The sequence below is a fragment of the Lonchura striata genome, chromosome 5 (genome assembly GCF_050655825.1).
Source record: "Lonchura striata isolate lonStrDom1 chromosome 5, ASM5065582v1, whole genome shotgun sequence".
Lineage (NCBI taxonomy): Eukaryota > Metazoa > Chordata > Aves > Passeriformes > Estrildidae > Lonchura > Lonchura striata.
In genome coordinates, this window is record NC_140707.1 from 59,089,884 (window position 1) to 59,201,521 (window position 111,638).

Genomic DNA, 111,638 nt, shown 5'->3' on the forward strand with positions numbered 1-111,638 from the left:
CCTCTTTGATTTGTCCTGCGGGCACTGCCGGAGCTGTAACCTCTCTCTGGCAGGATTTCAAAACAGGGTTTGGATTTAGAAAGTCCTTCTGCCTTTCTATATACCTCAGTCACAACCTTCAACATCATGTTTGGTGGTTTTGGGGATTTTCTTATGCAGAGCAGACTGTGTATGATTGGTGAACAGTCTATAAGTTTCTTAGGAGAATAACACATGATATTATCACTCTAGGAAGACATTTACAGCCAATAAAGTTGTCTACTCATTGCTGTTGGCCATCACCTGTGACTGAGTATTTGGGGAACTGGGGAAGAATTTTCACCTGGCTTTGTAGAAAATATGCAATAAAACCACTACTGTTGAGAAGAGCACTGACTTCAAAGAGAAACATGTGGTCAGAAACAGACATCTTATTTCCTTGGGTTAATCTTCTGTATAATATACAGCTGAAATGGACACCATGAGGACACAGAACAGGCTGCCAATTCACCTTTCAACCAGTACTAAAGAAGACATGCTGGCATCACTGGATGATATTTAGAGTTGAATATGAAAAAAATCACTGAAGGAGAAACTAAGGCAGAAAATGAACTTCATTAAACACATCTGGTTGCCAACATGTCACTCTCTGCAAATTCCCAGGCATTTGGTTTCTGAGCAGGAGCCTCACACTATATCAGATATTGAAATGCTCCACATGGTGTTCAACATCTCTGAATGAGAGCACACTGGTAGGGACCTACACTTAGGAAGCTGAATATACTGAAATAATTACAAATTAATAGTGTGATTTGCCCTATGAACCTTTTTCTCTTGGTCTAAAAGATCCTTTCTTATGCAAACAACTTTTAGAATAACAAGTTCACCAAAGAATAGTTCTTATTTTGAAATGAAATTGTCTACCCAGAGAAATCTCTTGGTGTTAAATTAAATTTTAATTGAAATCTTACATTCTATATTTGTGTGATGCAAACATGGCCTAAAACAAGCACTGAGAAAATCTCTTATGCAGATATTTTGGAATTACACTTAAAATTTATTGCTTCCAAAGCCAGATAGAAAGTATTAGGGCTAAACTTTGCAGAGTGCTACCATTGATATTGTACAACAGATTAATATTGTTGGCAGTATTAGTATTGTTGGCAGTGAAGAAGCAGAAGGAAGATCAACTAGCTGAATGAATATATGCAATGAAATGAAATTTATTGCATGATTTATTGCTTATTTTCCTTTTTTTAAACAAGTCTTTGAGACTATATTTTAGGATTTTGAGGATTCTGACAGATCAGAGATGGTGCAGCAAGTCTTTTCCCAATTTGAATGGAGGCAAAATACGAGACTGTGTGGTTGTCCTTATCCTCTGCAGATCGCAGCCTGGCAGGTCGGCACAATTCCATTTCCAACAATGGCTTACATTATCATGGCTCCACAGGACACTTTGGGATCTAGGATGTACCTACATGGGCTTTCTGTCGTGGTGCTGCACCATCTTTCCCAGCATGCCCATGTAAAATTGCACAGAAGTGCTGGAGCAGATCTGCTTCTCTTAGATGCCTCTTCTCAGTCACCTTTGGAACCGCTGTGAATGTGTCAGGGCTGTGACACACAGCACAATCACAGGCATGGGCATGAGGTGATAATCTTTGGCTGGGCCACTGAGACACAAAATGTCTTCAAATTTTACCTATATGATTTACCAAGAGACACAGCTCTCACTTGAAAGATAGAGGAACAGAAAATAAATTCTATTAACCATCCCTTGAATATGTAAGTTATGGTATGGCTTTTTTGATAGTTAGAGAATCTGCATCTGCAAGAGCAGCAAACCTAACAGCATTCATACACATTTTAGAACCTATTTAGAGCTATTACATCTTTCATCTACTTTGTGCACAGAACCTCCTGCTATGAGGTTCTTTCCTGACTGCAACCATCTTATACTGACTATAAAACATAGGTTGGACTTGATGTGTTCCTGTTTCATACTGATTTTTAATTTCAAACTTCTTCTTTCATCAGAACATCTTCCATGTGGTCTTTTTTTCTGACATGAAATGTGGTGAACAATACAGTAATTTTTCCTTAACAGAATATTTACTCAATTCAGACAGTCTTCTTCAGATCTTCCATATGAGAATCACATTGCTGTTAACAGTTTTCCAATGATAAAGAATACATTCTTGTTTAGTAAAGTAATAAATCATAAGATTTTTTTTCCGGATGGCTTATGAAAAAGAAACTGAATGCAACAAAAAATTAGAGAAATAAAGACAGTATAATTAAGGTTTATTCACTTTTAATAAATTAATCTCTAGCACTAGAACTGAACTGTACTTTCATCAATGAAATTCTTTTTTGCAAGAAACCACCAAAGTAATTTGCAGCAACATCAGTAGAGTATGTGTAACCATGATGTTAGTCAAGGACATTTACAAGAAATGGATGAATTATAGTTTTCTTTAAAATTGTTAGTCTGAGGAAAGTACAATTACCAAATTATTTAAAATGGATTCACTGTTATACCTGGGACTGGGAACTTAATGAAGGATATTTCCAGATGGGCCTTTGGTGGCTAGCAGTTTGAAGGGAATGAATGATATCATATATATGCTGTGTTTACATCTAATGAAAACAGTCCCATGTAAGTAAGGGCAGATGCACAGTACCCAACCAAGAATGGAGTATGGATGGTAAGATTTGAAGGATATGTTACAGGACACAGGGATACATAGCCCATCGTGGTCTTCATGCCTTTTTGCTCTTGATAATTTGCATTTGTTCTAACTCCTACTGCAGTGAGTGCTTAGAGTTTTCAAGTGAAATGCATATTTAATAATGTTTGTGTTTCTCTTGCACCTTTTCTGTGGTTGGAAATCGTAGTGCCTCTGTGCTTTGGGGACATGATTTGAATGCTGGATTAGGGATTAGTACTGTTTGAGGTTTTTTCCTACCTTCCAAACTACCAGGAGTCATGTCAAAGGTGAGTAGTTGGGTTCTCAGAATCCCCATTCAAACCCCACCCTGCCTGGGAACTATCACAATCTGGTTTTAAGAGCTTAGTGATTTTCTGCTTGGAATTAGTGTGAGTAAAAGGAAAATGCCTACAACTTTTGTTGCACTGAATCTACTGAAACATTTAGAATAGGGTTGGCTTACAACCTGTCCAAATTCTCATTTCCTTGCAATACTAGCTGTGATCACAGGCTGTGCAGATGACATGACTGTGGGGAGAAGGTGGATGCGTTCATTCAAAGCATTCCAGATACCAGGGCTAAGGCTCAGATTGCATAGCTGGGAACAAGGAAGTCCAAAGTACTGGTATCATCTGAACAGCAGAGTTTATGTGAGCAACTGCTGTTTCTGTAACTATCCAAATGCTCTGTGCCTTTTGGCGTTGTCAGCACCTCTCCTTACTGCTGAAAGGAGCACACACTGCAGTGGCCCTGCAATTCCACTGCTTCATCTTTTGTAACAACAATCCGCATGGACTCTGCCATGTGGCAAAGCAAACAGAGTGTTACTGACAGAAGATATCCTGTCATAAAGCAGAGTCCCACTGGACCATAAACAAGGTCAGACAGAACAAATTTACAGTCTCCCACATGGCTCATAGGCTGCCAGGGTAAGTTTGGCACTCCGGTCTGCTGGGGCACAGCTAGGCTGCCTTCCAGGAGCCCAGCTCTGGGGGTCTATCTTCCCTCACAGGAGATCTCCGCTGAGTTAAACTCTCTCTAGGTAAGTTCTTTTCCTCATAACTTCCTATAAGTGCATCAGATCATGGCACCCAGACCCACAGCAGGCCATTTATGTTGGATGTTTATGATAGGTGGTCACATGCTTCACTGTAAGTTGTATTATCCCCTTCTGCTGACTGTCACTGCAGGAAGTCAGGTGGATTAGGTTATAAAGGTTACAACCTTTAGTTTACAAAGAAGGTCAGTTTTCTTTCAGGCTGTAATTTGGATTCAGCTGCTCCAGAGGCTGAAAGAGTGCATGAGTGGGAATTGTAGAGGAATAAAAACATCTCCAGATGAATGAGAGGCACTGTAAAATGTGTGTTTACCACAAATTAAATACACAGTCCCTAAATTTTACTTGTTTATGTCTATCAGAATCAGTTGTTGTTTTTTTTTTTTTTGAGAATTTTAAAGTTTCTTTAAGTTTTGTATGCCTTCTGATGTTTACATATTTCTACTGAATTTTCAGTTTATATAAACAATGTTTTACATTCTTCTTTGTAAGTAGAGAGAATTGATAGACTGTTAGTTTAACCAGTGTGGTTGGAGAGGTAGCAATTTCACCCCCCAATCCACTGTCACTTTTAGTATTCCATATACAGTACAGTCAGAAAATAAAATTTGCTCTTTTATTTCTTTTCTCTCCTCTTTTGCATCTAACATCCGTGTGTGAATTATTTTGTGTCATAGTGTGACAAGAATCCTTCATTTTTCGTCTACCTCTAATAACACTAATAGAATGAAGAGGGTTCCCTATCACATATTAAAACAAAAGAAAAGTGCAAGGACAGATGATGGAAAGTAGACCAAGACAGATTTTCTTGGAATTAGGAAAAAATACTCCATCTCCCTACAAAAGCTTTCCAGAATTGTCAAGATCCTAAAGAATATTATCAGAACTGTGCTGAGAGTAACATCAGTGAGGTATGTTCAGTGTCCAATTTCTGTAAACCTTCATACTGTGAACTGTAGGCATTTTTCTGTTTTTGGTGTATGTTTGGCACAAGATGTATTAGTTTCCTGTCCCCTGCACATCCCTTTCTTCCAGAAAGATTTAGTATGGCCCCTTTTCCTACTCCCAGTCTGTGCTACAATTCAGGTCAACCTGCTGCTCTGGAACATGAAGTTGCTCAGCTGGAGGAAAATTGTAGAGATGCCCCACAGCTCAATAGATAACTCCCAGCATTCATCTATCTTCATCTATCCCATTTTATACTTCTGCTAGTAGCAGCCATTTTTCACAGTCCAGTAGGGAAACTATAAATGCAACTGTTGTCCTGCCATCTCAAACCCAAAGGCTTGGGAGGTAGATGGGAAAGGAAGTCTCTCTGTGTGTGATTTCCCAAAGCTTTTGCTCTGTCCTAGCAACTATGGGATTTTTCCTAACTTCTTTCCCTTTAGCAACAGGCAAACAACCTGTTTTTCTGCCACCACACTCTGATAAAAATCTCATGGCTCTGATAAAAATCTCATGGCTCTGATAAAAATCTCACCATCCTGCCTTCTAATCAGTCCTGGTGCACAGATTTATCTGGGTGGGATCTCACGGGAGCTGCTCCCAGCTCCTGTTGAGTTTGTGTAGGCACTGCAGGGCAGGCTGCCTCACACCACGGCAAGTTCTCATCAGTCTGAACTCTGAAAAGCCACTGGATTTGCAGAATTTTGCACAGAGGCATGGTCTCTCCCAGTCCCCTGAGTGATGCCATCTTGCCTCGTGAGGAGCAACAGCCCAGAGCTTCCCGAGTTCTTGCCACTTGGAGCAAAGGGACTCACACAAGGCAGCAAGCTCCGAGTCCCCCTGAGTCAGAAGCACAGCTTCCCAATCCTACAAACCCTGGTGGGCCCCTGTAAAGCACCTCTGTGTAAGGTGGGCCAAGTTTGGGAGAAGAGGTCAGAAAGCCAGAGAGGTGTCAGGAGTGGGGATCTCATTTGTTGATTTGGGGCTTGCACTACTTTGCAGTGCACAAAACACTGCCAGGATCACTGTAGAAATGAGCAGTGTATTCAGAAGCCTCATCTTCCTAGGGATGGGGACTCAAGTCCCCTTGCAAAAAATGTATGCAGGATCAATATGCAGTGGCATGAGAGCAGTGCTGTGAGATGGCAGCTGTCAAAGTTAGCCTCTCCTTGAGGCAGCAGCTGTGCAATGGTGCCTCAAGGTTTGCTATAGAGTTTAGCCCCAGTGCTCCACTGCAGTAAGTGTGGGTGATCTACAGACCCACAACAGCAGGTTTTACCCAAATAGGCACATAAAGGGAGAATGTTAAGAATCACAATTTCCATATGAGAAATTTCATATTTCCATATGCATTCATTTAACAGCTTTAAGACATATTTTACTGATATCTGCTATGTTAGCAAGAGTGACTGAAAGTTTTAAGAGATTTATAGAATGGTAAAAGAGACTGGAGTAATTCCTTAAGCAATATGCTTAAATTACATTGTACATGTTATTATCATCCACAGCTGATCAATTATTCATGAATGACATTTTTTCCCAGACAATTCTTTGACTGTTTCTGCTATGCCTAATGTCACTGTCTCAAATTTTTTTGCTGACCTTGTGGAGTGCAAAGAGGCACTTGCAGTAAGAGCTACATCAGAATAAGTCTACTGTTTCAGGGATAATTCTCTTTCTTTTTTGTCAATGATTTCTTAAGAATGTCCTAGGCAAAGAGCTGGAACATGTGAGAAAGAACAGGTTGATTGAGGATAAACAGCAGCCTAGGCAGCAAAGAGATGTAAGGGGGAAAGGACTCTGTACGGACCAGCTCAGGTGAATACTGGAGAAGACACAGTAGAATGACAAGAGTTGTTACTTATTGGGATAAAACTTTTGGTGAGTAATCCAGAACAGAAAGCAAGACAAAACTCCTTAGCAGAGATAATTAATTTTTAAATATAACAACATACTTAAGAAAAAGTTATCTTCCATGGAAAATTTGGAATATGCATGAATAATTTGAATTGTTGTGGTGGTTTTACCCTGGTTGGATGACAAATGCCTACTAAAGTCATTCCATCACTCCTTTCCTCAACTGGAAAACATGGAGAAAATAAAATTAAAGGTTGATGAGTTGAGATAAGGATAGGGAAAGATCACAAACTGATTACTGTCACAGGTAAAATAGATTTTACTTGGAGAAATTAACTGAATTTATTCCCAATTAAAACCAGAGCAGGATAATGAGAAGTAAAACAAATCTTAAAAACACCTTTGCCCCAGCTCAGGGAGAAGGGCAATAAGGCTCATGGACAGTTTATCACATGGTTCTGCTGCTGCTTCCTCCTCAGGGAGAGGAGTATTTTCCCTGCTCCAGTGTGGGGTCCCTCACACAGGACACAGTCCTCCACAAACTTCCCTAGTGTGAGTCTTTCCCATGGACTACAGTTTTGTATGAACTGCTCCCTTGTGGGTCCCTGGCACAGGGCGCAGTCCTTCAGGCTCAGGCTGCTCCAGCACGGGTCTCCAACCAGGCACAAGCCCAGGCAGCAAACCTGCTCCAGAGTGGGCTCCTCTCTCCATGGGTCTGCAGGTCCTGCCAGGAGTCTGCTCCAGTGTGGGCTTCCCATGGGGTCACAGCCTTCTTTTAGACATCCACCTGCTCCTGAGTGGGCCTCCTCCATGGGCTGTAGGTGGATCTCAGCTCTCCCCTGGATCTCCGTGGGCTGCACGGTGACAGCCTGGTCACCATGGTCTGCACCACAGCCTGCAGGTGGATCTTTGCTTTGGCACCTGAAGCACCTCCTCCCCTAGTTCTTCACTGACCTTGGTGTCTGGAGAATGATTTCTGTCATTTATTCTCACTCTGCACTTCTTTGGCCTCAATTACTTCTGCAAAATAACTTTATGGTCTTCTCAAATGTGTTACCACAGAGGTTTTACTATCATTCCTGATTGGCTCAGCCTTCAGCAGCAGCAGCAGATCCATCTTGGAGCTAGCTGGCAGTGGCTTTGTCGATATCAGGGAAGCTTCTGGCAGGTTCTTAGTGAAGTCACCCCTATAGGCCCCCCACAGGCCCCCACTACCAAAACCTTGTCATGCTAACCCAATACAATTATTGAACTGGGGAAAATGTTACATTTTAAAAGTGTCAGTTGAAGGTGATTTTTTACAATGTTTATTTCTTACTAATTTGATTAGAAAAGTTCTCGTTTACTTCTGAATATCCCTCAAGCAGAGACTAGTTAGCAGCACTACCTAGCCCAAAACTAAAAATGCTGTAGCCATTATAACCCATACCCAATATCAATGTGCCAAATAACCCAGCTATTACTCCTTAGTAGGATCAACAATTTTCCCCATGAAAAGTGTGGTGCCAGTTTGTTTGTTGGAGATCAAAATAAGGAAGGGCCTGTTGAATTTGATGGTATAAGAAGCAGAGGAAATTCTGGTAAAGATTATGGCAGTGGCTCCTGCAGCTTCAGCTCCAGCCTCATCAACTTCCAGCAAGGCCTTGTGAATTGCCTGCACAGAATAGGAGAAAATACTGTGGCTTATATATGGGACAGGAAGCAGAAATAAAGTAAATTATCTTCTTATGGAACATTTAAGAGAAGAAAGGAGTAATAAATCCAGTGGATGAAACTTTATTGTATGATAAATCTCCAACAGTTTGAAACAGGAATATTTCATATGTCAGGACTGAGCAAGGAGGGCCAAAAATCAGCATATGGACACACTGAAATGCATTCTCACCAGTGCTGAGTAGAGTGGGATAAAAATACCCCATGAACAAGCTAGTTTATTTTCTTAATGGTTTGGACTTCCACTAGCAACACTTTCTCTTATTTCAAGGTTAACTAAAACCTGCTATTTAAATGCTAATATGGGGCAGTATTTGGCATCTTTAGCATTAAATCACAGCTCAAATTGACATAGTCAAATTCTGCTACTGCAAACTGGTGATTTCCTGAAAACTTTGGGAATATTAAAAATTGAGACATTAATCAACACAAATATCATAATGAGCTCGTCATTTGTAGTTTACAAATGACACAACTTCATGTAACCTATTATATTCCAGTTCAAAGAACTTATTTAAGTTGTTGCCCAATTTCTCTGTGTATTTAATATCCAGCTTTTTAATAACAGCATTAAAGTAGTACAAAAGTGAGCCAGCAGATTATTTCTGTAAAAAAACACAATTACTGAGCTAGCCCCTACATGTCACTGTGAGTTTTACTTACAACTTCAGTAATATAAAGAGGGAAAGAAAGTCTTTAAAAATCCCAGACACAACTGATCAAAACAACCAACCACCAGCTCTGTCTACTTACTTGTGAAACCTGGAGATTGTGGTTGCCACTAATTCCAGACAGATCAGCACTACCTGAGAACACTTCAGTAATGCCCATTTGCTCAAATAGGGTTTTAACATCATAAGACCCACTAATAGAAAACTTTGGTAACTGCAGATTTAATCTCCTGTTGATCAAAGAAAACAAAAGAGCAGTGAGCCCTTGCAGCCTCCAGGGTGGATAGTATGCAACTCAGCAACACTTGAAAGCATTCTTTTGATTGCAAATTTGTTTGATGGTAGTCTTTGTATTCCTTGAGCAATATTGGCATCCTGAGAGACACACCACCTTCTTGTATTTACATTCTCTACTTGATTTTGGGAAAAGAAACAAATTTGTTCATTGTTGCTCTTTCATCCCAGTGCCATATGTGCAGCTAGTAGAGTTTTTTGGCTAAAGGGTTAGAGAGTCAGAAGACAGTGGTCTGCTGGACAGTGGAAAGCCTAAAGTAAGGGAAAAGGAGGACAAAATCTAAGACATGGTGAAGGAAATGAATAGTGTTAACACCATGAAAGAAGAGGTAAGGAGTCAAAAAGTAGCCAAGCAAGTTTTGAGGCAGCTGTTACAATGCTGTGATCCCTTCTATCAGGTCACAGAGCCTGCAGTTTCTCAATGATTGTGCTCTGCTCTGACTCATTTGGGGAATTGCTTAAAACTTCCCTTTATGAAATCAGGACATTATGTCCAGAGGGAAGTGATCTGAAATTGGTATTTTCCCTTGAAAAGAGGCATGAGTGCTCATATATAGCAATCCATATACTTGAAGTTACCTGGTCATAAGTTTGCTATTCCATTTACAAACCGTTTCCTTGGAGAGAGCATCTTCCACTTGCTTCATCTTTCCATCATCAGGCAGAATAAGCAATGCTCGTGCAGTGCCCTGGTAAGGCAGCTCTACCACCACACAGGAGAGATCCTGGTCATAGTAAACATTTGAGATACCATCATGCTGCATCATGTTGACTCTAACAGATGCATTTGGGTTCACAAAAAAATCATCCTTGTATGTACGCAAAGGATCGAAAGACTTTTCCCAGGCAGCTAATGGGGAAAAAGAGATGTTGTTGCACTCAAATGTGAAGATCATGAAGAATGGCTTATCTAAATTAGACCAGCTTTAACGTAGGACACTGGAGGTATATTGATGGGAGAAGAGGCTCACTAAATCACTTCAACCTCCTCCATAATGCACAATAAAGCATTCTAGCTGTGCAGTAAGCTCATCATATTTTGTGTGTGCACGCCATGTCTTGCTGAAGAACAACCAAAGGCTGATGACCAGTTGAGAGCTCTTCTTCGACTGTAAGCCTATGTAATGCCTTTCATGCCCTTTAAAAGCAATCACTTAAGCATTCAGTCACAGGACCTTCTTATGCCTTTTCTGTTAGCATACCCTATGCAAGCTGATTGCACTCAGCCTGGTGTAGAATTAATCTTCAATTAAGGACTCCTAACATTTGAGCAAGGCTCCAGAAGCACAGGCCCTCAAGACACTATGTCCTAGATTTTCATGCAAAGCGCCTAATAGATCTACCATAAAACTGGGGACCCTGTGCAAGGATGTCAGTCTACCAAGTCTGACTGGCATGTACAGTCAGCATAGAGATCTTGGACACATCTTTAGACATTATGGTCTCAACCTGTGAGACTATGTGGATCCTTGTCTATGAAGCATCCATTAAGGTGGGACATTTCTGTCCACAGCTTTCAAGCAAATTGAGTCAAAACCAAGAAATCCATATTTCTCAACAATCAGATACTCTGCTTTTGGCCAAATCTAATCTTTACTTGAAAGGTTCTGCACAGTTTAGTTCTTTCATAAATTGTCACTCTGGTAATAAATCATCAGAAGTTCCCTAAAATTTTTATTTTATATCAAAACTATCTATTGAAATATTATGTTAAGCATCTTACCTTTAAAGTAAATATAGTTAACAAGAACCAGTACAGTACTTGGATCAAGATGACCAACTAATTCAGGAATTTTCCCCTTGGTTTTCTCCTCTACGTATTTATTGATTTGCTTTGTAGCTTCTTCTGGTTTTTGAAAATCACTGGAGAAAAAATCTGCATCATAAAATTTTTTTGTATTTTTTAAAAATGATTCCTGTGGTTCATGCCCAGTAGCTGTAAAAAGAGCATTCCCTATATTTAATGTGATATTAACATCAGCACAGTTCAGTACTGACAAAACTTTGTGAAAACTTTCATGTACATCATTTATGCGAGTCTCAGTCAGGTCATCAAAGCCCAGTCCTTCAAAAATCTGAGAGAGAGTGGTTGATTTAGCACCTACAGCCAGCATGGCAAAGGCAGTGGAGATGCTCACAGGAGAAAAGAACACATTTTTATCAGATTCTTTTGATGAAGCCTGCTTGTAAAACCTAAATACAAAATCTGCATAGTTAGAACCTTTCTTGTCACAGCTATATGTTAATAAATTTTGTCTTCCATCCTGCAGATTAGTATTGTTGACTTCATGGCAAATGTCTTCAGGGCAGCAATGGGTTACAGCACAAAGAACAGCAAGGAGTAAACACAGGCACAGGAGACACTTCATCTTCTTTTCAAATTATTCTGTCCAAAATAAACAGTCATTAAATGAACAGATGGTAATGATGTGCTTGGTAGTAAGAAATAATGAATAGTTTGTTAGCATAAATGTTGCACAGTTCAACTTTAAATATCTACATACATAGCAGGCTCGAAGTTCTCATGTGCACAATGTCAAATTTATTTAATGAATTCTAATAAGTTATAGATTAAAATATCAGGCATAAGAAATTCATAATACTCCATGCTAACTGCTCTGAGAAAGCAGTACTTTTTTTTCCAATGGCAAAGCTACAGTCCATAATAATCTTTGTTAACAATGACACTATCTTCCCAAAACACTGTCTTCTATAGGGTACATCAAAACATACAAGTTATTACAAGGTAAGACAGGGTGTGGGTTTCAAAGACATCAAATACTCCACAGCACCTGCCCAAAAGTAATTTGATATATGTAAGGAAATGTGAAGCAGCTCACTACTCACTGGGACTGAGTAAATTCCCTCACTTTCCTCAGGGCAGCAGCACATGGGAAAAAAAGCTATCATGGACTATCCTGTGCTTGTTAAATTCACACCCCTGTTTACTTCACTCATGTTACTTACTCACATGGCCAGTTGCTGGCCAAAACTGATAAGCGATGGAAGAAGGTCAACTACATGAACTTTAAAGCAAAAGCCTGGAGCATCCTGTACCATGACAGCAGTGCACAGAGAGGTGGGCACAATGACATGGGGCAAGCAGCAGGTTTGCACCAGATAATGAGGTGCACGTTTGGAATGAAGGAATCTTCCTTTTGGGGGAGCTGCAACGAGTGTTTGTAACTTCTTAAATGGTGGTTACCCATCACCATGGGTTAACCTACATGGGATGTGGGAAGGACCTGGGTCAAAGAGGGAGAGAGAAGCACTCATCCCATTTGGACATCAAAGGACATCAAAGATTAATTCCGTTGGAGATTACAAGTTTCTTCATTATGCTTGTTCTCCTAAAGCTGACGTGATATATTTCACATGAGCCACCTGCTCTCCACATGGGCTGGAACAAATCTGGTTTACTGAATTCAGTTCCCTGCAGTCCTGGGGAGGCATCTCATACAAACCCTCTTCAGAACTGTAACAAGCTGTCAATGAAAATAAGCTTTTTATCCTCACATATTCAGCATGAAATCATTTCTAGAACTTTTCCACTGTCATTAGTCCTCTTCTGGTTTCCACCCAATACAGCCTATTTATATCCTTTTCTTTCAGGAATGTATTTTCCCATGTCTGTGGTAAAGTTCTCTTGGTCCTACATTCATTCCTAGATGTGAAAGATGACTGTATATACTGTCTCAAGATTTAGAGTTTCTGACAGCAGCCCAAATTCAAGTATTCTTGGTGATTAACCCATTGTTTTATTTTTGTATTGATGGTCTTTCTTTTTTTCATAGCAAACATATAGATAGCTGTGTGTTCTCATATTTGCTAGGATTTGGGTGTAATGATTTTGCCCAACATCATTCAGGACCCACTGCAGTGACCCACAGTAACAAGTGGTAACACTAAACTTGAATTTCCTTAAAACAAAAGCTGGAGTACGGCCCTAGATGGGAATATGATTCAAATATTTGCAGATAACTTTTAAGCAGAACTCTGCTTCTTTTTCATAGCCAAAAAGGGGAAAAAAAAAAAAAGACAAAATCCAAAAAACCCTGATATACTGTGGGAAAAGGAAGAAATAATATAGTATGAAAGGTTTTTCAAAAGTATTTGATGTTAAACATGTCATAGTCTGTTTTTCTCTATTTATTTGAGACATTGGACACTCAAGTGAGAAAGAAAAAATAATTTTACTTCCTGTGTCTGTACAGAGCTTAGACTAAATTTTAAAGTATTTTTAAGAATTTCTGAAGCAGAGAGTATGGTTTGGGATTTTTTTCTGCAGAAACTTATATTAAGCATGTTTTTAACTTCTGCTATAACAGATCAGTTAAAACACTTCTCCTGGTATCATAACTCTTTACAGAAATCTAAAAGAAGTACTTCTATCAAAACCTGGAAAACACTGAATATTTGTATTAGGTTTTCCTCAAGTACTTTTCCTTTCAGAGATTAAAACAATATTAATTTCAACATTTTGAGATTAGAAAATTTCTGACACCAATATTTTTGTTAGCATTTCAAAACTGAAGAAATGGTAAATACTTTGTTAAATCTGGAAATAATTTTTATGCAAATTAGAAATTCAGAAAATAATTCTATTCCAGACCCCATCCATATTAGTTTGTCTATGGGAGGAAAAGGGGCAATTAAATTTAAATTGTGGCCTTCCACCTACCCCCTACACTCACCCCAATCCTAATTAGAAAGCCTGGTCTTAGCAATTCAGTTGTTGCTTTATAAATTAAGTCACCAGAAGAGTTTTTAAATTGGACCTGGTTGTTCAGTCACTAGTGGGATTATACTAATTTTGAGTCACTGTGAAGGCTGTTTCCCATCTGAAAGGTGATTACATCAGTATTCTCTTTTAACAAGTACTTAATAAGTCACCAGGACTTCAAAGGGTTTTTTTAGTTTGATTTCATTCTAAGCATATTCCCCAGAACAGCAGGTCCCACTGGTCCCTTGCACATCTGCTTGGTTAATATTTCATTGCAACATCCACATAGAACCAAATCACAGACAAATGAAATTAACCTAATATTAAAATTCCACTTACTGCAGAAAGCATAATCTCAATCTCTCTGAAAAAAAGGTGTGTGTAGTACTTACAAAATCAGAAGCCCCGTTGCATTCAGCTGACCCACACTGTTACTTATACTGCTTCATCATCTTCTGTTTAATTAGAGATGTTAAACATTACACAGACCTGATAAAAATTAGAGCCAACCAAAGTAAAGGAGGAAACAAAGCAAATATTGATGAAACAGGGTTCTCAAGGATCATCTCTGTTATTCAGCCAAAGAAGCTGACAATCTTCATCCATTTCAATAGTAGCTGTGACATCGCCTCTGTTGCCTCTGACCACGCGGCAGAGCTTAAGTGCAAATGTGTCATTAGGACCCTACTGGAAACCAGGAGGTTGTGTCTGGAATCACTAGAAACAGGTGCTAACTCGTGGTGCCAGAAGTCAGACCTTCTGCGTTGTGATGAAGCACACATGGAGCTGACAGCCACGTATCACATCAGGTTGGTGCTCTTCCAAAGTCTACCCAGAGACAGATCTGCATGATCCTCAGCCTGTATATGGATGACAAATTGCCTGTACTTTCTCACTCTGTAGCTTAATACCACTGCAGGGGTATGTGATAGACACGTTTCCATTATAGATGTCCCACTCTGGCTGAAGTGGTCCCTTCATCTTTCTCAGTTCTGTGTGCATCTCAGTTCCTGCCTTGGTCAGGAATACAAGTGGTGGGAATACAAGCAGAAGGCTGTTTACTCCCACATGTTGGCATACTGCGTGTGCACACTCACTTCTCATTCTCCTTGCCCTCTCACACACTTTTAAATTGTTCACATGAAAACAAGTGCTGTTTGTTTCTATCACCTTTTCCCAATAGAACTGAAATGCTGATGGATCAGGATGACTGAAATTTTCCAGTTACCAATAAAGACCATGATTGAGTGGTGACATAAAATACATTTCCCCATTTGCGATGACTCTTTGTATTTGTTTACTCACATGTGTAATTTTGTTGTTACAAACATAGATAAACATGGAGACAGAACATAGATAAACATTGTCTGGACACTCCCCTTCTTTGTTTTCCTCTATATTTCTTCCACTCTCCCCCTCCCCCCTTGCCTTTTTACTTGCTCCTTCTAACTCTGGCTGTAAAGATCACAAACACAGAGATTATTTTACTCATCAAAGCCCAAGTGAATAACAGGTCATGGTGGTCAAGGACGAACTGTGTTACAAAATGGTTATAAGCCTCTTGTTTTCTCTTTCATTTGTGATGCCTTGTAATTACTGTTTTGTTTTTAATAATGTTAAGCTAACTTTAACAAGGCATTTCCTTGCCATTTCATTCTAGCAGCAGAAATAAGGTAGTACAGTAGCTTGAAACTAAAACGATGAGCAGACAGACACACGCATGCCAGGTGCACCACGCACTGCCACAAGTCATTACAGTCCCACCTCCCTGCTGACCACAGTTTCAACTCTAGGTCATGAGAAACCATGTTAACCGGCTTCATACTGATCATTTATCTAATGAACTAGATCTTTTGTTCTACTATTTCTTTTTTATAGGAATAGAAGTACAGAACACAGAAATAACAAAGTCTTTTATTCCTTCTGATAATTAAAACCATGACAAAGTCTACATTGCCTGAGACCATGTCACTGCTCTTCATGTAGGTCAGTTTCTATACTCCAGCTCACATTTTGATGTCTCTAGAAGAAATAGAGCCATCTATTAATTTCATTTGCTAATACCTTGCAAACATATTCCTGACAGTTTAGTTTGTTTTGAATAGAACATTCCAAAGCAGGTTTAAAGAGTTCTTAATTAACCATTAACTGGTATTTTCAATGTCAAGAGAACAACTCAACTTGTCCAGTGCTTCTATACCTTAGGTAAGGTAATTAGAGGTTTTTTTGTCAATTTATCAACAATAAAACTCTTCTGAGATTATGGCTTAGAAACACACAAGTTACTTCAAATATCAAAAAAATGTATATATCTTAATCTATTATATAATAATTTAAACAAAGATTTTTAGTGTAAAGAATACAGACCACAAGCATATTGACAGAGCAGCAATATGAAGGAAATGGAGTATGGAATAGGGAAGGAACTGGACACTCCCTTCCCCTCTATTTCCTTGCTGATAGCCTTGAGTTATGTCTTTGGGAAGGATCGGGCACTCAGAGTGCAGGAAAGTTGCTAAGACTGGAAATGTACATGTGTCTGGTGACCTATGTTTTTTCTATTCTGGATGAGTTATATAATAAAGAATAAAGGCATAATCTGCTCATAGTGGTCATGCCATGCTTTCAACACTTTTTGGAGAAGTATTCTTCTATTGTCTTTCCTGTCAGAAAGACAAAATTCAGTAGTTTAGAAAGGGACTGTGAAATTTGGATAAAATATAGTCTATATATAGTGAAGAAAACTTGCACAAGGAGGGTTGAGTTCTGCTCAGAGAACATTTTTTCATTTGAATTAGCATCATTCACGTGAACTAAGTAGAGAAAAGGGACAAGAGTTTAAAAAAAAATGCCAATGGCAAAGACCAATAGTGAACACTTGTCATAATTTTTCAGTTGAAAAAACAATTTCAGTTGCAAATTATACACTAAATGTAGCAAGTGTGTTATGTGTATGGTGCACCAGTAATGACTGAACACCTGAATCCTCTATTGCTGCTTTAGTGTGTGCAGGTTGGTGGGTATGACACAGGAACCACAATCTCATTTAAAAGGGTCAGGAGAGTAGGCAGATTGCTCTAATATTAGAAACCTTTATTTAGGCCCCAGCATCTTTCAAAAGAAGGCTGATTTTTCATTATTTCTACATGTAACAGCTTTACCATGAATTTCTTTTCAGACCTGAGTATTTCTCTAACACTAATATTAATAATGAAAGAGCTATGAAGATTTTAATATCTAAGTGATTTCCATATGGGATATTGTGAAAGAATAGCATGCATTCTGTTTTCTTTTCTTTCTAGCCACCAAAATAGATGACAAAATAATCTTATTGATCATTATTGACCATAATATCTAATAACGTCTTTTATTAGCCAAGTACTGTTCAGGACACTGGAATGATTTTCAGATTGGGATGGACCACCTGATGAGACAACCACAGACTGAAAATTCAGGATAGATGGCTATCTCTGTTTAGAAGCTCAGTTTTGGCCTTGGGAACATCACTAACACTAATAGGTTTCAGGTTTCTCATTTTTAAGATCAAAATTACACATCAAACTTCCTCACTGAGATTAGATGAAGTGAAAATAAAAAATTACTTTCAAAGGTCTTCAGCATTACTTTATTTCTTTATTGAGTTTGATGAAGACAGGATCATTTTTATCAGTTTTATTCCATGACACCTTCCTTGGTAACAGTGATACACAATTTGAAAATCTGTGGTCTGCAGGATGCAGCTTTATACAGCTTCAAAGTGAAATTTGAAAGTTTCTTCAATTGCAAACTTCCATGAAAAGTCCTCTGGACTTTACAGAAAGTGTCTTCTTTCCTGGTAAGCTTTGCACTTGTATTCAAGGGTGGTAGTTATGTGGTACATTACAGCGTGGGGACGGGTGATTAAGCACACCCAAATATTTTAAGTATTGCACCTGTATGCACCACATGACACTGCCCAAGCCAATAATTTTACCAGATATTTTTCTTTCATGTCTGGAAAACACAAATATCTGTTGCCAGCACCTACAGTATAATAATCTTACACAGAAAAATAGTGAAGGATAAGATTATTGCACTTACTGAATTATTTTTTTTTGTCTTTCAGTTTGACCCAAGCATCATGCCAGCACTGATTGTTTAACCTGAACCTCTTCATCTATTGCCCATCCAGTGCTGTGTTTTTAAAATCATATTATTTTCCCGTGGTAAGGCACCTAATTCCTGCTCAGACTATGTAAACTAAGAGAGGAAGGATGGTCAGTCGTAGTGGGTAGCTATAAGCAGCCAAGAAGCTAAGTTTCTGCAACCTGAACCTGTGACTGAGCTGGGAAGGGAAGCAGAAACTCCCAGGTCCCAACCCAATGCTTTGTAACTACTGGTCTGTACTTCTTTCCTAATAATGTTCTTGCGTTAAAGAAAGAAAGGAATTAATCAATTAATTATGGGTTTCCAACAGCAATATAGTACTTAAAATTTTAATAAATGTGTGTCTATACAACATGAAAATATACTTAACAAGAACCATCCCAATGAGTAATTCAAGACTTAAGCAACTAACATTATTCTGAAAGCCTTCATTAAAAAGTTCTTCACCTTCCCATTTGGTCCACTGACCCTGCTATCTGGGACCATCTCATCCAAACTGCTTTCTTTACCTCCTGAGTGTATCACTCCTGAGTGATACTGAACCAAATGTCTACCTTTAATCACACAGCCAATCAAGTAAAGTTGATCAAAGTGGATTGAAGTAAACAGTAAAGACATTCTGTGACTCAGAATCTTAGCTGTCCAAGCACACCATATGGATTTTGGCTAATTCTCAAAGAGAGAACACAGAAATTGGTCTTGCAAGCCAGAGTAAATTTACCTTTTTTATTACACCTTGTCAGAACAGCTCTGTTGAAAATGAGGGTACAAACACAGGAATGCATCAGGGAACAAGTGCAGAGGGAAGGCAGGTTTCAATTTTATTTTGAATGGATATAGAGTAGATTAAATTTTGCTGTGGCCACTGCTTTTAACCATGATGAGAGAAGATTTAGACTAACACCATATAGCTTTTAAAAATCCTGCTCTAGATCAATATGCAGATAAATTAAACAAAGCCATTTTTCTATGTAACAACTATTACACAAATTACACAAGTATCTCAAATCTTACTTTTAACAGCAAAATGTTGGAATTGTAACACAAACTTCCCTAATTGAAACTTGACAATACCCTGTCTAGTGTTGTCTCCTACATACTGATATCTCCTCTGACATTCTTTTCCTGCCTTTCATCACATCACACACAGTCATTTGTAGACCACCTCCATCCTAGCACATCATTCCTCTACTCCTGCTCCCTCCATTATCTTGGAATGTGATGGCAAGTAGAGCCTGTTGAAGATTATAGAGGAAGGCATTCCCAAAGGAGTTGCAGTAAGACCCTTCCTTGAAACTTAACCTCTGGGAATGAGGGAGAGCCCAGACTGACTTTCACAGAATACCCAGGTGTCTTTCTGGCTAGAGCAGCACAGCAGTATGCACTTATAGGGCTGGGGTCAGCAAGAATGAGGTTCAGATGTAGAGAGCAAAAAGGTTAATCAGGTCACACAAACTTCTAGGTGACGATATCCTGCTCTTAGGTTCATTGATCAGCCAGTGAGAGTATTTTATTTTTCTTGATGATGCAATGCTTTTAAATTAATGCCTTTGGTAGAACTTAGGTGGGTGGAGATTATGAAAACCAGTTTGAACCGGTCTTTGGCCTTTGTGAATGCTCCGACTCTCATACTAATGATGATTGAATTAATCTCTTAACAAACACGTTTGTTTTTCTAATTCGCCTCCACACACTTAATTACTATAGCTCCAAACCCAACACCCAAATATTACAGCAGAAATGCCACTTAGTCTTCCCTGATCTCCGGAAATCTCTCAGCTATTGGGATCCTTCCTGAAGTAATTTCTGAAGGACAATGAGTAGGGTTTCCTCACCAGAAACAGAATCCTGGAAACCAAGACTATGTCTAAGAGGGTTCACTGTCTACAAAGGAAGATATTTTTTACCATCATGTTCTAAACATATTTCTGTTCACAGTTTAATGTTAAAGTAATTATTTTTACTTTTGCTCTACAGCATTCAGTGGCCAGCCAAAGCTAAGAAGTCCCTAAATCATTTGAACTGGAGGCCCCTGGTTATATCTGATGATAGTAGGGTTATACCCAAACTATAACTTCAGTGTTCTATTGCTAACAACCTACTTCACAAATGCTCAACATTTTTCCCACACCTGAGAAACTTTCCTAGATTGCACAAGTATCCAGATTCTTCCTGTAGCCCTTAATGCTCCACTCAAAAATCCTTTCTCAGAAAAACTTATTGGAAGTTTCCATCTAAGAAAGCAGAGTCAGAGAAACTTTAACATTTTCATGAATATTTGGCTTTTTCAATATTTTGAAAGAGAAATGACAAAAATGTTCCATGCTAATTTTTATTTCATAAGTAATATATATATCATTTATTTAAAAATATTTTTTTTCTAAGTGATATATATAAAATAATATGAAGTGATCAATTTTTCTACTATTTAACAATAAAATGGAAAGCAACATTCAAAACTATTTTAGGCAATTTGCTGAGAATTAAATTTTTTGTCGCAATTTGTGAAACATACAATGTATTGAAATTTCTCTTGGGAGAGAAAGGTAATTTATTTTATATGAAAATAATTAAAATAAAGGACTATGAACACTACTTAAAGGCAATTGTAGAAAAGTCTGACTGGAAAGAAAACAATTGCTTACGGGAGAGTTTTGATCGTGCACTCAATTCTTCAAGTCAGGATGGAAAATCCTCTACATCAGTTGTAGACCACCTGAGGAATGTGGATGTCATTATTTTGCCACTCAGAGTTTTATTCTCATTTGCCTTTTTCTGTGAACTAAAACCAGACTTATCACATATTCTAAAGAAATAGATGTTGAGGAAAAAGAGTTTAGAACTGTTATGCTGAGAGCTAATTCACATTAATAAATGAATTTTATTCAGTTTTGTTTTGAATCTGATGGGAAAAATATTACTAATAAGATATTCCCATTTTAAAATATATATAAATACATTTGACAGAGAAACAAAAGAACAAAACCCAGAAACATTAAAAAAGATGTATGAGATCTGGTTAGAATCTTTGTGAAGGTTCACTGGTAAATAGCAAGGCATTAATTTGATTGTAGGAAGTATAATTAATGGTTGAAAAAAAACCAAAACTGTAAATATGAAGGCAAATATAAATTGACCTGCTTCAACCATTCAATGTGATAAAAAGACCCTTTTAAGCTCTCAGAGAAACCCACACTTTTTTTTTTTTTTTAAATAGTGAATGCTTCTAAAGTACTAAGTTATATAAATTGGCTTAGATTTTTAGTAATTTCCTACCGAACCATTAAGCTGATAGAAGTGTTGCTGTTAATTGAGGAAATGAAAATGCCCTGAGAGGTCTTGGACAGCCTTGGGCACAGCAAGAGGAAACGAGCACTTAGACTTTGCCAGTAAAGAGAGGCTACACACAGAAAGTAGAATACATATATAGTGTACACATATACACAAGCTTTCTCTCTTCCTCTTTCTTCACATCTTCCACTGTTTGGTTTCCTTTTTCCTTGTCACTGAGCATAGAAATTACATATTCCGTGGTCTATACAGCATCACTGCAAAATCACTGTCCTGAGTGGCAATGACTAATATGAGTCCATCATGCCAAATATAAACCAAGGTCTTTTACCCTTGTGTTCTTTGCCTTGTATTCAGTGATTCTCCTGTGATCAGCTGGCCACTGAGTACTGTGAGATCCTTCCCAATGAACAAGGTGAAACTACCAGAAAAATGTGTAATGTCACAATTTGTTAAAGTCCCAGGTCATCTCTAACTTCTCACAATAATGTACACCTATGCTTATAAACGGTATTCCCTCTATACTAGTTTATGATTGGTTTAGGCCCTGCTCTGAAGAATTTTTTAAATTTTCAGAAGTATGTGGCATACACTAACCAGACCATTGCAATACGTGGACATATCAGCTCTTCAAAGAATTCTTTGGCAAAGGGTTCTGGCTACTGCTGTAAAAAACAATAAAATGTTTTTATAAAAACATTAATAACAAGAAGTTAAAGAGAATCTCCATCCTCTATTGGATGCAAGAAGGAAGATTGTGAAAATAGATGAGGAAGACACTGAGATTCTCAGTGCCTTCTTTGCCTCAGTTTTTAATAATAAGACCCGTTATTTGCAGGGTACCCAGATGCCTGAGCTGCAAGACAGGCACAGGGGGAAGAAGGAAAACCTCATAAACCAAGGGAAAATGCTCAGCAACCTCTTGCACCATTTAGACACACACACAAGAGTACTGAGGGAGCTGGTGGAAGAGCTCACCAAACCACTTTCAATCATTTATCAGCAGTTGTGGCTCACCAGGGAGGTCCCAGACAAATGGAGGTGGGAAATTGGCTGCCCATCTACAGAAGGGCCAGAAGGAGGATCTGGGGCATTACAGTACACTCAGCCTGACCTCAGTGCCAGGGAAGGTTGTGGAGCATATCCTCACAAGTGCCATGACACAGCAGAGGACAACTGGGTAATCAGGCCCAGCCAGCACAGGTTTATGAAAGGCAGGTCCTCCTTGTACTGACCTGACCTCCTTCTCTGACAAGGTGACCAGCTGAGTGAAACAGGAATGGCTGTGGATGGATGTTGTGAACCTGGACTTGAGTAAAGCCTTTGACACTGTATCCCAAACCATCCAGCCAAAACAACCACCTGCAATACTACAGGCCAGTGGCAGAATGGCTGGAAAGTTGCCTGGAGGAAGAGTGGCTGGAGGTGCCATCTGACACCTCCACTGGCTGAACATGAGCCAGCCGTGCCCAGGTGGCCAAGAAGGCCAGTGGCATCCTGGCCTGTGTCAGCAATAGTGTGGCCAGCAGGACCTGGGCAGGGATTGTCCCCCTGTACTCAGCACTGGTGAGGCCACACCTCAAATGCTGTGTTCAGTTCTCGGCCTCTCAGGACAAGAAAGACTTGCCTGAGTCTTTGAGGTGCTGGTGTATGTCCAGAGAAGGGCAACAGAGCTGGGGAAGGGTCCAGATAAGTCAGTCATATGAAGAGTGGCTCAGGGAGCTGAGGGTTTTTAGCCTGGAGAAAAGAAGGCTGAAAGGGGTCCTTATCACTCTCTACAACTCTCTAAAAGGGGGAAGGAAGGTATCCCAAATTAAGAAGAAATATAGTCTCAAGTTGCACCAGGGGTGGAGGGTGGAGGTTGGGGGGTAGAGGGGAGAGGCAGAGGGTGGTTAAATTTAATATTAGGAAATAATTCTTCATGGAAAGAGCTGTCAAACATGGGAACAGGCCAACCAGGGAAGTGGTTGAGTCACCACCCCTAGTGGTATTTTGAAGATGTGTGGATGTGGCACTTACGGGCAGCATTGGACTTGATTGTTCTGGGTTAAGGGCTAGAGTTGATCTTAGGGGTTGATCTTCCAATGTAGAAGATTCTATGTTACTATGACAGTCATATTTATTATTAGATATTTTGTCATACTTATTCCTAGAACTACAAATTCTGCAGTTTCAAAAAACCTGAAATTGATCTAACTAGTCTGCACTCCAGATGCTTGCTTGCATCTTTTTGAAAAAATTGAACATCACATTTGTCACTTCCTCTTAGTGTGGTACAGAGACAGCTTAACTGTTGCATCAGTATGGAAAGTTTAACATTTTTCTTCTTCAGACAGCTAAGAGCCTTTGTATGCATATTAAACAATCAGAGTAATTTGTTTTTACTTTCTCTTTGACTACTTCTCCCCCATCCCCCCCACCCCCACCCCCCCACCCCCAAATACTATTCTGTTGTTAATTCAACTTGGAATAGTGGTTTAAGCTTGGCCATGTGCAATGGATTGAACTTTTCTGTTTTACCAGTGTCCCCCTTGAATGCTTTTACATTTTGAACATCTACTGATCCCTCAGGCTCTTTGAAATGATCTCTTTTTAAAAGAATATATTATTTTGTGGCATTTCCCTCAAAGTTGTCCTTCTCATTTCTTATTACAGTTTTAATGTTCTGGAATTGTTTTTGACAAGGGGGCATTCCCTGAGCTGATAATTACTTCATTTGCTGAAATTTTTCTCTTAATTCTAGTTTATCTTTCTGTGTGAATATACTATTTTTTTTCCCTTTTCAAGTTAGGGTTCCTTGGATTTACTTCCAAATGCATTGCTGTACATTTTTACAGGAATGCAAGCTGCAAGATTTGGTTTTGTCAGAAAACTATCTGTGACCTAGAAAAATCTGCAGTGCCTTTAGATTGATGTAGATTACAAATGTCTGTAAACACCTGAAGAAAGCACCCTGTCAAGGTTTGCTATGGATCCAGTGATATAGGCAACTTTAGTACACCTAATTTTCAGTTTGGGAAACACTAAATTTATTTTTTCTTATTGCCTTATCTGAATGTCATAGATATGAGTTTTTCTTCATTGTGATTTTAATTCGGAAGTGAGCTCCTCTACAAAAAGCTTCTAAGCAATTTTTTTGTTTCCCTCTCCTAATTTATTAAAACCCAAAAGGGTATGATATAGATGGCTTGTATTTTGTTTATGGAATAACAGGAACTACAGCTCAAAAAAGTGCCAAGACTGATAACAGAGCTATTTGAGGGAGTCAAGAGAGAGCTTTTTAGAAGTGATGAGAGACACACAGAAGCCACACACTTGATAGAGTAGAAGCAGCACACTTTCTAAAGGTTTTGAAATAAACATCTTTGCATGAAATGAATGCTCAGCCTTCCCAAAAGGTTCTCTGCCTAGCAGAGATAACATACTGCTCAAGCTAAAGGCAGAGGGCTTTCTGAAAATCATTACTGGCATTACTGTGCTGATCTAATGTATATGAGCAGTAAATTAAGAATTATTTGTTGACACTAGTCAAAAAAGCCTATTTGAACCATACTTAATTCTTAACTCTGAATTATGAAAGTAAAATAGCAAAATTAGAAACTTTTTAATGTCATGTTTATTAGTTGTTGTTGTTCTCCCATAGTACATTTGTCTGCATATTTCAAGGCTGTACAAAGACTGGTGTAAGTGCTTAATACCTATTAACAGACTAACCCCTTTTAGTCAATAATTGACCCCTCCTGCAACCAGAGATCAGATATATGCCAGGAACATGAGTGAAGAAATAAAATAATGATAGATGTTGTAAAAACCAGAAGAAAAAATAGATAGGAAAGAAAACAAGGAAATAAGCATGTTCATTATGAATGTGACTGGTTATTGTGTCTCTTAATAGTGAAAACAGCTCTTTATAATATTGTGGCTATGCTAACCATGAAGCAGATGAGAAAAAGAGTACCAATGTTGTATTACCAGACAGTCTGGGAACAGAAGGGGCTATATCAAGAGACATGGCAAGCACCACTGATGGGGTATGGGTGTTATTGATCCTACAAACAATACTGGAATGGCGCTTACTACCATGGGTATTCTCCCAGGTACAGACAGTAATGGTACAGACACTGACACCAGGGGGACGTGGCTTGTGCTTCCTGCTGCCTGGGGACTTTTAGGAGCCACTTTAGGTGCAGGCAAAAGCTAGAAGTAGTCTTCTGGCTGCTCTGAGCTGTATATTTAATTCACAATGGTTGGCTCCAGGATGCCAAAGTGCAGAGATCAGATCTATCTCCTTTTTTATTTTGATCAAATTCTTAGAACCTCTGAAGTTTGCCCTGGAATATAGATTACACAGAAGCAGTAGGCAGGGCAGTATATATATGCAGGGGGAAAATACCCCTTCTTTGAGACCCCTTTGCAGCAGCCAAGCTGGGACAACAGCTTACAGGCAAAGGTGTAATAGACTCACTGGACAACAATGGTACTGGGCAAGGTAATAAGCATTATGCATGTTAAGGTTTATGCTAGTTATAAACTTCACGTTGGTAGGAAAATTGACACAAATAGTAAAGTGACATTACTTGTACCTATTTGTCAGTCAACTTAAAAAAGATAGGAGAGAAGGCAGCCATGAGGGAAGAAGCAGACATACACAACCCTCTCCACCCACATGCTCCTCATCTTCCCTGCTAGAAGATGTATCTATGCTGTCAGTATCACACAGGCCTATCTTGTCACAGAGCTAATGACAGCTCCGCATGAATGCAACCTTCTTAAAAAAAAAAAAAAAAAGAAGCAAGGCCCAAACAAACATGCATCTATGATAACTTAAATTGATGAAGAGTCTCATCTACAAAAAACATCAGTGAATAACATCAGTTTAAGAGGTGGAGAGTCCCTCTGTAGCCATGCCATACTCATCAGGTCTAATACTTGATCTGTGAATGGTCATCACCACATACCTAATTTGTACATTAACTTAATTTTTTTTCAGAGGGTTCACAATTTTTCCCATGAAGAGTATAGTGTTATCCATAGTTATGACCATTAGGAAGGGCCTGTTGAATATAACAGTAACTGGAACGGACATAGGCACTATTTCCATGCCAGTGGCAGCTGCAGCTTCGGTGCCAGTCTCATCCACCTTTACCACAGCCTTATGAATAGCCTGTGAAAAAACAGACATTTTACAAGTCAAGGGGGTACAAAACTAGTTGCTTAAATAAGAATGAGAGTTAAAAGTGCCTGGAGTAGTTAATTGTAAGAAACAAGTGTCAGATGGACAGATATGAGTCCATGGCTTAATGACAGCAAAGTTGGGGGAGGAGGAAATAAAATCAGCAAGCTACATGCAGTGCAGCTTTCTAGCCCTAGAGAGGAAACCACTGGAGGGGCATGTCCCTGCTAGTGAAAACATTTGCTTTGCTTCTTTTCTTATTCTTTGTATCCACTCCAAAGCCATGGAGATCTGGACAGCTAGACCAAATGTTAATACAGTAAGACTGTATTTTACTGTGTATTAGAAGTTCATATAGTTGAAGAAACAACATGCAGATTAGCACAATGAATAGAAATCTTAAATTGTGTTTCCTATGTTCCTTCATGTTTTGGGCAAAATGGGAACAAAGATGAAGGGCCAGAAATGGAGGGTTAAAGCACAGAAACACAAAAGTTTGACCTTGTGAAATCAAGACACTGACAGATCCTGATTCGCTAATGTCTACTTGAGGTCATGAGGACAGTTGTTTTCTTCATTAGACAATTAAATTTGCCCTGATTATCAGCTTTAAACTCTAGGTTTATTGAAGCATGATCTATCTGTAGCTTTTGCCTGAGCCTGGCAGTCATTGTTAATATGCTTAAAGAAAAATGTTTGTAATAACTGCATTTTAATTTCCCCCAAACAGTTTAAAAACACTCTCCTCCATAAAATACAAGCAGTGATACATCCTACAGCTCCCTACTTGCCCACAAGCAGGCTAGAGAAGGCAGACACGAACAGAAGCAGCCAGTGGTGACTGTAACAACATGCTGCACGAAGGTACCAAGGTGTGGATAAATAATGGTTGTGTATGTTTTATAAAGTTGCCGCATGCAGGTCAAAATAGCCTTTTATTTTTAATCTACAGATTAAAAAATTACAGACTAGTAACTTGCTCCAACCCAATTGTTTATACAGTGCAACAAGGATGAAATACTCTGAATGCTATCAGCTGCCTTTTTATGTGAAGCAAAGCCTCTTTACATGAGTTTTGCACCATGAATAGCTGTGCAGAAAGTGATACAAGTATTAGTAACCATGGGCCCATAAACAAAAAGCAGTTATGGCTTACCTGGGAAATTCTGTGCTGGGGCTGCCCAGTGATCCCAGAGAGGTCAGCCTTGTCCGTGAATAGATCCATGATGCCCATTTTATATAAGATATCTTTTAGGTTATATGTCCCATAAAGCGTGAATTTCGGAAGATACAAATTTACTGAGCTGCCAGAAAAGAAGTGCAAGAATATGGTGAAGCATTTGATCACAGAATAACATAGACTCATAAGAGAAAAAACTGATTTTGCTTTCTCCCTAAAGACATTTTGCCTGTAGCCCCTCTCTAGCCTACACAGAAGATGTAAGTTTTTTGAAGTTAGTGATCTCTTGTGCAACTTGCTGGAAGCACCTTCATCATGATCCATTACTGAGGATGCAGAGGATTTACCTTGTGAAAAAGAGATTCCTTCAGTGTCTCAAGCTAAGTACAAAAAAATATCCAACACATTCAAGTTCACTGAATGTTACCTTTGGATAAAAAAGGTCTTGTGGCCTTGTGTATTTATCATATAAAAAAAGACAGATAAAATGGAACTATATCTACTGAAGAAGCAGGACAATAGTAAGTAGTGATAGAAGGCATGGCAAAACAAAAGACAAAAGCAAATTTACAGAATATAGTTAGATATATTATTAAATCTATTATATATTAATAGATAATTATTTTTCTGTGTCAAGCCCAGTGTCTGACATACTTAAGTTTAGATTGCTGCTCTCCATAAATTAACTAAAGCGCTATGTTTCTGACTAATTTCTTCCTTGTTTTTTCTCCAAGTATCTAACAATTACTTTTCAAAGGTTAAGGCCAACATTTACAGCTAGAAGCAGCATGAGACAGAGGTTAGTGATAGCACTGATATTAGGTGCTGTTTTCTGGTGAGAAATTAGGACAGCTCTCCAGGCCTTTAGGTCAGGGAGATGTGGAGCACTTAATGAAGCTAGCCCAAGAGAAAGTCATCCAGTGGGCAGGTGGGAAGGAGAAGGCCCACACCTCCAGCATTGCACAGCCTCTGATGCCAGCTCTGGCTGTATCCAAAAACAAGAGTGCTGGTGGATTGGCATCAGGTTACTGACCTCTTACTTCCCAGTTTCAGTCTGTGCTGATTGCTGCCCCAAATGAGGATGCAGCAATCCCTGAATCATCTGCCCTGCTGTTACCTAAAGGAACTCCTTCTCAAGCCCCCACTTGCTTCCAGTACAGAGGAATGGGAAAGCCACAGACACACAGTAACAATGCAACCAGGGAAGGAGCAGTGGAATATACTTTCCAGAAGGGAAAATGACATTTTCTCTATAGTTCAGCCGTTTAAAACATCTCAGCTCTCTGTACTGGTGACACTTCAGCACCATCCTTTTCGTCAGCCACCACAAATGAAAGATGTCCTTCACAACACTTCTACCACTAACATCAACATCAGTTTTCAAACAGAGAAGGGACAAAAAGGTAGCTCACAGTTTTTACATGATTCTATATAATATTTTAATTTATTAAGACCTCCTAGAGATTCCAAATAATAGCTGATACAATTGTTTTAAAGATTAAAGGGAAAAGGAGGAATTTGTATCATTATTATGTCGGAGAGAATGATTATGATGAAAAATGGGGAGCAGCATGAAACAAACTTATCTTTGACTGTGATTCTTTTTCATATTATAAAATGCAGAGAGGAAATGCGAATTCCTCCAATTTCATTTAGCATTCATCTTGATCATTGTAAAGGCAATTTTTTCTTTGGCAAAAATTATATCTAAGTATCTTGATTCACCATCTTTTTGTCCTATAGGCACACATAGCTACTCCCAGAAGTTTCAAAACTGTAAATTACATTGTTTTTGCCGGGGTTTTATCTGCTAGTTTTTGTTTTTGTTTTTGTTTTTTTTTCTTTGTTGTTGTATTTTTGTGGGGTCTTTTTGGTGGGTTTTTTGTTTGTTAATTTTGTTTTGTTTTGTTTTCACATATCGAGCTTTGCCCTCATAATTGCTGAATGGAAGTTGTTACTTCAGCATTAACTGTACAATTGCTGTTAATTTTAATAGACAGAAATTAAGAAACAGACAAGAAAAGAGGCTGAAGTGGTAGGAATTTACTTGTAAACAGAAGGCAGAAAACTTCCCTCCTTCTCCCCTATTATTTACTTGTAAATAGAAGGCAGAAAAGTGAGAAGAGGTCTAAGTCAAAAAACTTGAGCCTATTAAGAGCTGAAGATGGGAAACAAAATGCAGAAACAGCAAAAGTCCTAATCTGTGAAGGTTTTCAGTGTATGCAGTACTGAATGTGAAAACACATGGACACTAAATCAGCCCTAGATCCAACTTAGGTCAGGAAATTTCTTCTACTGCTTAAAGCAGAACTAAACATTGCATACTGATTCTGTGTCATACCCCAGCACATTTGTTTCCTTGGCTACCATCTGAACAAAGAACTGCAGAATTTTACCTTTTTGTGACTAATGTCGACCACCTTGACAAATGTTCACAAGACAATCTTTTCTCCAGCTTCCTCATTCTTCCTCTATCAGGCAGAATAAAAAATGCTGAAGCACCTCCTTTGTAATCCATTTGCACCACAGTGGAAGACAGCTGCTCATCATAGCCATGCTTGAACAGGCCCATTCCAAACATCATGGGGACTTCAACAACCTTGTTCCCATCCGCAAAAAATTTGCTCATTTTAGTGTATTTTGGATCAAAAGGTTTTTCCCATTCAGCTTGAAATATAAGAGACAGAATTACAGGATATTTTTGAGGACATGAAACCATAGGGCATATTATTATAGGACACATTCTTAGATGAAAGAAACTGGCACAGATGGATCAGCTTCAAAGACAAACCAATTTGCAATGATCACTTGATCTTACTAAATACTTAGAATAATTCAATAGCAACACACAACTGGTAGAATGCGATATTAAAAACTCCCTTAACTCTTACAGCAGGCTGAAAAATCCTTCATTTAGATGAGTTATCAAGGGTTCTAACTTGCACTTTTCGTCTATGATAACAATTCTGAGGAGCCTGTAAAGTCCTCATATAATGCAGCCTTTATCTAAGCTCAAAAGAAGATTGTCTCATTTTCTTATTCCCAAACCAAAATAGGCTTGTAATAGGTGACATGAGGGATGAGTTCTCCAGAGAAATTAAGGGATTTGTGTTACTTGCAGAAAGGTGTTGATACCTCACATTAGCTGATGATGTATAGAGAGTCATAAGGAGCTTAATTTTACCAGACTGCTGAGTTAGGAAAAAAAAGCAGCAACAGCAGAAAACTTTTCCACTGTCATCTTCACCATATTAAATTTTCAAATGTTCCTCACTTAGTCATGAAGTCCACATTGAAACTCTGAAAGGTTCTTATCCTCAGTGGAGAGGAGTTTCAAAGTTCAAATTCCAGGTATCCATGTCATACGTTTCAGAGGCTGAGCAAATTTTTTTTAAAGGGAAATTTGTGGAGTTTTGGAAAGGTTTTTTGTTGCTGTTATTTTAATTTTTAAGAAAGCTTGTTGCTCTGTAGTAAATTTTGCCTTCTAGAGCAAAACTAACATTTTATCAAATGTAATGGGAAAAAGTAGAGCTGTCACACTAAGTAAAATAAGTGGCATCAAGAAAACCATGAAACAAGATGAAACCCCTGTTGACTTCTGATTTCTATTTGAACACTGATTACTAGGCAACTTATTACAAATGAAATAATTATTGTCTGCTGTCTCCACCATCTGATATAGTCTGCACTACTAAATAACTTTCAAAAAAGTGAAATGAAACTTCTTCAGTGCCTGTCTTGGTGTCTGAAAGCATAGATTGACAACTGCAATGCTCTGAACAGGGAAAAGTTGCTACTTTTATACATTTCATATACTTTTATATATTTCATTAATAGTGACTTCTATCATCAGATATAACAGATATAACACACAGGACTTTTACATTATTATGCCTAAGGGAAAAAAAAAAAACCAGAATGGATCACAAAAACATGAATGACACCAGTTCTGAAAACCTTAAACAACATTTATCTAGTGCTCAACTCAGGGAAAACCAACTGATTTCAAGAAGAACTTTGCTTGAAAACTGAGTAGGATGTTAGGACTACTACTCTGGGCATCAGGAGTGCAAACCTGGGCCTCTTCAGAGATCCACTTGGGATAAGGCCATGGAGGGAAGAAGGCCCCAAGAAAGCTGGTTTGTCACAACAATCTCATGCAGATTTATAGGTTGGGGGCAGAGTGCCTGGAAAGTGGCCCAGTGGAAAAGGACCTAAAAGTGCTGATTAACAGCAGCTGAGCATGACCAGCTGTGCCCAGGTGGCCAAGAAGGCCAATGGCATCCTGGCCTGTGTCAGCAATAGTGTGGCCAGCAGGACCAGGGCAGGGATTGTCCCTCTGTACTCAGCACTGGTGAGGTCACACCTCAAGTTTTGTTCAAGGTCTGGTTTTGAGACCCTCACAACAAGAAAGACACTGAAATGCCAGAGTATTGAGGGCAACCGAGCTGGGGAAGAGTCTAGAGATGCAGTCATGTAAGGAGCACCTGAGGGAACTGGGCTTTTTAGGCTGGAGAAGAGGAGGCTGTGGGACGGAACCTCATTGCTCTCTACAGCTGCCAGAAAGGAGGCTGTAGCCAGGTGAGGGTCCCAGGCAACGAGTGATGGGACAAGAGGAAATGGCCTCAGGGGAGGTTCAGGTTGGACATCAGGAAGAATTTTTTCACTGAAGGGGTTATCAAATCTTGTAAAAGGCTGCCCAGGGATATGGTAGATTCATGATCACTGGAAATGTTCAAGGAATGACTGGACTTGGAACTTAGTGCAAACAGTTTGTTTGATATGGCGGTGTTCAGTCAAAGGCTGAACTCAAAGATATTGCAGGTCTTTTCCCACCTTAATGGTTCTATGATTCTCTTAATATTCAAGGATGACCTCCACCAAGCCCAGAAGTGATCCATCCTAGCAAAGAAGAAGTCAGGTAACAATGCCAGGAGGTCTCTCTGGATGAACAAGGAGCTCTTTGGTGAACTCAAACACAAACAGATAGCCTACAGAAGGTGGAAGCAAGGACAGGTAACCTGGAAGGTATAAAAAGAAATTTTCTGAGCCTCCAAGGAATACATTAGGAAAGTTAAAGGTGTGATAGAATTAAGGGACATTGAGGGCAACAAGAAAAGGTTCTAGAGGTATGCTAATGATTAAAGGAAGACTAGGGAAAATGTTAACTCCCTCCAGAAGGAAATGTGAAGCCTGGTTACCCAGAACATGGACAAGGTTGATGTATTCAATGACATTTTTTTCCCTCAATCTTTACTGGCAAGTGCAGGGACTGGAAGAATGAAAGAAGCAATCCAGTGTAGAAGAAGATCAGGTTTAAAAACATGTGAAGAACCTGAAGATGAACATGTCCATGGGACCTGCAGATCGTTAGGAAAATAGATGGAACAGCTAAACCACTATCCATCATATTTCAGAAGTTATGGCAGTCCAGTGAAATTTCTACTGACTGAAAATGATAAATGAGAGCTCTCATTTTTAAAAAATGAAGAAAAGGAAGACTCAGGAAAGTACCAGTCTTTCTCACCTCTTTGAGTGGCAAGATATGGAGCAGATCCTCCTGGAAACTGTGCTAAGACATATGGAAAATTAGGAAGTGATTGGTGGCAGACAGCATGACTTCATAAAGGGTAAACTGTGGTAAAGGAAGATCAAACGATGTAATCTACCGGGAGCTGTGCAAAGAACTTCACACTGTCCTGGATGACATCCTTGACTCTAATCTGGAGAGATGGGTGTGAGAGGTGGCCTACTGAGTGGATAAGGAATTGTCTGGATGTTTGCATTTGAAGGCTTGCAGTCAATGGCTTGTTGTCCAAGAGGAGATCAGAGATGACCAGTGCTCCTCAGAGGTTTGGTATTAGGACCAGTGCTGTTCAATGTCTTTGTTGGCAAAGTGAACGGTGGAATTGAGTGCACCCTCTCCAAGTTTTCCAGTGACACGAAGATGGTGGCATGCTGTAAAGAAAGGATGCCCTCCAGAGTGAAGGCATGCCACCCAGACAGAGAGGGTGCCACGCAGAGAGAGTGAGACAGGCTTGAGAGGTGGGCCCATTAGAATATCATGAAGTTCAGCAATGCCAAGTTCAAGGTCCTGCATGTGGGTTGGGACAATCCCAAGCATAAATAAAAGTTGGGAAAAGAATGGATTCAGTTGAAAGAAGACCTGAGCAGAAGGACTTGAACCGACAGGATGAGAATCTCAGCATGGCCCAGGAATGTCTGCTTGCAGCCCAGAAAGCCAAGCACATGTTGAGCTCCATCAAAAAGTGTGGCCAGCTCCACTTCTGCTTCACTCTGGCAAGATGCCACCTGGAGTACTGCATTCAGTTCCAGGGTCTCTGATAAAAGAAGGATATGGACCTGTTGGAGTTACTACAGATGAGGGCCATGAATATGATCAGAGGGCTGGAGCATCTCTCCTATAAAGACAGTCTGAGAGAGTTGGGGTTGTTCAGCCTGGGAAGAGAAGGATCCAGGGAAACATTAGAGTCCCTTCCAGTACCTAAAGGGGGGAAGAACCTATAGAGGGGGGAAGACTTTTTATGCAGGCAGATAGTGATAGGACAAAGAGGAATGACTTTAAACTGAAAGAGGGCAAATTTAAATTTAGATTAGATATAAGAAAGAAATCCTTTACTATGAGGATTGGGAGGCTGGAATAGAGAAATTGTAGATGCCTCATCCCTGGCAGTGATCAAGGCCAGGTTGGACAGTTGTTTGAACACTCTGGTATGTTGGAAGGTGTCCCTGCCCATTCAGGGAGATCAGAACTACATGATCATTAAGGTCTCAAACCATGACTATCAGTTAACACACAGATTAGACAGAGATGATATTCACTGATACTTTCATCCTATTTCAAAGGCACTCCTATTCCTGTTCTGAGTTCTCTCTTAGGGGGATACCTTCTAGGCACCTTCCTCAAGTGCTTCACAGTGCTCAAGTTGCAAAATGAAATTTGAAGTACTCTTTGTCATTACCAGCTTGACTGAAGCATGAAAAGGGATTGGTGTAATATAGTGGAATAACATGTCTTGTAGGTCAAAGTCAGGAAAATATTGCCAGACTTTTGTCCTTGAAGAAAGAATTCTGTACTATGCTACACCTAAAAAAATTGCCACCAGTAATGTGCAAGGGAGTTTGTAATGCACAAAAAGAATACAACCACCTGAAAGTATGGACTGATTATAGAGCTAAGTGAGGTTTAGAAATCCTCTCCAGATTAATCCCAGGTCTAGATAATTAAATTACTCTTGATCTCAAGACTAAAATAATGTTATTATATTATTATGATTAATGCTATTCTTTAATCATTTGCTTTAAAATTGATGAGCTAAAACTGAAACTCCACCAACTTTACAGCAGCTAGGAAATCTTTGCAGTAGCAAACTGAACATCTCTTACAAAAAAAAAACAACAACCCTTACTGTTAGGACAGGTAAAAATTAACTGCAATACAAAATCATCTTTTATACAAAGTTTCTTGAACTTTTGTCCCCATTGTGCTACTAAATTCATTGCTTATTCTTCAAGCACCTTTCAGTAAAAGAAAAGTCAGTGGTTTTGCCTGTTTTGAAAGATGTACCTGATGCCTAATAAAAGTCTAAATGAAAGCATTATTTGAGATAAGCAAGTAGGTTTTCAAGAGAACTAAGGAACATCAGTCATCATTTCAATTAGCTCCGTTTAGTTGTGGCCAAATCTTCAGACATTAATACAAGGAGCAGAGATGCAGATGGAAAGCAAAGAAAAGCAGAAGTATAGTTCTTAATTATTTTCAGGGGAAGCCTCATATTGGAAAGTGCAAGCATCCAGGTTAGCAGTTCTAAAAGGATAGCTTGTCTTTTAAAAATTTATCTAATATGCCATCTCCATTTCAATTAAAAAGCTTGATGATATTTTTATCAGATAAATTACAGAATATTATTTTTCTGACTACAAACACTTTGCTTTCAGCATATAATCAGTAAGAGAGAGAAAGTTTGAAATAAGATGCAATATCTGTTATTAGACCACTGATTGAGTCTTACAGCCTTGATCCTCTTCGTCTCATTAGATCAGAAGTCTGAAAAGCTCTGGGAACATCTGAAGACTGTATCTAAGCAGACTGCACAAGTTAATTAAGAAAAACAAGCTTATTGTCAATAGGCTTGTATTTGATACTGGTGGGTCCATCTCTCCACTGGAAAATATTAGAATCTGCAAATCAAAAAAAAAAGGTTGAAACCTATGCCTCTAGATGCACCAGAACTACAGACATGCTATCGGCAAAGGCATAGTTAGTGAAAAAATAAGGAGAACGTGAGTGTGCAACTAAAGCTATTGTAGCATGCTTAGTTTTCAATACATAAACATTCACAGTAACAGCAAAGCTGTTGTCTAAACATACTCTGTTTGATAAGATGCTAGGTTTTCCTTTAATAGCATTCTTTGAATTTAACTCTGAACTTGATGAACAAAAAAACAGCTGGATTGAAATTCACAGAAATGGATCTCGGCCAAGGATTTAAGAAAGTGCTTGAATCCTACTAGACTGTATAGGATTAGATAGATGCTTTACTGCCTAGCGATGCCTTCCTCAGCATATATTTCACTTAATTTTCTGAAAGAAAGAAGTTAATATATTAAAAGATATGGGAAAACTTGCCATACCTTTTGCTAGGAATTATCAGTGTCAAGTAGAACATAATTTCCAATAGCTTTGTTTCTAATTAAATATAAGTGAGGACCAAAAGGGAAACAAGATATGAGTCCGCCTGCAAAACCACATTGCAAAAAATGATGAAGTCCAAAGCTGACCTGAGGAAATACTTTATGGAGTAGAAGAACACGATATGTATATCTTACCGTTAAAATAGATATAGCTAATAAGGAGAATTTCAGTAAGTGGATCTAGGTTATTTACGAGGTCCCTGATTTTTCCATTCGTTCTTCTTGCCACATATTCATTGATCTTTAGCTGGGCTTGATCAGCCTTCTTGAAGTTCATAGGATAAGCTTCTCCTTCATAGAAGTTTCTGAGATCATTTAAAAATCTTTCTTGTGGCTTCAGTCGATCAAGCACAAACAGAACATTTCCCATATTCAACTGTAACCCCCCATTCCTTCTGTTTACCATTTGCATGAGTTGACGATAACCTTCATGTATGTCATTTTCAGAAATCTGACGAGGGTTAAAGCAAAGGACCCTAAGAATCTGTGTCAGGGTGTCTGATCTGGCACCCAGAGTCAGCATGGCAAAGGCAGTAGAGATGCTCAAAGGAGAGAAGAAAACATTTCCATTGTTTTCACGAGAAGATATTTCTTTGTAGAAACAACATGCAAATCGACAAACACTGTTCGTTACACTCTGCAATGGCATGTTTTGGTTTCCTTGTGCTCTTTGATTCTGGTTTCTTACCCCTTGTTGATAAGGCTCATAGCAATAAATGTTGGAATGTATTCCAACAAGTAAAAGACACAGGAAAAGCAACATCTTCATATTTCTGTGATTCTGTAATAGAAGAAAAGTTACATTTGGCTTACAAATCTTTTCACCTTGTGTTTAGCAATACATCAATACCTTCACTATACAGAGTTAACTTAGCACCAGTGACTCTGAGATGTTTGAATTGGGGCAAATGGGGGAAATGAGCTTTCTATTTCAAGGAAGCAGACTCTGGAATATTGCTCAACCTACTGAAGAGGTTATGAAATAATAAAAATTAAAGTCAAAGAGGGATGAGGTAATTCCAAATACGCCCTCATTATAGTTAAGCTACAATTCATTTTAAACTGGTTTTTTTCCCCCAATATTGTATTTTTGATGTTGCTTTAAGTGATGAAAGAGAAGAAAGCTTATAGAGAAGAAAGCAAGGGAGACATCAAGGCCAATCAGTTAAATTTGGAAATTTAACTGATGAAAAAGCAGAAGAAAGACACAATATACCTCTTTTGTGAAAATTAAAACATACGTCTTTGAATGGGCTGCATATAAACCCATATGCAGGCACCTAAGAGAATGCAAATGCACTTGTTAATGAAGAAGTGATGAACATTTGTGGTGATTTCATAAAGCTTGAGCAGTTAAGCACAACTAAAAGAAAAAAACAACTTCCACTAAAATAACAGAAGAAATAGCCATTAGGATTTTGTGAAAACCCTCAGAATACAGTACTGCTTATATAGACTGGGAAAATGAGTATGTACATAGAGCACCAAAAGGAAATAAGTGAGCCTGCTGCATGCAAAGACATGCCCAGCCCAGTGACTGAATCAAATCACTCAAAAACAAAATTTAAAAAAAATAGAGAATCTCTAGACCTAATACTGTCTTTACCATCAGAAAGATAGAAAAGGGTGATTTGGGAGAGAAGTTTACAATGGCTGAAAGTGAAGACAAGTGAGTGAATTCAGGAGGAAAAAGACACTAAAAAAATAGAGATAGAACAGGAAAATCTTTTCCAGAGAAGAATGGAAACCATTCATTCCACATCTGTGGCAATACTCTCACCTCTAGAAATTAATACTGTATCACAATTGGTTCAATAACTTCTGTCAATAGAGAGAAATAAAGTTGTGGAATATCTAGAAATCCAAAACATCCTTCTGTAGTATGTAATCATTTGATCTACCAAACTTTATATAAACCAAAGCTCTCTCTAGGGGAAAAAGACCTAAAGTTTTTTACTTGCACTGAGAAATGTAGACTCTGCCTTGTAAAAGCTCTGAATCCTTGTCAGCTCCCACCATGATCCCACATTTGTGTTCTCCACTTTCCATCATTTTTTTTCTCCAAAACGCAGTGAACTGAGAATGCTGATCTTGGCTTTAGTAATAGATGCTCTAAATATTCCTTAATTCACACTCTGAATATCATGGTCATAGAAATACTACTAATGCTAGGAAGGGCCTGAACCCCATGACAAACCACTTTCAGACAGTGCACTTTCATGTCTAGAACACATTTAAATTTCAGGTCTGATTTGTTTTTGACTTCTCCCACTCTTACACTAATTCTTTAAGCCAGTTTCTTTTTTTTTAATGCTGTCTAGATGCTTTAGAGAGCAATCCTTAACACCCCACTTCCATTTAGTTTCATGCCCTACATTGGTTATTATCATCAATGTACTTAATTTAAAACACTTAGAAATGCAGTTTTCCTAAGGACAGTCATGAATGTGCCAATCTCACAGAGGACTTATCTTTTCTACTTAAAAAAAAAAAAAACCTAAATCATAGTTAAACAATCCAAGAAGCTTTAAGCCAAAACTTGTATATGAACATAATAATTTCTCAATTAAAAAATTTTTGTCCTGAATATAATTTTTGACAATTTATCCACATTAAAAAACCCCAAAACATTACTTACAGTGACTTCAAAAGTGTTGTATTCACCAGGTCTGCACGGGTCCTTGCTCAGTTGTTTATGCTGTGAACACAAAGCAGGGTATCCTCTAGTAAAGGTTAAGATCATCTAAGGGCCGTGACTCACACATTATAATTTTAGAGATTACTATGATGTCGAAACTAGTTTTACTGGACATTTAACTTCACTGAATATGTTTCACACGTGACTTCTTATTATTCATGACTATCTGATCACTCTGGTTAGATTCAAACCCATTCTTCTCAAACTGAACCTACTGTTTCTTAATATCAAGCATTCATACATATCTCAGTTGCCTGAATCTACTATTTTATTAACAAGTTACGAGAAACAGCAAGCACAGAGAAATATTTTGAACATCATTTGCATAATTTCCAGAACTTCCAATAGCATTGATGCCACTAAGACAGGAGGGCAAGGCTTGATGCACCAGGACAATCTGAATTTTTGTGATCTACCTTGCTTTGTCTCTGCATATCCATGGCTGATTGTCTCCAGGTGAGGCCAGTGATGATTCTAATAGGTGCAAGGCTTAAAACACTGTTGTGCCACACTAGCAAATGCTGTCAGATGTGTACCTGGCTATCCACTCCCAGACAGGGAATCCACTGGCAGCAAGAGCTGTGATATTGACTCCTGGGTCACTTGTATGGCCCTGTGCCCAGAGAAGAATGCAGCTGGGATGACATTGTATGCAGGTGATTGCAGTTACAAGCATGGCCTGAGGACAGGGGTGGAAGCCAAGGAACATGGGTGTTAAATAGAGCAAGTCTTTAGATCATCTTACTATCTTATAATCTGGGATGTGGGGAGCAATCCCCTCTGATCGTGTGCCAAGTTCAGCTGGGTCAGATCAGACAACCTGGTATCCTGTGCTCAGCTTTACTCCTGGGTGCAGAATGACCAAAGCATCATGGAAGGGAACTCTGGGGACCACACTGTTCAAACCCTTGCTCAAATCAAGGTCAGATACACTGAACAGTTGCTCAGGATGGTGTCCTGCTGGGTTTTGACTCCCTCAACAATGGAGACTCCATAAGCTCTCTGGGCAATCTCTCTATTGCAGTTTTTGACAACACCAACTCTAAAACAGGTTAACAGGTTTTCTCTACATTTAAATGGAACTTATTGTATTTTAATTAGTGCTCATTGCCTCTTGTCACTAGATACCACTGAACAGACACTACTTCTGTCTACTTGTTTCATCAAAAATTGGCTGATTATACATTGTTGAGACCTACACGGGTCTTTTTTCTCTGGGCTACACATTACTAACCTTTACTCTTTTAGCCTTTCCTCATTTGTCAGATACTGCAATTCTTCAATGATGATTCTGGCACTTTAATGAAGTCATTCTGTCACGTCCATGTCCTCCTTGCACTGTGGAGCCCAGCAATGCTTGCAGATCTCCAGATGTGCATAGCAGGGATGAGTAGAGAGAAAGGGTTTCTTGTGGTGACCTGCTGGCAACGTTCTTAGTGCAGCTCAAGTACATGGAAGTACAGACTCATAGAATAATGGAATGGTTTGAGTTGGAAGGGACCTCAAAGGTCATCTAGTTCCAAGCCCCCTGCCATGGATAAGGACACCTTCCACTAGGCCACAGGCAGGTCAAAGCCCCATCCAACCTCACATTGAATACTTCCAGGGATGGGGCACAGCTTCTGTGGGTAATCTGTTTCAATGTCTGATCACTCTCATAGTGAAGAATTTCTTGCTTATATCTAATCCAAATCTACAGTCTTTCTGCTTAAAGCCTTGTCCTATCATTATAACTTTTTGTAAAAGCCCTTCTGCAGCTCTGCTGTAGGACCCTTTCAGGTATTAGAAGGCCACAATAAGGTCAGCAGAGAGCCTTCTCCAGGCTGAAGAATGCCAGCTCTTCCAACCTGTCTTGGCAGGAAAGATGTCCAAGTCCTCTGAACATCTTTATGGACAGGCTCTCTTCTGGACAGATCCACATCCAGAGATTTAGACAGGTGTGAACAGGTTTTTGTAGACAGGTTTTCTTCTGAACAGATCCACAGCATAAGAAATGTTGAAGACCCCAGAGCTGGATGCAGCACTCCAGATGGGATCTCACCAGAGCAGAGTAGAGGGGCAGAATCCCCTCCCTCACTCTGTTGCCCACACTGCTTTGTATGTAGCCCAGAGCACAATTTTCTCTCTGGGCTGTACCTGGCTGGGTCATGTCCAACCTCTCATTCACCCTCACCCCAAAGTCCTTCTCAAGAGGTCTGGTCTGATCTGTTAATCCCCAGCCTGTGTTCATACTGGGGGTTGCCTGACCCAGGTGCAGCCCCTTGCATTTGGTCTTGTTAAACCTCATGAGATTCCCATGGGCCCACTGCTCAAGCTTGTCCTGGTCCCTTTGGATGACATCCATCCTTCAGGTATGGCAACTGCACCACTCAGCTTGGGGGTGTTTTCTGCATTTCCTGCAAGAACTTACTGGCTCCTGGTCTACCAGGAGTTTCTGATCCCCATGCACAGCATCTCACTTTCTAAAATGAGGGTAATGTTTTCTCTGATTTTCCCTCCAAAATTTCCAGGGAGGGACCAACCCTCACAACACACAAATAGAGTGCTGATGTCACTGCTGTTTCTAAGGACAATTGAAATACTAACCACAACAATAATTCAGCAATATTTTCTGGGAGGCAAAGATACAACCAGTGAAAGTTGTTGATGATTACGACCTATCAAGAGGCTCAACAGATTGCAGAAAACCCCTTAACCAGGTTGCTTATGAGGTAAAACTTGAGAAATAGGTGTCTTTGAGGCACGATACCAGATTCAGACATAGTGTGTTCTTCACATACACCATTCACCTGAAGGAGTACTTGAGATACTATTTTCACTGCTTCTTGTATAAATAAGAGCCAAGAATCTTGCTTAGAGCTGGCTTTTAATAATGGGCTGCAGTTTTCATGGTATATAAAAACTGATTTCTGATGAAGGAAGGAAGCCCAATTAAATACAGACGCCATGCTAATGACAAGGTGACGGACAAATGACTAAGATAGATTTGAACACACCTAGGCCACACCTCAGGACACTTGCAGGAGAAAGCCTACTGCTGAACATAGGAAAGCTGTCCTATGATTGGAAAGAAAGCAGAAAAAATCAATAAAGTTTCATAATGTGAATCTCTGGACATTAATATTAAAGGAAGTCCAAATTTTTCTTTCATGTTTCCAGTGTCAAGCCATGACAGGAAGGAAGATAAAGGAAAGGTAACAAACAGGTCTAGACCCTGCTGTATAGTATCTGATGAATTTGTATTTCATGAAAAATCTTCAACAACCATAAACAAGGATTTTTATTATAAGCAGAATATTGACTTACAAATAGTTAGCCATTTTGCTGAGTTTTGAAGATTGGATTATTTCAGAGTAATGTTGCATGTGTTGAAGATATGACATAGTGAACAGGGAATTTCCTCACACTGGGGACTTTTATAAATATTCTACAGCTCTTACAGTGCTGGCACTGAACTGTTCACAGGTAGTTAAGAGAAGATATGACATAGATAGTGAACAGGGAATTTCCTCACACTGGGAACTTTTCTTAAGATTCTACAGTTCTTACACTGCTAGCACTGAACTGCTCACAGGTACTTAAGCCTCTGCTGGCAAAATTTAATGTAAATATATGTACTTTGAGATAAGAAGCTGAAAGAGGTTTATTTATGCAAGGTTTCTCTATCTGCTATATATAGTAACCACTGATGGCATGAGCAAGGTGTTCTACTGCATAAACAAGGCCTCAGAGGCTCTCCTTAGCCTGTGCTTAACCACAGATACCAGGTGTGTATATACCTTCAAAGAGATGGAGGAATTTCTTAATTTGTTGTCTCATTGAAACTAAAGCACTTCCTCATAACCATAATTAAAAAAGGGAGGCAACATGGACTAGAAAACAAGTTTGTATTAAGTTGCTCTTTTCTGAACCTAGTAATACTTTCTCCTGAAAAGGGGAAGAGTGTGCAGTCTTTGTAAACTGTGAGGTATGATCAGTCTGATTTAGGGCATCTGTTTCCTTACAATAATGTAAATATGATCTTCTATAAACAGCTCAGGTCTTGAGGAATCTCTCAAAAATTATTACTTATTAAATAGAGCACTGTTAGAGATGACCTACAGAGATAGTAAGCACTGCAAGGCATCTCCATTTTGTTATGGGAATTTTCACAATTCTCTTAGTCCTAGGATTTCCTACCAGTAAATCTATTGCACTACACAACAAACAGGTTGAAGAATTCACCAAACTATCAAAGTTTGTGATAGTTTGGAATTGACTGTCATGTCCACAATTTCTGCTCCCACAACTATCTGGAGCGTTCCTCCACCTGAAAGCCTCTCCCTGACAGCATTTGTCTGGGCAAGATTCTCACAGACCCACACTATTAATTCAATAAAATGAATGTTCTTATTTTAAGCTCCCTTAAAAAGAAATTATATGGAAACATAAATCAAAATAATTAACAAACACTACCCCCAACCCCACAAAAGCTGAAATGTTCTCTTCCTTCAAAGTCTTTTTTTTTCTGCAAGCCCTTTCTCAGTCTCTCAATCCTCTCTTTCATCACTCAATGAAAGATATAATATGTTGTCCTCAGAATCTTGGTCAATGCTTCCCTTAATTTCTAGGCTTTACCTTCTCCTTAGGCAGTAGTTTAGAAGTCACATTTTGCCTACATTCTCTCTTCAAGGACCTGTGCTCTACATGAACAAATAAGCACATTTTACTCTTCAATATTTCCTGAATACATTTAGTGATAGCTTACCTATTACTGGAAGTGCATGGCTGTATGTAAATACATGCAACACTCTTGTAACACCACTACAAGCTTTTCTTGAATTAGGTCACTATTTGCAAACCCAGCAGTCATTTGTCAGAAAACAAAACACTGTATTTCAGGAACAGAGCAGAAGTGGCTGCGGCATGGCAGCTCTTCTCCCTCCTGCCCAGCTTCCCACCTTTCTTTCCTTGAAAAGGATGTAGGGAAGGATCCCACCCAACTTCTCCTGTTATCTCTTCTTCTGCAGAGGATTTAACAGAGACATGCAGTATAGAATCATAGAATCATAGAATGGTTTGGGTTGGAAGAAACCTTAAAGATCATCTAGCTCCAACCCTCCTACCATGGACAGGGACACCTTTCACTACACCAGATTGCTCAGACCCCATCCAACTTGGCCTCAAATACTTTCAGTAATGGGGCATCCACAACTTCTCTGAGCAGCAGGTTTCAGTGCCTCACCATCCTCACAGTAAAGTATTTCTTCCTAGTATCTAACCTACTCTCTCTTAGTTTGAATCCATTCCTCCTTGTACTGTCACTACGCACTCTGCCAAAACATTCCTCTTTGTCTTTCCTGAGGGATCTCTTCAGGTACTGCAAGCCTGCCATTAGGTTACTTCAGAACCTTCTCTTTTCTAGGCTGAACAATTGCAATTCTCTGAGTGAGAGAATCTCTTATGAGGGGAGCTCCATCCCTCTAATCATCCTGGTGCTCCTCCTCTGGACCTGCTCCAACAGGTCCATGTCTTTCTTCTGCTGAGGACCCCAGAGCTGGGTGCAGCACTGCAGGTGAGATCTCAATCCCCTCCCTTGCCCTCCTGTCCATACTACTTTGGCTGCAGCCCAGGACACATTTGGCTTTCTGGGCTGTGAGTGCACATTGCTGGGCCATGCCCAGCCTCTCACCCACCAGCATCCCCAAATGCTTTCAGCAGCGCTGCTCTCAATTTGTTCATCCCAGCCTGTGTTGATACTGGGGGTTGCCCTGAGCCAGGTGCAGCATCTTGAACTAGATCTTGTTCAACCACATGAGATTCCCATGGGCCCACTGCTTGAGCTTGTCCAGGTCCCTCTGGATGGCCATCCCATCCTTCAGGTGTGTCAACCACACCACTCTGCTTGGTGCCATCTGCAAATTTTCTGATGGTGCCCTTGATCCCTCATCCATGTAATTAATGAAGATATTAAATAACACTGGTCCCAGTACAAACTCCTGAGGAACACCACTTGCCAGTGAGGTCCATTGGGACTCTGAGCCACTGACCATGACCCTCTGGATCAGACTGTCCAGCCAATTTCTTATCCATCTTACAGCCCATTCATCAAATCCATCTCTCTCCAATTTAAAGAGAGGGATGTTGTGGGGAACGGTGTCAAAGGCTCTACGGAAGTCCAGATAAATTACATCTGTGACCCTTCCCTTACCCAGTGCTGCATTCACTCCATCACAGAAGGCCACAGACTGATGAGGCAGGACTTGTCCTTGGTAAAGCTCTGCTGGCTGTCCCAAATCACCTCCTTGTCCCTGATGTGCCTTAGCAGAATGTCTAGGAGGATCTGTTCTGTGATCCTCCCCAGGCACAGAGGTGATGCTAACAGCTGGGTAGTACCCAGGGTCTGCCCTTTTATCCTTTTAAAAGATGGGCACAATGTTTCTATTTTCCCAAACACCCGGAACTTCACCTGACTGCCATGACTTTTCTAATATCATGGAGAATGTCTTGACAACTACATCAGCCAATTCTCCCAGGAATCCCTGTGTACAAACCAGGACACCCTGACTCCCCTATCCTCTTTTGGATGTTCTTGCTTTCCTAGCCAGAAGTAAGGGTGACAGGAAGAATAAGGAAGAAATTCTAGATACACTAGGCCTCCTCTCTATAATACCTCCTCTACTGAGTAAGAGAGAAAATCTCACACTCCCTCACACACAGCCATCCCCTGAAATTGAATCTTTCCAGTCCTCTATTCTCACACCCTTTTAAATCCCCCACCCACTACCAGAAACTCTCCAAGCACCAAACTCGCTCCAGTTACTACCACCTTAAAAGACTCACTACCAAATTCCCTTTGGCTCCACTGACATTTTTTACCCTCAGCTTCAGCATCTCCTTTAGAATGAGTGTTACACAAAGGGAAGAGCTAAAGGGCAGGACAAGATCTAGGCAGCAGTTTACCTCAAGAAAACTAAAGAACCATCACATTGAAGAACTAGTATTGGTTTACTTATCACTTCTCCTCAAAGCCCCAGGATTTATTTCTCCCATGAAATTAACTGCCTTTCTCCTCAGCAAGTCCTTCAGTTAAATATGACTGTCCTGCTACCAAAAAAAAACCCAAAAAAACAAAAAAAAAACCCCAAAAGTACAAACAAACAAAAAAACCCCACCAAAAACAAAAATCCCAAAATATTTCTCTTTCCAAGAGGTCTGTGAAACACTGAACCACAATTCATATCATTTGCTATATAAATGGCTTGATCTTGAAATTTCTCTTTGAGTTGCCTTTTACAGCTTTTAAGTTTTTATCTGGTGAGAAAATGCACTTTTTTTTTTCTGTTAGTTTCAGCAATCTCATTGTTCCATGCCTTGACAGCAGACACTAAGGCTGTTGGCTTTCCAGTGTCAGTCCTTATCACCAGCTCTTGACATTTTAAGTAAATGTGGAGGCAAAAACACTACAGAGAAAATCCCCTATATTCAAAGTGAGCTCACCACCCAGAGAAAAGTCCCAATATTAAATTAATAAATCATACATAGACTATCATACTAAGAATATCTTGATTCCTTTTCCTTACTTCCTCTCTCCAGCTTTGACCTCCCTTCTGAATGGCTTTCTCAAAATAAAGCTAAAGAGTCTTGTGTCCTTCACAGATAATCAGCCTGGAGGCCATTCCAAAGTCTTCAATTACATTAGAAACATGCACCTGGAAAAAACAGTGTTTACACAAACACCAGATACTAGCAATATATCTCAAGGCATTTCATGTCAAAGAAATACCAATGTTCTTGAAGAACATGCAGATATGTTCTTTACAGCATTATTCTGTTATCACAAACAACAGAGACCAAGGAAGAGGATGACAGTCATCATAAGAGCTCTTTTCATTTGTGAGTGACAAGATCAAGTTCTGAAGAGTTTGGTTAAATGTTGAGTTATCTGAATACCACTGTGTCAATTATCTAATTACCTTGTAAATAAACAGGTGTAAGAATTTAGCTGTGAACTATTGCTCATGTAGTATACTTGAAGTTTTTGATCCACTAGCACTTGACATGGGGGCAGGAGGGAAACATCAAAAATTAATCTGGACTTCAGCATCATATTTTCTGGAACTACTTCTACTAGACATGCAGTGACACCTCAGAGATTACCAACTGATGAGAGCAATTAGGAAGCTGTGTCTCACAAAGCAAATAGTGCTCTCCATGAGACTTTTTACTGTGGGATCAAAGGCAAAAGGGAACTAGGAAAACACCTGTGAAAAATTAGGGCTGAAATGTAAATTTTTCCACCATGGGAATTTACCCTCGAGATTGCTATGTTATGCAACAGATCACTTTGTAATGCCAGAACTGAAAGTAAGGCAACTGAGGCAGTGAAAAGTGCAGGTCTCTGGGCTTCAGGATAATTATGCTGATGTGGTTGCACTACTGCTCAAATGTGACAATTGAGCTTTACACAGCATGCTGCTTGCTCCATTAGAAATCCCTGCAAACAGCTACTTTGCACAAAGTAAACATATTCAGGGAAGTAAGACAATCTAGCTTATGATGCTTCCTGTGATAACCAATCCAGGGCAATGCAGAAAGAAGCAAAAATGTAATTGGTTATATACTTCGGAAGAATTTACAAGCCACAGCAGTTGTATTAGCATAGCAGGGTCCTTGCCCTTGCTAACTTCTAATGCAAAGGATTTTTCATTGAAGCACTAGGCAATGTTGCAGTAGGAGATGAATTACTGATAATTAGAAAACAGAGAGATAATTGTTCTTTGTAAATTGGATCCTGGTGCATAGACCCATTTGATGATTAAAACTCTGAAATTGCAACTAAAAACTTTGGGGAGTGGAAATCAAGCAAGTGAAATGAAACAAACTGATGTGCGGGGATGAAATATGTGAATTACATGTATGGATAAATTAATTGAGGGAAAAAAGTGTACTTCTTCCTGAAAGCAGGGTCTGTAAAAATATGTAATATCCTTGATCTCCAGTCTCAGGTCAATGAACTAATTGGAAAGGGAAATAAAACAAAACAACTGAGCAAAAACTTGACCATGTGTCCTTGAGGAAAACACTCTGTGGAATGAAGATTATACCCGAGAGTTAACCTCTCAATAGGACATATTTGGACTTAAAAGAACATACTTCTTAGCAAGGCCCACTTTTTACTTCAAAAGAAGCAACTTCTTCCCTTTTGGAAAGTTGCAGTTGAAGATCTATTCAGTTGGAAAAATAATGTGGGTTTTTTTTCCCAAAGTATTATTTTTACTTGTCTGAAATAGCCTTAGGGTGAAATATTACAGTTACACATTTGGTTGTGCTACTGGTCCATTACACCAACTGTATGAGGAGTTATACTGTTTCCAGCTGTGCTGTTGCAACTATTTGCCATTGTAGTCAGAAGACTGAGCCCCATTATATCAGCTCTTAGAAATTGAAAATTTTAATTCTGATCTGGGCTTTGCACTTAGCAATCAGCAAGCAAATGAGCAAAATGGGATTTGTCAAGGATAGATATTTAATTTAGGAGAAAACAAGCACTCTGAATACCTTTAATATCTTTAAGATATAGCTAAGGAAACATCAGTCCTACACATCTCTAAATAAATTAAATTGTTTATTTGGGACGTTAAGTGCATCCCTCTCTTCATGATCATGATGAAAATCACACTTAGTAATTAATGATCATGAGTGGTACATGGAGATCATCATCTAAGGACAGAGAGATATGCTGAGGTTTAAAACACATTTCCGAATTCTGAAAGAAAAAGAGAATGGGATAGGATTTGTTGCTCTGTCTGAGAAGGTTTCTGTTAGGCAATTTGGACAGTAGCAAAGAAAATGAAGTCTAGGAAAATAAACAAAGGGAATAAATAGTAATGGTATTAGAAGAGGGAGACAAAGGACTTCAGAGGTGCACTGCGCTTGATTAGTCAGGTAGCTAGTAAATTCTTTCTGGCTGACTAGATCTGTTTTGCAGCATGGCTAATACATCTGAGGAGGGAAGAATAGGTCTAGTGATAAAAATTGTACTTATAATAGTTTAACTTGCTGGACACAGAAAGTGTGAGGTGTAACACAAAACAACTAATGTGAGTTATAACTGTGATACTAAATGAAAAGGGAATTGCATTCACAATAACTGCCATGTAACACACACTAGATGGTGTATGTCACAAATGATTCAGCTCAATTATTTCACAAATGCTTTTTTTTTTTTACAGTAATCTGTGAAAATCTTCAGAAGCTAAATATGCCTTTAAACCTGTTTGGAAGCAAAGAGATTATAATTGCATTGACACTGGGCATGAGAAAGCTGGGTGACTTGGGATTTTTGGAAGAGACATGATCACCAGCACAGCACAGCTGCCATGCTTCCTGCTGCACTGCTGGAAGGAGGATTCGGTATCCTTACTCTGGATATTTCCACTGTTCCACAAACAGTATTTCAGATCTTAGGCACCACCTTGTCTTGCTGGGCACCTTCCTCTGTCACCTCCCCTATGTGCCAAGTGGGTTCCTGAGCACAGGAGAATATGTGGGAATACCAGAAAGGTGAATTGGCTAGGAAAAATTCTGAAGTATCAGAAGCGGAAGAGACATGACATAACTTCTAGAGAAAGAAAACAACAAGAAAATCCAGTAAATTTGTTTTCCTCAAATCATAATAAGACTGAAACCTCCCACAGACAAGTGCCCCTTCTTCCCATTCAATCAGTGTATAAGCTAATCATTGAAGAATGTATATATTATAGATCTATGTATCTATGTATTTTAAAAATTGCTTAATAATGGGCTGTGGCCCATTGAAAGGAAAGGAAAGGAAAAACACAACACTTGCTCAAGAGCTGTTAAGTGAAGAGACACTTTAGCAACACTAAAGCAGGAGGAGCTTTGGCAGCTGCAGAAGAGGAAAATAAATTTTTTAAATTGCATTTTTTGACTCATCTGGCAGTGGCTGCTTTTCCTGGAGAAGTTCTCATCCAAGCAACCTAATGAGAGTAAATTGTCCCTGATTTCAGGAGGGTGTGGACTGGGTCCTGCTGGGGTCCTGCACTCCCCCTGGCTGCCCAGCTATCTGCAGGGCAAACTGCAGGATGACAAACGGTTTGTGGAATGCCAAAATTATGTTGAGATTTTACAATTTGCCTCAGCTGTTCACAACCTGAAAACCTGAAAGGCTTTATCATCCTATTTTCACTGCTGAAAGACAAAATCAAACTCAAGTTGAAGCTGGCAGTGAAAACACCAATTGTTACAGCCTTTTAAGATTTTCAAGGGAATCATGTTGAAATCTCTCAGAGTTTCCATCACATAACACAAGCTTTACTTACAGTTTTGCCCATTGCAATAGCTTCCTGAGCCTATGGAAATGAGAACAGGTTACTGCAAGATAAGCATGGCAGGAACTGATACTCTCTGCTGAGCTCCTGTACATGTGCTCAAGTCCAGCAGTAAAAATGCACTAAACCTCCTGTTCTTTCATTTTGGTGCAGGTTACCTTTCATTCATTGCAGGGTAACAATGGTCACTCATGCAAATGAGTGATCACTCATGCAAATGCAAATATGGCAGAGTCCAATGAAGTGGTTCTTATACTCCTGTGCAAACACTTCAACACAGGAAAAAAACAGACAGCAGCTCCTGTTTTTGTGGTGAGATCAGTTCCAAGATTACTGGAGCAGTTTTTATGGTCTCCTTGAGAAAATGGGCTACATATTGCATATAAAAAGGCATGGCAGTGCTATTCTTCACATCATGTCCTGATTAATATATATTTCTAAATAACTCCAAACACTAAATGACACATTTTGTTCTTGTCCTCTGACAATTTTAATCCAATGGGTCTGGAAGCTTAAATGAATTCCTTTCATACTTCCTCTAAAAATACCCTTCTAAAAATACTCTTCCAATTATTGAACTTTTCTAAAAGAAAACCTGGGCTTGCCAAAGTACACATTCTCCAGATAGAGCAACCGTTGTCAGCAGTCTCTAGAGTTCGGCTCAGCATGATAAATGTTGATGGGAAGGCATCCTGCAAAAGTGTAATAATATTTTCAGAGCCTATGTCTCATTTTCAAATCTGAATGAACTTTTAAATGCCAAATTTTCAAAGGTATTTAGTATAAAAAGAAATTTAATTTTCATCAGCATATATGCAGGCTTGTAACCAATTTGAGCCCATTTAGAAGCAAAGGACAATTATTTCTATATGCATAAACATTTTCAAAACCCCATTCCCTGGAAACTGCAGTTCCAATGCTTTAAAAAAATAGATGCACAAATATGAAAATATTTTGAGATTTTTCTTTTTATTTTTCAGAAGTAAAGGAGAAAAAAGAGAAAGGAAATCTGAAGTTATAAATACAATTATATAATTAGATACCCACTGATCATAGGGTTTAATAATTATGCCATAGTTACAGATATTTCAGTAGTAACTACTATAGGTATAGATTTGATTTGATTTCTTTTATTATATAATTTCTTCTGTCCTCTTCAACAAACAAAATGGTATTAGAAAAATGTTATAAATATATATTAAGGAGTAACAAACTGAAACCATTGAAAAACTGAGTGACAAGTTAGAGTGAATAAGAGAAAAATCAGACAAAGGAAGGAAGGGAAACAGAGAAAACAAGGGTCTTTTGAAAATTAAGTTAAATATGTTACCCATGTCATATAGTCAGTTGTCTAGCTATACAAAAAAACTTAAAACTGTTCATAGTACTGTTATTTGCTTTCTTAAAATCTCATTAAGAACTTTGTAGAAGATAAAAAAAATCAACCTCAGCTTAAGATGCACAAATTTCTCCAAATCTCTCAATAATTCATTATGTATAATACTAAATACATTCCTTGTCTTCTTGCAATAATTGAATAACTCAATGTCTTTAATCCACACAAAAAAATATTTCCGTAAAAAGACAATATAAAATACTATTTGGCTAAAATCTCTTCCTAAAACTCTCCTCATGGACATTTCACCCCACAAGGGAGTTTCACAATAACAAATATGCTACACTACACGTAAATGCAAGCATGCTTTGTCTCTTACTAAGGCAATACTCAGTGCTGGGTTGCAAGAATATCCTTCTAAGCTCCCTTTCTCTTTGTGTGCAACCTTTTGCTATGGCAAGAGTGCACCACACAAACAAGTTGCTTAGAGATAACAGATTGTGAAATTACAGTACACAGAAGCAACTTCTCTTGGATGCCCATGCAATCCCAGCCCCACTGAGGATAATGCAGTTTGCACCTCAATGGATGGGAGGCAAGGACCTTACATATACCATAAAGAGAAGCCATTGGGTGGAGTAAGTAACATGCTGTAAATCCACACCCTCACTTGCTTCATGGTAATTTGTCCATGAAGGTATCCTTTGGGTTGCTTGGAGATGGATGTTCTTTCACTCTTCAAAGAAAACAAGGAAACTGTTCCTGATGAATGACAAAATGAAATGTTTATAGAAAGTGCAAGACACTTCACTTACTAAAAAGTGAAAATTTAGAAGCCATAAGTGAAAATATAGCTCTAGGCAGACAGCTACTTATAACTAACTTATAACAATATATTCCATTCTTGTGAAATTGAAAACCACGTTCTGATTTTCAAAAGTAAATGTTCAAAAGTTCAAGATTTTGAAAGAGTTGTGGACTCAGAAGTTCCTAGCATGAAGGAGAACTGCCATATATGAGGCCAATGATGCTCCCTCCCTCAAAACCACACAAAGTTATACCCTGAATGACCAAGCACTACCCTCTGTAGTAAACCAAGTTTATCATATTGGAACTCTGTTAACTAGTCAAGCTATATTTTTTCTTATCATTTATACATATATTTATCATATAAATGAGTCAGTACATATAAATGAGGGAGTACAATTTATCTGCTTGGGATTTGAAGGGTTATGTTTTTATACTAAATCCCATGGGTCTGAAAAAGGCTCTGTTTTCCAAATACAGTTGCATTTGTAAGTGAAAGATTAGCAAATTAATATTGCCATGCACAAAATTAGTATGCTTGTCAGCATAGATGTTCATACATCTGTGGATTAACTCACTTTGCAGTTGCACTTACCCACAGCCATGTTTTTTGGACACACAAAGCTCAAATTATATTTAGTTGATATTTAGTTATAAAACCAGATCAAATTTAAAGCTGAAAAGCCATTGGCCAGCCTTGTGAGAGTATTATTCTTTAGACAGCTTTTACCCTCATCTCAGTAAATGTTGCAGGAATCATCTTAAATTTTAAAGGATATTTTTAGGTAGAAAATAGAGTAGAAGCACAGAAAGAAACTACTCCAAATGGTTTTGGAGTGACATGTTACCATGTTTTAGCTACTTTTCTAACTTAAGATATATATCTCAGATCAAAGACATTCCCTATAGAGTATTACACCAATTAGTAGCTCACAGGAGGAGGAAGTCAGGGGGAAAAAAGTAAGAGGGAGGAGAGAGGGATTAGCAGAAAAGTAAAAGAGTATTTATTTGAATGCTTGAATCTTCCAGCCCACACAGTCTTAAACTGGCTGACTAACTACATCACTACCTTCACTTGTTAACTTGAATTTTTTTCCATGCAGATTAGTTTGTTCTGCTCCATGAACTCTCTCATTTTGTGTTGGAATTTTGTGGCTTAAAAAGAAAACAAATGTCTGGTCATTCAGGAAACATCATGATGCAATAATGCAGTGCAAAATAACTGCTTTGAACTACACAGAGATCCATAAGGCCCAAGAAGGAAGGCCAAAGAGAACAACACCTTCCATGACCTCAACAAAGCTACAATCATCTGCTCTGTGTCAATATAAGGGCAGCAAGCACGGAGCCAGTTCAAGGTCTAGAGTTAAACAATCCCCACGTATAAGGCTTGGCCCTAACTCCCTCCCAATGCCAGAGTGTCAGACACACCCACATCAATGACTGGAGAGATTTACTTAAGTGAGGCATGCAGGGCCAGTACGGCAGGATAGGATACAAGAGCACAGTGTACATCCCGCCATACAAAACTCTGCAACTATTTGAAGAAGTTCCTATTAACCTCTTGCTTCATCCTCAGTACCACCCTGAAGGAATGTGTTTATGGCACAAGTTAACAGGCCTGCCCACACCCTTGTCATGGGGGAAGGCACAGCCCAAAGAGCATGAAAAGAGGTCAAGCCACAAGATAAAGCTCATAACAGAAACAAATGCCTAAAATATGTGCCAGTACCTACTTTAAAGCAATGTAAGGCACAAACAATACGATTCCCAAAGATACCATCTGATGTAGCAAATGTTGGCATCATGGTAACAGCAGAAGTATGTCATGTGCCTACTAACACAATGGAACACAGGACTGCTCGATTCTCCCTGACAACTCCAGGGATAGCTCCAGATCTATTGGACTTGGGCGGAGACCAGTGTGTGCCTGGACAGCCTGGAAAGTAGTGCTTCCTCTTCTTGTGTGCCCTAACCTTCACCTGCTTTTATAGCCCAGTCTGTCCTGATTTCCATCATATACTTCCTCATCACTTGCTTTTTACCATGTGTAACTTCTCACACTCCCTCAGATTATCCCCTCACTTGAGCTTGCTTTGACCACTCCCATGATAAAAACATCCCACTTGAGACAATTTCTCTCCATCCTGAAGCTCTTGGAACATAACCTTTATAGTTTCTACCTGGGCTTTCTCTGCTTGTGTTGTTTCTTCTCTTTGCAGATGAAGACATTTTTACCAGAATATCTAATAATTCTTCTGCAGCCAATAGGTACATCATAACCATTGATTTATGGGAAAGGAAGGAGAGAGTCTATGTACAAGATATACATTCAGGTTGATGTTACACAGTTGTTAAAAAACTCTTGAATCATGGGAGATCTTATTATATGGGGAATTCACCAGTTGTTTACAAAGGCTGCATCAAATCTCTCCCAGACAAAGCACAGTAATGAGTTGTTATAACTTTAATGATAACCTTTTCAAAAACCTCTGCCACAATTAGTTGGATGAAGTCTAAAGAAACCAGCTGAATAACTACTCTGCAAGAAATGCAGAGAAGAACAAAGGAAACCAGGCCTTCAAGGAAGGAAATCATATTCAGAGGCTGGATAGAGTGACATTAATGATGAACAGGAAGCTTGGGCATAGCTGCAGGAACTTAGCCTTAAATAATTAGAAACTAAGCAAAATATAAGGGACAGGGATCTCAAGGCTTGAGGGGAAAAGACAGTTTTGTTCTCCTTGGATTTCTAAGACTTGATCAGTTTCTTTTCTGACCTCCTTAAGTTTTCCTTCAATACATTCCTCAAAGACATTCCTGTAACAGTCTAGTTAAACAACTCTTTCTGGACTGCTCAACAAACTTGTAGCTGAGGTCACAAGTGCTTGGTCTTTTGCTAAACAAATCCAAGAGCAGTGATAGAAATACTTGGCACTGGTGTGGCCACATGTCAAATCCTGTGCTCAGTTTCGGGCCCCTCATGACTAGACAAAAATTGAGATGCTGGAGCAACTCCAGAGGAGGGCAGTGAAGCAGGTGAAGGGTCTGGAGCAGAGGTCCTGTATGTGCTGAGGGAGCTGGGGATGCTTATTCTGGTGAAAAGGAGGTTTGGAGAGGATTTTTTTTGACTCTCTACAATCACCTAGAAGGAGGCTGTTGCTGGGTGAGGGTCATCCTCTTCTCCCAAATAACAGGAGATAGGTCAAAAGGAATTTGCCTCAAGCTGCACCACGAGGTTTATATTGGATGTTAAAAAAAATTCTTCACTGGAAGGGTTGTCGAGCACTGGAAAAAGCTGCCTGTGAAAGTGAATGAGTCACCATCCCTGGAGGTATTTCAATGACGTGGATGTGGCACTTGGGGACATGGTTTAGTGGTAGACTTGATAATGTTAGTTTAGTGGTTGGACCTGATCCTAAGGATCTTTTTCAACCAAAATAATTCTATAATTTAGTTATTCTTTTTAAAATCTTCCTTATATTTTCCTTTGTTATGACGCTTCCATGGTGAAGAGGGATCATGCTGTTCCTATGGTTGCAATGTTCACTCCATGAGAACGGTGCCACTCACACTGGCCAGCAGAGTCTCATTGCTGCCACTGCTGCTCATCAACCTGCCTACCTTCATCTTTCTTCTTTTCTCTAATAAACTAAGAGTTTGTAGGCACAGGGATTTTTTTGTGTTGGTGATTAGTGATGTCAAAACCAAACAGTGATGAGATACACAATAAAAGATTCAAGGCCCAAGGAGTAACTATTTTGAGCTATTATGTTAAATGCTGATGGCACAAGAACCATGCCTGATTTCACTGAAGATAGAAAGGGAAATTGCTGATACCAATATTGCAAGATGGCATCCTTAAGCACTCGAAAGCTGTAACAACATCCAGATGAGCAAGTGTCTTTGTGATTCATTCCTACCTGCTTGTTGATAAAGGATATTACAGGCCACTATTGTGATTATCACCTTCTCTGCCAAACATCAGTAGAATTCCATCCTCACTAAGGCTTGACAGAGAGTGAAGGACAGTCAAAGAAAACATCAATGTGAGAAGTTCTTACATTGCTGCGATGGACCTCCAAAAGGACCCTGACTTCTGTGCACTCTCTCCTCCTCTGTGGTTTGCTAAATAGTTCTTTCTTTTATATACTGTACTTCTGCTGTTTTCCATGTGCATGTAGATGTGATGTCATAACATCCTTGTCCTACGCTGCATTATTTTCTCAGAACGTTCCTACACTTTCTATCTACTTAAGACAAAACTTGTTTAATACATGGTCTTATTACAACGAGCTTCATGTTTTCATTCCTTTCACTTCTTGTTTTTCTAGTTAGAATTAGATTTAGTTCTAATTGTAATTAGAATTATTTCTAATTCATTTGAGAAGCTGGACTGCCTAAAATTAGGTTACAAATTCACTGGGTCAGATATTTTACACCTCTTTTGACAAGTGCTTTGTGCAAATTCTAGGCAAATGATAAGCACCAATTACCACTATAATACTAATAAATTCAAATTAAATGGTGCTTCAGGAGCTCTTCTCTCAGAATAATATCAGTTAAAATTTATGTAGTATTCCCTCCCATCCTCAGACTGCAAATGCATTTGTTAATTACTTGAGGGTGAATGACAATGCCATAATTAGCCAAGCCCAGGCTGCTCTTAATGGTGATGGGGCTACCAAGAAAATGGAGGCATTTATGATTCCAAGAAAGCGTCCATTTCTGTTTCACTGGACAGAATGAAAATACAGTTTATGCACAAAATGATTGGTCCTATGACAGCATTAACTCCATCCAGAGTTGGAAGGAGCAATGGAAATTAACAGAAAGAGCTTGCATTTCACTCAGCAGCTGGCAACCACTAGATATGAGGTATAGAAACAGTGTCTGAACAACAGGGTATAGTTCAGTTGTTTTAACCTTTCATAAATTGAGGGGTCTACAGACTGACTATTGTGTGTTGTACACAACATACAGGTGCTGAGTTACAGTTGTTAAGCAACCATACATCATTCAGAATATACACTAATCCTATCATGTGCTTGGAAACTTGCAGAGAACAGATTCATCATTCCTGTTTTGTTAACCACAACCTACCACTGACCATCTATGCCAGGGAAGTAGTTTATTTTTTTTTTATGTGCATTTTCTCTTAGGCAGTTAAGACACCACACAACCAACAAGTTAATGAGTCTTATCACTTTTAAGAAACCAGGCTCTTTACTTGTGAAGCTGGTTGCATCAAATCAGTTATATAGAAATAATTGCTCTATAGAAAATACAAATCAAATTAATCATCGACTTGGAGATCACAGACTCTGTAAGGACTATACTCCATGGCAACAGTGTTGTATTGTCACTGTGCTGTTTCCTGAGGTGAGTCTATGCCAATCTTATGTAGGATGTAAAAACTACAAATAAGGAATACTGCAAAAGTTTGTAGAGGAGTGAGATTCTGTTCTGAATTTCTCACCAATACAAAATATATGGTCTGCATTAGGGAGTAAAACTGCCAGTTGTGCTCTCATCACTTCATACACACTATGCTCGTGTTTGGGTAATTTATGATTACGCAGGTGACAGGGAAGGCCACGCTACTATGCTACTGCAAAAAAAAAAAAAAAAAAAAAAAAAGGTTTCATCTGCAGAGAACTTTTCTCAGTGTCAGAAAAATACTGACTCGGAGCTGCCCATTCACCATGTGTAAATTTCCCATTTTGAATGACTTTGCTCAAAAACTTTGATGTGACGTGCACAGGGTCTTGTGGAAGTTTCAGGAAAAAAAGTTATCTAAAGCCATCAAAAAAATTTCTGATTACCTCTAGCAGCCAGAGTCATCTTCTAGGATGATTAGAAGCGTGTTCTCATCAATCTCAGAAAAGCTGTCAACCACATCTCACCTGCGTCTGCTCTACCAGAGAACAGCAAACTGCAAGCTGCAAGAGAGCAATGTGTACCTTGTCCAGGCTGCTCCTAATGATAAGAATTATCCCCAGGGGTGCCATTTTCATTATTCTTACAGATTACTATAGATCTGTGATTTTGTCGTTCTTTCTACTCTTTCAAATGACAAAAGTGTTCCGAGATTTAAGAAAAAAAATCAAAGTCTTGTTGTCACTAGCTTCTAAAATTTTAACATTTTCTGCTTAGTGCTGTAACAATTGACTGCAAAACATGTTGTGATATGGGGTAAAAAAGCCAATAAATGTTGTTAAATAGTCTTATTTTGACATAGGTTGAAATCTTGCATGAAATGCATCCAGCAACACCACTTGAAAAACTTGCATTTCTCAGCATCTCCATTGCTGATATCATCAAAAGCCATGAAAAAAATCAAATCTGGTGATAAGAGCCATGCCTGTCACTAGTAAAGCACCATGCAGATATCAAAGCACCAAATCACTGTAACCAACTGATATTTATCTTGGACACACCAATATTATTTAAGCAAACAGACCTGAGCTAACCACCATGCACAAAATTAAGCTATATATTTTGCATATACCTACTGAAAATAAATAAACTACTGAATATCCCCTGTCTACCAAAGAAGATGAACTGACTGAATATAAACTCTATTCACCAGAGGTTCATTTTTTCATGAGAACAATTAAAGATTCATTAATTTGCAGTTTGTAAAGTAATCTTTGTATGCTACTTTATCCTATTATCATAATGTTTCACATCTTCTCCAGCTGTAAGGATAGCAGAAACTTGTATTGCTGCCTGTGTGGAGAGCTGCACTGGGAAATGGAAGAAAAATTATCTGTAAGGCAATTTCAAGGGAAGCATTTCCTTTTTTCCCCTGTTCTCAGTTCTTTTCTTCAGTAGAAGGTATCTGGCCACTTTCCCAACATCTTAGCATGTTCTGAAGGTCCCTTTTGTTTCCCAGAGGATGAAAGGAGATGCAACTATATTCTGCCACTATCAGGTGAAAGGATGATACTTGGGTCCTGCACAGAGTGACCACAGTCTTCATTAGTGAAAAAGAGATTTTCTACAACCATTTGATACAAGAATATGAAGCTACAGGTGGTAAAGAAATACAGCAGTGGCTTAGTGAATGAGCTGGCCTGAACAAACAGAAAATCTGCAAGCATTCCCAGGAGAAAATAGGCTTCTAAAGATATGCTGGAGGATAAGAAGTTCACTTGTCTCTCACCACTCATTCTATGTATGGCACACAGCCTTTTGTGAAACCAGTATCTGATCTGGCAAGACACATTGGACCACAATATAAATGCAGAGACAATAGTGAAGATGCTGATCACACACCTTTAGTTTGACTCCCATTGGATAACCACACAGTCACAGTATGAATGAACTAATTGAAGCTGGACTGCACAAGAGGAATCCTGTTGTCACCAATACATCCTTTGGTTTGCTCCTAACAACCTACTGGTAATCAGTAATATGGGGTACCACTGTCAGATTGCTGCACTTCTTCTTTTTGAAGTCCAGGAGAGAGGGTATACACAGAACATCCATGCAGCTCTTATCAATGTAATATCTTGCTTTATGGTACTCACAGTTAAAATTACATTTTCAATACTCTATTTCCCTGCATCTTGCAACAAATGCTTACACACCAGGCACACCCATATTGTCCACTGCTGCTCAGTTTTGCTTAAGATCTCATGGTGTTTGCTGTGCAGGATGCAGGTATGTGTGCATACCTGTATACACACGCACACACACATATGTATATACTTCCTACTGCACTTCCAATTAATTCTGCTGGTAATTTTTGTGACATTCCCCTTCTTACCCATTTTGCAAACTCTGTGGCTGCATACAGCACAGATGGGACTTGGGGATTTCCTGTTCAACAGGAACCTTCGGGTGGAGCCCCACTGTCTCCAGGAGTACGTCCTGTTTTCTCTCCTCCTTTAGGCGTAGTCCCATCTCTGATTATCTACAAGACTTTATCACTGTGATTCTTAAACTCTGGCATTGCTCATCTGCAGGTGGCTTACATACTTGCAGCTGCTGGCTCCTTGGTGTCCCGCTGCACAGCTGTTCTAACCAGAAAGTCAAGCACTGTTTGATCTTACTTCCCCACTTTTAGGAGCACTTGGAACCAACACACTCCTCCCTTGCTCCCTGGATATATTCACTGGGGGAAGGATGTACTCAGAATTGTCCACCTGATAGGCACCACCACAGGCATGGAGGTTGGTAGTACTGAGGGGCTGAGGAGATCAAAAAATCTTGTGACAGCTTTCTGCACTTCCAACTCAGCATATTCTTCTCCTCCAGGACTGCCTGTTAGCTTGCTCCTACATTATACAACATTATTGTATAATGTTCTCCATGTTGGAGACCTGCTCAACAAGCCCCTCTTCCACCCTCATGCACTTTTCCTCTGCTCTGAATCACAGAATTGTTGAGGTTGGAAAAGACTTTTGGAAGTCACCATGTCCAACCTCCTGCTCAAGTAAGGTCACCTAGAGAAGCTTAATGGGAATATGGCCAAATGGCTTTTGAGTATCTCCAAATTATCTCCAATATCTTCCTTACAAGTGCCCTTCAGCTATTTACACACTTGATGAGATCTGTCTCTGAGCCATTTCTTCTGCAGGCTGAACAATCCCATCTCTCATAGCCTTTCCTTATAGAAGAGATGGTCAATCATCTTCCTGGCTGGACACTGTTCAATAGCTCCAGGTCTCCCATGTACTAGGGAACCCACAACTGTTCTCCAGGTGTGACCTCACCAGTGACGAGTAGAAGGGAAGGATGACCTCCCTTGACCTGCTCCTTTTCTCTCTCTGTCCGTCCTTGTTCCTTCTTGCATGATCCAACTTCTTCTCATTACCTTTTTGTCTGTCTAATTCCTTCTTAAAGACATTTGTAGAACTAGTATGCTGTCCAGTTATCACCTTGCTTTTTGAAGTACTGTGAATTCTTCACGAACCTTGACAATTTCATATGCAAATAGTGATTGGATCTCAAGTAACCAACTTTTCTTGATACTAGGCAATAAAAAGGTAACAAAATGTTTACTATGAACCTACATCACAACCCTTAATAAAACTAGCCAGAAAAAAATTGTACTCCCAAGAGATCTTTTTTCTCATTAACAATTTTTTCTCATTTTCTATGTTAGAAATTCTTCATTGGCTTTACCAAATAAAAATATATCTAACAGTAATGATGCAGTCTACCCCCTCTAGCAAACACAACTGAATTTTTTTTCCTCAAGGATATAGATTTCAGCATGAGAACAGGTGTGTATTTACTAATGTCCTCTGCAGAGCATTGACTTACATGGGTTCATTACAGACATTTACTTCCACAAAAGATAACTAGAATTATCACCATCTGTCTGATTTCTAATCAGTGTTGGAAGGTAGTATAGATATTAGCTCCAAATACTTGTACAATCCAATTATTACTGTACTAGCACTTCAGTAGTACCTAGGAGGTCCTTGTGCCAAATACAGGCAATGAAAAAGCATAACCTGTACCAAAAATTGATATGGGAGTACCTTGGCATGGGTGTTGGACTAGGTGACCTCCAGAGATCCTTTCCAACCCTAACTACTCTGTGATTATGTGAAAAAGCATGGAGACTATAGAAAACTGTGGGATGGGAGATAAGAGAGAGGAAGACAAGCTAGTAAGATAACATGTCAGCAGTGCAGCTGTTAGCACCAGGCAGAGTTTATCAATTAGTCTTAGCACATGTTTCTGGACTAGTGGACTACCTTAAAAAGCATCATGCACTACTTTTTTTGCTGTGCAAAATATCAGTATTAATGTTTAAGTACCTGCATTAATTAAAATTTATTGCACATTGAAAGTTGTATTATTAATCTCAGTTGGTTAAGTAGAGTGGCATTTAAGCATATGCACATAGTATTTATAGCCACAGTCAGAACAATATTCATGGAGTTTTCTATCCTAATTAATCCACAAGAAAGACTGTGATATGAGAAACAGATAATAATAGATAAAATAAATTATAAATGTTATATATAGAAATTCTAAATATATAAAATATCAATTTAAAATAATATATAGAAAAACAAGTTTAAAGGAAATCACATGCAATTTAAGATTAGATAGGTTAAGATTAGATTATAATTAGACAAAATTGTTTATGGAGATTAGACACCAATAACAGAACAGGTGTGTACCTAAGAGCTAAACTATGCAAAAGCATTTTGTGTGCTCACACCATGGGAACATTCAGAGCATGTCTAACACAAGATTTGTTTCACAACGTAAACTTGTGTAGTTTGAAACATACCAGTAGAGCCTTAGATCAGACACAGTTGTGTAAGAGGCTGTCAAATGAAGTACATTTTTGTGCTGCAGTAAGCAACTTTTGACTTGGAATCTACCTTTACAAATTTTAACAGTTCATATTAATTTTAAATTATACCTGTAACTAGCATAGCCAAAAAAATACTATATATAGATTTAATATTAGAGGAATAGAGATATAAATAAAAAACCTGTTTTTTAATGTTTAAAACACAAAATTCAAGACAATACTGCATACACAGAACACTGTCACACAAGGCATCACATTTCTTTCAGGAAGGCTGTTGACTTTTAATTTTTTCTCTATCCCCCTTACTTATTTTTGCTAACTGAAAGCAACAAATGAGTTTTGGGGATTCATCCTTCCTTTTTCTCTTTTTAGGCCTATTAAAGATTTTGAATATTTTCTCAGTTTGGAATCTTAAAATACCCACCAATATAAGATAATAGGGAAAATAAAGAAAATAGAAACTAATTTTGAAAGGTATTAGAACAGCGTGTTATTAAATTACTACTCCCCCTTACTACCATACACCCTTTCCCAAAACAGAAAAGCTACAAAATAATTATTAATGGGATAGAAAAATGGAAAATAATATCACATATTCTGACAATACTTGCCCTATTACACTAAGCAACAAAAAAAGGAGAATATGAAGAAAACAAGATACCAAAATGCAGAGAATTCAAAATATTTGGAAATACATTTTATGAAACAAACTTGAGAACTCTCTATTATCTACCATTTTAAATGAGAAACATCTTCCAAATATATATTTTCTTCTCCCCTTCAGTATTTTGGTCATATGTATAAAAAAATAACACCTGCCAGCATCTCAAAACTTTGTTTCCAGTGTTCCCTCTCTCTTGTACCAGGTAAATGGACATGACTTTTTGCTAACTGCTGGTTCCATAAAAACTTCTCATTTTCTCGGTAGATAAAGGAGAGAAAAATGTAAAAACAGGACTTTCATTTAAGAGCCTTGGTAGAGCTTGAGTTTGAAACAAGTGACAGAGTCACCAAGGTTGGAAGAGGCCCCCAGGGTCATCCAGTCCAGCTGCCAACCCAGTGCCACCATGACCACCCCAAACCATGTCTCCAGGTGCCACATCCGGACCTCCCAAACACTTCCAGAGCCAGTGACTCCACCACCTCCTTGTGTAACATATCCCAGTGCCTAACCACCCTTTCAGGGGAATATATTTTATGAATATCTAACCTGAATCTTGCCACTTAAGGCCATTTTCTCTTGTGCTTTAACTTGAGACATGATGCTCATAAACAAACAGGTGTAGAGTGACTGCTACCAGGAGGTTCTGGAAAGTCATTTAGCAAGCTTCATCCCTCTGTACCTAGGAAGAGAGTGGTTGATATTAGTGGGCTGGCTACCCAGATATAGAGGATTTCAGACCTGGTATTCCGTCTTGGATATTTATTCTTCAATATATACTCAGACTATAGCAGCTATGATATAGCTTCACTGAAAAATGCCAGACCTGTTATTTGTTAAAGGCACACAGAAATCCAGCACAGAAATCCACCCTATCATGATCAGATAACTGGCTCCTTGATGCCTGAAGTGTCTTTACTAAGGTTGTCATTTACAACTACCATAAACCTGACCCAAAACCATGCAGACAGCCTCAAGCTACAAATCTAGCAGTGCTGTGAGATATCCTCTTTCCTCAGATTTGCCCTGTGGCAGAAGCCTGGACAGCAAGCACACAGAGGCATTAAAGAACAGCTGAGAAAGCATTACTTGAGGAGGCAAACTCCTTGGTTACTCTAAAGAGTTTTCTAAATGGTATTTGTATTCTCATGAGATTCCTCTTTTAATCCTTTCTTTTGAGTGAAGTGTCAAAGATGAAGCCTTCCCAAAGGGTATCTTTCTAACAGCCTCACACCACCCTCTGAAACTTGCTGCCTTATCAGTTTCTGGGAAAGAACAGAGCTCAGTTCATGGTCACTGTAACCTCATACACTCCTTTAATTTGTTACTCCCTAGTAACAATTCAGCTGCCTGTATCTGCATAAACCCCATGACTATACTGCACAAATATACTGTGAGCATACCATTCAAGTACCAATAGTTCTGCTTTCATGTGTGAGGTGTATATATGCATGACTAGTGTATAAAAACAATGCAAGTGCTCTGCAGCAGATTTAAAATGAAGTTAGTGTCTAGTCTGGATAGCCCAGTTTGCATTTTCAGCCATGTGAAAAAAAGAAGGTAGGTGGTACTTTGACAGTCAGAAATTTTAAGAGCAATATTCACACTCTTTAGCAAAGATTGACTTAGTATGCCTTTGCCTGAAAATCAGGAGAAGCAAGAGGGAGGGAATCTTCCAGACCCTGCACAAATTCATCCCTGCCCTACACCCCCATTCTTAATTACTCTTTATTCTTCATTTTCATAATGCCAATGCCTCTGGCACCGCTGCTTCCTCGGGAACTCCCTCTACCTCCCCTTCTCACCAGCTCCTTGTATATAAAACTCCTTCCACCTCAAGGACAGGGAAAGGCAGACACCCTCTTTTTCATCTTAATCCCTTGTAAAGCACACTGCCTTTTATTGAGCTTACAAATGCAATCAGAAATGGTGCTGCACAACTAACAGAAATAATTAGCATGCTTTGATGATCATCCAGGATGGATTTTATGTGTTTTCTCTCTCCGTTTGCACAGTGAATCTCATGACACTGAATTTAATTTTCCCTGCTTGCTGTGAACATTTTAAAAATAGTCTCATCCATAAAAATATCCAAAGCCTTGCACTGAGAGGCTGTTCTCGTATTTAAGACCAGTTTTGCCCATGCAGTATTTTGTGCTGTGCAGACTCTGAAGTGTCACTAGTAATTAAATTTGTACAAAATCCTTCATCCTCAAAGAATCACAAAGCACCTTTAGACTTTAAAAACACTGAAATACACCTTCTGTTTACAGTAATGGGAAGTTGTTTTCTCATCCTGAAAACTCAAGCACCCTAATAGGGATGAGATCGGAGGTCAGTATCAGGAAATGTGCAGACACTGTCCATCACATTGTGCTGTCAGAACTCAGGCAGGAATTCCAGAAGAAACCTGCCTGCCCAGACACACATCACCTCTGCAACACAAATGTGTGCTACTGCCATCTACCAGCCACCCAAGACACCCACATCACCAAAGAGTGACTTTTGCCTTCTCACTTTTGCAGCTCCTGAAACAAATCTATTTTTTAATTCATGTTCTGATCTTCCACACCTGAACCAAGTCAGAGTCATCTTCCATGAACTGGGAAGCAACATCATTTGAAGGATGTTTGAATTAGTAGCATCCTCACCTCTGTGTTGTTTTTTTTGGGGGGATTTTTGAGGTTTTTCTGGAATGAACATTATTCCTGAACACCTCCCTATTAACACCTAAGCTCCTCCAGGACAGTGTCCCCAGTGGCACACGCTGGCAGAGGTCCCAGCACAGCCCCCTCCTGGAGAATATAAAAGCATTCTGGAGCATTCACCTGGAGAATAAAAGCATTATACTGGAGAATAAAAGAGCATTCAAGCTAGAATATGACTTAAACCCAACTCTTGCATGCTGTTGGCTAAAGCCTTCTTTCTCCACTGACTTCCTTGGCCAAAATGTAATATATTCATTGCATGCAAAGAAATTAAAGGAATGGAAGAAAGATCATTATTTTGCCTTTTCTTTTTTATTATATGACATGATGTACTGTTTCCCCTGGTAAGAAAATGTCCTCATTTAGCAGCTCATAACTGGATAAATGTCTGTCCAAGTACTATTGACTCACTACATTTCAAAGGAGACTTTTTAAAATTTTGTTTATGAGAGAAGAAATTGGCTGAGGGATTTTCTTCACCCCAAAAACAAGTAGCTATTTATCAGCCCTTCACTGAATAAAGTAAAACTGTTTCAAGATCTTGTGTTGTTGTTCCAAGCCCTTTTACCAAAACAATTATTTAATCCAATTACTGATTGCCTTTTACAGAATAACTAGGTTGAACTGCAATTCCCATTTGAACAACGGAATAAAATTAATCTTGTCACACTGAAAAAATCAAGTATCAAACAAGGCCAATTATCATATCCAATTTTTACCTTAGAATCTGCTCCTGTTTCAGGGCATATCTTCAATTAGGTCATACAAAGGCTTCGGTCTTGTATTCTAAAGCAAATGTGCTGTGATATTGTCTGGATGAAACCTACAGTGACAAGACCTGAAAGAAGCAAAGAGAGGGACAGAGACAGAGAGAAGATGGGCCATGGTGGGTTGTCAGCAGGGTGGAGGCAACACCTGAGAGGACAGGGAGGTAGCTGGCTGACCTGGACTGTCCCCTTGCTCTGTAATATGGCCCTGTTTTGCAAAGTAAGGAGCCGATCTGTCCAGTCACCAGGGCTGGGATTCCCCGTGAAAAACTTGGCCACATGGTTGGCAAGGGAGGGGTGGTGGATGAGGCAAGAGTTCTGTCAGAATCACTCCTCCACATCTCAGTGTGAGATGAGCCTTCCAAGATACAGAGCCATTCTGCAAAGTACCAAATGCCCTGAGCTAAAATCAGCCCAATTAAAAGGAACTGGCAATTTAATGGATGAAACTCTTCACCAACTGGTATTTCAACAGCTGAAATGAAAGATTTAGTGTGAGAGTGTGTTCTGTCTCACAAGACAAAACAAACCACCCTACCAACGAAATAAACAAACATAAATCTGCTCTGTGTGCAAGGCAAAGGATCTAGAGACAGCAAGAAGATTTGCAGTCATGAAACCAGGACCAGATCCAAACCCACTGATTGCCTTGGCATTTCTGCTTAGGTCTGAATAGGCCAAAATCTGGTCAAAGTCCCTTAAGACACATAGGCAGATAAATTATTTTAACTGAAAATCCCACCAGAAAAATATAACACAATATATAAATGCTACTCTCTGTTCATAATTTTTGCATTCCTCTGGATACCACAAGTAGAAGAATTTGATTGTTATTTCAATTCATCCTTTATTCAATGTACTCTATACATGAGCTGAAATCAAACCAAGCTGATTTGTGCCATCTACTGGTAAAAAAAGGATTTCCAACTCCTAAGTACTTCAAATTTACTACCAAACATTTTAAAATCGGTTTCAGTTGTTATTAACTATATACAAATGTGTTACTTCTTAGGAAACAATCTCATATATGCCCTATCTGGTAAAGAAGACTGCTCACATATGTGAAGGTGATTGATAAAACCATGTTGGACAAATTATTCTGTGGGCAGCTTTAATTAGAGTGGTATGATTATGATACCATTGAAAACTAAAATTTTCTCCCTGTGAGACTGGATACTGGGTAAAACCTATTTCTTAGACTGATCTATCTTTCTGCTTGTGAATTGCAGTGTTCATGTTCTGACAAATGCAAGTGTGCTCTTACACAGCTAAGTCACAAGTGTGAGCTGCTGTTCCCAACTGAGGTGTTCACAGCAGCGCTGAGGCTGGGCTATGCTGCTTGTACAAGGCACTGGCAAGAGCTCACACTGGCACAGTGTGGGTAAAACTTTCTATTCATTGTCAAAAATCTGTGACCAGCTTCCTCAGAGAAGCACATCCCTGGAGAATGGAGATGCCCTTACAGGAGAAAAATAGAAATGACCTAACTAGAATAGTGCAGCAGAATGAGTAAATGAGACATGCTATCTTTGCATCAAGGGGTGGAAGTGAAAGAGGGAGGTTTTTTCTGCTTCGGGACAGTGGTGGTGAAAGGAGAAATGGGCGTCAGCTGGCCATGAATATATTTAGGTTGGAAATTAGAAGGCTCCTAACCATCAGAAGAAAGAGGTTCTGTGACAGCCAGCCAAGGGGAGCGGTGGGGGCACACAATCTAACTAGTTTTAAGATAGATCTTGGTAACTTAATGAAAGGGATTATGAAACATGGATGTCTACAACAGTAGAAAACTGGACTTGATGACCCAGACAAACCCTGCTAGCCCTCTGTTCCCACATTTCCCAGAATGTTCCTCTGCTTTGACTTCAACATGGTGTCCAGCTTCTGACAGAAGTAGATTTAGTTGCCTGTCAGAAGGCTCCAAATTATGGAATAGTTCTGTTGATCCCAAACCCTCTCATTAGTTGGGATATGATTTGGTAGGAGTGGCCAATTGCCTTTTGTCTCTAAATCTTATGGTGCATTTGTCAGATCTGCCTTCTAAAACTTTTAAACATAGTTTGTATTCATTTTTATAGTAGGCTACAGGCAACTGGTGAATCAAAAGTGAAGTAAAACCAACCTTTTTATAGTACAATAGCTAAAGGATCAACTAAAATGCAATTACCTGTCATATTTAGCAGAAATTGCCATTATAGATAAAAAGGAGGAGGGAAAGTCACTGTAAGTATGAATGTAACTTGGTAAAAGATGATTATTTCTAAATGACCCCATGTTGCTTTTGAGTATGCTTCCATATAAATGAGACACTGAAGACTCTAATGGGTCAGAAACACTGCCCAGTAACTGCACACATTGGATAGTTGCTTTAAACATAAATGTTGTTCTGTTTAAAAAAGAAGGGAATTGGTTGAGCTCCCAAACTTCCACTTGTAATGTGCAGAAACAGAGAACACTGGTTGACCTCTGAACAGAAAAAAAATACCTGAAATCTCTCAAACTGAACTCTCAAAATTATATGTCCCTTTTGAAAATTCAGTTCTAAAATAAACATATAGTTAAATCTATCAGCTGATACTGTTAAGAACAGCACTCTGCCTTTCTTGGTTTCCATTTCACTCACCCCAGCTGCTACAGAGACAATTTCAGTATAACAACATAGCAGTTCTGTGCTCAGGAAGTACTGTGGAAGTGTGAGTGCCTGTGAGCCCAGGCACAAAAAGCAGAGGAAACCCAACATGTGCAGTTCCCCTGGTACCTGATGGAATTCTACACCTCCTGCTCTCTGTGACTAAGCACACATCAAAAAAATTGTATGAGGATCCTCTGAGAATAATTTCATTTTCATTTCCTGAAGTAGGAAAATGTCAGAGTATTGAACTACTTCGTTCAGGCGTCCAAGTGAATCATATTGAAATCAGAAAAAGTGGAAATATAAGAAATCCAACCTAATACACTTTCAAATTATATATAGCTGATCTTACCCTTTTTGGAAGGATTTGCTGTTTGGAAACACTTAGCCTGGCTGGACTGAGTTCAACAGCCAGAACATCCAGAAAGAACAATCTATCAGGCATCTCACTAAAATATTCCTCTGATATGTCCAGCTGTACCTTCCATGCAGAGCAGCATAATTTGGGATAGAAGAAAACTGGCTGTAGATTAGGTCCTCTGGCACTAACTTTCTATCATATGGGTATTTAAACTTACTGCTTGCCTGAGTAAAGTGAGCAGCATCAAAAAAGTCCCAGTGAATTTGCTGAGCAGATTGCTTCAAGCAGAACTTGAATCTGTAGCATTATCTTTTAGCCCAAAGGTCAACACCCTTACCACAGCAGCCCCAGGGCAATAAAAGGAATAAAGACATTAATGCCAGCCTGGTCTTAACCTCTTGGGAGCAATGCAGATGACTTTCTGTGTAAAAATCTTCATACTTGTAAGCATTTCTCCCTGCTTGGTTTCTACTTCCATCCCTTCAGACCCAACAAAAGAAAAGCTGCTGGGAAATATAGTGCAGTCAACTATAGGAGTGCTCCCAAGTGGGTTTTCAAAATGGTTCTTAACTCTGTTTGCCTCCATCACTGAAGATGTACAGCTTGCTATTGCCATACAGCCATCAATTATATACGGCATGTTCTGAAGCAAGTTCTAAACTTTTTACATTGGGCTTTTCATTTTCAAAATGATAGGTAAACATTTCTACTGGCGTTGTTTCTTCAGATAGCCTATCCAGAAAAATCAGAGTATATTACTGATGGTTTGGACTGCTCATTGATATTTTAGATTACATGAATCTGAACTGCTGCTGGGTTGGTGTTTAGATGATATCATTACCTTCTGTAATGGGTCAATAGAATCTTAAAAAACCCTAAACACCTTTATGTAGGAATTAATAAAATCTTCACTCTGCCATGCTTCTACTTCTCATCCTTAAAAAATAATAAAAAACCAACCAGTTGGGGAAATGAGACCATGCTGCAGCATGTTCAAATATAAATGTGAACACATATGAAATTATTTCAAGGCTGATACCGGTAAGCCACATCTTTAATATTCTTTTCTTCCTGATGGCAGCAGGAGTTATATCACTTCCTTTATTTTAAGCCTAAGATTTCATCATTTCAAGCATAAGGTGTCTGATCCCATCAGTGTACCCTGAATGATCACTTATTCTTCTCTTTTTTCTTTTTTCAGAAATTGTTTATTTCTCTACTAAACATGCTGTAGCATGATTAATTAAAAAATACCTTTAGCAATGAGATTCTGGAAAATACTATTTCCATTTAATTGTACTTTTCTTATTGAATTTTGTGACTTTAGCTCCCAAAAACTTGATGATGCCATTCTCAGCTTCATTTGATATTTCTTCTACAGTTTAGATGTTGGTGATAGTGTGGTTTTCTTGTTCTTTAGTACAACAGTAACCTAGAAGACTGCTCCTGCCACTTACAAAATGGGTTGTGCCAAAGATGCTTGCATGTGTGCAGATCTTATGATTTGAAAAATCAATAAAAGAAACATGCAGCTGTGATAGCCCTTTATTTTGAATGTAATAAATTTAACTTAAGACAGGGTAATTACTATTTAATACAGATTTAAACCATTAATTTCACTTCCATGCTATGACCACAATAACAGTTGCTTCCCAGTTTATGGCTTGCTTTTTTTACTTCTGTGCAATTGCAAAAATGGGCAAATATATGTGGGTTTTCTTTTTCTTTATTGGTTCTGAAGGAAACTCAAGATTTGCATTTTACAGATACTTTTCTGAGGTCTCAGATGTTAACTTTGAATTTCTTTATTCCACTACTAAATTAGTTTTTAGCCCTAATTCAATAATGTTGCTTTGCACTTCAGATATTAGGACCCTGTAATCTTGGATCAAAAGCAATTGGATTATTCCAGTTAAACAATTTAGCACTCACTGCCTTACTTGATCTTTTGCTTCTAACCCTTTTCCTATGAGAGGGAAGAATATGGCTTAAATCTCATCAACAGCGATTCTGGATGCTTGCTTTTGCAGCTCTATATCTTAAAAGCAAAAACATGGATTCTGGCAAAACACAAAATGAGAAGATAGACTAGAAACAGAATGCTGCAATGACAAAAACAAAATGTCAAACTCTTAAGCAGCATAAATAGAGTGGATGTGCCTACAGAGAGCACCCACCTCTTTCCAGAGGACACAAAGTTCCTGATGCAAAGGAAGCACCCTTCCACATGATACATATTCTGCCTCTTTCCCATCATAGTTTTTGAGTGCATTCACAGTCTTGTTTCAGAAAAAAAACACCCACACTTTGGTGTCCCAGCTCTGAGCACAATGTAGATGCTAAGGTACATACAAACATGATGAAATATTCACAGCATAATGTCAGTAGTCCTGATGGGACCAGGTTGTTTTGGAGATAGCTCCATGGGTAAGTCTCTCTTCCAGCATTTACTTAATTTAGAGCCCATCAGAACATTTCTGTATATAGAGAAGAAAAGCACTCTAAAGAATATCTCTGCAGATACCACTTAAAAATTTCCTTCACATTTCATCTAACAGGGACTGTCTGAACTAATATGTAGCAGCTGCTTTACACGAAGCAATAGTAATGTGAGTGGCAGTCAGTGGATTCCTGTCAGTGAGAGGTTTGCTTGATGGCACCTGCTCTCCCTTTAATATGGACATGAAAGTTAATGAAATTCATTAGCCTTACATGTTCTCTACCCATGATTTAAGCCATGGAAAGCAACCCAAGTTGGAGTGTGAGGGTGTGATGCAGCTGTTCACCACACAGAGTGGCAGAGCTTGACAAAGTAAAAACCCAGCTTCCAAATCTGAGTTTATTCAAAACAATGCATTGGATTGAATGGACCTACTGAAAAGCTGAGTCAAAACTTCCAGATCAAGCTCTAGATAATTAATTTCCAGTAATTTGGCTTGGCAGGCACTGCTGATTTCCAGCCAAGTGCATGAATAGCAGCAATTCTTTGGCAGTGGGGGAAGAGAAGGTGAGTGTGTTAGGATTCCTAATTCCTAATTCCTAATCTGGAGAAAGTTCTTTTATGCTGTGATTGCAGATTTACATGCTATTCAGCTGGCACCAAAGCAGAAAGCACTGGTACTGCAGTGCAATATTTAGAGGCATGTGCTGAGCTGCAGCTCCCCTGCAGCCACTGTGACCACAGCGTTTGAACCACCAGTTCAAAGCACTCCCATCTGGACAGGCTGCAAAACCAGGTACAGAGGAGAGCTTGATGGCTGGGTTCTCTTCACTGTGTTCTGCCACAGGAGAAATCGTGATGCTTCACATTTCTGTTGCATCTTAAGGAATGGAAATTTGCACCTCACAAAAGCATACTCAGTTTGAGCCAAAATACTTCAGTGATAATACTGGCACACTCACTCGGCCAGTGATGAGGAAGAGAATTTAGTTAATGAGAATTCAAGGTTTACCATGGAGGCTAACTGCTCCAAACAGAGGAATTTTATTGACAGCATCACTTTAAACAACATCACATTACATAATTACTTTATTGAACTTATGCACTTATGAATGGAAAATATGACAGATCTGCTTTCTGCCCTCAACACATCTAAAGCTCATGAAAAGTCAGTGGAGAGCTGTCTTTGTTTCTGTATGAGAAAAGTCAACAGCAGGAATATATAAACTCTAAAATGCTGGCATGGTATTATTTGACTTCACACACCTTGAAATCTGTGTTTGAAAGATATAGTATTTTCCATACAAACCCCCAATTTTAAAGAAATCTGAGTTTTTTTCTCCATTTATTTCCCATTTTCTTCCATATGTACATGCATTTTGAGACTAGACATAGTTCCCATTTCCAGCACATGGGAAAAATGAAAAGAAGGTAGAAATGATTGCATCTATTGTTCTTTGGAGAAGTTATGGAAGTGTAACTCAAACTTTGGGCACAAGTAAATAGTGAAATTCTATCAAGAGGAAGCCTTTTCTCAGCTTTCAGGACCTCATGGTTTCAAGAAGAGCTTGTATGATGCAGTACTTAAACAAATGACACAGCAACTATCTGCAATGGTGGAAGGCACAGCAGGGTTTTTATGAAGTTTTTTTGTCAATATGCTATGGTTAACAGAATCTATGCAAGATCTGGAACTTGTCGTCCTCATTTTCTTCAGTCTTAAAAATCCAGTGCCAGAAAACACATGGAACTCTGCTCTGTCCAGAGAGAAATTTATTCTGGAACTCCTGTCTAATATAGATTTTGTGCCTCCACGATATTTCCACCTTCCCTTATATATAAGTTATTTCCATTAAGTCACATGTTTTGAGGTCTAATTCACATGTGTTTCTAAGGAGCAGACTGTCATGGAGTGACTGTTTTGTGTAATGACAAGTAACAGCACAGAGTGGAGCAGTGGCTGCCAGCAGGAAATGCAAGTTGACAGGCTTGTACAAATGGCAGCACTTAAAAGAGATGGGCAGTTAGCTTTGCATTTGCATTCCCTGTGCCAAGAAGGGGGAAGCAAAGTGTTTCCTGAGAAAGGGTATGAAATGCAACTTCTTTCCTCTTGCTAGACAGGTGTAGTGCCATCAGGCTCAATCCTGTCAGTACTGGCCATGCAGAAAGAATCTCTCTTGGCACCTCCTGGAGTCATGGTTACCTGTGCTAATAGTCATGGGGAACATCTGGCTTGCCACTGCAGAAGTGCAAAAAAAGTTGAGATATCAAACTGGTACCCAAAGGCAGCCAGCATCCATCCTATCAATTTTTATATACGCAAACAAGTAAGGGCAGGGATGTGGGCTCTGGAAAACACAGAGATTTTACAGACATACAATGAAAATATGGTGTACAAGTGAAAAATGGAACGTAAAGGACAGCATGGATTTCTGGCATGTCAAATTTTTCTTTCAACTGTAAGTGGATCTATAGTCTTTGAGAGGCTTATGTAGGGTTTGGAACCAAATAGATAAATATAGAGCAAGTGAACATTTGCAGAACTGAAAGGTATATCAAAAGAAATTGCTTTCAGAAAAATATGTAGATCAGAAACCCATCAGCAGCCTTCCTGCATTAGAGATCCAGAGGCCATTTAGCAGCTGCCAACAAAGTGGTTGGTGGGAGCTTGCTAAAGAGAGCCACATGCTGTTGCTGGGAAAAATCTTTCACAACTGAGCTTGGCATATATGCCTGGGACTGCCAGGGAGCAGGAGAGACCAGCTGAACTGCACACTTTGCACTGACCACAATTAGTATGAATATACTTAGAATCAGGAATGTGAGTGCAAGCTACCAGCAGCCCTGCACTCCATCAGTATGCACCTCTGTCTGCAGTGTAAGCACTGTCCAGGCAACAGCCAAGGAAATGAACTGATAGATGGACAGCAAAGGAGACCTCAGGCCAACAACCTCAGTGACACAACACTGCCAGATCCCCATGCTCCCTCTTTTGAGAAATATAAAGTCTGTGTTCCAGCTGGGAGCTGGCACATAGTAGTAAGAACAGGCAATTGTTGCCAGGTGAGAGCAGAACATCTTCACCAGTATCAAAAGGGGATGCTGACTGGAAACTCAGCCTTGGAGCCTTTGGTCATCATGGGTTTCAGAGAGGGCATTTGTCAGCCACCACCCAGCCCCATCCTTAGGGAAGGAGCAGCCAGGGTACAGATGCCAACAGCTCCAGCTGTTGTATTCATGAACTATGCAATAGTTTGAAATTACGTATTTTTAAATGTCTGAAACACCAAGAATGTTTTACATCCCTCAGGTTTATTATTTTGGTACTACATGGAAGAACTCTCCACAATTGGCACAGGTGACATTCCTGTAGCAGCTGCTGTATTCAAATTCTATAACATTGGTGGGAATAAACATGTCCAAAATACTTTTCAAATAAGCAACATAATAGTTTTGGTTATAATGAAGACTTGTAGCATATTCCCTGAATACACAGATGTATTGAGAGTCTGTATCTATGTTACAGATATTGATCTAGACTTAAAATCTTTGAAATATATATAGTGACTCATAGGTCATTTACACACAACAGAAGATTGTAGATTAGATCTTTAGGGGGAAAACCCAAAATAAAGACCACATAGATGAGGTGTATATAAAATATTTTCGAATTAACTTAATAGGAAAAATCTGTCTCTGTCTCACAAGCAAAGAAAATTGAAAATGTAACAGCATATTACATTTCTTACACTTGTCATCATAATTTGCACTCTGACAGAGTAGAATATGGTAATTTCTCTGCATAGAAAGAACAACTTCCACTGTTTCTAACAGGAAACAGTCATTTCAGGTTACCATCTCAAGAACATCAATCTTCAAAATCTTTCTCCAAAACAATTATTTATGCATGACACTCAATCAGAGGTATCCATTTTGTCTTTCAGAATGTTCCAGACATTGACTTTCAGGTCCCAGTTCTTCCTGCTTGAAAAAGCTGAAGTCTCTTTTACCTTTTGAAAAGAAATTGCTTCAGCATAGTAGGCTCTGGAAATCATCTCCAAAGAACCTTGAATGTACTTTACTGGTTCCTTTGGCTGTACTCACAAGGAGTGCCAAGTCCTCACTCAGAAATTGCTAAAGAAAGCACTCAAAGAAGGCTATAAGAAACCATTCCAGGAATCATACAGATCCAAGTACATTATATAATACTTCCAAATAACAGAATTATTGTCATTCAGCTTCACTCATATTCTCACTTAAAGACAAGCATAACAATCAAGATTCAGGAGGTTCCTGGCCTTAAGAATGGATGTCTTTAAAAACTAGCTTAATTTCATCTGATTTCTATTACCAGTTATTTTAAATGATTGCCATGAAATGAGGTGCCACATGGATACCGGAGGATGCTTTAGTACAATTACATACCTAATAATCCACATGTTTTACTGGGCTTGCTGAAAGTTGGAAAGTAGATATGAAAATGAACCCATATTTTTCCTTTCAGAGTTTCCAGCACCTTCCTTCTTCTAAATGAGCAGATACTGCCACTAAAATATTTCTGCTGTAATTTTTGACAAAAAAAAAAAAAAAGGAGGACAGATATAAAAAAAAAGGAATTTGCTTAAAACCAGAAATGGTAAAGGCCAATCACAGTTCAACAGGCAATGACATCTAGTTACCAGTGTGCTGAAGGAAGCACTCACACTGCTGGCCTTGCTCTGAATTAAATAACCAGATCTGTGAAATGTAATTTGCATGCTGTTAAGCATGCTGTTCTGGAGCTTTCTAGGCTGGCTTAATTACCTGGCTGAGGAATTCAGTGTGATGTTTCCCAGACCCTTGCTAAGGGACTTTCTACCCCATAAGCACTTCTATGGCTGAATTTCAAAAATTGAACTGAGACCTTTCTAAGCCAAGAACTTACATACCTGCCCTGGTGTTACCAATGCTAGTAGGACTTAACTTTTTGTTTATGTTGCACCTTTGGACCTTTGGTCTAAGATAAGAAAAAAAGATTTGTGTGTAAGAACTTACAGAGAAAAGAAAATATTTATGTCAACTATTACAGATTTTTAAACCTTAAGAAGCAAAAAAAAAAAAAAAAAAGAAAAGCAAAAATACCTGGCAATAACTGCATTTCATCTTTAAAACACCTTATAGTGTCAATATTTTTAGCTGCTGAAAAAGCAGGTATAGTAGGTAAATAAATAATACCATTGATGTTTAACACACGACATAGAAGAGGGAGCTGGAATAAATTTCAGTCACTAGGTTATACCACAAGTAGAATTCAGAAGTTTCCAGGACCTTACATAGTACTTTAGTCACCTCCATTTTGGTACTTGTCTGCAGCACAGCTAATTAGAACAGAAGGAAATAGATAGATATGATGATAGACATAAGCTGTGATGCATTTTCTTTCTAGACCAAGCAATGAATCCTTGTCACAACCAAAAAGAGAGGAAACAATGGTGGGTTATGCACCAACTTCTTAGGTGATGGTTATGAGCAATTCCTCATACAGCCTCTTAAGTTTCACTGATACTTGATAAAACAGCATTAATCCATTAAGTTATTAAACAGAAGTAATAGGAATAAAAGGGAGGGAAGTGAGATTCAAAACAAGATAGACTTAATTATGGTAAGAGATCTACCTACCTGATGAAAACCAACCAACAACATTATTTACAAATTGCAAGATTAATATTATAAAAGTATGTAAACCCTTCCTAGGAAGTCAGCAATTAAATCACCCACATGCAAAGAAAATTCAAACAGAATTTTTGTCATTTACCAAGTGTATTATGCAAATTGCTAAGCACAACATAGGCATAATAAAATGACAACTCTTAAATTGATCTGCCTGCAGGCTACTGTAAACGGGGCAGTCCCACCCTTTTCTGCAGGTCCTGCTGCAGTCCTGGCCCATACTTTGCCTCAGCCCTAGCAATTATTCGATTTCAATGCACATCAGATCATATCGCTAATCTAATTTAAATCACTTCTTAATTCTCAGTTAAATTTCTTCTGGATGAACTTTCAGCTTTTCCCATGGCCCCTGAGAGGTGGAACTGTGTAAAGGCAGAGGCAGGAGCACATGGCGAGGGAAAACTGGGCATGGATGTTGTTGGCAGCATGGCCTTGCTTCAGCACAAGCACTTTATGAAATCCTGTGAGTGTGTGAAAGCAAGGTGGCTACCACAGAAGGCCAGACAGATGTGAAGTCAAAAAGATCAATTAAAAATCAGTTTTAATTGTTCTTAATGACTTCTGAGTAAACATATTTTATGCCACTGAAATACTGATGAGTGTTTACCTATTACTATATTACAGTAGTTTTGAAACTGAATAAAGTGTTCAAACATTTGGTTGCTTTACACAAGAGCAGGGTCTTTGGAGTCCTGCTGATGTCCTCATAGAGCCACCTCCCCACTCTCCCTGCCCTGCTTTTCATTTCTTCACAAAGCCTTGCAAAATCATTAATAAAGTCCTACATGTTTACAGTGAAACAGGAATTAGTTCCTAATGAGACATTCACAATAATAAGCAGCCTTCTGCTGAAAATGGCTATCATACTAGGGACAGAGCTATTGAAATTTGGAACAGCTGAATTTAAGGATATTGGATTTTCATAATTTTCAGAAGTTTTTAAATTCATATTAGTTACAAATAATGTAAGACCTGAACCAATAGTAGAAGATAACATAATTTCATATATGGTAAAGAAATAACATAAAAAGTCATAAGAACTCTTTCAAAGGGACATTTATGGTAAATAACTGGATAAAAAGCCCATAAAATTAAGATTAACTTAATGTACAACTCTGAACAAAAAGGGAAGTAAATCCAAAATATAACCCGCTGCTACACGAGAGCTCCTGGACTCTAACAGTGACTAGATATGAAGAAAAAGAAAAGAAAAGCTAAATGGAAGACCTGCCAACAGCAAACAATATCTGACACATTAGCAACAAATCATCCACTGCATCTTGCATCACTGAGATCCAGCTAGATGACATTGCAAGCTTTTTACTAACCAGTGATTCTCCACCCCACACAAGCAGAACAAACCATCTCCCAAAAGATAGGTCCCTTATGTAAGACTAATTCCACTGGATTCATTTACTGACCAATAAAAACAGATTGAATGTAAACTCACATAACATAAATAATTTCAAGGTGAGTCCAGTGGTACTTCAGTATGGATACTCAGTAAAGATCTGTCATTCTGGGCCAGCTCAACACACACATTATCAAAGATGGATGCCTAAACTGAAAGTGCTTGCCTCTCCCTCTCATGTCCAGAAGCCACTTCTACTCCTGCCCATGAAGCCTTACACATCTTTTTTCAACACTGCATTTCAAGCACAGTTTTTATACACCTTTAAAATGTTGAGATCACATAAACCAAACCACAGAAATGTTGGATAATGACGAAGAACAAGAGATCTATTTTAACTCCTAGCTATGAAAAAGCAGTGTGCCAACGTATATATACATATATGTGCTAATGTGTATAAGTGTCTGAAGGGAAGGTGACAAGAGGATGGATCCTGCTCAGTGGTGCCAAGCAGTAGAAAAAAGGCAATTGGCAGAAACTGATACACAGAAAGATCCACCTGAACATAGGGAAGAACTTCTTTACTGTGCAGGTGACCACAAACTGGAGTGGATTGCCAAGAGAATTTGTGGAGTGTCCCACGCTGGAGATTTTCCAGAACCATCTGGACACAATCCAGTGCCTTGAGCTCTGGGATTACCCTGCCTGACAAGGGAGGTTGGACCAGGTGACGTGCTGTGGTGCCTTTCAACCTGACCCATTCTGTGATTCTGTGAGTAAACTCAGACTGTCCCTGACACTCTTGTGTTCTTAAAAATTTTAATGATGGAGATTCAACAACCAACAAAACCTCACCTGTCCAACTGCTACAGTATCCTACAAAGGACTTTTAGAGAATTTAATAAGAGCAACTTTTATTCATGTCAGCTGATTATCTCTGGCCTTATCTCAGCCAACAGTGGTAGCAGTTTACTGTTGGCCTTCTTGTCAAAAAGAAATTTATAAACTGCTGCATCTTTCATAATGGTTCTCCTTCTTAGACTAGCATAGGGTAAGATTTTGGATTAGATTTTTCATTTTTTTAATTTCCCCTCTGGACAACTGAAAATTTTTCTAGTAATTTTCAAAGAATAATGTTCCACACTGGACGGTAATCGAGATGAGATCTCATGAATGCCAAATTAGGAAAATAACTATTTCCTATTCCTACATACACATTTCTGCTAAATTTATTCCAGAGATAGTTTTGGTGGTTTTGAAAAGACATGACACATGTGATTTAAAAGTAAACTGTGAACCAATAATCCCAAGGTTCCTCTCAGGGTCCCTCCTGTGGCCTTTCATTTTAGATTTCCCATTATATCTCTGTGTGTGATTTTCACTGTTCTAAATGCAAGACTTCATACTGTTCTCACTCAGTTTCAGCACATTCCTTTTGAATTGTTTCTTTATATGATGAGAGTCATCTGTCATTAGAATATTTCTTTCTCCTAGTCTCTTGACTGTGCATCAGTTTCATTATAGTGAAATCCAAACCCATACATTCTGATTTTCCTGCTGTTCTTGAGAGAGGCTTCATTAATAGATGGCATGAAGGAATCAACACTTGTCAAGCAAGAAACATGCAAGAACCTAATTCAAATGAAGATTTATGGACTCTGCCATTTTGTAAAGCTCATTTCAAGGAAAGCAACACACTATAGACAAAACAAAGAGTGCAGGATACATTCTTAACGCAGTTTAAAGGACAGAAAGATAGAATTCACATAGCACATATAGAATCCACACAGCAAAGATCTGCTAATTTGGTGAATTATCATTACTATTAGTTTGTGCTAGCTACACCTCCTCATCACCCACAAAGGTGCCTGCCACATCAAGACAAATTATTATGTCCAAGTGCTAACAGGGGAGGGCTGAAACACACAATAAAATATCAGTAATTCCTCAGAATTAATAATTTAGTTTGCAGCACAAGCCAAGGAAAATGCCCCACCAGACTCCAATGAAGCTGGTGGGCACTCCAATGAAGCTGGTGGGCACTCTGCCCATGGCACTCAGAAGAAGATCTGTATCTAATGGATTGCAATTGTTTATGAAGTTGAATGTCGCAGTGTGCAGAAGTCATGATGCCAGCACTGAGAATCCAGCTTATCTCTTTCCTCACCTATAATAGCAAAGTAAAAAAATCTTGTGGTAGTCAGGTCTTGAAACAGTCAACATGCCTGACAGAAAAGACTTCAAAAGTCCTTCCTTTGTCCATCAAACTACAAGAGCCAAAGACACACAGAAGAAAATGTTCCTTGTTGTGATCGTCCAAACCTCCAAGCCTTTAAATAATGAGAAAGCTTTTAGGAAAGGTAGCTCTAGTCAGAATCTCTTATGTGAGATTTTATCTCACACAGACCACAACCTGAATGTAAGGCCAGGAGCTGTAAATTACATTTTAGTGGAAAGGTGGTTTTATTTCTTTTTGTACAGGTACAAAATATTCAGTTCCTACAATTCAAATAAAATACTGGTCAGACACCTGAGGAAGACTAGCAGTCCAGGTAGTCCTCTAAAATGAGTGGACTCCTTCAGCCTGAAGACATCTAATGATAAATATCAATGAACAGCCATTACTTCCAAGACCACAAGCTCCTTGTCTTTCCAGGTCTCTCTATGAAATTATATGTTTATTTAGAAGCTCCAGCTGGACAAAATGCCAGAGGACATCCTATCAGCACAATCTGCCATGAAAACAACTGACCCAACCTCCCTTCACTTCACTGGTCACATTAGTTGCTCCACCAAAGTTCAAAGTCTTCATCTTTTCACTTGAAAATACTCAACTTTATAACAAGATGCAATAGAAGTTATTTCACTTTTAATATGCACTGAAAGAAAAATATAGATTCTTATATCTGAATTCTTTATACTTACATGTTTATAAACTCAAAGGGAAATGAACTCTGACCCACTGTACACAATTCAAATGTAAAGTAGAAGTAGAAGTAACGAAGACGTCATTTTGCACAAGAAATGGGACAGAGTAAAGAATTTTTATAGAAAAGTACAGTAAGAACACATCCTAGATAGGCTAAGTGTTTGACTAAAAGGATCCTGCAAAACAGACAGGTGAAAAGAAAAAGGATAGAGAGACACCGTCGTGAAAATATAAAAGAGGAGGGCAAAGAATATGAGCAATAACTTGGGCCTGGAAAACCCTTCAAAGGAACTAGAGAAGATTGGAATTGCTTTATCTCCAAAAGAAAACCAACAAGCAAAAACTTAATAATGTATCAGAGACTCAATATCTTTATGTTGTGTTTTATAGCACAGGAAAAAGTATATAAGTAACATAAACAAATATTTTTTAAATATTAAAACCAATATTAAAAATATATATTTTAATGGGACATTGAAATGCAGTAAAAAGAAATGTCTGTGTATAGAATGACTGGGGAACTGTTTCTTACAAAAAGATAATAAGATTGAGAAGTTAGATGAAAAAGCAGCTATGTATTTATGTACATAGCAACAATAAAAACTATGTGAAGAGCATATCAGAAACTGTGTATCAGGCCATAATCTCTTAAGTACTAACAGATGAAATAAAATCTATGGATGGGGAAGGCAGTGGTGCCATGTCTTCCCTTGCTCTCTGAAACATCTGGAACTCAGTGATCTCAGATGCATGCCCCTGGACTCAAAATCAGAGTCAGTATGGCAACTCCTAATACAATGGACAGATTCATAACAATGTAGCACCAAGTTACAATTAAATTGATTGATTCAATTAATTGAGCTTTACAAAAAAGGAGCATCTCAAAAAGATTTACTTGTGAAGAGTAGCTGCACTTCCCTCTGACCATTCTCAGAGAGATCTTCCTACATATTTCTTTCCAATATTGTAACTCTTGAAAGGCTCCCATCCATCTAACTCCAAGTAATTTTCTGATATTGTGGATAGTTATCCAAACAGTGAGATAAATTTGCAATACCTTGAGTGAGGAACAAAACATTGAGTCGCCCAATTCATTACAGGTTCTATCTATATAATTCAAAGACTTCTTGTCCCAAAAGACTTTGTAGATCTTGGTTAATTTTGAAGACAATTTTGATGGGAGAAAGCTATTTGACGAAGGAAGGAGAAATATACTGTTATTAAAACTTATTCAATTAATAAAATATATTATTTTTATTAAAAAATAATTGTAAGGTTTATTCTACCAAAAAAGTGATATTGGATATTGCATGCATGGTTTACAATTCATTCTTATCCATATGAAGTTCATTTCCAAATTCACTTTGATACTATGTCTGAACTAGAAAGAGCAGAAGTTAAATAGAAATGAAACAGGAAATGGAACAACAAATAAAAGCTCTCAAACAAAGCCCTATGTTTTCTGTAATCTGGTCACTAATGGCTTTATGCAGCAGGAACACTACACATGGCAGGGGGGGCTTGGAAGGCAGCAGACTGTTGTGTATCCAAATTCTGCCAACCTACTCAGCAGAAAGCTGGCTGGTGTCCAAAGGTCTAACTAGGAAATACAAAAACGCAGTTCTAAAAAAACAACCCTTTCAAGCTCCCTGATCCACATTGCTGAGTTTTTCTTTTGCACATCTTTTTTTTTTTCTTTTCTTTTCTTTGCAGAAACAGCTGCAGAAACATTCTTTTTTAATAATTCAGCAGTTTACCCCAAAAAATTGATTAGAAATGACATATCTGCTTAATCTTGGACCAGAAAGCTTCGGGCAGATTCTTTATAGACATTTCTGGCTACAACTCATGCCCCCACAAACACACAATGCTCATGCATGGTCTCTTGGCTGCCTTTACATGTAACCATCTGCTCGGCAGAGTCGCCCATTCACAAGCACTTCCAGCCTGTTTCACAATCGTCTTGAACCTGAGCGAACGCTGGCTGAGATACACAATTGTGATGTTGCCACTCACAGGAAATATCTTTGGCCTGACTCTAATGTCAGTCACACTGATCTCACATATTTCTGTAGATTTTATCACACGTAAAAGAACTTCAAGCCAAAATGAGCAATGAGTGGATAACGCGAAATCTGCTTTATAGGCACTTGTAGCTCTGATGTTTTGTAGGAGAAGCTGCTCAGTAATTTAAGGAAATTAGACAAAAGAAGTGGCCTCAAGAGTCACTGACTGATGGGTAATGATACTCATCTAATCCCACCTTTAGCAACATTAGATTTTAAGCTTAAATAATTAAATCTCATATGGCTATAAGCAACATGGGAACAATCCATGAGCTGTGTGATTGTTGACATGAGACCTTAAAATCCAAGTTGCATGGATATCTTGTTAATGGAGGTGTAGGAAATACAAATCAAAACTAAAATACTCAAGTGAGACCCATAATTATATTTTAGTAAACTTGTCAGCAAATCTGTGAATAAGACTAGTGTTTCCTGTTCTTTCAAAGACAGGCAGATTTTGCATCACATTTGATAGTGACACTAAAAACCTCCTCACAGTTAACATTTACATCTTCACTGAAGTTTCTCCTTTAAGTGGTTTCCTAAACAAGAGAAGACAGATGTTTGAGAAACATAAAACAAATCCTTCCATAGAATAAAAAGTGAAAGACTTTTTATCATTTCTCTGGGACAGATCATTCTTCCCTATTTCTGGTAAGGCAAAACTTGCTGTGTAAGGTAATACTTTAACTAGACCAAGTGGTATAGCTGGAAAAAATGGATATGCTTTCAGTACAAGTATGCATGATCTGCCTGCAGTATGTGCCAATACATCTGATTTTGGAGGATCACTATTGCCAGGCTTTGCCTAAATTTGGAAAAGTATTGGTGCATATGTCTGAAAACTCAGAGCACATTATGCATGAAAGTCCTACTATCTGAAAGAGAAAAGAGTTAAGCAGGTGTTCAAGGCAGCAGTCCCTCAGATAACTGATTCTGACAGAGGTCAGAGACCCGAGGTGCTCCATCAGTCTATTTTCTTACAGCAGCCTCACAGCCTGTAAATCCTACCAGTATTCACAGTAGGCAAAGGTAGAATCTTTCTGAGACACCTCATCCCTTACTTTGTCCTACCCACTCTCTAGGACTGCCTGCCTGCTCAACAATGCTTCTGTAATGTCTTTGCAAGATCAGGTAGGAACCACAAAAAACAAATTGGAGGTTCTTTTCCCACTTATCGCTAAATCAGTGCTCCCCTATCAGTGAAAAGCACAAGGGATCAGTGAGTTTGGCCTCAATCCCAGCCTTCAGATCACACTGAAAAGTAGGTGAAGATATAGCTACTACATTTTACTGGATTTGGACCAAGTCATTCAGGACTTTGCAGGCATATCCAGACCCTGAACCAATTTAGAAAATTTCTTTGAACTTAAAAAAGCAGACTTCCTAATACATCTTGAAATGTGGACCATTCTTTAGGTTATTTGGTGACATTGAAGTCAATACTGTCATGCCTGATGTCAGAACAGTCTTAAGTCTTGCCAGTTAAGCAGTAGGCTCAGCCGCCAAAACTCATATTATCTTTATTCTTGAGCAGACCTTCCCTTCTTTCAGTTGAGCATACTAATAAGCATCCACTCCAATTCATTAGAAAAATGTAAAGTTCCTAATTGCACACATCAGTTTGACGTTAATTTTTATTGGAGTTTTTCCTCATCTTTAATATAGTCAGTCTATTCATCTGAAAGAACTGCACATTTTGGAGTTCGTCATCTGACTTCTTGTAAGCTTCTCATTTGGCACTAAGTGCAATGACCATGTTGATTAGAGCAACCGTATGACATGGGGCTGGAATTGCTGTCAACTCATTACAAAAATATATAAGGCCTCACTTTTAATTACTCACTTAGTAACAGATTAGTTCTTATTGCCTGCCAACAGCATGACCTCTCTCTCTTTCAAGGTCAACATAAATCAAAAGAAATCTGATGAGCTTGAACTTGTTGTTTATTCACTTCTAACCCTTTCATAAGAAAATCTGTTCAACAAAAAAAAAAAAAAGGCAAGTTTCCATTCAATAAAGAGACCATTATTAGGACTAAAGAGCCAAATTTCCTGTTGTGTTTTTTTTTTTCTGAATAGCCCCAAGTAATATTCCAGGAAAATGGCCTTGGTACTGTTTTCTTTGTGGAATAAAAAGAAAATCAGCATTAGAAACATGAGATTGCTTACAGGTTTCAAATACCAATATGAAAAAGGGTTTCCTGGTTCCATGTTTTAAGGATTAACTGTATTAAGCCCTACAAAATGACATTAGTCATGTATACTTTAGCTGTCTTGATCTGACGAACCTCTGCAGCCTTTTAAATACAGGTTGTTTGTGACTGTTCTGAGATTGCTGTTGAATAATGCAAAAATATACAAAATGCATCATTTCACCTTCAAGGAAAAGACTCAGTAAATACAAGTTCTTAAATACAATTAAATAGTACTGGTTTGATGATTGATTATGACTTAGGGATACGAAAGACTTGGCTGCACCTGTTTGTGTCAACAAAAATTCCTTCAAGACTTTGCTGCCACTTTGATGTTTACCACCTAGATTTTCATTAATTATAAAATTATCTTTGTGGGCCTTCTGGCCATGAAGAATGTGCTTCACTGGCCATGTACTACAGGCTGGTTTTACAAAGACCTCTGTGTTTATCCAAGTGCCCAGTGAGTTCAGAGGGAGAGCAGGTGCCCAAAAGCCTGGACCTCATGAAATTTTTGTTTTGTCATAAATATTTTCAGTAAGTCTCTCTTTTTGTCTTGTTGTTTTGTTTTTGTTTTTGTTTTTTTTTTCTTTTAACAGAAGTGCTTATTTTGGCTTATTTTATAACATAATACAGTCTAACCTCTGCTAAAATTGTGCCTCACACAGATCAAACTTATTTCCAGTAATTTAAAAGGAAAAAGCTGTATTAATAGAAGTACAGGCACACCAGTATCTCACACCCTTTATGCCTCCAAGTCTGGAAACACATTTGAATAACACTCACAAATCAGCCCTTACTCACAGGACCCAATGTGTTAGTCCAGGTTGTGGATGCCCATGAAGCTAGAAGGAGAAACCAGATCAGTTTCCCAAGTCTTGGTACCACTCTTCACCCACAGGACTGTGGAACATTTGAAATCTGCCACTGTCCTTCGAAGAACGTTCACAAGATGAGTGACATTGGATGAGATAGTTTAAACGTTAGACTTTATGACATAAAGCTATGTAATTAACCAGTAAAGAATACAGATGATATACAAAATGCATTAAGGGACACATTCACATTAATCTTCTGAGAGATACTAACAATTGCTAAGGGACAAGACTTTCCAAACACAGACATCTTTGACTCTCATGTTAAGATGTCAAACTATTAGTGAAGCACCTGACTAATTTATTCATTCCTGTATTTCTTCAGCATGATTTGCAGGTTAATTTTAGCAGGAACATTATAATGACAAATGTATAGACAAAGCAGAATACATTATTCATATATGCAATAAAACCATCAAATGTATAGTCATGACTTATTGCAGTGCAATGTGTATGGCCTTTTTGGTCAGATGATACACCAGATGTTTCCTTTCCTTTAGATTTGAAAAGTTCATGTGCAGCAGAATCATCTTCTGAGAGTAAGGGTGGGGCTTAAGTATTTAAACTTAAATGCACAAATATTGACAAATAAGGAAATATTTTAATAATAAAAATAATTTTCTGCTAAGTATTGTTTTTTCCTGTTTACGTCCTTAGAAGCATGTACAAACCATTGAGGCAGACTGTAGGTAAAGTCTTGATTGAGGTTTTTTCTTTTACTCCTCTCTCCTCAGGTTTTCTAGTTTTAAATAAGTTACATTTAATTTTTAAAGCACAAGAAGGTAAATCACATCTGAAGTAGCTATGGAATGCATATCAGCTAGGAATATATTGCTTTTATATAATCATCCCTTTTGCAAAAAAAAAAAAAAAAAAATCAAGGAGGGGATAAAAACCAACACTGGGATAAAAACCAACACTTTATTTTAAAGTATTAAAGACCATTTGCTCTCTAGATACATTTTGCCCATGAGAAGTATGAGCAAGGTATTGCATAGACACAAACTTGGGCTTTAAGCTCCTGGGTCTTTGCATCTCCAACTGACATGTAAATAGAACGTGGGCTCAGATCCCCCACTCAGATATCATCACAAGAATAAGGCATCAGTGCATGAAGTACAAGTAAGTTGTGAAGGAGTTTATGGCCAGTAGAGCAGGCAATGCACTCAAACCACCACTGAACCACCAGACAAGGCAAGAATATTGCCAAAGTTTTCACTAGAAATAAAACACATTACTCCCCTTTATTTATTTCCTCTGAATTAGAAGGTGGCCAGGCCTGCTCCACCCTGATGAAATGGCAGCTTTGAGCTGGCCCCTTTCCACATTTCAACAAAATTGACAGTAGCCACTAGCCCTCCCATTAGCTCCCCAGACTTTTCATAGAAAATTCAGGAATACTCAAGGGCAACCACTAAGCCTGGGCCAGCCCCAGCAAGTGCAGAGGGACAATAAAACCCTGCAACATGTATGGATCCCACCTTTCCTTCCTGGCAAAAAACTGCCAACCTCTCAGGAAGGAGGCTGAAGAAATCTTACACAATCCAAGATTTTACAGTTCTGAAGGGGGCCAAGGGGGTGTAAATTCCATCTAGACCCCTGTGTATTGTTAAATTTTAAAGAGATAGTTCAGCAGGATTTGCTGGGTCTTACAAGTGGCTACATACAGCCTCCACAGGCACTTAAAAGATGGGGAACAGAACAGGCTGGGGTTTATTTTTGTTCTGATTCCATTTGCCTATCCTGAACCATAACAACATTAAAGCCTGGAAATAGAACAGATCACAGTGGAAACTGTATTAACACTGCTCTCTGCTGTATGTTACATGCTATACATCTTTTCTATGATTTCTTCTCTAAAACTCTGCTTAACCTCAGGGAGTAGTTTGAACTATGATTTGTATTATACCTGTTATTAACAAAAAATAAATCATTGAACAGACTTGTGCTTGCTTCTTTAGGTATCCAGAAAGTTTATTTTCCCACCAAATGGATGTCAATGGATTTAGATCAAAGTATTCTGCAAAGCAAACAACAGATGAGAACAGATTCTTCAAATAACATCTGTCCTTACTGTAGGGATTGTCCCTCATTAACCCCACTCATCTCTAGGAGCATCTGAGCTTCTTCCTACATGGAAACTATCTCTTCATTGTCTGTCTCCCAAATTCTCTGCAGCAGATATTCAGATCAAGATGCACTTTTATTTTCCAATCCAAGAGGAAGGCTCGATTTGTAAGTCCAGTGCTATTTTATGGGAAAGAGAGCATCAAAAAGCAAGGAAAAAAAAAGAAAAACTTGAATACTCTCAAAATCAAAAATTAAAAAAAAATCGAAGCAGCACCTATAAGCACTAGGTGGCAGCACAGCAAATGGTATTTCTTCCTCCAGTAGTGAAAGTCGTTGGAAACTTCAGAGGGATTTCAAAATCAGTGTATTATTCTAAAATCATATTACAAAAATGTGGAAATAAAAGGAGTACCAGTACAAAAGGGTGCAAGACAACACAACAACTGCTCTCCCTTCTCTTAAGAGTAATGCTTTGCAGCCTGTCTCTTCACAAAACTGGGTGGCAGCACTATTGCCCACCTACAAAGATCCAAAATGTACCCTGGGCGCATCTCTCCTTTCCTCAGGGTCCACACATCACCCCAGGCTGTGGCTGACTGCTCTGCCTAACGCGGGTGACTACAGCCTGTCAGCTCTTCCAGAAGGAAGCTGTTGCACTCAGAGGGTAATCCAGGGACACTGGGAGGAAGTTGGTGCTCACCTACAACTTAGGCCTGAAGAAATAAACAGTCCAAATCATCTGGGACTGGACCAGGAACTGATTTTTTTCATTCTTATCTATTATGTCCTCCCTGCCTTGTAGTTCCTTTATTTTTCTTCCTCTAACTACTTAATACATTTCTTGTGATCTCATGTACTCTTGCACCATGCCAGGATTTTTCAGAAATATGTAGAATGCATATCCCCAAGAGCAAGCCATGCTCTGACTTAAAAACAGACTCCTTTGAAAGAAATCCTGAGCTTTAGCCTCATCCTTTGAGAAGTGCATGAGCAAATACACACACACATACGTAGATACACATGTATAATAATATGGCTGGCATTCAGTTTAGCAAATTAATTCCCCTAGTGCTGACCTCTGTGACTCCTCAGCTGGTGTTGCAGAAGGTCACAGAGCCAATGTAACTGCAAAAGAATCTTATGGAACTGAATGTCTGAGGAACTGAGCAGCAAACATATCTCAGTATCAGTAAGCGCAATGCAGGATTGGGAGGGGGGAGAACAGCTACTTAAAGATTCTTAAATGTGGGCCAAGCCTGTTGAAAAAGGTTCTCTGAAATCATCAGCTTCTTGCTTAGCAAATTAAAACACAAAAAGGAACAGGAAAACAAAACAGAAAAACAAAAGAATAGAAAAATTTTAGAAATCATCATCATGACCAATCCACCCATCCAATGAAAACAGAAGGTACAACAAAAGCAGAAAGTGTACAATGTCTACCGAAATTACCAAGTATGTAAAACTGTTTCCATTAGATGAAAGATCAGTTAGACTATTAGTCTTCAACTTGGAAAGGAGAGGTCCAAGAAAAGATGTAAGAGGCAGCTTTAGAATCATGACTGATATGGAGAAATCAAACAGAAATTGATGACTCTGCATTTCTCATGGGAATCTATGCAATTATTAAATATCAGGCTTCAAGTATAAAAGGTTATAATATCAGGCTTAAAGAATAAAAATAAAAACTTATTCTCACAGTAATCAGCTATAGCATGGAACTCATTGCCACAGGACATCATGAGGAATCAGAAGGATTTTAAAAGGGGCTGAACCATTTCATGGGAGATAGTCCAGCCATGACTGTGTGACATGATGGCCCAGATGCATGGTGAGGAATCTCATGCAGTTTATAAAGCATCAGTCACACAGTGGCACAGTGACATTCACACTGTGAATGTCCACTAGGAAAGGATTACTCCAAAAATCCCTCAGATAATAGTTTCCCTAAGTATCAAGGGCAAAATCCTGTCAGAGGCAGACTGCTGGTTCTACCCAATAAAGCTGACCTTAAATGTTATGCTAGAGAAAACACCACTTTTAATGCATATTGATCCTACAGGTTAAAAATCACAAATTTGTGGTTAAAAAAAGGCAAACAACCACAGAAACTACAAAAATAAAGCAATCAAACAAGATCAGCAAGGCAAAACAGTGAGATCTGGTCTGACCTATTTTTGTTTTCTGACATGAGCACTTGAGTCAATCTAAAGATGCCAGTATTGCACATGAACATCCAGAGACATAGTCAAGGGCTGATGAAAGCATTTAGTCAAACACTGGCCTTATTAAAGTCATGGATTTTTATATGCTCAGTATATATTTGAGGCAAAAAGCAAAAGCTGAATGGTCTAGTTCCTAAAATCCACTGTTACAACCTGTATATTGCCCAACTACTATGGGAAAATCCAACTTTAGTCACTATTCTATAGGCTCTTTGCTCCCTTGCTATTTGACCTATTTCTCCAATTTGAATTGCAAATAGGAACTTGCTCCAAAGCATTTCCAGAATCTTGAAAATAAAAATATCTCAAAGAAATACATTTTGATGCAGGCTTTTTGACTAAATCCTTGCAGATACAGATGGTACACTGGAGATGGAGTGGGATGTTTTAGCAATATCACTGAAAATTCAGCCAACCACCAGGTCATCAGTTTATTGTCCTCATGTCACCATATTTAGTGATAATCACAGAAACTGCTTTCTCTTTCAAAATGTTTCCATCAGCAAACAAGGCTTGCAGGTTTATATTCTTTCCATGTGCCTCACTCTTGCAAATTTCAAGACATGTGTGAGGCAGAGGCATCCAGGGGCCCTTTAATTAATGGTTTCACAGACAGAGAGGATGCAGAATGAATGGAAACATCCTATATGCCAGAGAACCCATACACAGGATCACTATGAGAACCCTGCTCACAGAGCCCCCAGTGCTTGCAGTGCACTCACCATGTAGAGAATTTTAAAGGAAGAGAGTTAATACATAAGACATTAGCTGTATTTCAGGGAGAACATAGGCTGTGGTACACTATCAATTGTTTGAAGACTAGAAGAGACTGCAGTGATAATCAGAATAACCCACTGTACACAAAAGGCAGCCTTATTAACACCTGCTTTTTGACTCCAATCTCTACACATGAGTTACAAACATTATTTTAAGAAAAACATCCATATTTTGTTTTCAGGTTTTCAATAGTGAAAAACTTGCTAGGCTGTTCCAATGTTAAATTACATTAAATATTTGGATCTTGCTGGATTGTTAGCAGCCAGACAGAACAACCAGTTTAGATCCCCATAAGGGTTTTCTTGTGTACCTGTAAGTCTAACTCGAAAGACTTAATTTCTTGTTTAATGGAAGAAGTAGGGTGAACTCACTTTCAGAGTGGAAAACATATTTCCCAACTCTTTGGATCATCCTTGTAGATTCTCTTTGAACTCTGTCCAAATTTTTTTCCGGTTGAGGATGTCAAAATTTGACCTCATGATGCTGATGTGATCTTAGGTACTAAATATGGAGGTAATACAGCTTCCACATAGTTATTTAGTAACCTTCACTCTATACATCCAAGGGTCTCTCTTATTAGGAGCTACTCTCTCCATAAGAAAAGTTGGTAGTTTCCAGCATGATGGAGTAGAAAAACAACTGCAGCCTTATAAATTTTTCTACAATGGGGCCTTCAAGAGTCATTCTTGTTTCTGCTTTAACTGCTCAGGAGGGAATCACAGGTGCCATGTGGTCAGAACAACTGAAATGAGGGCTGGCAGATTCCTGCAACTGCTGCCATACCTCTCTTTCCTTCTTCATCCTTCCTTTTCTTCCTCCTCCTTCCTATTTAAGGTCACAAGAAAAGCTGTAAATCTCAACACTTCCAGCTAACTTGGCATCCCATATTCAATTCCTCCACGTCTTTCTTACTTTTTTCTGACTGGTTTTAACTCAAGTTTGGCCTAAACTTGGATTCCTGGATTACTATTGTTCATTCTCCTCCCATTTCTGATTCTGGGCCCTTTGGCTCCCCAGATACTCATATACAGTTAAATATGCACCTGGGCTATCAGGATAAAAGCCACATTATATAGATGTGGCTGACATGCCCTTTTCCTAGACAGCTGAGCCTGCAATTTGCAAAAAAGTAAACATATTTTCCCATACTTAGGGCTGAAAATCATCAAGACTGCAGGTAAATAATGGGGGAGTGATACGTGATGGAAAGGACAGAATGATATTTACTACTAATAAGTGAATCTTAACTTCCAAATCAATTATAAAATATGAAGTAATATATTTTTAAATTACTAAGATGCAAAGATGTTAAGATATGTATACGTAAATAACAACAATTTATGCAGTGACACCTTGGTCACCTTGTTTGGAAAGCTCTCATGTAATAACTACTCCAGGGTTAATTGTACTTAAAGGGAAGGAAAAAATAGAAGGAAAAAGAGCATTTGAAAATCAGACAAGTGCATCTAGCAGCTAAAAATATTTCCTAAAGATAATCTAATCAATGTATCTACATCACGAAGACATTCACGAAGACATTTGTCAGCAAGATGCAGCTGAGCAAGTAGTAGGAAGAGGGAGTTGTGATGCTACACCACTGCTTTGGATATGACTCTGTCAATGCATCACTGAACATTGGTGGAAGACATTGCAGTCATCTTAGCTGCTGTTCCCCAAAATAAATCTGCCCAGATGCACTGAAGAGGAGCATTTTTGCCCAACAATATTGCTATGTGTTCTGTGAATCTCACTGCAACCTAAAGCAGAGAAACATGATCTTCCATGATCTTGTAGGGGTCTGAATCCAAGGCCACACTGCCTACAAGGAAAGTGGTTTATGTTGAATGTTCCAGTTTTGGATTAACTCTGATTTCAAATGTAAGTGCATCTAATGCACCTCATGTGACTCAGTGCAAAAGGGTTCCTCCCAGTTTTGACCCAGTTGTTATTGGAGAACTAGTTTTTCAAGCTGTGAAATCCACTTTATAGCAAGGCCTTAAAACCTTGGCAATGTCTTTGAATGACAAATGCAGGCCTCCTCTGAAATACGTTTCAGCTATGTGACCCTGATTTAAGTTAAAATTCATAGACTGTTAATTAGCATGTGGAACAGGAAGTTTCTAAATAGCTCACCAGGTATGTATTTGGCAGGCAGTACAACAACCCTGGAAGTGTGGTTAAAAAAACTCACTCTTTTACATCACTGAAAGTTTAATAAATATTTATTTCTTCAGGGACCTCCTATGTTAATGAAACCTGTCTGCCCTTGTTTGAATCTTTAAAACTCATGTGTTAAATAGTAACGCTGAGGTAGTGTCTCTGAAATTGCACCGCCAACAGCAGAGCAAATACTGAACATAAGTGTTTTTTCTGTCTATTTAACAGTTTTTATGTGTCTGCTAAGTGCTTGTTTTCTGTTTTGTTAATCATTCCAACTCCCATAATAATTACACAAAAGAGGAAATCGCAATTTCAAATGCTACTGTTTCTCTGGTTCTCTAGAGCTAAAAGGAGGAAGCAGGATTAGATGGCTTTCTCAAATGTTTTTTTTTCTTTTGTTAATCATGGCAAAATCACATTTCTGTGCACGTTAAATAGTCAGATGGCCCATCAAAATGCTGTGTTATTTGTTTCATACCAAAGCAATTCCATTTACCATAGAAGATAGTAGTCAATGGCCTGAACTAATTTTTTTAATAAGTCTAAGACTTATTTTTTAATATTCTGAGACCTTTTGCCCTACCTTCAAAATCTGTTGAACTACTGGTGCATAACTTGTATTTCTGCAGGTTAATTTTCCAGTCCTGAAATAGCACACTGCATGGCAGTACTGCCAGGCAGCCTCATCCACACCTAAGAAAGTGCCTTTGGTGCTGAGTGCCACTTGCCAAAGGAGAGGTGAGGCGCAGACTCATTCTGAAAGGAGTGCTGCTCAGATCACTCTCTTTACAGCAGACCTACTCTCCACCTAAGTTACCTCCTGACTTCAAATCATGCTTTAACTTGGTCTTGAGTTTGTTCTTTCTTGTTTTGAGTCACTGCCTGCATATTTTATGTCACTGTATTGTCACATAAACTCATTTTATGACACCTCACCTGTCCGATGATCCCATGGGTGCTACTGAAAGAAAGCCTGCAGCAGCTTGGCACTGTGGTTACTCTGTGTGGTTCATGGCCATTTACATTTGTTCCTGTCATTGTGTGAGCATGGAGATGCATTCACTGGTACACAGGAAATGTAGAAGTCTGCTTCTATATAAAAGTGACCCACTGAGAAATGACATGGCTGAGTTCAGGGAGTTAAAATACTATCTTATTTTCATTTCTATTCTCATCTTTGTATTACACTACTGTGATTTTATTGCTTCTTTGAGCAAAGTTTTCATGCAGCAGTGGATTCCAGGAGATCTGGAAATCCAGCCTTTGCAAAGCAATATTGACTGCAGAATAACTCAAATTCCTATAATCCTATGAGAGACTTAAAATATTGGAGATTCAGCTTCATTTATATGTCCTTTCCTCCAAATGAAACCTGCAAGTAATACTCGACACTTACTCCCTGCTCCATGAAAAATGTTTCTCCTGAAGTTGTAAGGCTCCTGAGGCAGCTAAAGTGATACTGGAAGACATTCCAGGAGTGCCAGTGGAGAATTAGAGACTGAAATAGTCATTAATGGGAATTTTTATACTAAATGTAATACAATTTTGATTCTTGGTCACACCAGATTCAAGGGTGGTGGTGGTACCTCATATTCTCTGACTAGAGAACTTCACTTTCAGTCTGGAAAAATGCTTGAGCCTGGAGGGCAAGGGAGGTGATGGTGAAGGTGATGTCCAGATTACTGGAAATCTAGGTTCTCAATATTTATGATATACTGATACTGCCACATTTTACTATAGCAGGAAATATGTTGTCAGTGTAAAGTTTCAGCTCAAAGCTTGGCTCTCTAATGCTTTCTGAATTTCCAGCTTCACGTCCTAAATGTGTGCCTCTGAATTTATCCAGGCTAGAAATATGTCTGTTCAGTATTTGGCACAAGAAATATTAGGAAGTATGGACTGAAGAAATATCCAAAATAAGTTATCAACCTACATACAAAAAAAAAAAAAAAAAAAAAAAAAAGACATTAAACTGAAATTTAAGAACTAATTTTACCTCTCTGATCTGTCTTTTCACTATTACTCTTCTGTCCAGTACATACACTCCCATGGTGTCCAATGGGCTTTTTATGTTCACAAAGGCAATAAAAGGTGGTGAGATTCAGCCAGCAGACACAGTACTGATGCCAATGATCAGCTGGCATGGAATTAAAGAGAAGGAAAATAAGATACTTTTATGAGGTTCACCCTGCAGATGGAAGAAAACACCTTAGTACCCATCTCAAAATGATGAGGTAGAGCAGCTCATTTTGCATTTCAACATATGAATTTCCATTTATTATGATGACTTTTTTTATAATGCAAAAAACATCTAAATTCTGCAATCCATTTTCATTACTCCATTTCCACTAAAAATTGGCTGATATCTGTTTGTACCATAGAGACATTTTGAAGAGGACCTCTTGTTCTTCCTGTTGGGAGGAGACAGGTGTGACACATACTGAGAATTCCCATGCCATAATGTCATAATATCTATTTCAAGTACTTTATATTTCTTTCACAAGACAGCAGTTCTTTTTCCAAATAAATGATGACTGAGCCTAACAACCAGTCGTCAAATTTTTTATCCCATTTTATAGAAAAACAATATTAGATACAGCAATGACTTGTCCAAGTGATTGCATCACTGGCAGGACAACACTTCTCTAACATAAAAAATTACAGTATAAATAGTTTCACGTGCCCCAAGTTAATCTAATACTTTGCAAATTGATGCAGTTATAACTGCTTTAAATAAGCATCAACTATTTGGCATAAGTGCTTTTTAAAACAAATGTAATGCACAAATCAAAATTTATGATACTTTTAAATAGCATTTTAGGAGAAGTTCTAAATTGCTGAACAAATTAATGTCAAACCTTATTCAAACAGATTGAAATTATTTCAATTATTAAAGGGAAGGATCTTGGACTCTATACTTTTTGAAATGCTTTTGCTCTGAATGTGAACATTTTGATGACATTGTACTAGACTGACAGTCATATCACATTGAGCCTTTTAAATTGTCTGCTACTAAAAATGTAAAACAAAACAAATTTGGAATTATTGCATATGCAAGTCATGAAGTTCATGTGAAGTATGAAATCTGGAGCTAAGGATTCCACTTGTTGCATCATATCATGTTCTCCAGGGCAACCAGTACACTTGATACAAATTCCTGATCCTCCATAGGGAGGAGTATTCAACTTCTAGTTTCTCTGGCCACCTTATTGAAAGCCTGTGGTTATTGACTTGCAATTTTAAGATTTTTTTGCCTATAATACTATTTGCAGATTGATGCTATTACTACAGAAACTAGAATTAGCTGCAAAGAGCTTGAAAGCTAAGCAATGAAACATTTTATTTTTTTAATTGAATATGCCATTTCGTGTTTCTCTTTTCTGTTTTCATCTTTTGCATTTTCCTGAATGGAGGATGAAATATAGATCTTGTATCTGATTTTTTTTTTTTAACTTCAGAAAGATGCAGTACATTCTGAATCTTCACATGCAAGCCTATTTTCATGTGTTTACTATAAGGTCAGAACAAGACTAGAAGCTTGTTGTCTTAATTCTTTATTTGACTGGTTCAAAAGAAGTAGCTGAATAGTAATTGAATTTGTAAGATTTTGTTACTCAAAAGATGAATGGAAAGCAAAAATCACGAAAGAGATGCAGTCAGGACTGCAGTTCACACTGCGATCCAGTGAGGAGATGAAGGTGAATGCAAACAGAAGAATAAATACCATTCTGAAAATTTTGGGGAGTATTTAGATTCCCCTTCTCCTCCTAGCAGAAGTACATCACTTACTGTACTTCACGTTCAACATGTTCTATTGAGTCACATGGAAAGGGCTGACAAAGAATGTGTCCTTTTCAAGTTTCTTTTAATGTTCAGAGCAGTGAACCACAGACTTTGGAGGACACAACTGTGTTGGCTTTGTGTTAATGACACATTTTAACACATATTTTAGATATTTTGTAGCACATTTTTGACTAAAGCATACAGCAAGCCCTATAGATGTAGAAATTAAGAGTTCTCTGAGATTCACAGAGAAGAAGAAAGACCAAAGGAAACTCTGGAATCAAGTATAAATGGCTTTTTAAATATGACCTTCAACTATTTTTGTCACTGTCAAAACTCAACAGGAATTGCTGCCAAAGACTCCGAAGACACCACATTCAATGAGACAAATCTGCATAAGGCTCACTCATCTGCAATGAGATCATGGAAGATCATTGATCATGAAGTCAAAATTAGGACTGTGGCTTTCTTCTGCTCCATATTGTACAAAAGGTTCTGCAGATACCTGAGAAAGCTGCCGAGCTTGCACATCATAAAGATTAAGAGCTCACTCTGTTCTCTGGTTCAGTCATATTATTTAATTCAGAAATAATGTTCAGTTGTATAATTTTGTTCAGTTTTGTAATGAGCAGAAAAGTCTGTTTGGACAGAGATCTTTGCAAACAGGTGTGTAACAGTGAGAGCAGGATCCACATTGGAATGATGTTGTGCTGATTCCTTACAGCAGCAGCTGTGACAAGGGACTGTAATAAATAAAAAGGGGTGGTATCAATAAAAGGGACAATATGGCTATACTGTGTCACACACTGTATGCAGTCTAACTGTGACAACCACCAGTATCTAAATGGCATCTGATTCATTTTCTTTCTATAATTTTAATAAGTAACCCATCCTTATTTCTGAATGTTTTGTGAGGTTAATATCTAGGTATAGTATGTTAAATTATGTGTTTTTAGAATGAATCAAGTTGACACATCTCTTTAATAAATGCTCTTCAAAACTGGTGGAAAAATGGCAGCCATCAATGCTGACATTTGAAAAAATAAGTACATAAATAAATGAAGGGAGAGAGGAAGTGGGCCTTTTAAATTCTGTAGCCTTCAAAAATTACCCGTGTCTCCCCAGTAGACCACATTATATCCTCATTTTTCAAACAAAATCCCTTTGGCAATACAATATAACTTCTGGATTGACCAGCTAATCTACTATTTGAGTAAGCAAATAATACCAGTTATGATGGTAAAGATATCAGACATTGTGTCTTCACAAAACCTTCCCTGTTAGGAAAATTAGCTTTAGCACATAGTTGGTATTTAGCACATGCTGCCTGGGGACAAATCTGTATTTTTTTAGTGAGAAAAATGTAGACAGGGGGCTCAGTTCTCACCTCTATTCTACTCTTGCCAGTGCAGTTACTTTAATAGTTTTAAAGAGGCTCAAATATGTACATTGCAACCCTGTGTTCTCCAGCAGGCACAGTTGGTCTCCTCTGCAGTTATCCTCTGTGCTTTCTGGAAGCAAAATATCTTTGATGCCAATACCCCCAGGAGCAACTTTCCCACCATTTCTCTTGACTGTTCCAGTGAAGAAAAGGGACACAACACCTACCACAACTTAAACTTTTCCAACACCTTCCCTTCCTACACATTTCCTTCTGGCTTCCCAGCTCCAAGTACAGCTCAGTCTGTGAGCTGATGATGCAGAGATGGCTGAGCTGACTGCCTGCCTCCCTCCTGTTTGGATTATAGGCAGGATCAGGCCCATTTCATTCAGGACATCTGTCCAGCTTGGGAACCTGTCCATGCCATCATTCAGCAGGGCCATCATTCAGGCACTGCCCTGAGAGGACAGCACAGCTTAGCATCGTACAGATGCAGCATCACTCCCTTTGCAGGGAGGGTTCAGAGCCTCTTAGGGACCTAGCTTCTACTACTCTGGTTGTTAACCAGATAATAACTCATCGTTCTTTCCTGAAGGCAAGATTTGCAGATATCTTTAACAGCAAAAGTCAACACATAATCAGAAGTAAACAGACCAAAACCAGGTGTCACCTCAGTAAAGCCTGGGAGCTGCTGGCCTCAAAGGATACAGCTCCAAGTACCAAAGAAAGATGCCAGGGACTAAGGAATAAACAGAGACAATTTTACTATACAGTGCTCAGATGGGAAGCTACGCAGTATCTGAAAAGCACAGTGCAATATCTGTCAGAAGCACCACCACGGTGTCAGCTTGGGCTTCACTAGACATTGGATATCTTCTCCCAAGTTCATTTTGTCAGAGTCTAAATTTCTGATATTTACCTATCTGCTGAAAAATATTACTTAGCAGCAAAGGGTTCACACACAGAGAGGTGCAAATGCAGACTTGCTCTCCCTTCAGGCCTATAAGGTGCAGCACACTGAAGGTGCACTGAGGACTCACCAAACCCAAAGTATAGGAGACAAGGTCTAAAACTGTAAATTCTTACTAGCAGCATGAGCTATCATCATATATCATCATATTGGTCTAATCAATCAAACTAATAGCAGTTTGCCAAAGTCCCTCAGCACTTTGGAAAACATTAAGCCACTTACTTGGGTGCCTAAATTTCAGCTGTTCACAAGTGACTGGTACAATGGGCAATAACTATTGGGACAAGCCATTACCAAAGCCTGTTCCAATTCTCATCTCTCAAATATTTTTGCCTCTCAATTTAATTTTCTGAAGAACATGAGATAGGAAAAAAAATACTTAGTAATATTTAGCAGTTTTTCACCTAAATGCAATATTCATTTCTGGATTGCAGAATTGATTTAATGAAGAACTTAATGTCAGAAACTCTTCCCCTGTAAAGGACACAGTATCAGCTGATAAAAATCTCCAAAGTTCCACTAATTATGTGAATTACTTAATACAGATGGCTGATAACTTTGAAAATTCCCTTGTTTACTGGTCTGTGCAAGTCTCAATTCAGAAGTCTAAATGTACCCCTATTAAGGAAAAGCACTTAAGCATGTGTTTAATTCCCCAAGTCCCAGGCTCAAATGCTTTCTGCAGCAGAGCTGTTGTAACTGGGATCGTCTAAAGAGGCTGCCTTCCAGAACAGGGGTGCTTTTCTGAATGAAGGCCACAGCTCATTTTAAAAATATGCAGCTGTCTTACTGAAATAAATGGTGCACTGTTACACTCCCATACCTGGGTGAAGAGACTACCCTTTAGCAGGGCCCTATGCCCACTCATTCCTTACAGCAGCAGATGTGACAAAGAATTACTACTGAATTAAAAATCTGGCTTATTTTCCTGGTTATCTGTAGTCTTAATTACATTATTTCAAAATGTGGGGAGAAAAAAGTGTTTTATAGCTCTCTGACCTCTATGACTTTCATGATTCTTGGAAGAAGTGTTATTTTATGAAGCTGCACTATTTAAATTGAATATAAAAACATATTTTAGAGCTAAATTTTACTTTTCAGAAGAAATGTTGCATCATTTTTTAAATCATAATTTATATAATTCTAGATTGTAGTTTGGGGACCTAGAAACCAACTTTTTTATACTTAGAGTAAAAATTTCTGTATTAACAACATAGTTTCTGTTCATCAACATTCTTGTTTCCATTGGGTTGTTTTATTTTTTTTTTTTTGGTTTTAAGCTCTATAAATCCTAAATGTGCCTTTCATTTTATTTTTCCACACTTTTAAGTACATCTGTTCAACATTTGGTTCATTATATACTAGAAAATATGCTCTGAAGAAATATTCATTTTTCTTTTCAGCCTACAAAGAAAATGCAACAAAGCTGTACTAAATTTTTTCTTTTCAGTAGCTCATAGTTAACCAGCTAACTCCCACATTTACTGAAAACAGAGCTGTGATTTAATTGACATGAGGATAACACTGTACCAAAAATATTTACTAAAATATCATAGAATCACAGGATAGCTGAGTTTGGAATTGCCCACTGGAGGTCATCTAGTCCAACCTCCCTGCTCAAGCAGGGTCCCATAGAGCACTTGGGATTGTGTTCAGATGGTCCCTGGATATCTCCAGGGAGGAAAACTCCACAATCTCTCTGGGAAAGCTGTTCTAGTGTTTGGTCCATGAAGAAGTACTTCCTCATGTTCAGGTGGAATTCCTGTGTTTGTCTGCCCAGTACCTCTTGTCCCATTGCTGGGCACCACCAAGAAGACCCTGGATCCATCCTCTTGGCACCCTCCCTTGGGAAACTGATGGACACAGACTGACCCTCAGTCTTCACTTCTGAACTGGGATATAGATTCCAGTTCCTAACTCTTAGAATCCTAGACAGCATTAAAACAGTATTTTGTGTTTAATCTATGTTATGGCAAGTGACAGCAGATTAGAATTAATTTTAATAGAAACTGTGATCTCTTCCACTATGTCCCCTACTGAATAGCTCTTACCCTGTGTGATACCTGTCAACAACCTCTATACTGGGAAGATGGTGTTCCCACCTATTAAAAAAGATCTCTCCCCTCTTTAAATAATAATAATAATAAAAGTATTATCTCCCTCTTTTAAATAGTGCTAAACAAACATCACTCATAGATCTAAAGTTATTACTGTCATTTTGTTCTGTTAAAACCCAGCAAATAGCAGAGCAGATGTGTTAAATTCTGCTGGAAGACACACTAATTTGGATGAAGAATGGAAAGTAGCAATAAATATATTGTACACTTCATGCTGCAAATCATGTCAACTCCTCAGTGCTCTACTCCAAGCTGCATCAAAAAGGAAAAAAAAACCTTAACCTGTATGAATCTAAGTTCTGAATTCCAGTGAGAGTGACATCAGCATAAGTTTCCATGGAGCTGCTTCTTCAGTTACGGGATGGAATAGCCTGGCCAAGGCACTGACTTTTCTGCAGGCTGATATAAAATGTGCAAGGGTACAAAACCTGCAAATCATACCTTTGCACTTTGCCTACCAGCCAGGCCTGATGACACACAGAAAACAGACTGAAATGGATGCAGGCTGGCTTCTCAGACTGAAACAGCAGCAATGCCTCCAAACAAAATCTGCCTGCTGCTGTAAGAGCCCTGAAGTTCTCAGGTGACTTTGCTACTTGTCAGACAGTAACACACATGCAACTGCATGTTGCTTCAGCCAACCCTTTTTTCATCTGAGTACAGCATCCTCTGGTCCCAGGCTGACTCCATGCAATTGCCTTAGAAAAACTAAAATGAGGGAGGAAAGGGAAATGTGTAATCTACTTGATCATGCAGATTTTCAGTGGGCTTCACTTACCCAGCTGCCAGCAGATCCCTGCCTAAGATGACAGCTTTTGTCATGAGAGAGGAGTCAGACTGAGAGTGCAAGGTACCAGAGGAAGAGAGAGCACCCATAAGATAACAAGGAAATCCCATGTTCTCTGGAGGAACAGCCATAACCTGAACTGCCAGCACTGAATGTTCTGCAGATCCCACTGGTGACCAGGTTATAACTCTGTTTTCTCTCCTGGATAATTGATTTGAGTTTCATTTGAGGGGGATTGTAAATAGTAGAAAAGAGGGAGCAATGGATTAGAAAGTTTACCAAGTATCTCCATTACAATTTGCTTTGGGACAGCTAGATTCATTCCTCACACTTTCCACTGCAGAGAAAAGTCTAGTCTATGCCTCTTCAGTCACCCCCTTTATTGTGAACAAAAAAGAGAGCATAGGATCTCAGTAGTTTCATCTTCTAATGGTGGGTGTATTATTTCTGAGGGGCTCCCATATGGGGAGCAGATCCCTTATGCAAGAAAGAAACTGGGATCTCCAGTCTCCCATAAGGGATGACTGGATCCCTTCTGAAAGAAATTCACAGAATGAACTTTGTTCTCTTTTCTGATATGATATATTAAGTGCTATCCAGTGAAATGGTTCAGTTACTAAGGTTTAAAATTTGTTCTCTGGTTATATAATTTACCACTAGGCACTGCTGCTTTCTTTCTGGAAAACATGAACCTCACCAAAAAAACCTAAAAATAATGGCTATATGAGTACTTAGGGAAACACCATTCCCCTTTTTAACAATACTTTTTTCTTAATAGGGAAAAAAATGCCAAAACAAACAAAACCCATACCCTTTCAGTTCTGCCATTCTAATATCATATAAAAGCATTTAATTTTTCCCTCCTGGATGCAAAGCTGTGGTAGCTGATTTTTTTTTATTATTATTTTAATGTGCATTTGTAACTGCTTGGATTAGTAACAGTGAATACTTCAAGCCTGTTAATTAAAACTGCCAGCTTCCAGCATCTACAGAAGTGGAAAACACCATACTGAACTTGAGTAACTCCTGCAGAAGGATTACTCAGAATTCCATCTGACTGTGACTGTTTGCCAAAAGGTGGCATCAAAATTTATTTTCTTCTTTGGGTTTGGCAACATTATATTCTTGACAGATTGGTAATTTCCCCTGATCTCCCTTTCCAGTTTTTTTTTTACTTCTCAGGGTTTCTTATTAAAAGTACTCCATCCATTTATTGACTTATAAAAATCAGGATTGGTTTTGGATAGAACTGGTAAAAAGTGCTGGAAAGGTAGTAACCTGAACTGCCCAAGTAAAATAAAATTTGCAGACAGATATTGCTGTTATGGGAGATAAGAAGGAGAATGGTTTAGATATGAAGTTATTTTTATTTTCATAATATGCCCCCAAGTGCCACATGTTCAGTTATCATGAGGTACTGTGTTACTGAATTCACCTTTGGGAAACACTAATGAAGAAAAAGATTCAAACAAACTGTACTGGAAGGGTTCCACTAAGGGTCGTGACTCTTCATCTGCCTCCTATTTGAAATATCTTTATTCTGTCTCCAAAGGGTAACAGTGTTGGCACCCTCCCTCAACTAGCTCATCCACTCAGCCACTTTATAAGCACTTCTGGCCTTATATACATTAAGGCCTGGAGAAAAATCTTTATCTTTTCTCACCACACCCTCTAAGCATCCACTGGGACCCCTATGGGTGTCATTGCTTCCTACAGCAAACCATCAACAATAAGCTAATTTATATTCTTAATGAATCCCAGCATTGTTTATGCTGGCTGACATGCCCCATTGTAGAAAAGCAGCGAAAGCTGAGACACACACCCAGAAAAAAATATTCAAGCATATTCAAGCATATATATCAGATCCATCTGATACACTGCCTGCTTGCATGAGCCCCTGTAGAAATGCTGAGCTGCTGCAGGAAAAGGGAGCTGTGTGAGCAAACCCACGGCAGTCTAGAAGCTGCTTTGGACTGCTGCTCTGACTGTTCTCAGAAGGCTTTTGGGTGAGACATTGTCCTAAGCAGCTCCTACTGAACTTCCATCTGATGCTGCTCCTGCTCAAGGGTTCTTTTTCCTTCATCCACTCCTTCCTGCTAACAGAAGCAAGGTCACCTAGTTGGGAGGTCCATTTAATTTATTATTCAAGCATTTAGAAAGGTATAGATATTCAGCTTAGATATCTGGTGAGCCAAAAGTCACACCACTTTATTTGAAGTACAAACATTTTAATAGTCAATATTTAGCCCCAAATGTAATCCCAGTAATTTTTCAGTGTTCCTTATAGCTTAATTTTCTGTTACCATTTAGCCAAATATGCTAAAGGTTTCTGGATTACAAATTACCTGAAAACCACAGCATTTAATGACATTAAACTTACTAATTTTTTTCCCTTACAAAACCAAACATAGTATAAATTCTTTTTAAAAAATTTTATTGCACATTTTATGCTTTGAGAAGCACTGAAAGTACATGGTTTCCACCAAGCACACGTGACTCAAAGGAATAAAATCTGCAGTTAGGCTTGTAAAAAGTATATTATTTTTAAAGCCCTAACCCAATGTAGCGGAAAAGTCTTGTATGTCTTTACCTCTTTTATAGGCAAATATTAAGTGCAACCCCAACCCTTTATAACAATGTATCATCTGTTTCAAATTGGAAGGAAATCAACTCTCTAATATGGTAAAATAACATATAAGTTAATTTTCTAATTGAACTCTCTGGTCTTGCACTGCCTGCAATAAACCTTGACAATCTGAGACCCAAGCAAGCACTGCTAATTTGGAGAGTGGGTTGAATGTTGCTAATTATAGATTGTTGACTATTTCTACCAGTATAAAAAAAGACCAGTTGTCTCACACTACACATTCAGGACAAAAATCCACACTAAGGCCATGTTATCATTGAGAACTGAAACCCACAAAATTCAGGAAATTCTGAGCCCTGGTTCTCATAGTAATTACAGCTCAGCAGCATCCTCTCATGCACTGTTAGGAGCCAACTAAAATCTCACCATTAGCATATTCATAGCACTGGGCTTTTCAGACACTTGCAGCCCTTGGGGCTTTTTTCCCCAGACAGTGTTAATGACAAACCACAGTGGAATTCAGGTGTTTGTGAGCCAGCAAGATTTTGAATGACATTCTGAAAGGAAAAATTTCGCAATACTAGTTGTAGTTGTGTTATATTAAAGCATGTTCTCCTGAGCAGTGAGAAGGTGTGGTACTGACTGCTGGCTACAAATTATTATTATGAAGTACGTGCACTGCACAAATACACAAACACTATACAGCAAACAGCTTAGGAGGCTTGAAGTCCCCATTTTTGGAAATGTTGACACTCAAAGATAAAGACTGCAGGCACTCCCCATATCTAACAAATAGGACTGGAATGACAAGGAAGAAAATTATATTCCTTGTTGGAAGGCCATTCTGTCTCCACTCAACAGCCACCCCAGGTGTAAACCACACAACCCCACCTGAAACTCTCCCTTGTGCACTGGAGCATCTCTTCCAGACGAAGCAGCCAGCAGAAACCTCAACAAGCCATATAATGGAGATCACATGGAATTAAACCTGTAACTGCCAATAAGTTGTCAAGCATATATGAAAACAAGGTTCAGTTAGAAGGAGGGGAACCACACTGAAATGCTTACACAGAAAAAAGTAGTGTGGGAATGCATTTGTGTGAGCTACTTTGTCTTATGTAGGGCAGAAAAAGAAAAGAAAATATATATCTTTCCTCTAGTCAGTAGAGGAAAGACCTTTGCTATTCTGATAGACAGTGGCCAAGTACACTGTTACCACATATAAGTCTCCCAGTTAGCAGGAAAAGTGTTATTAATATTGTATATATGTATTGGCTCACAGTGGAGAAGATTTTTTTTCCCTGAGATCAGTGATCTTTGGTTACATCATGGCCAAAGCTTATTTCCAGTTTCCATTCCAGCATCAGTCTAATGAATCCAGACTTCAGTGATGGGTTTAAACAAGCTTCAAGCATGAGAAGAATGTCTTTATTAAAATATGAATATGTAGACTTGTACTCTGTGCAACTTGGTGTTCCAAAACAAAGCTTTCTTTTCTCTGCAAAAAAGGATACAGCCCCAGAATTAGTAAAAAAAAAAAAAAAAAAAAAAAAAAAAAAAAAAAAAAAAATTAATACAGCAATTAATCTGCTCCACTCTTCTGAAGTGCCAATTGGGGTGTAAAATCATTACACACAGTTTGTAAAACAAGTAGACAAAATTTATTTCTGTATCCAAGTAAGGTTTGTTGTAGTTTTGTGAGGTTTTTTTTCACTGAAAAAAAAAAACTCTGCTTGCTAAATTCTCTTCTTGGGACAGGTCTCCTGAATCCTTTTTGCACAGCTGTGTAACAATAATGTATGGCTTTAGGTGGACAAGCAAGTAGAGATATCCTTTAAAAGTGAAAAGAGAATGAGTCTTTCTTATTACACTACTCTGCTGAACTCAACTAACCAGCAATTTTACACAGTAGAAATAAAAATTGATAGTCAAAACAGTCAAGGCAAAGACTTGAAATGCATGGAAGAGAATTAATCCACAGTGGCATCTTCAGAAACAGAGTGGGGGAGAAAGTGGACATCTGACCCATGTGTGAACAATTGCTGTGAGCAGGTACTGACCAGCACTGTGCATTTCTCGGTTTAGTGATTCAGAGGTTTGTACCTCTAGGCCAGTGAGACTATTCATAAATTCTCCAAGTCTTCACCCATTTTTTCCTTCCCCCTCCATCACAGTTTACCACAGAAATTTATTGAATAGGCATTGAGTGCTATACTCCTCTTGCAAGTGGGTAGTTTAAGGCATTTGAGTGAGCAGCTCTAGTACATCTTCTGCGGAGTGAAAAAATGAGTAGGTGACCTCTAGTCAAATTGGACTTTAAATCCCTTTCCCTTTGAATCATACCTGCACATATCTGCAAAATGTCTTAACAACTTTAATATTAATGAGATATTACTGAGGCTTACTTGAGCAGGAGGTCCATATAGGTAACTTTTCAAGGTCTCTCTACAATCCTTGGAAACAACGGACTCAGAGTTCAGCTGAGCAGAAGTTCTCATCTCTTTAAAACAGTTCTTGACTTAAAAGGTCATATGTCAGTGCTCACATCTTGGCTGAGCACTGACATATGGACCTGGCAAACAAGCATGGTACAGATAGCCTCAAAGGAGCAGTGTTCCATTATCCATGGATTTAACTCCCTAACAGAAATGCACATTTGCACCTTCCTCCTTTCCCCTCCAGAACTTCACATCATAAAATTCAGCACCAGAAATCACAACAGCATCCTCCCCTCAAAACTCAGGAGTATTAACTCAGGTCTGGTGCAAACGGTTAGGACAGTACAGAGTACTGGAGTGTTATTGCTGTCTTTACTAAAAAATAGAGAATTGTAGGCTATGACTGGCAACCCAATATTCTTAGCAACTGACTCAAGCAGAACCCTGTTTTTTAGAGCAGTCAAGGGTGCTGGGCTCGAGGTGCTCAAAAGACAGGGTCTGCTTTCCAAAACCAGCAGTTTCTGTAAGTTACACAGTATCCACCACAAAACTGCCAGTTCTAATCTCAAAAAAAGGCACCTAAAGAAACCTTATTGTTATTAGGGCAATTTTTTATCCAATTCCAGCCCACAAGAGACAGGTGTGCCTAGGAAATTGTTACTTTCCTCTTTAGCTTTCCCATGGAAGGAGTGGAAGGAATCACAGAAAGATACACAGTCAAGTTAGTTGTTCATCTTCAAACAGAATCACTGGATTACTAGTCTGTAAATTAACAATCCTTTTGCATCTAGCAGTCACGAACACACCCCCAAGAAGGCTATACAACTAAATTTATCAGAAACAGAAATTGTACCAAAGGTACACTTCTATAGAACTGTCTAGTCAGAAGAAGGAAGAAAGGCTTAATGTACTCACCATCTGGCAAACAAACTTCTTTCTAATTAAACCTTCTAGTCTGGGAAGTCATTTATCTCTGCATGATTTTTTTTTTTTTTAATGGGAGAAACCAAATCTGATCCTGTAATACTCGTGGCTGTAATGCAGATAAAGCTGGTTGTGCCAAACTGCAAGGACAAAGCAGTCTAGGTGCAGAGCCAACTGTAATGCACACCAGTCATGACCTTCAGCAGAGAAATGCTGCAGTTCAAGAGATCAACTAGAGTTTAAAATTTTATTGCATGAGATTTTCTTTAAAAGCCCTATTTGACTTTATGATTCCTCTTCAGTGACAAACTTAATATCTATACTAAGACTGCTGTAGCAAAAACCACATACAGAAAAGTGAATTTTGAACGTGCTTTCAATGAAAAGCAATTTACAAGGCATCTTGGGGCGAATCTTCAGTGAGCTGTACAGGGTATTAGCCACCTGACTTGCATTAGCATCAATAAGAAATGGCACTTAAATCTCTGCACACTGAGCTAAAAATCTACCTGCTTGTATTGGATCATCACATTTTAAATATGACTTCATAACAGAAAAAAATGCTGTTACTGGAAGTATGGAAGTGTACAGTGGTTACAAGTGATCTGAACTGAGAGGATCTTGTAGTTTGTGTATTAGATATGTATGGATAAAGAGGTGTGCTTAGATTAATGTACAACAGTGACAGGCCCAATTATCTGTCAGCAGTAACCTCCACTGTCTGCAGTGCTCTGTGAGAATATTCATATAAATAACTCCTAACCCTGCAGTAGACCCCAGACATGGTTAAAACTGCCCATGGTTGTTGATGCTGGTATTTTGCAGTGACACTTCATTTATCCTAGAAGAGCATGACTGCATTTTCTTCAATCCAAAGCCATGTTCAGGTTAGTCTTTTAAAAATTGCACCATGCACTACATTTGCAAAGGACAGGTATCTAAAAAAAAAAACCAAAAGCAGACAGCTCACATTTCTAGTCAGTTCTCGCATTACTATTTTTCTGTCACATTTTAATAAACAATTAGAACTTATCAATATTTGAAAGCGCATGTATAACCAAAACTTTAGAGTGAAAACCACGGCACAAATTTTTCTGTAAAAGGTGAGGTTTGATTTTCAGCAGTTAGAGGAAGTAGGCAAATGTATTACTCCAGCATCATGCATTTCCACCTGGATTAGGTAGTCTCTAGAGCCAAGATGGTCAAATGGGCAGGCTTGAACTTTTATACACATATTTACCACTGAACTCACTCCAACTCACCACTCAAGTAGAATATGGGACAAATGATTCTCCTTTTTAACAGTGTTGGGTATGTGCAAAATACTGAGGTTAGATCATTCTAAGGAGTTTGTGCCTTTCTTAACTGATAAATCACCTCACTTATGAATAGGACATTTTGGACTGAAACCAAATCAGCATATTGAAGGAACTGTTAGCACACTCCCATTGTAAGGAAGCCAGGCTTTTTACAATAGCCTCAGTTAGTAAATTTATTATCAAAAATATCTTCATGTCTATCTGCCACAGCCTATTTGTCTAGACTTCAAAGGGAAAAGATGTACAACAGAATCAAAGAGGAGAAAGTTACTGTTTCAATTTTTCATGTGCTTTATATTTAATTGTCTTTTTAGCATGGAATAGGAAATAAATTTTGACCTTCCTTGTGGTCAACTCACATAATTACTGCTCATTGGTGTGGAGGAATGGGACAGGTCTGGAATATCCCAGTCAAAGCTAAAAGAAGAAAAAATTTTGACAAGTATATGTAATAAGAGTATATGGAGAACAACTGCTGACTGCAAAGCACAG

At 38.7% G+C, this 111,638-nt stretch overlaps 2 protein-coding genes across 5 annotated transcripts; both read right to left on the reverse strand.

The window, feature by feature from the left end:
• Positions 1–6,847: 6,847 nt before the first annotated feature.
• LOC110481168 (serine protease inhibitor A3N) lies at positions 6,848–14,413 on the reverse strand. Its single transcript, XM_021549642.3, has 5 exons — positions 14,346–14,413; positions 10,954–11,616; positions 9,810–10,080; positions 9,019–9,166; positions 6,848–8,206 (listed from the first exon to the last, which is right to left on the reverse strand). Exons 2-5 carry the CDS (start codon positions 11,597–11,599, stop codon positions 8,012–8,014), a joined length of 1,260 nt encoding a protein of 419 aa, XP_021405317.3. The 5' UTR covers positions 11,600–11,616; positions 14,346–14,413; the 3' UTR covers positions 6,848–8,011.
• A 111-nt stretch (positions 14,414–14,524) lies between these two features.
• Positions 14,525–68,413, reverse strand: LOC110481181 (serpin A3-4). Of its 4 annotated transcripts, XM_085580677.1 has the most exons (7): positions 67,234–68,413; positions 50,481–67,127; positions 39,097–39,156; positions 36,594–37,239; positions 30,140–30,410; positions 27,720–27,867; positions 14,525–26,554 (listed from the first exon to the last, which is right to left on the reverse strand). In XM_085580677.1, exons 2-7 carry the CDS (start codon positions 50,490–50,492, stop codon positions 26,366–26,368), a joined length of 1,326 nt encoding a protein of 441 aa, XP_085436803.1. In that variant the 5' UTR covers positions 50,493–67,127; positions 67,234–68,413; the 3' UTR covers positions 14,525–26,365. The 4 variants fall into 4 exon arrangements, with proteins under 4 accessions (XP_085436803.1, XP_085436802.1, XP_085436800.1 ...); XM_085580676.1 differs by having other exon boundaries at positions 50,481–68,413; XM_085580674.1 differs by lacking the exons at positions 50,481–67,127; positions 67,234–68,413 and having other exon boundaries at positions 39,097–41,275.
• Between the last annotated feature and the right edge of the window lie 43,225 nt (positions 68,414–111,638).

Coding starts and splice junctions, on each gene's coding strand:
- LOC110481168 (XM_021549642.3), bottom strand. CDS start 11,599: ATGAAGTGTCTCCTGTGCCTGTGTTTACTCCTTGCTGTTCTTTGTGCT. Junction 9,167..9,809: donor AATAGCAAACTTATGACCAG/GTAACTTCAAGT, acceptor TTTGATCAACAG/GAGATTAAATCTGCAGTTAC. Junction 8,207..9,018: donor ACAATCTCCAGGTTTCACAA/GTAAGTAGACAG, acceptor TATTCTGTGCAG/GCAATTCACAAGGCCTTGCT.
- LOC110481181 (XM_085580674.1), bottom strand. CDS start 39,201: ATGATCTTAACCTTTACTAGAGGATACCCTGCTTTGTGTTCACAGCAT. Junction 37,240..39,096: donor ACAACACTTTTGAAGTCACT/GTAAGTAATGTT, acceptor CTTCTATTACAG/AATCACAGAAATATGAAGAT. Junction 27,868..30,139: donor TCGACATTAGTCACAAAAAG/GTAAAATTCTGC, acceptor CTTTTCTGGCAG/CTCAGTAAATTTGTATCTTC.